Consider the following 139,676-nt stretch of genomic DNA (forward strand, 5'->3'; position numbering starts at 1 on the left):
TCAGCTATACGCGGTTGCGTGCCGGTGTCGTGTTCGGTAAATAGCAGATCTACAAGCTCACAACTTCAGCTTGTAGATCTGCTATATACGGCACAACTAAGTATAAATCAGATGTAACAGTACGGAACGGTCCCTTTTTCACCAGAACTGCAAAATGGCTGAAGCTTGCCATTCGTCTGTTCGCAACAATCTTTTTTTTTTCTTTTTTTCAAAGATTTGTTTTAGGTCTTTTATGCCTTATTGATAGGACAGTAGACCGACAGGAAATGGAGAGAGAGATGGGGAGTGACACGCAGCAAAGGTCATCGGGATCGGGACTCGAACCCGCGACACGCTGTCATGCATCAGAGCCTATGTGGTATGCGCCTGGACCGGTAGGCCAGCGGGCGCCCCGCAACAATCTTTTTTTAATTGGCTGCAGTCTCTCATACTGTACTTCTGTGTAAAAAGGCATCTCACTAAAGGGGGAGTTCAGTAAGTAGTTAAGTGACATCAAGACCTAGACATAATTTGTGTGTTTTTACAATGCTTCTTAGGACATGCAACATGCACATGGTACAGTGGAGTAGCCTTGGAATGGAAATACATCATGCGCAAAATCTAATTATAGTCCAGTCAAGTTAACTTACTGTAGGCTATGTGTCTTTGTGTCTGTTATTGATAAGTGAACACGTTTTAGATGTGCTTTTATGTCTGTGTGACCAACAGTTGCCGTTTGTATTCAAAGAATCAAAATGTTTGTGCTGGATCTGTGCTGAGACTGAGAGTTTCTAAATAGAAACTAAGGCTACAGAAACCAATTATATTTAATTATTGTGTTGAGTAGAATTCCCTTTTAAGGCATAAGCCAACACTATGCTGCAGGATGTCAGTGTTCTTTAGGTGTGTTTTAGAAGGCAGCCATTTTGGCATACAGTAGATTTTTTGTTTGTCTTAAATCACCACTGATGTTTACCAGTCTTTGATGGTAAGACCGTGACGTGTGAAAAAATGTACAGTGATCAAGGAAGTGCACATGTTATTGAAGTTTGTCATGTTAAATACTTCTATTTTGTTAATGAAAGATCATTTCTTTCTTGCTTAGTTCTTTTCTTTTGCTCACCACCTGAATGGTTTTTATTAACATATTATTGTATGTAAGTGCTGGGGGCGTGGGTCTCAATCAGGTTTATTTATATATTTTCTGTCGGGCAGAAACCTGTTAACTCCATATTCTAACTTCTAAAGTAGCGGATCCACAGGCTCGACACACAGCGTGAAGCTACAGTACGCGTTTTGAGCTTGTCGATGAATTAGACTTTTAAATTAGAATCCTGACAGGTAACAGTTTAGGACATTATGAGGTTTCCACCCGACAGAGACGATATGAAGTGGCATTGTATCAGTCAGCTTATGAACCCACTGTATTTGGGATTCAGTTTCTTGGTGAGAGAGGTTTTAAAACACGAGTCAATGGACCTACCCTGTATCACATCTGGTGGTTTTGAAGCCCTGCCTACTTCATTCATATGTGTAGCTGTGTTTTACACAGTCTACACACAGCTCAATTGTAATTGTGAAATATTGTTAATCATATACAATCTTAGAACAACAACTTGTGGTCCAAAGGCGAGAGCTCTACCGACTGAGCTACCCGGACAAACAGAATAGTACTGTACATACAAATACTGTACAATAACATGTTGTGTGTTCTGCCCAGATGTACTTATTTCTACACACAATATGTATTTTTAAACCCATTTAACATATTCTGAATAATGTTAAGTCATAGCCGTATGATCATATTTCGCTACCATGAATGCTGTCCAAAAACTTCAAATTCAGCCAGGACACTTTGGGAAAAGTGTGGACTTTCGGTAAAAGAAAATGTGTATGACCCTTGGTTTATGTTAAGTGTTAGAAGCCTCAAATCTTTTCATCATGCAACAAAACATAGCTGCAGCATGGGATACAAATCTTGTACATTTTGTACAGAAGCTTTTAAATTCACCGGAGAACTTAAGTAATATGTAGTGGTACTTGAATCATTAAATAAGCTTTTGTAAATGCTGTTATTTTTATCCTTATGTAATTGTAGTTCATTTTATATGTTGCCTGTCTGTATCCCAGTATACTGCATGTATATTATATATGTAATTTCTAAAGGGCTTTAATACACATTATGGACTGATGATGATTCTTTTTGTCGTTTGTCAACTGATTACTTGGGAGAGAGAAATGACTGGAATGCAAAATAAGAACCAGTGGCCTATTAGGCTAGCATACTTCCAGTATGATGCTATACCACCATGATATGAAACATAGTTGAGATGAGCTCATTAAAGCAATTACTTGTCTCATAGCTGGACCTGCTGTCACTGAGTCACTCACTCATATTTAGAAGAAAGACGTCATTTTCCGCTCGTTATGAAGATTAACTGTATAGGTTGATTTAGGGAAATAATGTTAACATGATGTATGGCCCTCAAACAGGGTGCGTGAGCTTCCTCAACCATCCTCACGTAAAGATGTTTATCTGATGTTTTGACAGTTCTCTGTACTGCTTGAGTTTCATAATGAATCGATGTTCCTGCCAACGAACGATGGGTCGTACGGTTATCGAAGAATAATACATGATGTTGACTGCAGGGGATAATTACCTCCGCTGTGTGTGTTATTTGTTTTATAATGGTTGTCGTCCGGACGTCTGGGAGTTGAGTGGACAGACTGGACACGTGGACATAATCAGATAGTGAGGCCTGAAGCACCTGTTGTTTTAGCCTCTGCCTAGACCAGTGTTTCTCAAGGGGTCCTTGAGGGGGTTCCAGGGCCCCCCATCAATCCTACGCATGAAAAAGGTTAAAGAAAGGGCTGTTTTTGCTGCTACATTTGGAGAGAAAAACATGAGATCCAACATTGTGAAAAGAACCAAATGGAACCTTCTGGCTAAAATGTTACACTCCTAAATCAGGATGGGCTTAAACACTCCCTCACAGTTAAAAAGGTTATAGTCTGCATCATCATGCCACAATGTTATAAAGATGGGACATACGTAGCTATAAAGACAGAAATGTGATATAGCCTTATCACTTGAACCCTAGCATCCCTATTCTGGCGGCAAACATTCAGCAAAACTAACAGATCTACAAGCTCACAATGTGTCGCAAGTCTGTAAGAAATTAGGCTAACTAGACAACTGTGTCCCTGACCAAGTTTGCAGTGGTGGAAAGTAACTCAAATACTGTACTTACAATTTTGAGGTAGACAATTATTGCACTTTCTACTTCGCTACAGTTATTTGACACCTTTCATTACTAGTTAGTAGTTACGTTTATATTATTATAAAACATACATTAACCACTAAAAACCTACTGTATACTTTGGCTGTTTGAAAAGCGACGTGTTGTGAGCTTGTAGAAGTACTGCAGGTTTGACTTCCATAAAGAGGACTCAGTGGTACTGTAGGCTACGTTTAGGTGTTTATCCACTCCACAGAAAACACAGTTTTGTTTCATCACATGTTTAAAGACTAAAAAGGTCCTTGTTTGTTTGCTCTGTGTATGGTTATGCATTAACTGTTCTGTTTTGATGGTTTGGTTTGGCATGTTGTGAAAGAAGTGAAATCTGAAAGCTTCAACTTCAAATTCCTTTATTTTCCTTTCAGAACTTTGTTAGTGCAGTTTTTAAAAGCAACATACAGACAATACACAGACTCCCACGTCAATATAAATACACTACCTGACATAATGAAACTCTACTACAGTACTTAAAAGCATAATATTATTAAAATCGATATGGAGCAATTCTCTGTATGCAACCCACGTGTGTACTGCACTGTAGTAGTGACCGTCAAGTAAGAGTGTAGTCTTTTGTTAAAACAGTCCAACACAATGCTGTTGAAATATCAGCGTGTGGATAATTTAAATAAATATGTTTTTTAGATGTGTAACACTACCTCTTTTGATAAATAATTATGAGAGGGATATATGGATACTGGACACATTTGTCCACATTGACTTATTATGACTTGTTTGTTCTTCCTAAAAAATAAAGGCAACCGGACCAGTACCCACCACTTAAAATGAAATCTCTGTGTCTACACACACAGTAAGATGTTTAGTCTTCCCTCAAGCTGATGTTACAGTAACAGGAGTGAGTTGACTGCAAATGACAGTTCTATCCCATTGTTAATCACAGTCACCAGCAAGCTTTGGAGAATTTGTATTCATTTTTTTTAAAGAATAGGAACTACTCACATATAGTTTTTTCACATACAGTTTGTGCACTCTCGGTTTCACGATGTGTTGTCTTTTTTTACGCCTTCTAGAAAGTGTAAGTCTGTATGTACATTATGTCTAGACTGCCTTTTGTCTCGCATAGACCCTTCACAGCTCTGTATATACAGTATGTATGTACACACACACACACACACACACACACACACACACACACACACACACACACACACACACACACACACACACACACACACACACACACACACACACAGGCTGCTCCAACCATAAACCTTGTTTATTGATCAAAACCAACCTTGCCAGTCCCTGGGTCTGTCAGTGCTGCATGGCTGCCATGTCTTTTCCAGGGAAGTCTGCGGTCGGCTCCCCCTGTGGAGAAACGGAGGGCCGCTGCTGGAGATGTTCTCCTTCATAAAACAACTGCTGTGTGCACCAACAGTGAGAGAGCCAAGCTCCATTAATGTCTGTCTCCCAACCGCAACGTCCAAGGGTTTCTGTGGAATAACAGCCGACATGTCAGTGCCATTACTAATCCAGGTCCTCTTTCATTTCTCCCCAAAGGTACGGGCCTGTGACTGAGCACTCCATCCATTTCAAACATAATCATATAATAGGTCCTTACTAAAGCTCATTATAAGATGGCACAATTTCCGTCTACTCACTCTGCGTGTCATTGGTGGGCAAAGGATGGCTCAGAAACCATCCTACCAATAACATCATCGATGGGGATTCCAAGCTAAATAGAAACTACAGTATTTCTCTTCCAGGAAAGTTAACATGCTGAAATAGAAGTCCATTGGTCTTGACTTGCATTAATAAAAGTTTTGGTCGTTTAAAATGTTCTTTGAAATGACCAAACCTGTCTACTGATGATGTCACTGAAGTGTCCACAGGCCGCAGCCCTCCTTTAAGTGAGTAGATAGAAATGGTACCATCCATGCCTGGAATTTCGTCATTTTAGGGGCAAGGCCACTTGGCCACTTGGGCACAAATGCCAGGGCAGGAAGACCATCAAATAAAAGACGTTTTAGTTGAAAGAATTTTTCTTTTTTTTAGAATTTAAGGGCTAGGGATGATGACCTAATCTGCAGTGAAATAGATAAATGATGGTATTTACAATCTGATGAATCCATGCTCAGCCCTGCACCAACCGAAGCCACTGGATTGGTTTAAAGATGGGGACTCGGGGGAGTTAAGATTTCAGAATCTCAACAAAAGACACTGGTGTCTATACATGACAAGAAAGAGACATTGGTGTCTAATGTCTACATATTGACAAGAAAGAGACAGAGGAGAAAGTTGTACAGTCAGCTGGGGCATTAAGGCCACTGTGGCCTCATGTCATGCCATTGATTTGAGGGGCACAAGGCCAAACTTTGGGGCAACGGCGGTCATGGCCTTCATGGCCTCCATGAAATTCCTGCCCTGGTAGCATCTTATAATGAGCATTAGTAAGGCGCAGTGGTTATCGCCATGTTGGCTTGTGGTGGACATTTTTTTCAAAATTCAATTTCAGACATACTGTACAAAAAGAACATTATGTTATAATAAAAAGAAAATCAAAAATTTCCAGATTGGTTGGAAATGGGTGAAGTGGTCCTTTAAGCCAGTGGTTCTCTACCTTTTCAGGCTGTGACGCTGCAAAATAATCATATTTGAAATGGGGACCCCCCAGCACACCCTGACAAACACATGGAATTGTAGGAGTTGAGGTGTTACAGTACATTTACAAAACATTTCATTACAATAAAACTAAAAAATGCAGATGTGGATGACAGGATGTTGGCCCGTTTGGTCCACCCTCAGCCCTCCACTTCCGGTCCACCTGTCTTTGTTTACATGCCAAACATTACTAACTCAGCTGCAGACAGATTCAGCTGTGGAGCTCTGAATCTGTCTTGAGAAATTACATTTAGTTTGACTCGGTTCCACAGATAAATATTGTGAAAATAGCAGATCTACAAGCTGAGCTTGTAGGTCCAGTTTGTTTTTATTAAAAATGTTAAATTGTCACTTAACCGTCATCTGGGGACTCCTCCCAACAAATCATATGGGGACCCCCAGGTTGAGAACCACTGCTTTAAGCCACTGATGATTCATTACGTGGGGGTTTAAACCTTTTCTGTGCTAAAAATCAACAGTAGAGCATTAAGGGAGGACTGTTATTTTTAATCTAGCACAGACCAAATCAAATGTCAGATAAGGTTTATGAAGTAATTTCAAATAAACAGAAGAATGTGTGGGCAGACACTTCCTAGACAATGGACCGCACAAGATACAACTGTTCCTCCTGCTGACCTACAGTAAGAGCGTCTCTCTTCAGTTTACTGTAGCATCATCAGTTGTCTGTTTCTCCATCCTGGATCCATAATGTTGCAGAAGAATGTGTTGTTTGTAGTGAATATGCCCTTTGGATTACTTTTTTTATTCAGTCTGTTACATCAGTGGTTCTCAACCTTTTCCGACCGTGACCCCCCAAAAGAATATTTTCAATTTTTGTGCCGGGGGAAAATGGGAGAAATGTCTACTGGAAGCTTGTTGGTAACCTCCCTTCTGGCAATCCTAATGGAAACAAAGGGGTCATAGCCAGTATTTCACCATCACCAGACACTGATCATCCAGTGGACTTCTTCACCTATTTGACAAGAACCAATTGGGATGACAAGAACCTTGTTACGGGATAGGATAATACCATAGCACTTGCTACGTTATGTTATGTTGAAGACAGGTCATTGTTGACCTGGCATCCTATAGTGTGTATAGTTTGTAGGCCTACAGATTATAGATTTTTTTTTGGTTATTCTACTGTTAGACTCATGATAAGCTTACTCCACTACAATTATTTGAAAACTTAGTTAATAGTTGATTTTGATTACCACTTCAGCCTTATATACATTTCCTCCATTTGAAAATAGACAATCTACAAGCTCTATTTTTAAACATTTTATACATGTGAAAACTTGTGAGTATAGTGAGTATGTTCTACTTTCAGTACTTTTAAGTACATTTTGATAGCAATACTTTTGTACTTTTACAGATTTTGAATTCCAGATTCATAGGCAAGGCAAAGTTTATTTGTATAGGAGGCGGGGTGAAAACATACTTTGGCTGGAGAGATGCTGGCTGGGTTTAAAGTGTAGAGGGAATAGAGAAAAAGCTGCATTGTCATCATCAGGAATGATTTGGAAATGTTGGCTTTTGTGTATGTGTTTTATATATATACTGTATATAATTATTTTAAACCTGCATTGAGTGTGCGACTGCTCTTTCTCTCTCCCCAAGTTTATGTACAGTATATAACACATTTCATACATACAGTAAAGGCAAGTTCCAAGTGCTTTACATGAGGCAAAATGTAATTAAAAGGCAACAATAAAAAACTCTAGTAGTCAGAGTGTTTTAAAGCTTTACTTTTTCTCACACATGAGAATCTTCAGGAGTATCACATTGTGAAAGTAGTCACGGGAACCAATGGTTCCAGAGCCAGGTGGCCGTCTTTCTCCTGGCTTGATGTACAAGTACTGTACATCCCCTGGACATGACGCTAGGGATATTGTGAAAGAGTATATAATCATAAAACATGTGGGACTTTAACCGCATACTAAACCTACCCCTGGTCAATACTGTATTCATAGGCAAGGCAAAGTTTATTTGTATAGGAAGCTGGGTGAAAACACACTTGGGGTGGAGAGATGCTGGCTGGGTTTAAAGTGTAGAGGGAATAGAGAAAAATCTGCATTGTCATCAGGAATGATTTGGAAATGCAGACTCTATCAGTACAGGTAGGCTTTACATGTAGGATATCTTTCTTTGGGTGTCGTTTCTGCATGACAACACAGTACCCCTCTGGAACCAACAATACAGACCTTAAAATTCATGTAGGCCTGGATTTAAAAGTTCATCATACAATATGCATTATGGGCTGAGTTGAGACTTTGTCTCGGATCCTCTGGAAGTTTGTCTGAACTATATGTGGGAGACATAATGTGGAATTGAACCCTGAACCCTGTTAGTGATTGAGGCATTTAACTTAACACTCAGCTTGCTAACAGTGCTAATGCTTCCGCTGCTCATGAGCTCGCAGACTGGCTAGGGTTTCATGTTTTAGAACGGCCCTGCGTGGGGAATCCAAACAGTCCTGCCTGTATTCTCTAAATGCTGATGATGAATGGAGCGACAGGATGAATAGGCACAGTGTGTGTGTGTTATGAGCATTTTTTCACACCACACTCTTTACGGATAAGGAAAGAGGGGGGGGGGGGTAGGCGACGTGTAGTAACGTGTTGTACCATGTACGACCTCTTCCAAACCTCCACCTCCTCCTCCTCCAGCTCTCTGGCATTTAGTTTACGTCTCTGGTTTGGGTTCCCAGAATGGGCTGGACTTGCTGCCTCGCCTCATTCTTTTCACCTCTTTCTTTTTGTTCTATACAGAAGGGCTCCCCAGAGCCCAGAGGCCTGCACACCCTCCACACTCTGCTGAGCAGCCAGTGGTTAGTCTTTCCAGCGGGTCACCCTAGGTAGGGGGAAAATGTGCCTATTGCTCCATCACTAACTATACCACCATTGTCAGGTCTGGACTACAGCTGTTCCCCGACCCCTCGGACAGTCCTTTCCTTTCAGCCAGATATTATGGAAGTATGACTGGATCAAGTTCATTTACATTCAAGCCATGGTCTTTGCAAATGTAACACCTGGGATTTGAACCTGGGTCTCCCGCATGGAAAGGGAGCCAAACATTGTACCCACTAGCTTAAAGGGCACCCCACCCCTCTATGGCCGGGGTAGAGTGTTTGAACCTGGGTCTCCCGCATGGAAAGGGAGCCAAACATTGTACCCACTAGCTTAAAGGGCACCCCACCCCTCTATGGCCGGGGTAGAGTTTAGGCTTATGGTCTTCAGGCAGAGACTCTGAGACACTCTGCTGCACTGCCCGCCCCTGGTCAGGAAATGTACATGTACACTCCCTGCTGGACATGATGTACATGTACACCCCCTGGACAACAGTACAAGTACATCATGTACATGGGATGTGAAGGAGATACTGTATTAGGCTTATGGCCTCTTCAGACAGAGGCTCTTAGCCACTCTGCCACCACAAAAGGGTAGGTTGAAGTGGCTGATAGTTGGTATCAGCTGATCAATGTTGTCACACCAAAAAGAAGAAAAGAAATCTGAAGCAGAATTCATTTTTAGTTATGTTTTGTTCAAAACAGGCTATTGAGTTCTAATGATATGTTGTTGACTGAAAACACAACATGTAAATTACCTTTGTCCAAAAAACAAAACAAACATCCTGTCGTCATGCACAGCCGGGCTACCAATACAATTTGTAGAAATTGATACATGCACATTGGCAGGTTACAGTAAGTACTAATAATAATTTACAATGCAAAAACGAGAAGGAAATCAAGTACCTTGGCCACATTTTCACTGATAATCTCCATGATTATGAAGATATCACTAGACAGTGTCACAAATGTTATGCCCAGGCTAATATGCTGCTTCAGTGTTCAGGTCCTGTCAAGTGTGCATTTTGCACTCTCATGTATACAGCTTTCATTACTGTACAAGAAAGGTAGCATGCAGAGGCTTAAAGTGGCCTACAATGATGCCCTTACTCACACCATGGAGACACCTGTTTCGAATGATATCAACGGTGATGGAGACCTGAGTTCAATAATATTTGTAGGTTTTTGGCCACATTCCTAAGACAAAAAAAATCAATGCAATAAAATGAAACAGGGCTAGCTGTTGGACACAGGGTTTGGAGAGGGACTCTCTGGAGCCAGGGAAATGTCTATTTCCCTGTCCGCTGATAACATGATCTTTCTTATGATCATCATTCTCCTTGACATCATTCCTTGCTTCCTTGCTGTCAAGTCTGAATACAAATAAATGAACCACAAAAGCAAACCTAGTTTTAAACTGACCCGGCCGTTTGTGAATTGCTACATACTGTAGACTGTAGACATATTTTAAACTACGTCTATAAGACTAGTTGCGCACAGGAGATGACAAGTGATGGACGGACATAATTTGGGGGTGAGTCACAAGTGAAATTCAACGCATTTGTTTTTGTTATAGGAAAAAGAATCTTCCATAAGAAAAAATATTGTTTTGCTTCAGTCACGTTTAATCACTGTAAGACCTCAACTCCCCCGAAATAATTTTGTGTGTGGTCTCGTGTCTTGACTGAACTGAATTGTCTGGTGAGTGTGCTTTTTCTTATGTTTAAAATATAAAAGCTTGGTTACAGTGCTATAGGCACTTGTTACTGGGCACTTTACGTGCACTTTCTGTGAAGGTAAAAAGTAAATTACAGTGTGCGAGGTACAGTAGAGGGTCCTGCATGTGTCCTTCTCAAAGGCCTTTTGAGGGGACAAGTGGCCGATATGATGGTGGGCACCACACATATTGTGCTGCAGTGGGGATTGAACGTGACCTTTCCATTACAGTAGATTCTCTCAGATTAGGTCACACTGCTGCCCAAAAGGAAAAACAAACAAAGACCAGACAATAATACTGGACCCCACAATTTATAGCCAAAAGGGCTTCAATGTAGTCCTATTAGTCATGGAAACCAAGTGAAGAGAAACATGGAGAAGGTGATAATCGATGAAGTGTCGCCCCGGGGAATAAAGACCAGTGTTTAGACTTGACACTCTAGCCCACAGAGTCAAATCCTCAGTGTTAATTTACCCTTATGGGTAAAACGTGTCAACTGTTCTACTCTCAGAGTTAAATTCACACTGAGGATTTCACCGTGCAGCTGCTCTCGGGGGGTGCCAGCGACCACGGGGAGTATTATATAACTCTTCAGACTGTGTTTTGACACAGGTTGTCCTATCAGGACTCAAAGGGTCCAGGGCGTCTGTCAACACACTCCAAACGTTGGTCATGGGGGCAAGCCAGGGTCGGGTAAACACACAACGCTTGTGGCAACCAAACCGACTGGGAACTGGGCGTGCTTCCTGGTGCGCTCATTCAAACAGGTGGAGGCAACAATTTCTCTACTGATGATGGCGCACCCGTTTTCTGCCAATTCCTCTCAGCTACAGACGTTGGAGGACCTTGGTGGGTGGGTGTAGACGAAGGTTTGGCTCGACAAACATAACTCAATCACCTGCAGGAGTTTGAAAGAAAGAAACCCAGTGCTGATGTTACAGTAAAGAGGGAGACCACAACCAGCCATAAACCCTACAGAACTTAAAGGGGAGAACCACCCATTTTCAACATTGAACTATATCATTAATATACCTTAGTTATGTGGAAATAATGCCTATAACAGGAGGATAGATTTTGGGGTATGTATTGTAAAGTACACCACGATGACATCATCATCAACTCAAGGTACATTAATGACATAGTTCAATGTTGAAAATGGATGGTTCTCCCCTTTAACATGGCAGAGCTACAGTACCTCAGCAAGCCTCTAATTTGTTACAATAGAGACCTCAGTGGTGGTCTATGTGATTTGGAGGCCCTAAGCGATCACCACTGGCGATGCCAGTGACATCACCCTGGCATCACCAGGAATGCTGGTCCCTCATTGGCTGTTAATGATGACGTTGCCAGAAATGCTGGTCCCTGATTGGGCTACGGGCTCAAACAAAGAAGGACACTGTACTTGCGCTCTCTGCTGGCGCAAGTCATTTGTGTAAATCTTTGGAAATAAATAAATAAAATAATAATAATAATAATTAAAACACACACACACACACACACACACACACACACACACACACACACACACACACACACACACACACACACACACACACACACAGTATATTTAAAGACATTTTTAAAAGTGAAGAAAAGGCCAAACACTATCATAGCCACAATACATCATTTATTGATACCAACATTTCCACCTGGAAAGGTCTTCTTCAGCTATTGTCACGTTTAAGGAAGGACTCCTGGACACAGGTGTCCATTGGAGGGTGTGCCCCAGTGTTCATTTTGACAGCAAATGTAGCTTTAGTTTAGTGATAGTCTATTGATTAAAATGTATTTTAATAAATGTATTTAGTAAAAAATGGAATGAAAATCTGCGGCTAAATAACCTTGCCTAATGGCAAGACGCCCCAGGGTACAATGTCCAATATGATTGTTGAACACTCGATTTTCAGACCACAATGTGACCTTCAAATTGAGGTCTCCTGTCTCTCCACATGGCCTCTGGTGTGGCTATTCTCATGGCAGACCTGTGAACAGTGTTAGTGCCAAATGTGGTGTGGATCAAAGCAATGGTGTGCCTTACAAGTCAGGATGTTACGTTAGTGGCCACTGGCGTCCACCCACCATTGACCCACAAGGTCATTCTAAAGGACAATTATTGTCTCCACCAGCCGAAGGCTGAGGGAGAGTATGTTTTCCCCTCCGTCCGTCCGTCCGTGCGTCCGTCCGTGCGTGCGTCCGTCCGTCCGTCCGTTTGTCCGTTACCAGCTAATCTCCGGCGCCGTTGGCCCGGTCGCTGCCAAACTGTGCACACACACTCCCTCGATACCAATTCAGAACCTCTGCCCCAAATATTTCACATGGGCCTGTTCTAGCGCCACCAGGAGGCCGACTTTTGCAAAACTAACTTTTGCCAGTACTCCTACAGATTTTGTCCAAAAATCACGTAAATCAGTAGACAGTATCTCTACAGTCATGTGATCGACATGGATGTGTCAGATTTTCCATATTCCATCCTGATTGGCTAAAACTGGCTTTCAAAGTTTGCAGGATTGGTCAGTTTTGAATAAAATGCCTGAAATCCTGAACGCAGTGTGCGATTTTGGTGAAATTGTGCATGCACATTCCCAATAGGCAGAGGAATAAATGCCACTTAAGAAAAATCAAATCAGCCTCATGGTGGCGCTATAACAGGCCGTTTCATGTTTTCACCTATAACTCCACCGATTAGTGTCAAACTTTGTATGCGCACTCCTTAGAGGCCACAGCCTGGTGGAGACCTGTGCTCGGAAGAGCACTGCTTCTAGTTTATTTTTAGATTGTAATTAGAGAAAAGAAAAGATGAGTGTTAAAATGTTTTCATTGACTGTTTCTATTGGTGATTTCATTATTACTATTTACAGTAACACCACTAGCCCCCATAAGTCACATCTGCCCATGAAATATTGCTTTGCTTCTTGGGAATGGCCTTATTGTGTCTAAAAATAAATAGCCTATTTAGCCACTTGTACGCATGCCCCCACCCACTGAAATCAAAATCGCTAAAACGATTGAAAACGTCATTGACCATTCAATAAGAGTCACCTCTCTTTTCTACTAACTCTTCAAAGCTAGAAGGTATGCAATCCACCTGCCCCTGACTCCATCTCACTCTGGCCATGAGTTCTCCCTCTCAAGTGTCAAATGTATTTATAATAGAGACAAATATAGTATCCAACATCCTGTGCAGAAGCAATGCATCAGGACAGCTGAAATGTAACAGCCCAAGTTCATTAACAGTTCAATAAAACCTGAAGAGTTTGAATACCAGTCTAGACACAAATGTTAGGTATTGAGTTTCCAGAGATTTCCCTGACAAAACAGAGTGGCAGTGTTGATTTTGAAATTTTCTTCATAGTCTTTTGAATAAAATTCCATTTAGTTTTCATATTTTAGTCATCTGAAATGTTTTAGTTGATTAATACCATAAGATTTTAGTCGACTAAATCGATTTAGTTGATTTAGTCAACTAAAATGTATTTTGGCCGTGATGGCATTGAAATGTCTGCGTGCCGGAAATAGCAGATCTACAGTACAAGCTTGCAGATCAGCTATTTTAGCATAAAAAGACTTGTCTTTAGTTCTACTGGATCTCTTCTCCACTAGTCCCTCCCTAACATTTTAGTCTAGATTTGTATGCCTATATTTAGTCATAGTCATCATAGCTTAGTTTTTATTTACTTTTTGTCAGCGAAAAAAGGTTGTCGACCCAAGTTTTCCGTCAGTTTTAGTCAACGAAATGAACGCTGACATCATTGAGTCCAAATGAATGTCAACAGAGGTCATTACTGCAGAGATTGAAAGGAGCAGCTGAACGGCATGTTGATGATGTTATCCTCCTCGGTTCTGCTTCACTTTGCTTCACACAGCTCCTCGTGGGAGGTCCCTACCGGTGTGTATCTTTTAGCCTTAGAGAAATATCAGGACATTTATGAGGAACATGCTACTTCAGCCAAGAACCACAATATATCCCGTCCCGGTTAATATCTGAGGTCGCATCCAGAGTCAAAACAGTCTGCCCTTCACAGAGTTCCATCACGGACCAGCAGCGCATCACTCGCTGGCCTATAAGTCAAGCTAACACTCTGTGGAGCCTTGACCTCCGTTCTACTGGCCTGTGGCTGTACACTCACCCCTGACTCAGTCCACAGATAACTGCCCTGGCCAGATGCAATGTGGTGGGTGTGCTTGTTTAGCTTTAAACTCAAAGCGGCAGCGGTTGGTTTATCTCGCCACGCTTTCATCAAGGCTACTCATCGCCACGGCTGCAGCCTGAATATACAGGCGTCTGAGGCGATGACTGCATGGCTGAGGGTATGTGCTCACATGTACCCATCAACTCTTCCTTCTTTCCTTCAATCACCTCCTCCTTTTGCCTCAGCGGTTGTTTTGTTGGTTTCCCGACAGACATTGGAGACAGCGCTCCAGTGGCTGGCTTTAACTGCTCTCCAGAGTCCATGGCTAGCTTGGCATTTCTGACAGAGTGCCACAAGAGACATTTTTGCCATGTATGGCGTTGTTCGAAAAAGCCTCTGGGGAAAGTGACGGCTGAGCATTTTTGTTCACACTTCCTAAAAAGCAGAGGAGGCTTTATAGGGAAGCAGGTTGAGGGGGTAACTGGGAGGTCACACACCTGTATTTGGACTATAGGCCTTCAGAAGTCAATGTGGCATCATTCAAATTCCTGATGTGTTATTTAAATGGAAAGAATGTTAATGCAAAGTCAGTTGAATTAGCCATTGTAAACCTGCAGACTGATTTTGATAGGTTTCAATTGTCCCTAATAAATCACAAGCTGGCCTTGAACTCTAAAAAGACTTGCCTACATCTTTATGCCCAAGACAAATGGAATAAACTCCAGGACTCTCTGAAACTGGATGAACTGGTCTTTATAGAGACATTTAGGGTACTGCTTGAGGATGCATTATACTAGTAAGACACCTCAGGGCGACATGCGACCTTGAGGTCGCGCCAATTCTTGGTCATCTGGCCAGTGTATCGGACCAGTTACCCATGGAGACCCCTGCATGATAGTCAACAATGTTATGTCAAAACATGCCCATATACTGTATGGTCATTACCAAATATGGGCATTCCCAGATATGTCCTTAATATTGATGACATTGGGACAGGGATCTCCATATGGGCATAAAACGTATGTTAATTAGTAAAGCCAAGCGGGGCCTTGGCGAGTTAGGGCCTGGGTTTGATGCCTGGGGATCCCCATATATGAGCATAAGGGGGTACCCTAACAGGGCATCATGGACTTAATATTAACGTTTTCAGGGAAGGTAGGGTATAAATCAAAGTAAAGCAGGCTCTTGGCCTGGGATCGATGACATCAGAAATCTCCATATATGGGCATAAAAGGGATTTTGTTTCTGTGAATGACCATAAATGGACTTTTTATTTTATCCTTTGTTAATATGTATCCATTAATTTACAATATGTTATGCCCAAACATGGAGATCCCTATGAACCAGCCACACAGATATGGGCCATGCCTTTGCCATCTGGCCAGTGATATATATCAATGACATCAGGGATCTTCATACTGTATATGGGCATAAAAGGGAGGCGATGTCATAGTATGGATATCCAGGGTTTGATCTTTGATGAGGTGATGTCACGTGACATCACTTCCTGTTAATTTCTCATGGTATACTGCGACCTTCGGTCGCAACAAGGACTGCACCTGCTTTATGTGGCCCTTACTGTATGTGTATTGTTTTAAAATGTTTTATGTTGTTCTCAGGGCGTCCTTGCATAAGAGAGCGTGCTCTCAATGGTCTTCCCTGATTAAAGTTGAGTTGAGTATCATGTCAGTATCTCTGTTTCAACCTGTCATGGAGTATGGTAACAAGCCACACAATATTCAAAATATGTTTTCCAGAGACAAATCAGGAGGTAATCTTAATTCTTTTACATTTCTCTGTCCCAGGCAGCAACACATTCTGGGGGATCTCGCAACAGTAATCACAGGACGTTCATGAGATTTGCTATCAGCGCCCACTTAGACCATTTGTAGGATTTGTGGTGGGTATGTTGTATCTTCATAATTTAAACATATTTGTTTCAGCCTGTCATGATCTGTCCATTTATCATTTTACTCTGTTTAAAACGGTCATGGATAGTCTGATGTTTTACTCTGTTTCAACCAGTCATTGTTGATGAGTCTATCGTCTGGTGTCTCACTCATACGGACATGATACTGCCCACCATACTGACATATGACACAATCCATGATACTGACATTTCCCCATAACCAGCATCATCTTCTCTGACCAGGACCTTCCCCCTTTCATCTGTCCTCACCACCAGGATGGACCCCCACATTAAACACATACTTAATATGGGCTTTTGGGAGTTCAACAGGAGTGTCGTTGTAGATAGCAGGGAGGAATCACTACAGCAGCAGCTGCTGGTATACAATAAGTGCTGAAAATGTAAACCAATGGAAATGTACAGGATTAGAGGAGGATTACAACCAGTGCAAAATGGCAACTCAAATAAACACATGACAACCAGCCTTCCAATATACATTTTTTATTGTACCAACAGAAACTTTGACCATCTTAAACAAATAGAATGTAAAACATTCCCTGCCTGACAAAGTAGGAGCCAGTACAGGGAGGCAACATGTAGGCCTATGAGAAAGGAGGGATAGGGGAAGTGAATGGATAGATAAGATGCAAAACGGGGAACACATGCTGAAATATCAGGTTCGGAGACGCCACCTGAGGAACAGAAAGAACACCAGTCAGATAAATAGTCAAATCTAACAAGAGTCTCATTTATAAGAAACTTAAAAAATTCTACACTTTTCCAGACCTCAATCTTTCTCTGAAATCAGATTTAATCACTAGTTGCACTATAACTCTCGCTACCACGCCATAAACACTTTTACGATTATACCAATTTAAACCATTTTTTAAACTAGGGGAATCATTTTGGAGATGCACGGCACCAGTGGTTCCGGTCACCTGATGACTACAACCCACCACAAGATGACGTAAAGTTATTTCCGCTCCCGACCGGAAACATCAACCCGAATGGTATTGATCCCAGGCTAGGTATATTTAAAGTGAACCCGTTATTACAAGCTTCAAGTGCACAAGACACAGCAGCAGAACCAGCTCCTTCACTAGCAACGTCTGTCCAGAGGCACTGCAAACTCCTAAAGGCATGACAAACTATGTAACAATGCTTAATTTGGTTTCCGACACCTCATCCCTCTCATCACACATCACTGAGCTTCTGCATGGGAGGTAGGTGATGCCAGTCCAACATAAACACCAACGGATGCCAGACTTCATTAAGCAACAAGCTTTGTTGGTGAGTGCACAGCACAGAGGGCTCGCCCTCAGAGCTAGCGTTTAGAGATGCCAGGAATGTTTACATTCCTCAGGTAGTGATGGGTGAAACTGGGTCAGGTTTGGAACAGAGGGTGTGCAATGTACTATTATACGGTTTGTCTTATCTCTGGACCAATCTGAATGGATAGTTTGCCCGTCAAGACTGCAGGACTGCCATTACATCATGGTAACCACGTAAGCCCTAATAATAATAATAATACATAATGCTGCTTTAACCCAATAAAGAGCAAGCATCTGTTATTTTAGATTTTAGCGTTGGCTATTCAAAAATAGCAGCTATACAAGCTCACTTCGTGAATAATTTTGAAAGTGTGTGAAAAGTTATCGGTTGTAAAAATGGGTTTGTTATATTTTCCGTTCATTGGCCAGCCCTATGAGGGTGTGTGCGACACGTGCCTTTTTCACTCGTCGATGTACTCAAATGGCTCTGGGGGCTCCGGCTCTTGCTCCTCCTCCTCGATTTTGGGGCCGTGGGCGGAGACTGGCTCCACTAGCTCCTCCTCCTCTTCGCTAGTGTCTCTCATGATGATTATTCCACCCGTGGTCAGCTGGTAGACAAGGAATAAACACCAATTATTATGTCAGTTACACAGGAGAGGTTACACCAATGTCAAGTAGGAGTGCAGGAAAAAATCGATTCTCATTTAAAAAAAAAAAACGATTTTTTATGTTGTGTTTGTACAAGTTAAAAGAATGTGTGAAACTAAAATAAATCAGACATGTTGTGTTACATTATTGCAATAAGTTGAAAAAACCTTTACATTTATAAAAGCTACGTAAATGTACACTACTTTCATGCCAGCAGACTGGAGTAGATCTTGATATCCTATGAATTGAATCGAGAATCGTTTTGAATCAAAAATTGTATTTAAATCGGAAAATAATCGTTTCTGAATCGAATCGTTTGGATTGTAAAGAATCGAGAAAAAATATCCCCAAGTGTCCCCAAGAATCGATTCTGAATCGAATCGTGGGATACCCAAAGATTCGCAGCCCTAATGCCAAGACGTACGTTAAGTATTTTGTCGTTTTGTCAAGTGACCCTTGTCGGTGACACTTAACGTTATATAAATTAACCTTTCATCTAAAATGTAAAAAGTACATAGCCAGACATGGTAAAGCAATAATGCATCACTTCCCAACTTTGCCTAACTACACAATCAAAAAAAGTATTTAACGTGGAGCACACAAATGGAATTTGTCCATTTGGTTCCATGGGTACACTGTTCAGCGTTACATTAAGACTAAGAATTTTACTGCGTAATGTTTTGGCTCCCAGGCAGTGGAACACGCTGCATCCACAGTTGTCCAACTCTCCCCCGCTCTCAACATGGGACTTGTGCTTGCTTATGCAATAGCTGGAAAAATGTAGGTATTCACATGGGGCATAGAGCAGCATACACTACCATGACTCAGCCCCATAGAGAGGAACAAAGAGAGAGAGAGAGAGATGCATCCCAGCAAGTATGCATACCAAATAGAAATAGATTCATCTGTGACATCATGGGTTCAACTCTGGTTCAAATGCTGTGTTGCACGTCACGCCCCCCGCTATACCAGGTCTTTCCTGTCATTTTATAAACCATTGGATTATGTGTGTGTACACACAGAGTTGAAGTTCAGTGGGGAACAAGAGAGGGGAACAAGAGACCTGTTCCTAATGATCAGATCTTCATCGTTTCCGCTTGATTTAATTTTATACTGCCATGCACATTTTACTTGAATTAGGTAGTGACCCATAATAACACATTTAGAGTCGACTGACTTCTCTACAACCAAGTGATCAGTAAAGATAGCAAAGCTTAGTTTTTAACAGAAAAAAAAGACCTGTCAGATCCAACTTTAAATTGAGTCTGTAATTTATGGTGAGATTTCTGTCTCATAATGCAAAGCGTGTCTGTTTATTTTAATAATATAATTGTATAATCTTACAATAAATGTAAGAAGTCTCGGCATGCGTGCGTGTGTGCGTGTATGTAATCCGCGTATCTCGAGAACCGTTCGTCCCACCAGCTTCAGATTCGGCACGCGCGTTCCCCGCCGCGGCACCAAGTGCAGTGCCCGGCCTCAACCCGACCCGATGTGCGGTTTTCCGGAACGGGCGCGAAACGTTCAGAATCTCTGTGTGCGGAGGCTCCGACATCGGCTCCGACATCACGTACGCTACATGAGTCAACATAAAATATCTGTGAGTGTGTATGTATGTATGTATGTAATCCGCGTATCTCGAGAACCGTTTGTGCATAAAATGGACGCAGACAAGACAGATACAGATATCTCCATATATGGGCATAAATGGACACAGGCAAACAGATGGTCAAAACGGGTCCTATGACAACAGGTATAAAGGGGTTTGCATTACACAGACTCTGTTTTGTTGATGTCTGACATCAGGGTTTTCTGGAATCGGCATAAAAGGCTCCGACATCACGTACGCCACATGAGTCAATACAGACTTCGGCACGCACGTTCTCGCCGCAGCAGGTAGTGCAGTGCCCGGCCTCGACCCGACCCGATATGTGGTTTTCCGGAACCGGCGTGAAAGGTTCAGAATCTCCGTGTGCAGAGCTGATGTCTGACATCAGGGTTTTCCCGGAACCGGCACTGTTCACAAAGATCTCCATATATGGGCATAAAATGGACGCAGACAGATAGAGATATCTCCATATATTCTCCATATATGAGCATAAATGGACACAGGCAAACAGATGGTCAAAACTATGACAACAGGTATCATGGGGTTTGCATTACACAGACTTCGGCATGCGCGTTCCCCACCGCAGCAGGGAGTGCAGTGCCCAGCCTCTACCCGACCCGATACGCGAAAGGTTCAGAATCTCCGTATGCAGAGCTGATGTCTGACATCAGGGTTTTCCCGGAACCGGCACTGTGTTCACAGAGATCTCCATATATGGGCATAAATGGACACAGGCAAACAAATGGTCAAAACGGGTCCTATGACAACAGGTATAATGGGGGTTTGCATTAAAGGGTGGGGCATTCATTCCCTATTTACATCGTTCCCGAGTAGGCCGGTCCCCGACTAGACGCTCAGCTGCAGAAGACAGTCAGTCAGTGATGTTAACTAAACAATGATTTTGTTTATATGAAAATATTATAATTCTTATCACACACCACATGAACTATTGTAACTAATTTTTTCTTTTTTTTTTTTTAATAAAAAATTATCATTTGTGGTACTTGATTTAATTGATTAGTTTAATTAGCCGTTGCACCCCTAATACACACATCTCTATACGTGTCTGATGGTGGTAGGCCTCTGAAAATCATAGCATTTTTGTTTAGTTGCAGTATTTTGATGCTTTATTATTTAGTTTTTGATGATGAAGGGCTGGTAGTGGCAGGTCTCACAGTAATGATCCTATCAGACTAACGTACCGGTTTGAAGGGCTGGTAGCAGCAGGTCTCACAGTAATGATCCTATCAGACTAACGTACCGGTTTGAAGGGCTGGTAGCAGCAGGTCTCACAGTAATGATCCTATCAGACTAACGTACCGGTTTGAAGGGCTGGTAGCGGCAGGTCTCCGGCATGTTGAGGACTTTGAGCTGGGCTGGCATCACCCTGGCCGGGTTCTCCAACAGCTGGAAGTTGGGCTCTGGCTCTTTCTTCTTCTCTTTTTCCTTTTCTTTTTCTTTCTCCTTTTCCTTCTCCTTGTCCTTCTCCTTCTCCTTCTCATCGTCCTTTTTGTCGTCTTTTTTGTCGTCTTTTTTGTCGTCCTTTTTGTCGTCCTTTTTGTCGTCTTTTTTGTCATCTTTTTTATCCTTCTCAGCCTCCTGCACCTCCTGTGTCAACCAAACCAAAAAGAAAAGGTTTTCATGTGGTTGTTTATTGTTCTCTCATTATAAACGTGAGATCCCCCACCCCCTTCGATGTCACTTAAAGAGTTTATGGGTTATAAATATTGGGTTTCTCTGCTGTGATCTGTCATGGTGTCCTTGGTAGCGAGTGATTGGTTGGTCTACTGTACCTACATTGGGAATACTGGACTGGGAAATAAACAACATGTTGAAGGAAAAAAATTGCAGTTTCTAGTTGTTTTTATAAGAATCGATAACCACAGCAGCTCCACGTTTGAGCAATTGTATTGCTCTAAAGTTCGAAAACTTCCCCTAACAATCCTGATTTACACTCTGCTGAACTAAAGCTATAATTAAATTATGAATTGGGGAAACAGGATTTGAGTTTTATTTGCTCCTTGGAATGAGCTCTAGATCTCCCACAGCTGCCCTCCTGCTTGACCCTCTCCTTTGGCCTGCTGCTTGCTGCTATACCGTTTTCTTTGCCATGATCGTCGTCTACTGTTATGCTGATCATTACTTATAGTCCAGTCATTTTAGGCCAAAATTAGGCCAAACCTAGAACAAATTGCAATAGTAGCAAACTCAACTGATTTTGTATCCTCAATATGTCCTTAGTGAGGGAAAAAAAGTCCCAAGAAATCCCACCGGGGCAAAGTTTTGAAAACGACCTATCTACCTTCACTTACTATACACTACAATATAAAGGAAAAAATGACTGAAAAAAAATCTACTTTAAGTGGGATGTGAGGGGTCAAACTAGGGGTTTTTAATTATTCTGAATCCATTGCAATCATTTGTTTTGCACGAAAAACATTCCTTGGGCCAGAAATGGCCACTCAAAACGTCAATTTTCATCAATTTTCAGTCTTTTGGGGTCCGTTTTTAGCCCAAGGAATGTTTTTCATGCAAAACAAATGCTTGCAATGGATTCAGAATAATTAAAAACACCTAGTTTGACCCCTCATATCCCACTTAAAGCAGATTTTTTTTCAGTCATTTTTTCCGTTATATTGTAGTGTATAGTAATTGAAGGTAGGTAGGTCGTTTTCAAAACTTTGCCCCTATACAAAATCAGTTGAGTTTGCTACTATTGCAATTTGTTCTAGGTCTAACCCTAAAATGACTGGACTATTAAGAACTTGGAAGTCTTATACCAAAGAGAGAGGCGGGGGGTATTCATTACTGCATCATTTGGAGTATTGTCTGTAATGAAAAGCTGCGTCCAAACACATGATTGGACACCATCAGGTTAGACCAAGGACTTCTCCATAACCTGGCCAAGGAATGAGACCTGGTGAAATGTGAACTCAGCGACCCGGTCTGTCTGACCCCCAGAGTCAAGCCAAATAAATCAAAACATCTGTGATGTGAGGTGGTCTGGACAGCTCCAGGCCCCGTCTCTCAGCACCAGGCCTGGAACCTAGCATGGTGGAGCTACTCAAAAACGCACTGCTTAACGTCCCGACAAACTGGTCCACTGAAAGCTACACTGGAGCTGGGCTGACAGCAGCTGTCCATTGTGTGTGAGGGAACTAGCTGAGCCTCCCAGCGGATCTGAGGGCAGTTAAATGGGTAGGATGCTTTTACAGCATGTCTGAAGACCTACCCTTTTAACATCAGACTTTACCCAGGAATAGTTCAAGTGATGCCTAAACTTGGTTTCCCTTTTATCTACCTGCAACTTTATTATTTACTGCTCCTATTTTATTTGTTTCTCAATCGATTTTGCTGTTTTGTTTTAGTGAAACCTTACTTCTTATGTGTGCATTCACTTTATCCTTCTCTGTGTTCTGCTGTATTTTAACAGCATGAAATGTGCCTTGTGATTTAAGATTGACTGTGCATAAGTGTTTGTACAGTATGTACTGTATGTGTGTGGTGTGTGTGTGTGTGTGTGTGTGTGTGTGTGTGTGTGTGTGTGTGTGTGTGTGTGTGTGTGTCAGGAAATACACAAAAATCAGTGAGCACTTCAGTTCGCCAGTGAGTGGGTGTGCCATTTTTTTGTGGAGTCCAGCAGGGGCAATCTGGTGCGTAGTGGTTGAGATACTGCCACCAGCTATGAACCACAATATAATCTTGAACAAATTACCACCAGGCAGACACATATGGCAAGAGATAAATGCTGTTGCAAGTTGTCTGTAATGGGAAAGATTTTCCAGTTTTACAAGCCAGTTATCCAGGTAACCTATTGCACTGTAGAAAACTTAACTGGGTGATGAAACAGTCGGTGGCTTATAAACTTGAAGAAGAAGCACCCACTGTGACCAGTATACAAACAAAAGCTACTTCCTAACCTTTCATTACTACACAAACTGAAGACTTTCACTGATGTGAAAAACAATAAAACAAACAAACTACCAAATAAAATGCTAAACTAAAGGTGCTGGGTGGAAGGAAGAGGTTGGCTGGAGAGCTTTGTGGTTGGCTGGAGATGTGTGAGGGGTGTGTGTGTGTGTGTGTGTGTGTGTGTGTGTGTGTGTGTGTGTGTGTGTGTGTGTTCTGATCATGTGTCATCACTCACCACTTCCATTTTTTCCTCTTCTTTCTCTTTCTTCTCCTTTTCCTTCTTCTTGGCTTTAGCTGTGATGGAGAGAACAGCAGTAGATACCTGGTAGACAGAGGAGACAATAAGAAAGGAAAAGAGCTTTAGCTGTGATGGAGAGAACAGCAGTAGATATCTGGTAGACAGAGGAGACAATAAGAAAGGAAAAGAGCTTTAGCTGTGATGGAGAGAACAGCAGTAGATATCTGGTAGGCAGAAGAGACAATAAGAAAGACAAAGAGTTATGAGAAAGTGAACGTAATTTCCTGCTCTTATTATTTTAGACTATAAGAGTGACCTGCATTAACACCTTCTAAGCCTGGTCGTACTCCCTCGGACTTCCTACTGGGTCCAATCAGCCACACGTCTATTCCCGGACTTTTGATATAAATGATAATAATCAAAAAAAAAAACATCGGCCTTTCTTCTCTGTGTCTTTTTGGAGCTATCTGAAACGGTTAATATCCTCTCACACTCATTTTCTGGGGCTGGGTGTGATACTCGTAATATCCAGCAGGCCGCGCCGTTGACTCACATTCTGGATGGATGGGTGTCCAGGAGTGGCCTCATACTCTCCACAGTGTTGAAACTCGACAAGAAGGACAAACAAGATGGCTGGTCTTTGTCTCTGTTCGTGGATCGCGGTTTCAATCACGTTCGGGCGCCGCTTCTCTATCGCTCCTTTCCCTGCTTCGCCGCACGTAAACGAATGGAATTGATCTCCCCTCCGCCTCGCCAAAGTAAGATCGCCGACCTCTGCAGGATGAATATGTACGCTGTATCGAGCACTCCATTACGTGTTGTTATCATGTGGGCTTTGTTTTTTTAAAACATGTTTGTAAATAAATGGCTTATTTCTTCGGCGCTACCTCTGTTCAGAGGGTTCTGCCGCGGCTTGCAACGTGTTAAGATATGTACGTAGTAGACAGGGATGTTGAAATAGTACAATTGGCCAAATGAATGAAGTTATGAAAACCTCAGAGGAAGCATTTAACTCATTTTGTGCTCCTGAAATTAACGGATTAAAATGTCCAGCGTGCCTCTTGCTTTCTCCATAAGCGGCCAGTCTCTTATTTTGAAGGCCAGAAGTCGATTGCGTAAACACTTCCGGTTTGACGTCATCACGTCATTCACCGGAATCGCTCGTCGTCAACATGCCGCTGTGTAATGGCGGATCGTTGCTTTTCAACATGTGTTTTATTAGCGAGAATCTACTGCCATCCTCCCCTTTGAAAGTGTTGTTTGGAGATAATGGACATTAAAGATGAGATTCCCCGTCTGCCTCAATGTTATGGGATTACTATTTTGTGCACGTGGATCCGTGATGATGATGAATCGGCGAGGGCGATTGTGCCAGGACCTTCTGCGCATCTACAGGGTAGGAGAACCGCCGTTACAGTAATATAGTACTTTTCACGAGTATACTCGGGATCGGCACCATATGATACTCGAGTATTTTTCACGAGTATTCTCGGGATTGGCTACAAATGAGTTAAATGCATCCAAATGCACAAATAAGTGAGATGACCACAACTGCAGAGTGATGTTTCATTACCTTCTCCTTCTCCTTCTCCTTGGGCACCTCCAGGGCCGGAGGGTAGGCGAAGGTGGAGGGCTTACAGTTAGAGCGATACTGGACCTTTGGCATCTGCAGGGATAGAAAGAAAACATTCAATTACATTTATATGTACTAAATAGTGGTCAGTTCCTTTTTAAAACCCTTCTTTAGGGATAATTTTTTGCACAATTGTATTTTATTTATTTTGCGTTTTATGGCTGTTCACTTGAGCATTTTATCGCAGTCAATGCCTGGGATCTTGGACTCATATATAATCATTCTGGGTTCTTCTCTACTGTCAACTAGTCCAAATATGCATCCATATACGGTCCAGTAAGCAGTATGTGTTTGCAGAGAGCCTTCTGATCACAGAGCAGCTAATCTTGCATCACAGTGGAAAGTCTGCTTTCCATTCCAATTTTTAACCAGTGCCATCTGATCCCTAGTCTGCCTAATACAGTACAAGACTCTATGTGCCTGGACTGGTGGAACAGGAAGAACATCAGGTTGATTCAATGCCAATGACAGTGCAACATGTTGGTAGTATCCACTACCAATAATGTCAGGGTAGAGGCAATGATTAGATTTTAATATAAAAATAGCCAGGAGTCTCATAGATCGCTGCTAACAAGGAAAGACAACAGTCTGAAAGCCATGCTGTTCTATGTGGATTAGAATGGCTGGAGGAAAGCCCTGCGGTGTGACAATGTCATACCTTCGTTATTGTCATATAGAATCCTTGGCTTTAAAATTGGCAAGAGCTAATTCTCTCCAAAGTCCCCAATGTGTCATGTTGATCCTGGCATCAGTGTATGTTCGTGTGGGGTCCAGCACCCCCGTCATCCTTGGTTGCCGTGTTCATAGATTTGCCTATGAAAAGGCTCATGTGTCCGGAGATGCAGTACATTTTTGGTTGTTGGTTGGTGCCATGATATTATGTGTACTTACAATCAAATGTGACTTACCTTTACAGCTCTGAACCCTCGCAATACATTTGGAGAATTTCACATGTGCAGTTTTAGGCACAAATACATGCACATAAATCTGTATGCATGCACGCACACGCATGCACATACACAGAGTGTAGGCAAGCACGTACCTTGAGGTCCTTGTTGAGTCCGATGATGGCGGTGGGTGTGAAGGCCAGTGACAGGAAATGGGAAAGGGGAAACCAGAACCAGAACTGTGTGAAGACCAGCAGACCAACTACTGACGGCATGTGTGTGTGGCCTGTCCTGGACTGAAGAGAGATGGTCACATTCCGTCCACCTAGGATGGCGAGAGAAAGAGAATGTGGATATTAGCTACAATATTATGACAATTTCTAGTCATTTATATCATTAGCCTCTATTACTTGACACAATTACCAACCAACATACAAAATATGAGTATAATACCAGAAGCCAGTTACGTCATCCATCAATAAACATTGTGCAGGAGGTTGAACCCAAGTCCATCAAGAGTAAAAATCACACCAGTGTGAACTGAGTGGTGGAGGCTGTGCACTGCTGGGTGAGTGGTGTGTGTGTGTGTGTGTGTGCGTGCGTGCGCTGCTCACCCAGGTGTGTGTGTGTGTGCGCGTGTGTGTATTGCAGTTGATGCTCAGGCTAGACTGATAGCAGCCTCTCTGGACACTCAGTGGTACTCAGGCTACACATTCTTCAGGCTACATACACGGACGGACGGACGCATACCCACACACACAGCCACGTATAGGAGCGGTCTACCACCGCTCAAAAATGGGAATGGGGAGGTTTAGTCTGCACTACCAGCTTGTATGCAAACAACCATCCTTGGAGCTAGGTCCATTTAGGTGTCTATCCCTTTCTGACAGTGGTGGAAAAAATATATATGTATATACCGTAAATTCTCTTATAGGAACCCGGGCTATTATTTGTCTCAAGAGTAGCGGGCACCAGGCTCTTGTTGGAAGCAGGACAGTATAAGAGACAAGGCTTTTATTCCTATTTCTCAAAAATATCAGAATGATTCAGATCAGATTTTTTTATTAGATACCGTATTTTTGGAAAAAAATATAAATATTATATATTATATATTAGGTTATTTATAAAGAAAAGCGTTTTTATTGGAAAATCATCATAGAAAGGCTCATACAGAGATAACATTCTGCTGTATTGTATTGCATTAACCAATTCATACTGAAAATCAGCTCCTCATAATGTGTATCAGAATAGAATACAGTCCACACAGCATACTGCTGGGGAATAAAAAACACTACATTTCCCATCAAGCTCAGCGGCTCGTTTCGTCATTCAGATGCGACTCTCCCTGGTAAACAGGAACCACAGGATACAAGCATGGATACTAGTATAGCCGCATTAGCTTCATTGAGCTTCATTTACTGTTTGGATTAAACTTCCACGCTAAAGATCTCATGTGCGGCCGATGTTCGCGAGGACTACGCACACGCACGCGCCCCGGTAAGTTGCCAAAGTCATCCGTCTTTGCCAAACGGAACGTGAAATGAGCGGCGTCCAAATATCGCTGCGCAGTTTGTAGACAGTGTACGGTAAATCACCGTAACAGCTGGCTTGGGATGTGAGTGACAGTCAGACAGAGTGGAGAAAGGTACTCCTGAATGATACGTAACGTAAAAAAAAGAGGAAAAAGGAGGCTCTTATTGGAGCGTCGGCTCTTAATTACTTAATTCAATTGCGCACCCGGAAATTAAAGCAGGTCCGGTTCTTTATTAAATATAGGATATTATTAGAGCATTTACGGTAGTACTGTGCACACACACACACACGCACACGCGCACACACACACACACACACACACAACCAAATAGATTGTGAGAAAATTGAATCTCATTAAGATTTTGGGAGATTCACCGGTGCCAGTTTTCATCCTTTAACCACTTAAGCCGCATATCTTTCATTGAATGGAAATAGCAGATCTACTGTACAAGCACGTAATTGGATGCGTTCACTATTGTTATCACTTTATTTATTTTTTGTAACATTTTCACCTTTATAACCGTAAAAGCATCCATGTCATATTAGCTTTTTGCGTTAGCCATTCAAAAATTGCAGATATAAAAGCTTAACAGTACATCTGCTATTTTTCAACAACTACTGATTTTAGGAGGCATTTGTAGCAACGGACTTGAACTGAACCACATCTCTTCCCTCACTTTAACATGATCTGAAATGGGAGAAGTCAGCGCTGAGCTTACAGTGAAAGGCGGGCCTTAATGGGTGATCTTCAGGCCAAGCTACCCACTCAGGTTACCATTTGTCATCTACTGTATGACCTGCTATCTTAGTGAGATTACACAAGCAGAAACCCCCTCACTGAAAAGATCACTCGAACAATGACCTGCTAGTGCCAGAGATGCATAGATTGAAGACATTTACAGATAAAAGTGTGTGTGTGCTGTGCATGCACGTGTGTGCGTGTGTGTGTGTGTGTGTGTGTGTGTGTGTGTGTGTGTGTGTGTGTGTGTGTGTGTGTGTGTGTTTGAGAAAGACAGAGGGGAAAAATGTTTGAGTACATTACATGCAAGATAGATGATGGAGTGCGTGTGTGTGTGTGCACGCGCGTGCGCACACACGTGTCAGAGAGATGATTGAAGAGGAGGTGACGAGTAAGAGTCAAGCGTTGCAGCTAACAGTGAGACAATAAACAAGAGACCTCCCTTGACCTCCATGGGAGGGAACCACAGGGAGGGGAGGATGCCACCAATAAAACCAGGGTCAATCTGTCCCTTTTCATACTACTGTATATACACCCAGAAAACAGCAGGTTACTAGGGAGTCGCCAGGCTCCGGTCGACACCAATAGGTCTCACGTAACCATCGCCCAGTGGAAACGGCTTCCAATGCCAAATCTACACAGACAATAGGGCTTAAATCATTGTCTGTTTCCTCTCGCTTTCAGCCCGCTCTGACGTTCTGAGGTCATGGTAGGGAGGATTCCATGTGTGTGTGGGGGGGTGTGGTAAAGCGACTAGCTTTCCCACTGTAAACTTGCCTTGTTATTTTTCTGATTCTGTCATAACCTCGTGGTCTACAACAAACCTTTTGAATGCTAGTTAAGTGCACTACCTAGTCATTTAAATGTGTGTAGCCTTTGGTATTGGTCATTATTTTATGTCATTATGCATAATTTAAATATTCAGTCTAGTCACAAATAATACACAGTACAATTTGTTTGGCATTCTTTAATCTCTAAACATTAGCTCCAAACAAACACACCTTCCTTACCACCACCTGTTACAGCTCTGGTTTCCTAAAAGAGTCACACCTGTCTGCTCTGCTCTTTATATAGGGTGGAGGATGTAATTGGGTCATACCACTGGCCAGGGGTGTGTGCCTTTTTCTGTTTAAAGTTTTGCTTATATGTAAAGAATTGTGATGCTTCGAAACATGGTTTATGCTTACCTTAAACATGTTAATGATGTATGAGTGATTTGCTTTGAAATGTTTTCTTAGTTTGTTTCCCTTGTATTTAAAGGTGAGGGTCAATGGTGCCTTTGATTAAGGAGAGTTGGTTTCATCCAACAGGAGTGGTCCAACACTACTTAAGCTCATTGAATTGACATTGGTTCAGTCATTCTGGTTTTGTCTCTAGCACTAGAGAAGTAGGAGCACAATGCTCTGAGAGGGAGCTCTGCCCCTACTCTGTACTGAAGTCGGTCGCACTTGTACAGTTTGCCTGTTTGAAGGTATTTTGTGCTTTAGGCATAGTCCGTAATTTTTGAATTTTTGTCTATTACCTATTTTTTTCATTTTTGTCTATTTACGTTTTTGAACTTTATAACTTGCAAGAAGAAAATAAATTGGCGTCTTTGAAACCTTGGTTTGCTTTGTTCTGTACACCTGCCCTCATCCGAACGAACTCTTTTACACATGGTGGCAGTGGTGGGATGAGTGGCAAGCACAGGTGACAGAACCGCAAGACAACCACAAGACAGCAACCCAACTGAACAAACCAAGATGGTGACAACGCTGGTGAAGAGGAACCGGAGGAGGAGGAAGGAGCCACCGGTGGTGGACTGCCAGAGAGAGGTGGGGCACAATGCTGCTCAGAGCTCTGCCCCAACCCCTGATTGGATGGGTGCCATCACCAGAGAGTTGGAGCCAGACCTTCCTTGCCTTCTTCACCAACAATGGAGAGATGCCCAGAGGGAGCGGGACCAGCCGCCACGGGAGCTCGGGATGCGGCACCTTCTGCCCCAGTTTGGCAAGCTGGAGCGGAGCCAAGGCCACAGTGAGCACCACCACCGGACGGCACTACAGCACCCTTCCTGGTCACCTCAACGAAATGTCCTCCAAGACTTGACTTCCCTACCGTGCCCTCCAGCTGACTTGAGAAAGGCAGCTGGTTATCTTGGGGTTCCCAAAGACCAGAGGGCTGGGTCTCCTTCATCAGACTTCACATCGACAGCAAGCCACACAGCACCGATTGCTTGGAGAAGACAATATGGTGGCTGCTTTTCTGCCCCACAGTGGCAGGTGAGGGACAGGTCTTCAAGGGGGGGATGTGTGGTAAAGCGACTAGCTTTCCCACTGTAAACTTGCCTTGTTATTTTTCTGATTCTGTCATAACCTCGTGGTCTACAACAAACCTTTTGAATGCTAGTTAAGTGCACTACCTAGTCATTTAAATGTGTGTAGCCTTTGGTATTGGTCATTATTTTATGTCATTATGCATAATTTAAATATTCAGTCTAGTCACAAATAATACACAGTACAATTTGTTTGGCATTCTTTAATCTCTAAACATTAGCTCCAAACAAACACACCTTCCTTACCACCACCTGTTACAGCTCTGGTTTCCTAAAAGAGTCACACCTGTCTGCTCTGCTCTTTATATAGGGTGGAGGATGTAATTGGGTCATACCACTGGCCAGGGGTGTGTGCCTTTTTCTGTTTAAAGTTTTGCTTATATGTAAAGAATTGTGATGCTTCGAAACATGGTTTATGCTTACCTTAAACATGTTAATGATGTATGAGTGATTTGCTTTGAAATGTTTTCTTAGTTTGTTTCCCTTGTATTTAAAGGTGAGGGTCAATGGTGCCTTTGATTAAGGAGAGTTGGTTTCATCCAACAGGAGTGGTCCAACACTACTTAAGCTCATTGAATTGACATTGGTTCAGTCATTCTGGTTTTGTCTCTAGCACTAGAGAAGTAGGAGCACAATGCTCTGAGAGGGAGCTCTGCCCCTACTCTGTACTGAAGTCGGTCGCACTTGTACAGTTTGCCTGTTTGAAGGTATTTTGTGCTTTAGGCATAGTCCGTAATTTTTGAATTTTTGTCTATTACCTATTTTTTTCATTTTTGTCTATTTACGTTTTTGAACTTTATAACTTGCAAGAAGAAAATAAATTGGCGTCTTTGAAACCTTGGTTTGCTTTGTTCTGTACACCTGCCCTCATCCGAACGAACTCTTTTACAGGGGGTCATTCCATGCCTCAGTTTGTGTGTCATCTTTTCTCCTGCAGCCCAGTCCAATGGATTTACTGGTGTCTTTGGTGGGTGAGTCACACCATTATGTGAGTGGACATGGCACAACTCAAGTTGATTATGAGGCTCCTAAAAACTGGGCTCTTAGACAAAGGTCTAAAAGGTTTGAGAGCATTTGACTAAAGGAGAGGAAGAGATGGGCTAGAGTGGGTGTAGCGATCCACCTGACTGCTTTTGGGAGCCCTAAGGATTTGGGATCAATCAGTAATTCATGAGGCAAGAGGAGTTGAAGATCACCACACCAAGTTGGTGGTGATTGTGCTTTAATTTCATCATATCATGGGGAGAAGTACATCAGACACGGATCGTGGTAAGGTAGTTCTACAAACAACAGAAGGGATCACCATAGGTATTCTCACAAAACAGGCTGACCGATACCAGGGCCTGTGTCATGGTGGTACATATATTTTTTCTCATTTTGAAGTGTTGATCCGTGAACATTTCAAAAACAAGCTTCTTGATAATTTGTTTAATGAAAAAGAGTAATCGACAGAAACATCTCCATGATAATCGATAGTCACAACCCTGTCTCAGAATGAACACGGAGAGCAGATCTGTGGCGGTGGAGAGACCGAGTAAGAGGGGGAGAGACAGACAGAAAGAGAGAGAGAGAGAAAGTGAGTCAGGCAGAAAGGATGAGAGATGTTAGTGAGAAAGGGCAGAGTGCCAGAGACAGAGAGAGAGAGGATTGGTGTCAAGCATTGGACTAAGTGAAAATGAGGGATTTTGGTCACAATCCCAGTGTAATAAGCACCAGAGATCATGAAATGGATCTTTATTGGCTTCTGCCTGTCACATTAAATACATTTACCCTGGCTCCAGTGCAGTTCACGTCTCATAAACAAAACACTAAAATACTAACGCAGCAACACCATTCTTAGCTCCAACATTCAGGCAGCCATGACTTGTACCAGTATGTTCACCTGCCCTGTACCCACCCAGTGAATTCAGTCTGTCTGTGTGTGTGTACGCACACACACATGCACACGTGTGTGCCCATGTTCATGACATGGAGGGGAAGAGGAAGGGAGTCTGCTATCAGCTTAATGACCCTGTGGTCAGATCTTGATTGGAAGCCCTCACGCAAAAGAGAGTGCAAACTGTATGGGTTAAAAATGAAAGGTAGTTGTGTGTGGTTTTCCACCACTGCACACGGCCCACCCATCTGACCACTTAACACGGCAGCCCAAAGTGTTAAGTGGTCAGATGGGTGGGCTGCCAACACTTTCCAGACTTTGAAGTGGGCCCTGGTCCAGAAAAGGTTGAGAAGCACTGCTTCAGATGGTCTTGACTTGGGGTAAATTGCAACACCTGATAGTGTATTTGGACAGCCCAGTGTAAACACACAAGAGAGGATTGCTGCTTTCTGTCTAGCTTAACACAAGAGACTGTGTGTGTGTGTGTGTGTGTGTGTGTGTGTGTGTGTGTGTGTGTGTGTGTGTGTGTGTGTGTGTGTGTGTGTGTGTGTGTGTGTGTGTGTGTGTGTGTGCGCGCGCGCGCGTGTGTGTGTACACACATGTGTGTGAGTGGTAGAGAATGGGCCTCTGCTTCTGTCTGAGTTTTGGGATATTAGTATACCTGTCCTTTAGCACATGAGCTGTTGTGCGTGCTCTGTGTGTGTGTGTGTGTATGTGTGTGTGTGTGTGTGTGTGTGTGTGTGTGTGTGTGTGTGTGTGTGTGTGTGTGTGTGTGTGTGTGTGTGCTTGTGAATGCTCCAAGTGTGTTTTTGTATATACGTGTAATTTACTGCATGATCGGTGCAGAATATCAGCGCGTTGGTTATGCATACTCTTAAACGTGCATGTGTTAGGGCTGGGATATTGTCTGCAATTTCAAAATATACGTATCACGATACATATCACGAAATACGTTAACCCCCCTACCCCCACGTGTAAAAATAATAATAATAATAAAATATAATTATATTATTTTAATAATAATGATTATTAAAATTGTGTGAATAACTTTCTGTTTACTCGGTTAATAGAAAATCTATGTAGAATTAAGAATAGGCCAATTTAATTTGGGCAAATTATTTGGAGGAGAAGAGAGATAATGTGACTGCACCGATACATTCTGGCCAGTGTTGCCAAATCTGTTTATTATAAGAGACTTTGGGATATTTCTTTGTAAAATAGATTTGCTAAAAATGTGTGGATATATTGCCATATGGATTAACCGAACCCACCCCTAGCATGTGTGTGTTGTGTGTTTGCTTGTGCATGAGCTGTGTGTAGATCTGTGCGTGTGGTTGAGAGCACATTGTGTATTGTGTGATGATGTGCAGCCCTCTGGGACCTCGCACACAGACGCATGCTGCACGCTCGTGTCCACAAACACATGCACAGACACACAAACACAGAGGCTATCAGACAAACAGTAATCACAGGAGAAATACCGACTGAGCCATATGGCTGAGCTGCAGGCAAGAGCTGCCAGGCGCTAATGCACCTTAACATGATTTGTTCCAGAGACCACAGACACACACACACACACACACACACACACACACACACAGTGCAGGGTGGTCAGCTGGAGAGAGGGTGTGGGGTGTCCAGTGTTTGTGAGGGCTCAGGAACTAAATTGATTCAAGGCGCACGTACACACATACACCGTTGCTGTTGGGCAGAAACCTCATATCTCCATATTTAATATTTTTATGTTTTTTCTTTAAATATTTTTATCTTTTTTTCAATTAACTGTGTACTTAGTTGTACAAAATGACATGTACAAGTAGTGAAAATGTACAAGCTCACAGCGCGTCGCGAAGTCGTGATGCTCTGTGAGCTTGCAATTTTTTTTAAATGTCCAAATGAAAGCGGTCAAGTGTGTTTTACAAATATTTATCCAATGAAAAGTATTAACAAGAACTTGTTGTGACTAAATAACAACACACAGCATCCATTGGAACACAGGTCATTTTTTCCACCACATTTCCTTCAATTTTGGACATACAAGGTTTCCAAGCCACAGCAACGAAATATTTACACACAAAGAAACACAAATTCTAGTCTCACATAGCCAGACATTCAGAGAGTTCACAAATGCAGCCTTCACAAAACTTGATAGGATTCCGTTATGGAAAATGAGAGCCCTTCAACTGACCTGCATCCAGGATGCCCTGTGCCAGGATAGCGCCGAACTTGGCCATGACGTCATCGTGTTTGTCATTGATCACCTTGGAATACAGCTGCCTGAACTGGTTCACCTGCGACGAACACGACAGAGACAAACACAATGTAACAGAAAAGTCCCTCTCGTTCCAATCCACTTCATTTGAAAAACGTGCAAAAAACAACCATGGCTCTGCAGGAGGTTAGCCGTCTATATCTATAGCCATCTGTGTATGCGTGTCCTGAGCTACTTGACTGATCAGCAGCAAACGTCTTGTGCAAATTGCCAGTAGGCCATACACATTTTATACTTTCAGAAATATTTCGTTTTTTAATTTAACTTAACTCATTTAGTGCCACCCCTTTCACCACTAGAGGGCGCCCAGTGGCCAGAGAAAATCCCATAGAGATATGCTGGTATATGCAGAAGCCCTGCAGCCATGACTTGCCTGAACACTTTCCTTTGTGCATGACTGCATGTACAGGAAGAGGATGAAGTTAGCTTGAAGTTAGCTATTGGCTACCAAGCATTTTAGAAGCCTTATTTTCGTCAACTTAGCCATGATTAAACCTTGCACACCTCATGCATGGGAAAAAAACAGAGAAGAATGAGCTCTGAAAAATCCAATGCAATCCTGGATTGCATTGGAGTGGATTTGTGCAGTTTGTTCACAGCTTTCAAACAAAAAAATCCGATTGGAAATCCGTTCAGGCATTCTTGAGATAATCGCCCTTATGTTTTACATGTAATGTAAACAAAAATGGCTGCCCTGTATGTTAGATGGGGTTGTATGGGGGTGGAACATGCAAAATCGCGATTGAAATCATGTTCACCAGATTTGATGGGGTCCAAAAAAAAAAAAAAAAAATTCAAAAATTTTTTTTTCAAAAAAAAAAAAAAATTTTTTTTTTTTTTTTTTTTTTTTTTTTTTATATCCCGAACTTGTTCGGGATAGGCACCCTGTGATACGATCATATATCCCGAACTAATTCGGGATAGGCACTCAATGAGTTAAATGTTATCGTAGAAGGCAAAGAGACTTGGATCATTCATTTTATCATTGCCCTTCTTGTGACTGTGTTCAAAGGTTCATTTAATCAAACGAAAACATAAAGAAGAATGACAGTACCTGACACTAAACATGCAAAACAACAGTTTCTTATATAAGATTTGTTTTTTAGGGCATATTTTGTGGTCGTTTTGATAACGTCAAGATCAAGAGGGATTAGTCACTTACTCATACAAGTACAGGCAGTTAAAAGGTTGGTGGGACATGTTCCGCAGAGACTGTGCTAACATCACTATACTTTAAGATAATAAAAAAATAAAATATTACGGGCAAATAAATGAGGTCAAACATGTTATAATGGCCTAGAATTTGCAATTGTAATGTTTAAGTTGAATCCTTTATATGAATCTATGAATATGACAATGCACAACCAGCATTTCAGACACCACTTGACTTTGTGTCAATGTATATGTAGCTAAATCCACTGTTTGGATGTAATTCAGCAGGCGTCTGTCAGAACTGAAATCTACCTGAGAACATTTTTATTTGAACATCTGGGAAACCTTTTGTGGCCGACAATGGATGCCAAGGCACACAGTTAGGATTGACATTAAGCCTGTGACTCCCTTATTCTCCGTTAATAACCTTAAGAGCACAATGATTTATAATAAAACAGAAAACAGTTTCAGGAGTGCCACTTTAAGAGGGTAATTCTTAGTTTATTTTCCAAGCTCCATTTTATGTTTCCCCTCTCATGCTCATTACTGTGGAGTTCCTATTCAGGGCTGGTGTAACCTGGCATGCTGAATGCAGACACTGCTCAGCATCATGGACAAGCGGAATTAGTATCCTGAGTTGCATTTCCCTGAGCCGCCTTGTTTGTGAATCACTCAAGAGAACTGCAGCATGTAATCAAGGGTATTGAGATATTTCTCAAATGTTAAGATTTGCCTCCAATGATTAGTCACAAGCCTGATTTGGGTAAGAGGGCCATTTATCACAACAGCACTGCACATCTCTTATAGATTAGTGAACTTCAAAACTTTAGCCTGACTTAATGAGCTTGACGCAATTAACGGCTGTGAAGCTACAAGCATGTCTGCAAGAGAAAATGAACTTGTTTACGCTGGCATAATATACTGGACATGTATGACATGAAACTAAAAAGGGAGAATAAACTCCAGGTGGTGGTTGGTCACCAGCAGTGTGTACATAAACAGTGCCACGCACACACCTATCATTCACGAGCCACACCGATCTCATTAACATTGACATTAAGAGTGCTGAGCGCAAAGAAAGAGGGCAGAGCTAACAATTACACAGGCTGGGGCCAAAGAGTAAACACAGTCTTGGGTATAATGCCTCCTAACTCTTCAAAAGTGCTCTTGCACAATCTCACATACCACCGTGAGCTTGAAATTACCGTTGTCCTGCAGATGAAGTGCCTGTGAAAAATGTGTCTGGCATTTCTTAACTTTTTGCGACAAAGCCATATGTCGCAATGTGCTAGGCATCGGACAGACATCTTATTAAAACCCTCAATTCACTTTCACTTGTGCATTTACAAACCCTTTTTTTTCCTTTACCCTCCCTCGCTAAACTTCGTAATCTGGGAATAAGTAGGTAAGTCTGGTAGCCCATAGGGTAGGAGCCCTTCCTGTTTCTGAAGCTTTTGGAAAGGACCCAAGCCATGATGTATAAGACACCCCCTGGACATGAAGCTAGTGTGTCACAGGGACTAACCCTTGTTATATTGTTGAATATCGTTGAAGAACCTATCCAGACACCTCTTTTCTGTCATATCGTTTCCTGTCGTTTCTTGCGGGTGACACCTTTAACCTAAACAGACTGGTGAAGAAAGCGGGCTCTGTCGTTGGGTCCTCTTTGCAGGGGGTGGAGGAAGTAGCCAGACTGCGAATGGCTAAGAAACTAGACTCCATCTTGAAGAACTCCTCCCACCCCCTCCATCTTGAGATCTTCAGTTACTGGAGTAAGATAGGAAATGACCATTTTGCCTACCCAGGACGGAGATGCGAGAGACTAGGAAAGTCTTTTGTACCGGCTGCTCTTAAGCTGTACAACGAGACACACAACGGTCGATTGAAGAGGACTACCTTCCTAACCTAGGACGACGGTAGCCTTTCTTACTGGAACTTTAGTTGCACTGACTCTAAGGACCTTCCAGGGAGGGTGCTCTTGTGCGTCTTGCTGCGTCACCCTCTCTTGTTTCTTTCTTTTTCTTTTTCTAGTTGTTTTTATATCGTACTGACCTTTGGACACTCTGCACTATTAGGTTGTGTTAGTTAGTAGTTTTGAGTATTTTTGCTTGTGTTTGACATGATGGTGAGATACTTGTTGCACTAACAAGCATTGACTGTTATGGTCACTTTGATTTGGGGGCACTGTACTATATTGATAGTTGTGCCTAAGGACACTTTATGTAGTGTGTGTGTGTGTGTGTGTGTGTGTGTGTGTGTGTGTGTGTGTGTGTGTGTGTGTGTGTGTGTGTGTGTGTGTGTGTGTATATATATATATATATATATATATATATAGCGGAGAGAGTCGCAGCCCCAGCCTGAAGCCTCAAAAAGTCTAGTATCTGCTCTCGTTCCATAGGGATATCCCTTTGGAGTGATGGTTAAGATATTGGACTTTCACGCGGGAGACCCGGGTTCGAAACCGGGTGGGGAGGTTCGGATCACCTCCGTTACATTGGTGCCGTGACCCGGATCCGGGCTTCCCCGTAGGAGGAGGTCAAAGGGGGGTGAGTGTGGCGGAGAGAGTCGCAGCCCCAGCCTGAAGCCTCAAAAGGTCTAGTATCTGCTCTCGTTCCATAGGGATATCCCTTTGGAGTGATGGTTAAGATATTGGACTTTCACGCGGGAGACCCGGGTTCGAAACCGGGTGGGGAGATTCGGATCACCTCCGTTACATATACATATATTTGTATTATTTGTTCCCTTTCTTTACATACCTTGCTCTTTACTGTACTCTGTTCTTGTTTTTGGAGCTGTGTGAAGCACAGGCTCCCTATACGTGGCCGTGTGGGTGGGTCTGTCTGTCTGTGTGTCTGTCTGTCTGTCTGTATGTAGCCTGAACTTCCTAAACTTCGGCACGCCACTAGTCCCACAGTTTTGCCACCACACACTCGCGCCATATGTCAAATCGAACGGCTTACTCGGGAATCGTGGGCTATTACTTTTCTAAGAGAAAGGTTCTATAGTTTAATTGATATTAATTTATTAGTGAATTAATTTTCCCCATTGACTTATAATGGGAATCGCAAAAACTCACATTCAATTATTTGTCTCTCGCAAACCATAGGGGCTAGAGTTTCAAGACTTGGAGAGGAGGTTCATAATGATTTCAAGGATTAAATAAAAAATAATTGTGTCATTTGGCCGCATGGTGGCGCCATAACACCCCACTTTACGTTTTGGCCTGTAACTCTTGAACCGTAGGTCGGAAAATTAAAAATATTTTTTCCCTGGATTCCTTGGGTCATGACGCATCTCCCCATATAGGCCACGCCCATTTGCGCCATGATAGATTTTCCGCCATCTTGAATTTTCTCCAAAACACACTTTTTGCTCCTTTTCCTACATATTTTCTTCAAATGTCACAAAAATCGGTACACATGATCCACACACACACACACACACACACACACACACACACACACACACACACACACACACACACACACACACAGCTCCACTTCACACGGGTGTGATTTTTTATTTATCTTTATCTTTTTTCTTACTTCTCTGTAACTTTGTAAATAACCTTATACTGCTGTGCTGCCTCTGGGCAACTGATTTCCCCCCTTGGGATAATAAAGGTATCTGTGTATCTATCTGTCCTAGAAATTCTGATAAACAAAACGAAAAACAGACGACTCTGTCGAGCAGGTATATAGAAAATCAAGGCCTGTCCCTCGGATAAGTCAGTTACTGGCATTCCCATCCTGTACAATCAAATAAAGCCATCTAGTAAAGTCAAATAAATCAACAAAGGCAAGTTATACATACCTTGGGACAGGTGACTTCAGTCTGTTGGATCATGATGAGGGCAGAGGCGATGAGGGCTCCCTGTCTGACATAGTTAACTGGATCATTGGTCATGGGCTCCAGCAGGTTGATGGCCTCCTGAGAGATAACAGAGAGGGTGACGGATGGTAATACAGATAAAATCAAAGGAGAGTAGGAAATACTCTGTTGTGGCATTACTTATCTTGATTGTCATAATTTTTCTTAATCTTGCCTACACATACTGTTATTAGTTAGAAATAAAATATCAATTGTTGGCCTCAGACAATTCTACCTACACAGATGGGACAAAAAATTAAAGAAAAAAAGAACGTTCCCGGACTGCTCATGGGCATGTCTGTAAGTAGTGAATAATTAATTCCATTCGATTTGCATTATTCAGTGTGAAAAACGCAACTTCTTTGGTGCCAAAAAGACAAATTGCAACAGGCTCCTTGGAGGTTGAGGCTATAAAGGACACAGTACTTGGGGACACAGTCCTGGCATATTAACACAGTATAGCATATACCACACAGTCCTCTCCCCACTGATATATACAGAGCTTTCCTAAGAGGTATTGCTTGAGTGCTGAGAGAGGCAAGGATTCTGGATACTTTCTGGATACTGAAGGAGCTGGGCCAAAATGTCAGCAGTGAGGTTAAAACACAGGGCCTGCATTTACTTCAGATCTTTATCACCAGGTCCGAGCCAGAGACCATGTTGGCTCTTGCAGGGCCATTGTGAAAGCCAACTTGATGATGCACAGATGCATTTTTATGTGATATAAAAGATAAAGCAAGGCTTATCGATGGGTCATCGGTCAAACAAAAGGTTTGTGAGAAGAGGGGTAATGGGTAAGTAATGGCTGTCTCGTGACTCGTCATTACAACGAGACAGCCTAAAGGAACGTCTCCACCCTCAGGCTGTATTCTCTGGTTTAGTCTGCAGGGTGGAATGATCCTCCAAGGCCAAACCATCTTCAGTTTCTTCCCATGCATGCTGTGAATGAAGAGGAGAGCGAGGGCGGCTCTCTCTCCTGAATTTAAGTAATTTCTCCACTTGCCCTTTTGTTCTCGGCAGCTGTGTGCCAGTAATGACTGTAACGCACACCGCCAAACCCATGGAGGGAGGCACACGCTCAGACGAGGAAAGAGAAACAAATGAGGACAACACAGGGGGAAGTAAAATAAACCGTACTTTCCCTCTACTGAACGGGTGAAGATATGGCTGAGCGTTAAGCCAACACCAGCCTACCACTTCCTGTTGCTGATTGGTTGTCGGGGGTTTTAATTGCCGGTATTTACTGTCAGGGCCAATCAGCAGTGCAGGTTGAAGCAGAACATGGGTGCCCTTTCTTGGCCTCTAACCTTCATATCTTGCAATGGGCCGTTTTTGCAAATGGCTTATGATGCTTGAAGGGTTTGACCATTCTACAGTTAATGGTCGAAGCACTCCATAAACAAAAGGATCAGGGTGGAACACAAACTACCCCACAATATCCATTTTTCATTCTAATACATATTTATAAAGTTGTATTAAATGGCCATGTTTTGACATCCAGCCATTTCAAATAGCTTACATGAGGTTCCCCGAATTATACTGCACCACATGGCGGCGTTGCGTTGTGAAAGTTACTTATTTCATGGAGCTCACACATTGTGTGATGAAGTATACAACATCTTGCCCATTTCTTGGTGAACATATTTTCCACCTAGTTCACCAAAGCGCACTTAGATTTTCTCAATGGCACAAAATCAGCACTGGCAAACAAATGGTTGGTAAAGGAGGCCTCAAAACACCCTTACTCTGCGTTTTTTCCCCCTCCTGGCGTACAGCATATCATAACAGAGCAGGAGCAGCATTTCAATAAAAATATCCAAAGTCCCAGGTGTATAAATGATGGCAAGGATATGTGCTCCCTCCAATAGGTGACCCACTTCTCTCGTCACAACATCATTACTCTCCCTGAAGGGGCTAATAGTGCTGTAGATCTGGGAGTGGAGAAACTGAGGTGTCAGGGCTTTGGGCTCGAGTTCCCTCTCCTTTCCCCTGCCTGGCTCAGCCTGGTCTAGTCTGATCCAATTTAAAATCAAGGCCCTGGGGTGTAATGTACCGTGACTCTGCTTGGGCTCTGCCACCTAAGAGTCATCAGCCCACATCATTAGGGTCGCTTGAGAACCTGGCAGCTGCCTCTGCTTCTGTATCCTTCCTTCTCTTCTTTGTTCAACAATGAGTCCATGACGGGGCAGAGCTCTGGGGACTGTGGACTACTTAACCGTACAAAAGTTGTCACAATTTCTACAATTCGACAATGAATCCAGTGGTTCTCAAACCTTTTCATTTCAAGGACCCTCAGCGTTAGTCAATGGATTCCCATTTGATAAAATGTTTTATCTCTAAGACCTCAATCTACACAGTAAAATCGTTAGTCAATGGATTCCCATTTGATAAAATGTTTTATCTCTAAGACCTCAATCTACACAGTAAAATCCTACATTGACGTAAGAACAAAATTGTTCACCTTGTGAAAATGAACAATGATGAAAAACAGTTGCATCAAAAGCTATTTTGCTCAGAATATATTGTTAGCCTTGACAGCTGAAAGAGATAGCTTTTGCTCAGCAACCTGTGTGGAGGCTGTAGAAGAGGACTCTGCTCCAAATCACTTTAGATAAGCCTCACAAATTAGCTTTCATTTGTCTGTGTTCAAGGATCCTCCTGGCAAAGGTCATCTCAGCATCAGTGACGCACGTGTTACCACAAGGGACTACAAAGGTGGTGATGAGGATGAATGGGAAAAGCAAGACTGATGGCTGTGTGGCCAATGTAGGTCATAACAATTCCCTTGGACAGCCCATTGAAGAACATTTATTTCTGGGTTTTAGCATCATGGTGCACTTCAATGACATCTGAATTTCCCTCATGGGATCACTGTCTGTCTGGTAGTGGGTAGTCAGTAATAATAGTCCTCGAATACCGAAACTTTAGTCAACCAAGAGCCCAATGACTTTATTTGAGACCTATACACATCACAGCCTTTCTGAGTCCTCTCCTTATTGAGACTCATGTGCAAAAACTAATAGGTACAGTTAGACATCTGGTGTATTCCATCTGCCATACAGCTGATTGGTTTACTTGAAGCAAGGCAGCTGCCCTACCTATACAGAACAGACTGATTGTTAGCTTTGTTAAAGAAGAGAGAAGGGCTCACCTTATTGCCCGTCCCGGCACAGCAGATGCCCAGGGCCATGGCTGCTCCACAGCGTACATGGGGATTGTAGCTCTCGGACAGGAGAGAAACCACACTAGGGCATTGTTCTGGAGTCCTAGACAAAGACACAGGCAATGGAAAAACTAAGTAGAAGATAAAACTTCACAATATATTCATTGATTTAAACTTTTTTTTCTTTTTCTATTCCCAAGTGAAAACTTCAGTTCAACTTTGGTACTGAGCAGACATTTTTAACAAACCTGACCTCCCCTCAATACAAAAAAACATGTTCCACATGAATTATAGATGAAGTGAATTTGGGCTTAGAGTAAAGTGCCACACGAGTCTGACCAATTATCCATAATAATTCGCATTATCATGATGGGGGATCTCTGTCAGGGCCTTCTTTCACTACAGTGGATAACTCTATTAAACGGTATCCCCGTGTCACAAAGAGAGTGAGCTTTATGTCATTAGAGAATAATTGTTAAGGCGACACCAACAGTTTAAGGCAAATATGACACCAACAGTCCTATGGGTGATAAACCTGGTAAAACTTTGTGTGAGACATTATGTGACTACTCAAACTTAATTAAACCAAACAGCTTAGCAAACAGAATGACCTACACTTTCAGCACAAAGCCTTCTTCAGCGTTGTACTGTACGACCATGTATGATATGGTAACATTCAACTTTGTTAAAGATTCTGATTAACTTTCCACTGCCGGCCAGTGTAGCTCAGTGCAACGAATGGCACCATTCCCACTGTGGGAAATATACATAGAGTACATGGAACTGGTCGCTATACTGTTGCTGCACTTTGGTGCACCAAAATCACAGAAACATTTGTTTACAACTATTTACTCAATATATAAAGAAAGTACCGGTATATGCAATGTATACTGCAGTCTGTAGAGCAGGGGTGGGATTCCATGTCTTTGAGAACAACTAGTCGATACCTAGGCTTTTTTGTTCGAGCAAGCAATGAGCTATTTGAAACAGACAAGATCATCCATTCACAATTTCACATTGCCGATATCGGCCGTCCAATCACTCGTAGGCTTGCTGGCTGCACAGGCCACCCGCATAAAGCTCTTATTTCCCCCATTACCTTCACCTGCATTATTCACTGTGCAGGAAAAGAAGGAAAACTAGAAGCAGTGCTCTTCCGAGCACAGGTCTCCACCAGGCCGTGCGTCCTGGTGGTGCTACTGTATAATAGGCCAATGTAAAAAGGGTGGCATATGTTCTTCACCTTAGATCTTTCATGGCAAACAGACGCTGCATGCATGATGTGTTTTGCTAAAGTCTACCTGCTGGTGGCGCTATAACAGGCCAATGTGAAAAGGGTAGCATTTGTTCCTTGACCTAGTGGGAATATGTTTGGCAAATTTCACGGTAATCGCAAGCTGTGTTGATGATTTGAGGCATTTTGTTCAAAAACTGAGCAATCCTGAAAACTTTGGAAGCTAATATTATCCAATCAGGATGGAATATGAAATATCAGACGGATCGGACTTGATCACATGACTATAGAGATACTGTGTACCAATTTGCCTGATTTTTGGATAAAATCTCAAGGGGTAATATCCAAAAATGTGTTTTACATAAGTCGGCCCAAAGATGGCGCTATAAAAGGCTGATGTGAAAAATGCAGGGCAAAGGTTTATCCTTAGCCTCTAGGGAGTGCGCTTACAAAGTTTGAAACTGATCGGTGGAGTTATAGGTAAAACTACAAATCGGCCTGTTATAGCGCCACCATGTGGCTGATTTAAAAAAAAATAAGTGGCATTTCTTCCTCGGCCTAGTGGGAACGTGTGTGCGCGATTTCATGATAATTGCACTTTGCGTTTGGGATTTGAGGCATTTTGTTCAAAACGGCTCAATCCTACAAACTTTGGAAGCCAATCTTAGCCAATCAGGATGGAATATGAAAGATCGGACAGATCCGTGTCGATCACATGACTGTCGAGAAACTGCCTACCGATTTGTAGGATTTTTGGACAAAATCTGTAAGAGTAGTGCACCGAAATGTGTTTTGCGAACATCGGCCACTAGGTGGCGCTAGAAAAGGCCCATTTGAAAGATTTAGGGCAGAGGTTCTAGATTGACATCCAGGGAGTGTGTGTGCTCACTTTGGCAGCGTCCGGGCCAACGGCGACTGAGATTAGGCGCTCACAAACTGCGAGGACGCACGGACGGACGGACGCACGCACGGACGGAGGGGAAAACATACTCTCCCCCATGCCTTCGGCTGGTGGAGACAATGAAGGACGTGATGATGTTACCATGAAGGCTGTTGAGTGTTTTCGCACATGAAGGCTTTCAAGTCAAACTTCTGATCACCGGGACAGAATTGCAGCCAGTAGCTATCAAATTGACTTAAAGGACTGGAGGCAGTTAGTTCCCACTTTTCTTTTGTTGCCCACAATAGACTGCAACAGATGTGAAATTGGATAGTTTTTCTTTTCATTTGATGAGCATAGCCCTTTCCTTCCCAGATAGTCAGACAACTAGGCTATTAACTTAGTTTCTGTATGATTCAATTATTGACTTAATCTATGCAAGTATTAAATCTCATTATCACTCAATAAGATGTAAACAACAGTGGTTTTCACTGTGTGGCAATGGTAGATCTTGACAGCCTTGGAAAACGCTTAAAGGGGCACTCCACCACTTTTCAACCTATGTTCATATAATTGGTCCTCACTCAAAAATAGCTTTTCTCTCTTTTTTTTTTTTTTTTCCTCAAAGGAGGGCTGTGGGCAGGTCAGAAACCTTGTGACATCATCGATTGCCAATCCATCTTATAGAAACTGCAGGCTTTCTATTCCTGAAAAGTTGCAATTTTAAAGTGGAAGCCATTGTTCTCGCGATAATAAAAATCTAAATATTTTTTTCAAAAATATTGATTAATTTTTTTTTTTGGAAAATGATGATGTCACAAGACGATGGATTCTGAACTTCCCACAGCTCTCCTAGGAGACTTGGACCGAGTAGAAAAAAATTGTGATGTTTTATCATGAACATTAGTGAGGACCTATTATATGAAGACAGGTTGAAAAGTGGTGAACTACTCCTTTAAGTACATTTTGTGTCCAAAAAGGCTGCCCAAACCTGCTGTAGAGGCTGGCATAGCAGTGTAGGTAGAACATCTTAATTACAGCTATTACAGAATGTTGAAGTGTGTGTTTTTTGCATAAAAGCATCCAAAAGGCAATGATTATTTCACAAGGGACTTATTCCAGAGTGACTAATTATACTGTACTGTGTGTAATGTTTGCTTTTTTACATAAAAGCATCCACCAAAATGACCGAATGACTTCTCATTCTTTTGATTAACAAACCAGTAAAACTCTGTCCCTGAGATAACACTAACATTCTAACCATCCCTTCTAATACGATATGGACCACTGTACCGGCTTATGTTTCCCATGTCAGAGCCAGCTCCTCTTCCCCACCATCACATTTTCCTGGCTTCAGTCGAACCCATCATCTCACCATGAGAAACATCCTCGTGTGTTCTTCAAATACCATTGACAGACACAACCTCAGGATCAGGCAGCTGTGTCAAGACTGTTTCCTTAAACAATTTACACAAGGTGATTATCTCCCCCACCACCACCGGCATCCACCAACCTTCTTCATGCTGGGTTGAACCACAGACAGAGGGAGTGGGCTTCACAGTATAACACAGCCCAAACGGGGGAACTCAACCCTCCGGACGACAACACCAGAATACACCAGAATAAAGAGGTTCAAAAGTATGTGTTGTTTGTAAGCTAGAAGTGAACTTTATGGTTTCCGAATGAAAGCCCCAGAAGAGCGACTGAAAAGCAAGGCGAAAACAAAAAGGCTGCTCATTAGTTTGCCCTTGAACACTCTGCAATCAGTTATGTCACACACCACACACCACACACACACACACACACACACACGCTAAAGCTAATGCTGGAGTCAAGTCACGCTATGTTGAGACAAAAAGATCCAAGCAGGCAGCACTGATATCTTCTTTTCAATTAAATGGAAAAATGCAAGATCCAAACTAGTCACATCCACGGACAGGACGGGTACAAGAATGTGACAACAAGACATGGAAAAAACTGGAAGAAGACACAGATGAGATTTCCTCTCCACGACAAGAGATGTAAAGGTCAACCCTTATTTAAATTACTACAATATGTTACTGTTGTTGGAAATGTACAACTGCATAGAGCCTCGTAATGTCTCAATCTAAGGGGAGTAGATAACCAGAAGGCAGGGTGAGGTAAGCTTTAAGAATTATATTGGCCATGTTATCTGATGGTTCTGTAGTGAAAGGTGGTGATGATAAGACCCACATTGCCCGGGCATGACTGCCGAGCTCAGTCTGGAGACTACTTATGTGCCTTTGAAATGTCCCAGAAAGGTTTGTGTTGCCTGAAATGGTCACTGATACGGTACGTGTTAAACCAATACCACCAAAAAAGAAAGACTTACGTCTTGTCCGGAGATGAGACGCAAGCCATAGTCAACACCACAAATCTCCTTCCATGGCTCTCCTAGTAAACTAAGATGTCAACTACTGTGCCAACTCCCCCAGAAACTAAATGCTTCACTGTAAAATAAACTGTAAATGATTTCCTTATGCTAATGCAAATGTGCATTTATCACAGATTAAAGTAATGTATATGATTATCTGCTTTTATTAGTTTAGCTTATTTGCACAGTAATATGGGAAAAGGTGATTCAAAACATAAATAGTAGATATTTAAAGGGGGAAACCCAAGGGCACTCAAACACTACTTCACCATAATTGATAAGATAAAGTATTACAGAACTCTGACTGCACTGTTAATAAGTCTGGAGGTCAACTAGCCACATTTGCAAGTTCTTTTGTCTCTGTTAACATCCATTTAACACCGTCGTCGTCGCCCCAACATAAACAAGCAGGGGTTCAAAATGGAAGGGATTTTGCTTAACCCTTCATCTAAATGAAACATCTACATGTAATAAAACACTAAATTAAGCTTCTTGGAGGTCTGTGACAGAGTCCATAACACAAAGTGTCAATAAAGCCCAAAGGGTTTACACACAAATAACTCACTAAGCCTCCGGGGGAGTCTCGTGGTACAGTCCTTTACATTAATGCCGTGGAGCAATCCCGGAGCCTAATCTCCACCCGTCCGTTTGGGTTTAACATCTCATCTAACCCTGGCACAGCAGGACTTTATTTGAATGCAAAATTCATTTAGAGGGAGAATATGGATCAACTTTCAATTTGACACAAGTGGCATGATAGAAGATACTATTCTGGTGTTCGGATGACATCTGCAAATCTGTTTTTGGATCAAGGCCAACTTCTGAAGTGCAGAGTGTGTGACAGACCGGTGGTAAACACAGGTTTAAGTGGCACCTGGTCCACTGTTCTTTACCCTATATTTATGCAGCAGAAATGCTCAAGGCTATCCAAGATATGGCTCAGAGAGTGCACACAAACAAGAATGACCATTTGTAATTAGGGCTGTCACAATTATTACATAACCGTCTAATCGTGATTATTTGATATAATCGTGATTATTTTTCATAATCGTTTCCATGTTGAAAAACGTTCATATATTAAAAAAAAAAAAAGAGTAAAAAATAGTGGAAATAGCAGATCTACAAGCTCACAATGCAACGCGTTGTCAATGTTATTTTTTAAGTAGAAAGTTGTCAAATATGTCAGTAATTTCTTTGTATATTTAGGTTATGTGTCATATCTACCATGTGCAACTTCAAAGCCTAAAGCCGAACAGAAATGTAATTATCAACGACAAAAACACAATTAAATCGTTAATCGCAATTATTTGAGTGACAATTAATCATCATATAAAATGTCATATCGTGACAGCCCTATTTGTAATGGGAAGTTGTTTGGATGTGTTGACCAGTGGCTCTATTAGCTTCAGGTAGAACTTTAACATTAATACTGCTCCAAATTCCATGCCTAAGTTATTACTTATAACAATCTGATATATATAGCAATATGATAAAAAGTATTCAATTTAACATTTTCTGTAGATAGCCAAAAAATCTGTACTCAAGCCGATACACACATAGTAAATTCCACACACTACCGTATCGTTACTGACATTTATACCTGTGAGTGCCTCAAACCGTGGACACCAAGAGAAGAATCGGAAAAAAGAAAAAGCGCCCACACGCTTTTTTTTTTCCGTCAATCCTTCTGCATTTGTCTCCCAAGCCTGTTGGCGATATGTCTGGGAAGCAACACACACATACAATTAAGTGGAAGGAACAGGGGGTACAGCAAACCTAAATAAATTATAGATTCATTTTACCACCTGAAAATGTGATAGAGGCAATTAGTAATGTACAACCACAGCGAGATTGCAGATTTAATTAGCTGGCTTCCTGTCTATTACACTCAAACATGCCATGTAGAATACCTGGATAATGTTGTATCCAACAAGCAGAGGCGTGACATGGGATCACTCTAAGAACCAACCAGTATTATTATAGTCAAGCTCGTTAACCCACATAAAACATTTATTAAACGGAAAATCCTAACTGAAATTTTGCCAAAAGTAAATAAAAAACAAAATATAAAAAACAGGAAAGGAAAAATGCTAAACTATAATAACCTTGGAACCTAAATCTGTCAAGTACTGAGCTTTGGAAGAAAAGAAAAAAAGTAACATTCACAAAAATACATTGATGCAACCTTGGGATTGATAAAATCAGAGGACCGTGTCTTCAAATAAGGTTGGAAATTCATAGTCAGCAAGTACATGGAATAAGATCATGAGTGTTGTATTTGAGTAGTGTTGCACGACACCAGTTCAGTTCAGAGGTGAGCAGATGTCGGCAGAGTGCTAGCAGATGTCAGTAAAGCGCAGTGCACCCTCAGCCTCTCCTTACATCACAAGATCAGGAACGTTCAAGTGTTCCGCTAAGGGATGAGGAGAGTGGTAGTGGTGGGGTGGGGGGGTGACCTCTGAACTTTCCTGTAATTAAAAGTTAATCAGTCCAAGTTAGCTTGAAGGTTGGCCCAGACACCAGCTGTCACAAATTAAGAGCTGAATCGAGTGATCCATCGGTCAGATATTTGAGAGACGAGATACTTGCGAGACTCAAGATGCTCTTGTTTTACCCCTCTATCAGCCTGTAGAAAGAGAATCCATAAAATAATTCCTGCCATAAAGAATGCCATCTTTGACCCCTAACCTGGAGTAAGAGGACGTATAGGGTAAAATGGTCAGTGTGTATGGGAAGGTTTTTAACACCAGAATTTACTGTTAAGCCTTCTGAAGGTGCTGCTGCCACTGGCCCTCAGTTCAATGAATGGAAGGTCATCATCTGGCCATAAAGTACCACTCCTCTCCCACTGCTCTGACATCTTTACAATCCCAACATCCAACAAGGTTGCATCTCAGGTGCTCAAGTTATGTTAGACAGTCACCAATGTAAATAAAGTGTAAAGTGCTTCAGCGTAAAGAAAATGGGGGTACACAATATGGTCTATGTAGGATTGTCGCTTATAGTAACCATTTTATGGCTTTCATAGGTTTAAACAAACATGCACTGAGGGTGCACAGTGGATAAAATACATAAATTATGACAGCAGTTATGGCTAAGTGCAAAAAAAATAAAGTAAAAATCAAGCGAACTTTTGTTCAGCTGGAGAATGCAAGCAGAGTAAAAACAAAAAGGCGACACAGTGATCTTGTTCTAGCACCTCACTACAGAGCACCCCCATGCACAAAGACACACACAGTCCCCCAATCGCCTCTTCTGGGGGAGAGGGAGAACAGCAAATGACAAATATAAACAGTAGGACGGCTGTGTTGAAGGAAATTGCCTCCCAGAACTACTGGCGTACGGCCAACACAGAGACATTCATCTGTTTTCTCCTGAGCAGAGACTCGTGCAAGACGAGGGAAGGGTGGGGGGGGACGGGGGACGGAGTAGAGCCAGTGAGTGAGCGAGAGAGAGATGATCAGAGATGGTGAACGAGAGAGGCAGGGAGCAGGAATGGGAGAGAAAGAGGGCCAGACAGAACATCTGAAACTTTTAAACCTGTGATCACAGTAGACGATGCGAATTAAGACTGGGATTTCTTCCAACAGGAGGGAACAAAAGAACTTCCACATCATGGATGGCTCAACACTACTGGGACAGAATTAAGCTTTTCCTACTCTGAGGGAGGGAATTCTGTGACATGCTCCTATTTGGTCAGGGTGTAAATATTTTCAAACATGAAAAAAAAAGAACAAACGATAACATTCCTTGAGGAGCTTCAGGATTTAAGCACGTTTGGGGGGTCGCAGTTCTCTTAATGCACAAAACCCTGTTTGCCTTTGTTTGGAGGTAAGGATGTAGCGACTCTGTGATAACTGTTCTACCGTTGAGGAGCGACAAAGGAAGGCACCTTAGAAAAGGTAAGAAACCACCCAAGACATTAACTGAACATGTGAAAATGAGACTAGACTACTTCCATTTAATCATGAAAAGATGTGCCACTTATTTTTCCATTTACAAAAAAATATATATATATCTTATTAATTAATTAATGTCTTTAATTGATGCTCCTAATTAAAAAAACTAACAAAGCCAAATCTAAATACAATGTAAGTTGTAATTTAAAGATTACATTTACAGTACTTCTATACACAATATCTGAATGCATAATTATATAATGTGCATCAATAAAGCAACTGTGATTACAGCTAATAGCCACTTCCTTAGTTAATTACCTTCACTGTGGTCTGGAACCAATAATGACTGTACAGGAAAATCATTTGTCATTTGCTATAATCAATGTCACTCACCATTAGGACATCACAAAAAAAAAAAACATTAAGCAATTGAAAGGAGATAACAGTTTCACTGTGGTTTCTTTAACAGAACTGTTAACACTCTGGAGTGTAAAAGTCATCTGATGAAAATAGCCTGGATGTGTGAGCACAGACTCCTGGCCTCTCTTTGCCGTGGAATTAGAGTTTGGATTATTGTCTGGTTCCGAGGAAGCCCTAATTATCCTGGGGACATTGTTTAAAAGCAGTGGATCTTTAACCAAGCAACCAAAGTCCCCCATCAGGGATTTGCCACCCTGTGCATTGGCCCTGAACTGTCCCTGCCCTGGCTCCTGTGTTCCTGCCCGCAGGACCCCCAGTGACCATGCTGACCACGTCTCTGGATCCAGTCAGAGCAGAGACCCGACTGTCAAGGCCCGCCGTGCCCTCCTCCTCCCCCTGTGCAGCAGCATGTCCCAGCCAGTGGCATCTCCACTGGCGCCCAACTGCTCAGGACCTGCAGAGGGGGCAGGGATGCAGCTGCAATGGGCGGCCCTCCTCATCATCATGGTTATCGTCCCGACCATTGGAGGCAACATCCTGGTCATCCTCGCCGTGTCACTGGAAAGGAGGCTGCAGAACGCCACAAACTACTTCCTGATGTCTCTGGCTGTCGCTGACCTGCTGGTGGGACTCCTGGTGATGCCCATTGCCCTGGTCACTGTCCTCTATAGTAGGTTTATCAGGGAAATCATTTCTTTTGACATCCGTTTCTTTGTCGATCATGGACAAAAACGAGATGGCCTTAGTTATGCTATCAGGGCACATTTTCTCCCAATGGAAATTATAGCTGCTATGAGCAAAAGCCCTAACAAATGCCTTAATGCGCCATCCCCAGTACATGTGGACATGTAAAAATTGTAAACAAGCTGATTAATCTTCAAATTGGATAGATTCCATTTCATTGCTCATTGCTCATCAGTGCGTCTAATGCAGATAGTAGCAAAACTAGGCTTGCAGATTCATCGGTTCAAGAGAAATTCCAAATAGGCGTGAGCAAAGCTGGGACCGCGTTTGTTCTCTAAACAAATTATTGCAGATGAAAAATAACAAGATAGTGGACCATAAACAGGCTACTTCCTCTGGCAGTCCGATTATGGCAGTGACACAGACGCAAATGGCATCAGGTTTTGACAGCCACAACTATTCAGTCTTACAAAACCTGAGCTGTGTCATTTGGTCACTTGGGGGAAAAGGGGAAAGAAAAGAAGCAACGGGAAAAAAAAACACTTTCTTTCAAGTGTTATTGATGTGGCTGTGTAAGAACTGGCCCGTAGTGTTCCCTCTGTTGAGGTAGCAATAAGGTTAACTGCTTTTACACTGAATCAAGTTTGATAGATTACTGCTCATTAATTCTGTAAGGGAAGGGACTTAATGCCCCCCCAACCACGTAGGAGGAACACAATATCCAGCCGTGCTTCTTAAGAGAACTTTACTGAACAAACTTTTTTTGCACAAGAACCTTAAGGCATACAAACAGGCCAGGGGGAAATGGCACATGCGTAAATTACCCATGGGAGATCTTTACACTGAATCTAATGCACTCTGTCAGAGCAAAAATTATGGGGAGAAAGGGAATTAACAAGGCAGTGTCTTTACATTTAGCAAGTCACCCTTTAATCCATGTAAAAGTCTTAATGTCCACATTCAAAATAAGAGCTAACTGCCAAACATTCTCCAGTAGATGCCAGTGCTGGTGATGCTGTACAATTATTTCAGGATAGAACTTGACAGCATCTGCTATTCCATTTATAATTGTCAGTGCTCAAATGAAGAAAGCCATATTCCAGCTTTCACTTTGAAGGAAATCTCACTGTGCCCTTTCCCCTTTTAGACGTATAATACCTATAAAACTTGCTAACTAACTATCTCTGAAAAAATCAAACCTCGTTCGAAGTGGAGCAGTGAATCTGAGCAGCTATACCCTGTGTGTGTGTGTGTGTGTGTGTGTGTGTGTGTGTGTGTGTGTGTGTGTGTGTGTGTGTGTGTGTGTGAGAGGGAGAGAGAGTGTTGAGTGTGCCTAGCCTGCTCAACAGCGCCCCTCCTTTAGTGTGTGTGGCCACTAGAGGTATTTGTCAGGCTACGGACATACACGGACGGCCAGCCAGCCAGCCAGCCACAGACTGAAAGCTGTTCTATGGGAGGCAGTTTCACTGCTCCAAAAATCTCTTGAAAGGATTTTTTGTTTTGTTTTTGCCTGAGCAGCAACAGCCACTACTAGCCTCCTTGCTGTACAGTATAACATCAGCACAACAAGAGTAGTGAGAAAGATCATGAGAACATAAGCACGCACATAAACAAGAGTTTAGTACATCACACCGAGGCTGTAGTGTAGCCACTCTACATGGACAACCACATCAGGCTGTGTAGAAACAGCAGTGAATGCATTGAAGCAGCCAGAACGAGGGTCAGTGTTTATGAGACCAGCTGCAATTCACTTTTATCAGAACCTCAAAGTTGGCACCCTTAAAGGTCAGGCAACAACGCCTCGCTAACCACCAATATATCAACAAAAGCGATATCAGGCTGGCAAAAACATGTACTAGGCTAAATGCACAAGACTGCAGAGGAATTAGAGCATTCAATATTCATGAATAAAGGAGTTACATTCTGTTGAGACCAAGTGTGAGCCACACTGGGTTTTTGTCCACATCTGCTCAACAGATGAATTCAAAGCTTATAGGCAACACCTTGAACATTTAAATGGTTCCACTGTTTAAAAGGTGGGTTCTGTCTCGCGCTATAACGTGTAACAACAAAAAAAGGGAAAAAGAAAGTAAATCAAAGAAACTGCCAGTTGAAAAGAATTTGGGTGTTAAAGCATTTCACCCGCACCGGGTGGAGAGGGCTATAATGTAAAACAAAAACTAAATCTAAGAAACTGCTTGTTAAAAAGGTCACAGCAAACTATTAAATATTAGCCCTTACATAGCACAAGTGTAGCGTCTCTCTGAGTGCATTTCCAGTTTTGAATGATTATAAATCACCACTACTTGGTCTACTAAGTGTTTATATTGAGAACCATGTAAAATAAATAGTTTTGATGCATTTGATGATTGGTTCTAGATTTATAAAGCAACGTTAATTTATCCACTAAGTGTTTATATTGAGGACTAAGTAACATAAATTGTTTTGGTGCATTTAAGGCTTGACACATCTAAACCCATAACATAGCAGTGAGGTAACATTTTCTGTACAACCCATTCCAAGGTTAAGCTTAAAGAATTTAGGCCCTGGCAGTGTCACCACTGTCAGGGCCCTGAACCAACAGGTGTACAATAAAACATTGTTGGTCTGTTGTTCCGCTAAATGAGATCAGCCCCATCCGTTTTGCTCCCATTTTAAGAAGAGACATCTTTCTTAGCAAAATGTTCACACTCAGAGCAAATCCTCAAACTAGAGAATAACAATTTAGCGTCTATCCCAGAGATGGGAGCTGCAGGCTTGTGAACTCTTACTGCGGCAGCTATCATCAATGTTCCAGTTCAAAAGGACAGAAAGAAAATCAAAGACCATTTTCGGCACATGAGGGCATGCCCTGAAGAACAGATTGAAACAATTATTTGGGAGAGCAAAGAAGCTATGAAACCCACCCCAAAAAAAAATCCAGTAAAGGGGTGAGCTCGATCGATGGCATATTAGTATGAAAAGATTATACATATACACACCAGTATAAATATAAATACCAGTTTTCATATCGTGTATGGTATTCATCACAGTGTCACTGTGCCTTGTGAAATCAGAGACTTTGATAAACATCAGTGGCCCTTTGGTGGAACATAAGCTGGAAATAGGAATTTTCTCAGGCAGTAAGAAATAACTATATTTTGAAACCATCAACTTTAAATTAAACAATCTTGTTAATGCCGTTTTCTAGTTCAAACCAGTACTCTACTGATAAATTGTTGTCTCATATATAAATAACTGTTCCCCTGAAATTATTACTCTTAAATCATCTTTAATCATGGCTAGATATGTTTAATATTACACCCTTGACCAATAAAACGTGTACTCAAATGCTTAGTTTGTTTCATACAAAGTGGAGTGCATTCAAAACATTTGAATACATTTGAAACATTGAATAACGTTTTCCACATTTATATCTAAAGATTAATCATTCCTCCACAGTGCAGCAATAAAATAGCAATACGAGATCCTTTTCTATTAAAACTATTTCACCTTGACAGGCTTCCATTCAACCTAGCGCCATAATCTGCCATTACAAGTAGTGCTTAGTTAGGAAAACACAACAGAATTTATGTAAAGCAGTTATTTCCGACAATGGAGTTTTTTGCAACGTTAATGGGTCGGGACACAAGCCAGACCAATTACTTGCCAATTTCATGCCTGGAACCAAAAATAAACATTTCTGTTGAGCATGGTCTTCTCTTCTGCATAAAGAGCTTTTAGCTCCATAAACAGTCATCAGAGAAGTCTTCTTTCTTCCAGTACATCCATTCCTCACTGAGATAAACAAACACCAATCTTTACATGAGCGCTACTTCCATTCTGTGGACACTATCCCCCATAACTGGTAATGCGCAAGAAGGAAATTCAGTTTGGTGAGAAAATGGGGGTATACTGAGGACATAAGTGCATCAAAGTTAAATCAGAATGGACTGTCCGCTCTAAGAGATTTAAAATAAATAAGAAATAAGTGCTATTAAAGACTGGATTGTTATTGTCATATTAATCCCCCCTTATCCTTTTCTCAGATTCTGGGTGGCCTCTTCCAGAGTTCCTCTGCCCCATCTGGCTCTTCCTGGATGTACTGTTCTCCACAGCATCCATCATGCATCTTTGCGCCATCTCACTGGACCGTTACATCGCCATCAAGAAGCCCATCCAGCACAGCCAGTACAAATCCAGGGCCAAAGCCTTGGCAAAGTGTGCCCTGGTGTGGGTCATATCCATTGGTGAGCACGTCATTTCAGATCATCTTTCAACCCTAAGCAAATCATTGTTGCCACCCCATGTCTCCTTTGCCCTTCAAGTGCATAGGTGGCCAGCTTGATAACATTTCGTTTTTGTGAGGGGACAGTCTGTTTGATTTCTTGACACATGAGCCACAGCAGACCTGGTTTATAGAGTCAAAAATAAAAGCCGGACGCAATAAAAATAGGTGCTATATACACACACAGCGCTGCTTCAACGGTTAACACACCAGAACATTCACAGAGATGTCAATGAAGAAGTTCTGTGGGACAGTTTGTGTGAGATAGGCTTCAGAAAACCACAGGACAGGAAATATTTCGGTCCATCACATCACATCACATCACAGTGCCTCTAGAGGGAATAGTCCACCATAAGTCACGCTACCAACAGCTGACTGATGTTAACTTTTGACCCCCAAATATAAAATTGTTTACGGTAATTAGGCTCAAGACTTAGGAATAGCCTCATGGGTTAAGAAAATGATGCCAGAAGAAAATAAATACAAATTTAATTAATTTTAAAAAGATTTTAAGGACCGTTTTGTCTTTATATATATATAAAAAACTAATCCAAATATTGTCCATCACTACAATATGATACTCTGCATGACTGGCCAATGAACCCTTGCATAAGCAGACCGTTTTGCTGGTTGAGATCTGTAAAAATCTGCTAACCATATTATTTTCCGAGTAGGAAATGAATTTAAAAGACTCTCGAGATCATTAACGGCGCAGGCTGGTTCTCTGGCCAGCAAGTTTCATAGATTGTGGTGTGACGTTTTGGCGAGATTCACCCTGGCATTAATGGAGAATCATATAGTACTCCGAGCTGTCAGAAAGTCAGAGCTGCTTGGCAAGGTGCCCTTTAGCCTGGTATGATTTGAACCCGTCTCTGAGCAAAACCAGATGATTGGATGGCGTGGCGGGAGGGAGCGAAGCACTTAGGACAGCACGACTAGGACTGTCACAATCATTACATAATTACCTAATCGCAATTATTTTTGCATAAGAAATGTAATTAAAAAAATAAAATAGTGGAAATTTCAGATCTACAAGCTCACAATTGTCACGAAGTGATACATTGTGAGCTTGTAGATCAACTATTTACCCTATTCATGTTTATTATAAATGTCTCTTTCCTTTGTATATTTAGGTTATTGTCATTTCTGCCCTGAGCAACTTCAAAGCCTAAAAGCCAAAGAGAAATGTAATTTTTATGATTATGCAGTTAATCGCAATTAATGTGTGACAATTAATCTCCATATAATAATCGTGACAGTCCCAAGCAGGATGGCAGAAGAGTCCTTCTGCACATTGATCAGTGACAGGATGATCACAGCAGGTCACAGATAATCAGTTTTGTGTTTGGATTTATTCTGGAACCGAATCCTTTCTCACCTCAAGTCTTAGGAGATAAAAGTTTGAAATCTTTATGCAATTAAAGATTCCAGTAACTTAAATTGAAATACCAAATATGGAAACTTATTTGAGCAATGAAAGACAACACCAGGAGTGATAAGCCAATAAGGAAACTGGGCACTGACACAGTATAAATCTAGCCAAAGCTAACAGAGCCACTATCTTTATCAATTTAATGAAAATTAAAATAATCTAGACACGTTATTTGGCAATACTAATCATTTTCCACTCTCATATTCAGGTATAGCACTTCCGATTCCCATAAAGGGTCTGAAGAACTACCATCTTCCCAACAACATCACCTTCAACAGCAACCATACCTGCCTGCTGAGAACTGACAGCTTCCGTGAGTTCATCATGTTTGGCTCCATGGCCGCCTTCTTCATCCCTCTGACCATCATGATGGTCATCTATCTGCTAACCATTCAGGTGCTGCGCAAAAAGGTCTACTTGCTCAAGTCTAAGGTGACACAACGCTACACTCGACCAACTGTCTCCACGGTCTTCCAAACGGAACAGACTGCATCCACGCCACCGGATGAGAAACCGACTCTGCCTGATGGCCGAATTCTCAAATCGCCAGGACATGCGAATTCAGCCACAATGCAGCCCTTCACAGGGGATGACATGCCTATTCGGCGGATGTCCACCATGGGCAAAAAGTCCATGCAGAACCTCAGTAATGAACAGCGTGCATCTAAAGTGCTGGGCATCGTCTTTCTCCTGTTTGTGGTCATGTGGTGCCCCTTCTTCATTACCAACATCACCTCTGTGCTGTGTGCTAGCTGTGACAACGACGTGATTGCTCGTTTAATGGAGATATTTGTGTGGGTGGGCTACGTGTCATCGGGCATCAACCCCCTGGTCTACACCCTGTTCAACAGGACATTCCGGGAAGCCTTCACTCGCTACATGACCTGTAACTACAGCGGACAGGCCAGTAATGGAGAGGGAAGGCACACGAGGGCGCAGCACGGAGGACGAAACCTGACAAAGATTTCCTTCCGCTCCTCCATGGCAGAGAACTCAAAACTGTTCATGAAGCGGGGAATGAAAAACGGAATCGGTGCGGTGAGCTACCAAAGCCCACTGAGGCGCAGGCAAGCACCTACACAGTCCTCAAGCACCGTTGTGTTGGACACATTGCTTCTAACAGAGAATGAGCACTGTAAGCATGAGGAACATGTGAGTTACGTATAGAGCTGACTTTATGCATTCCATTCAGCAAGGGAGAGTCTGAAACAAATCAGCAACACATTGGATTGAAATGGAAATGTAAACAGCCCTTGAAAGGAGGTCACACGGGCTGTTTTACATTGAGACACTGACGATCCCTTCTGTGGGTTATGTCTGCAGTGCCCAGAGAGGAAACAGTGAGCTCCACGCCTGAAGGGGAAGCTAAATAAATGGAAGAGGCCACAATTAAACGATAACAGTAACTTCACTTGCAGAACATTAATGTCATTAACGTCAACATTCTGCAGAAGGAGGATACTCGCAATATATGTCAAATCCCACACAGCTCAGAAAGGATTGTTTCTAAGGAGACTGCCAGACAAAAACGCAAGGAATGAAGAGGTATGACTGTCTGGAAACTCTCTCGTGTATTTCAATTCTAATCCCATCACCTTGGGCTATTTGGACCTGCTATGGACTATTTCAGATGATATGCTTACAGTAGCCTACATAACTAGGGAGGACACACACTCCCATGACCTTTTTAAAATCTCTTCAACATTCTTGATGCATTGCACTCTCAAAATGATATTACCCATTGTTACTGCAAAGTATTTTTTGGAAGGTGTTTTTGTATATGTATTACAGATTTACTGCACTGTATTATTTTGGAATGTCAATGATTGGGGTTTTTCAAAAGTGCTACAGCATTGAAAGAGAAATACTAATAATGCAAGAAGTCAAAGCTTTGCTGACCATGCTCAATAAAATGTAAATGCTGAATTTTCAGTCTTGCTGAAGTTTCTGACAATGACAGAATCACATTGTTTTTGTTTGAAAGTTTAAATATCTCCTGATAGTGCTCTGAAAGCATCCACCTTATTTACCTTACCTGTAACCTACTGTAGCAATGGTGCCAGTCACCGTTGTTAACACAGTAGTTTTCTAATCATAAAGCCGTGGTGGACACTGGCGTGCTTGAGCAACGGAACTCACAGTAAAGACTCCCTCACATATATTGTTGCTTAAATGTGCCTTTAGCTACTTAAAATAGAGGCTTAAATTAGCAATATTATTATTTCGATGAACTGTTGCACTCCTAGGTTGAGCCGTTTTCATGTTATGTTCCCGACAACGCTAATTCACGTTTATCGAGGCGTTATCTTTATGTCTCTTTGATGAATTGAGAATCACTAAGGCTAAGCAGGCTGCCTAAGGAGAGCTGAATAAACACACCATAAACCACACTACAGGCAAAGGCTTCTGAAGCTTAATGAAAAAACAACTCTGCTGCAACGATTCAACACAACAGAACAAGCACATGTCATAATCTATTTAATTAGTGGTCATAAAAATGGGCAAACCAAACACAGCCTTAGCCTACAGATACAAATGGGCCAACAGGGTACACGTAGGGCATTGATACCTAACCAGTGATGCTATCAGTCTGTCTTTATGTATCTTAGCATTGTAAAGTTATCAATTGCCATCATTATACAGCACAGTAGAGAGCTAAATATGTTAAATCAACAGGGCTTATAAGACGACAGACAGGGCAACAAATATACTAAACATATGTCAAGTTGATTAATAGTCAATCTAAATTAAAATATATCATTTTGGATGGGAACCTTCCACATGCTAGTATGTTGGAGCCATCCCTTTCTGTATGTAAATATTAAGAGAATCATGTAAATGAAGGACTTAAAATACCAACTCTGGAGAAAAGCATCCCAGTAGCATAAATCATTGATTTCACCGATGCGGCCGGTTTGATATCATACTGGCCGATTTTTGATACCGGCCGATACCGATGTCCATCCCTATAAATCAACTTTTATTAAGTCGATTTGATCAATTTGTAATCAAAGTAGACCATTTCTAGACTATTTAAGATAGTCATTATTTTCCCTCTCTTGAGTGAAGGAGGCCGTGTCCTTGGAGCCATTAGGGTGTGAACTGGAAGCGAGAGGAGTGCAGCTGAATTGTTGCCGTTCAGGAGGCTTTCTAAACACAGGAAGGATTTACAGAGGGTTTATCTAACGGGCCAATTGATCATGAGGAATATCACATAGCCTTTTTAGGGCTTAAAATGGACGCCCGGGTGTTCGCCTTGCTTGGCAAGCTGGGCTGCTCTGTTTAACGCTTCTCTGCTCGCCTGATGAGTAAATTCACGTCTGTATATGAGTGATGACCCCCCATAAATACAGAGAAAAGAAAAATGTGCAGTTGAGACAGACGAGAAGGCCCCATCTGTCCTCACACAGAGGCAGAGCTTCCAGGAACACCAGGAAGTCACTGTGACCACTAAACAACAAGAGCATCTAAAGACAACCGTATGCAGTGTTTGTTACACAGGATTGTGACCACTTTGTACAACACTAATAAGTTGTGCATCACCAAACTTGTAAAAGCCAGCTTGACAAAAGGGCTCCTGCGTTAAAGATTAAAACTCTGCTTATGAAGCTGAACAAAGCAGAAATGTTTAATTATGCCATTAAGTCATACGTTCTGGGGGTTATATATATACACACACTACACACACACAGACACACACACATATATATATATAAAAGATGCTTAAAATTAAGTCACGTGCCAACACAAGAGCAAGAGATGTGAGCAGGTGGTACATGGCCCCTCAAGGGGGCCATTTAAATCAGATGTAAATGCGGTATGTGCGCAGTGACTCATTTCACCGACTTAAAATAAATACGGTATGCCTCTGTGGGAGGCAACCCGTCTATTATAAGGGGATCTGCATGTGAATGTCTGGCACTAATGTTGCAAACCAGGCAACGGAGTACATTTACACACCTTTTCACATGTTTTATACATGTTTTTAATATTTAATTATACGATACTACGCTGCGGTGGAACTAGGGGTGGGCGATATGGCGATAATTATCGTCTCGACACAGCTTTGCCACGATATGCCATTTCAGAGTATCGTTTCTCTCGTGATACAAACAGTCATACAGAAAAGGCTCTGGATACAGCGAGTGCATGTTCTATGAGTCGCAGCTCTATTGCTTAATTTATACTTCTATAGTACGGTGTAATTCACCAAAAAGAACAGATCTACAAGCTAACAACGTGTCGCGGCTCAACGTGTCATATATTTTGAGGATCTGTCCCTTTGCTTTCACGGCCCCGCCCCCGGGCAGCGCGCAGACAGGGCTGACAGGGCTGACAGGCTACGAGTGTCTACACCAACACTCTACAGTGACTGGCCGGAGCACAGAGCGAGCATGGCACACTGGTCCATTTAGTTTCACTTTCACGGGAGTTCGGGACTTTTTGAAGCAGTGATGCAGCTTGCCCTGCATTCTTTGAAGCATATTTTTAATAATGGATGGATTAAACTAACAGGACGCAAACTACTTTATCCGTCCTGATATCGCTATCAGCCATCTCACTGCGTTATGTGTGCTGGAGTCTCCACTCAACAGCTGTGTGTTCTGGCAGTATTGATGAGGTGATTTAGATCACCTTGTCAATCCATGCTTCTGTTTTTATTAACTACGTACAAGCAGCTATTTGCCGCTATTTGTAAAGTGCTTTGTGTTATGCTTTCACCGTTGATATGCATGTGTCTCGCGGTGAGATCGTCGCGTCTATTTCGCGTCTATTTCATAATTGGCTTAGTTATAAAACCATGCCATTATTGTTAGTAGAAAAGCTAAAAGCTAGGATGATAACCGTATTGTAAAATACGGAGTAATTCTGTAAAAAGAAAGCTTGTATGATAACAAACTTCCTGACTTTGGTTGGTCGTAGGGTAATTTGTTTTCCCCCAAGTTTCAATGGTAAGGCATGGGTTGTCAACCTGTGGGTCGAGACCCCCAGAGAGGTTCCGAAATGATTTAGCCAAATTGTTTGAAAATAGCCGATCTACAAGCTCACAACACTCAAAAAACATTTTAAGGGAACCCATAAAACATTTCTGGGACCCATATTGAATGACCTGAACCATCATCACACCAACTAGTAAATATTTTGAGGTAAAAAATGTTAATCGTTTAATCAAAAATCAAAGTATGTTATCATTAAAAAAAACATAGATTAGGCTATCTATCTTTCTATCTGCAGCATAAAAATGATTGGATTATCAATAGAATATCTGTGTGGGTAATAATCATAATAAACCTAAAAACTCACATAAAACAGTATCGTGATAATATCGTGTATCGTGATACAGCATGAAGAGTATCGTGATAATGTTTTTTTCCAGTATCGCCCACCCCTAGGTGGAACCAATTAAATCAATTTAATAGTCATTATTTAACTGAAATAAGCTAGTTGTCCAGAGCAAAATTCTATCCATTCCTATCCCACGGTTAACCTTATTCCATTCTCTTAACCTTCTTACAGCTCAAAGCTTAACCGATGTACTGATTGTAACTTACTCTATGTATGAGCGAGCACATGCGATTACATGGGCACATTACCTACCTAATAATAATGACTCAACCAGGAAATCCAGTACGCCATCCCTCTTGAGATTCCATCTAACTCCAATCATATGTATCATTTATCCAACTACTATTTCCATGCCAACTAACAAGAGCAGTACAAACAAATAAGACTAGCATGCACATCCCTGATGCAAATCACTTTCAACTACAACTGACTGATGACAACATAGCCGTAGTTAATATTCATTACAAATGATCCCCATTCCGTAGAAGAACATGAAATACTGTTGCCTTTGTAGTAGAGAGAATGGCCAGGGTGGGGTGCCATAGATGATTATGGCCAAGACAGATTTGCCATCTACAAGTCTGAAACTAGAGCGGAACACATTACTGTTTGTTTTGGATGCTTTGGCAAAAGCCATAGGGGCGGTACAAGCCACTAATAATACCATCTCAAGGATGAGCTTCAACTTCATTTGGATAACTATCCTGTGCTATGGGTGGAATGCAGTCTGTGTACTTGCATTGAGACTGATGAATCAGCTGTCATGGAATATGTAATAACAGATGTAGGAGGCCCCCTGGTGGCCATGTAGGAGCCTAACAAGACAACAATCTGAAGGCTGGGGTAAATTCAATCTGAATCTTACCTGAACATGATGAAGCCGATGGATTCAACAGCAGCCCTTCTGACATCATCATTCACGTCGCTCACCTTTGAGGAAAAGAGGGAACTCATTTAACGGAACCATTTAATCCTAAAGTTTAGCCGTCCGTTATTGTATGGCATAGCATCTGAAAACATCAGCTGTATTATTGTGTGTCATTGTCAAATTGAGCTTGTGCAGTCTGACACCTTCAGGACATTAAGCTGAATAACACACATTTTATTACAACTTATTAAACAGTTATCTTCAAGTAAAAGACGGAAAAAGAAATGCTCTGATGAACAGATTGACTGATTTTCAATGCATTTGATTTATACCGATTTTATGTCCACCATATAATCTACAAAAGCTGCATCCCTGCATATAATGATTTGCATTTGTGTTGCTTTATTTATTTAGCTTTATAACCACGCACCCCTGACATCACTCAGCAGCAGATATACAATATGTATGAAGTGGGTGGTCCGAAATCAAAACCTGGAATTCTTGATTTGTTGATGTGTCCACAGAATAAAACTAGTAAGACGCCTCAGGGTGACATGCGAGATCGCGCCAATTCTTGGCCATCTGGCCAGTGATGTATATCGGACCGGTTACCCATATATGGAGATCTGTGTACTGTATATAGTACATCTCCTTTATGCACATACATGGACATCCCTGTCTGAACCATCCACAAAGATATGGACTGTGCGCGGCTTAATATTGATGACATCAGGGATCTCCATATTGGACATACAAGGGATTCTGTAAGAGGGGTTCACATTACATCACAACATACCATATCTTGGCCATACATGGAGATCCCTATCTGAACCAGCCACACACATATGGGCCATGTCTTGGCCATCTGGCCAGTGATATATATCGATGACATCAGGGATCTTCATATACTGTATGGGCATAAAAGGGATTCTGGGGAATACCCATACATGGACTTTTACATAGGTGATATCACCTGTGATGTCACAGTGATGTGTCAAGGGAACCAACCCATAGACTGTAAAAATGTGTACACACGTCTACACACACGTCTACACGGACAAGCTGTGACATTTCTCAGATATTGATGGTTTTCTTTGTTGATGCCTCATTCATACAGGGTGATGGCTTTATTTCAAAAAATAAAAAAGGCAAAACTTGACCATGAAAATGGAAGTTGAAAAAAAAAATGGTGTCGCTTTATCAAGATGTAATGTTCATGTTCTGTGTGGATGAACACACGACAAACAGACATGATAAAAGAGCACGGCCTCCTCCTTCCCGGCAGAATGGACATGTTACGGTGGCCTGTATGTTAAACCTCTGTTCTTACCAGTAGAATGGACATGTTACGGTGGCCTGTATGTTAAACCTGTTCTTCCCAGCAGAATGGACATGTTACGGTGGCCTGTATGTTAAACCTGTTCTTCCCAGCAGAATGGACATGTTACGGTGGCCTGTATGTTAAACCTCTGTTCTTACCAGTAGAATGGACATGTTACGGTGGCCTGTATGTTAAACCTCTGTTCTTCCCAGCAGAATGGAAGTGTTATGGGAATGTGGACAGAGAGGAAGTACTCACAGCGACATGCAGCAGGCGTCGGATGGCCTTGTTGTTCCCAGAACCGCAGTAGGCCATGCCAACCGTGTACATTCCTGAGCGCCTCAGGATGGGGTCCTGGAGAGGAAGACGATGAGAGAAAGCAGAGCCTCAACACTCAGGGGTCTGCACACATCAAACAACCATTAACACAGCTCAATCATTTCCTTGTCTGGTTCATTTACAGGGGTTTTCTGGCATGGAGTACAGAGACTTGAAGCTGACATGGGGTAGTCTACACATGCAAAGGAGGGGAAATTAAGAGGACAGAAGTCCGTAGATCAAAGTTCCGAGCCTTGCGTGCCAAAGATTGTTAGCTTCTTTTGTTTTGTCACTGTCAGTTGTGTCTTTGATGATCAATGTTTTTGTTTGCTTCCTTCTTCGGTTGGGGGGGGGGAATGCTAAGCACCCCTTACAATTAAAAATAGTTTTCTTTGGTATTTAGTTGTACTTAATGTACTTGTAATGATAACATATTTAAAATGTTCTATACTTATCACTCTTTTCAAACTAGTCAAAGTAGATAACATGATCCACCATCTTCAGCAGGGGTGGGCGATGGACAACCTTTTCAGGCAAGAGATCTGCTTTGAAATTTTCTACGTTTGGTGAGCTCTACCATTACTCGGTGAGATCTGCCATCACACCACTTTTATATCTTATATCGCTGCTAAAAATTACAATGCAAACATAGAATAAAACTATATAATAATAACAATAATAACAATGAAATAATTAAATAGCACAGAATAAGTCTGAATAATTGTTTTGAAAATAAAAAGGTTCACTGATCTTTCTGTGAACTCACCTTATCTCTGCAGAGGCTCTCGATGAGGGTGTCAGCCTCCTCCATGCGTCCGTACATGACCATTGCGATGCCCACGGCCAGCCCACGCAGAATCTTCTCGTGCTGGGTCTCCTGGGCATAGCCCACCATGTCCTCGATGGCCTGGGCTGACTTGGAGCCAAGCATCACCAGGCCCAGAGCCAGGCCTGCAGCTTCACCTGAGAGACAACACAGGGACAGACACTGGTTCACATGAGCCATGCTTTGATTGGCTACTGTAGTCCTGTGTAATGTGTACTCTCTATTCATTTAGAGCTATTAAAACTTTAAATAGATGGTATTTAGTAAGAACAGGCTAGAGAGAAATTAAGTGGGTGACAAAAAGGAGGGGGCGACATCCAGTGAGGGAAATGCACCGGGTGTGTGACTACCGTATGTGGTTGTCACGCTTATGATTACAACCATGACTAGCAACACGCACCATCCTGTGTATTATTTAATTGGGATTTGACAACCCAAGAAACAATACAAAGACAAGAACACATTTCATTAAATGCAAATGTCGAGCTCCAGAAAACAGAGCTGAAAGAACTGTTTTCATTAGTTCTTTAGTGTGTCTTTAAGTGTCTGGGAGAGCACAAGTTACAAATATTTCAACTCTGGAACAAAGTTGTGTTCTTTAATCAGGGTTTCAATAGTTGCTTGGCAACAAGAAGAACCACAACTGGTAGTTTTCCAAGAACCAACTAGGCGCAGCTTGTTAAAAAACACCAGACAAATGCTGGAAGATTCTGACTGGCAAGTAGGTTTGCTGATCAAACTAGCCACATTGTTAGGGAGCCAGGTCATCACAGAGAGGTCCCTGAAATTCACCAGTAACTGTGGCTAGTATTAAAGCCCTGGTTACAAGGGCACAACTGTGAATATGAAGTGACAATATGCTTATTCTGTAAAGGAAAGCATCGAAGCCTGTCTTTTCACTATAAATACCATTCCAGGCCTACATACCAGTGACGGCATCATCTTGGTACAGGTTGGACTTGAGCAAGTCATAAACATCCTGTCTGGCTGTGCCCAGAGCTGCCAACCCCAGGCCAAGTGCACCCCCATGACGAACAATCTGTCACATAGAAAGTACAAGACACAAAAAACAGCTTAAAGAAAATCCATGTCAATGTAATCACCATTTAATTAAAAAAAGAAAAGAAATACTGATATTTCTAAGAGTCTTAAAAAGTATTCTTATTTTAGAGTGAACCACTTGCCTTGTACAGCATGTTAATCAATGTCTTCTATCCTTACAATGACTTTAAATATAGTAATCAGCTACCATTACAAATCAGCATTATGGTCTAATGGTTTCAGAAACTAAGAGTTCACAGAATCAATTCAACTAGGGTGTGTATGTAAAGCTCAGTCACTCTTAAGTCAGTCTGGATATGATCCAACAGCCAAAAGACTAAAACATAAATAAACATAAAATTTAAACAAGGCTACAAATAATGATTATTTTGATATCTGATTAATCAGTCATACTTCTTTCAACCTACTGTACATGTTTACATTTGACTATAAACTGTGTGATAAAGTAAAAAACGATGGCAAATGCTCATCACAAGTATTCTGAATTCAGACATCTTGAACTTGCTGAATGTGTTTACCCAGCCGATTAATACGATTACCCAACATTCACAAAGAAAAGCATTCCCATTTTGGTGAAGCACAATAGCACATAACATGATACATCACTAAAACAAGTATTTTCTGTGATTTATTCAATATTGGACTAGAATGTAATTTAAAAATTACGTTATTAAAAAATTAACCATTTCACCCCTAGTGTCATCGTACTCACATCATTGCTGGCGTTCTTGAGCTGGCTGAGCAGGTAGTCGATGATGTCTCCTCCATGGTTGGCGTGGATGAGGCCCAGGGCATACAGCCCACCTCCCTCCTGGTAGGCTGAGCCAGGGGAGGTGTCTTTGGGCAGGTAGGTTGCCATTAGCTGGAGTGCCTCCTTCTCATGGCCCTATGGAGCATTTTACATTTATATTTAACAAACATAGTCTGAAGCCAAAGTATGAGCTTTAACATTTTTGCTGGTTAACATAATGCTGTGTGGAAATAATGCATGGGGGAAGTATTACCTTGTGAATGACGCCAAGACTAGCTGTGGCCGTAAACTTAGCCCAGTTGGTGGCTCTTGCTAACCACTCCAAGTTTTCTCTGTAATTATGTACAAACATTTGTCTGCATGTTAGCAACAGCAAGGCAATTTTTTTTGTACAGCACATTTCAACAACAAGGCAATTCAATGCGCTTTACACAAAACATCGAGCAAAGGAAACACAGGGCCTTGTCATCACAAAACGATCATTAGTCTTGATTATGTGAACATTTTGTAACTTCAACAGCTTGAACAGTGATAAACTACCATAAGCATTGTGCTTTAAACTTAATGTTTCAAAAGAGCCTTATACAAGTTACTTTTCAACCTACGCTCTTTTTCTCTTATTCTCAGTTTACTCACCTGAGAAACTGGTCGCTTGTGGTTCCTGTGTGCATGAAAGAGTTGGCTATGACTGTGGCTGTGTGGCACACCGAATTTCGAACTGCATCCTGCAAGGAGGAGGATATTTTTTTAAACCAGTCATGTCCATCTCATTGAGAAATTACTTTTAACAAACCAGTTTTGTTGTAAAGTGCTTCACAAAACAACAAGGGGACATAAGCCAGTGGAAATAAATGTTTTGCCCAACGGCCTCTTTGTTTTAGATGAGTTACAAAAAAGTATAAAGCAAAGATGAGAGCAACACATTTATAAAAGCAATATGGCCCTTATTTCAAACTAGGTCATCCAATATACAGTCATACGGAAAGGAGATGTCTTCCAACAGAAGGCCCTTCCCTTACCTTTGTATTTTTGAGGATCATCAGATCTGTGTTATTGTTTCGGATGAGGAACTGCAAGTGTAACTCGATTGCCATTTCTCCGCTAAGGATTTTTATCATCTTGGCGTTTTGGTCCTTGGGCTCGTCGTCCTTCTAACCAAAACACAATAAGATACTTCAGCATTAGATTAATGGTACAATACAAATTTCGCCAGATATTTTAAATGAAATGAGAAAATAGTTTATCTAAAAAAGTTAAAGAATAATTATATATATATATATATATTTTTTTTTTCTTCTTCTGATGATCTTTTCTATATCAAATAAAAGATTTAGCTCAATTCGTGTCACTAGGTCAAGTCATACTGTATAACTTTCAATGTTGTAATCGTTTAGGCAACACCAGTTATGCTACATTCATAGTATAATAATCATTTTGAATTTGTACAAATAAACTTCTTATTAGAACTTATTTTACCATGTCTGTTGGCTTTCCAGCAGGGGAGCTCCCTGCCTTATCGTCCATTTCCATTGCGTCACTGCAACACACAAATCATAGTGTTTGTAGTCATGAATCGATAACACAGTAAACTGAACAGCTCAAATAGCCTGAAAAGCAGCCTGGGCCGCTGGCGCAGTGGTCCAGGGACCTAGGCTCTGTGTAGCCTGACAGCGTGTCGCAGGTTCGAGTAACTATCTCGACAGTCTTTGCTGCACTCCCCATCTCTCTGCTCCATTTCCTGTCAACCACTTTTTCATCTCTCAATTCTAATAAAAGCATAAAAGCAACAAAAAAAAGAGTACTATTTCAGTAGCTCGCTCTCCCTTTAAGACATACCTGTACCTAAATATGTCTAGTGTTCTGACATCCCAAGTTGTCAGTACAAAACCGAGCATCCTTTTCCTTGAAAATACAAAAAACTTTTTGGAAATCGAGGATCCTAGAGGACATGCAAGCTATTTCCCATTCATGGTTGTTGTCGTGATCAAATCCGACTTTCAGTTTAACTTCTAGGCCACCACACACATACACCACTTTTACTTCCTTTTTCAAGCCTAGCAGTCTTTGTAGACCCAGCAGGAACACACACTCGCCTCCACCCCCACACCCTACCTGTCTTTGTCTGCGGTGGGCACGGTGCCGATGTTGGTGGAGCCGGGTACAGCGGGGATGGGCGTGCCCACGGTGCGGAGGTTTTGGATGACGGAGGAGAGGAACTGCTGGCTGGCGCTCTCATAAAGGTCGAAGCATATCTGGTAGGCCATCAGCAGGTTGTCCTCCTTCACCAGCTTCTCCAAGATATCGCTCACAGCCTGGGGGTCATCTAGGAAGATCAGGCACTAGAGGGAAGGAAGAAAGAATGAGAGGTGGATGTCAGTAAACACACACAGAAATTGGGTAGAGGGGAAAATGTTCAAGTGACAGAGAAGCCAAAATTCTTTAAAAACAAAGGGAAACAGCTTTGCCAATTTAATTAACAAAATAATTTCCAAAGAAAAGGAAAATTACATTTGTCAGCCTCTAAAACACTTTGCTAAATATAAAATAAAGCTTTCATTGCTAGAATTGGGTGGAAACAATTCGTTTTAAATAAACGGTATTGCAAAACGAGTCTTTAGGGTAGTCCATGTTGAAGCAGTGACATGTTCAAAGCAGTAGGCGTAGGTTTGTTAGCGGCTATTCTCGCTGTTCTAGCAACTACCTTGCATTTAAAAATAGTAAACATATCGGTAGGTAGAGATCTCCAATCATCTGGCAACAAGAGACTAGCTCCCATTGTGAGAGTAAACATATCTTAAAGGCTTTCTGCTTTATTTCAACCATACAGTTGCAGACAAACAACAAATATAAGTTACATCAGCAGGTTCTTACCTGGCAGACATTAATGAAGTCTGGCTTGTCCAGGTTCATGTAGAGTTTGACCAGCACTCTGAGCACTTCGTTGCGGAACTTCTTGTTCTGCATCAGGGACATGCACACCTTCAAGCTGTAGGCCAACAGGCCGCTCACATCAGTCTGAGGGAACAGGAGAATAATTAAAGTGCGTCAGGATTTGGGAAAGATTATCCAATTAAAACCAATATACTTCTTATCCTACACCAAATATATTCGCTGACTGGTCACCCCAGAATAGGGATCTGGTTAATCTTCCTCAATAGTATTAAATATCAACGCCACTCTTTCACTGGTGGTGAAAGCAGGACAACTCACTGATTCCAAAATGGTCTTCTCAAAGATGTCAAGGCGCCTTGTTTCCAGGGCGATTCCAATTGCCTGCTTGTACTTGTGGTCACCCAGGCAACGCAGGAACATCTTGTTGACGATGCCCTCCAGGCGAGGGTCGATGCTCTTCTTCTCCTCATCTTCGGGCAGCTCCGCATTTTCAACCCGCAGCTTAGTGTAGTGGTCAATGCATTTGGCTAACAGAGGAAACAATACAGTATCAAACCCGTTTATATACGGTAACAAACAAATGCCCAATGTAATGAGGACGGCAAATAGAAGAAAAAAATATATAAATATCACACAGATCACTGCAACTTCAAAATCACAAGAAAAAGCTGTCTTGAGGGTCTGTCAAACTCCTGTCCGCATTGCTATGGTGGCTCTGTTGAAGGTGTGTTTGTTAATGTATTTCATCATATTTCCATTGATTGCTTTCAATTATGTTCATCATCTAGTGATGCACGGGCCAGTGGGTCAAGTTTTCAGACTCTGCAGGCAGGGCAGGTCATCACCACTCACGTGCAAAACATATTTCTTTCTGATTGAAACATTTTAAATAACATTATACCCGACATTTAACCACTTGAAACCCTGCATCCCTATTCTGAACATTAGCCAAAGAAATTGCAGAACTGCAAGCTCACTTGCAATGTGTTGTGAGCTTGTAGATCGACTATTTTTGGCAAAGGGATTTGGTACTGACTAAGTATAGAGGGTCTAAGTGGTTAAACTGTGATATTGATGAATTCCAAATATCATCAAAGTATTCTGCGGCACCCCTAGACTTGCGTCATGGCATCGACTTTAAGAAACCCTGGCCTAAAGGGGCTTTCACATGGGGAGCGAGGGCGATTGCCATGTAATTTATTTTCAATGAGAGACGAGCTAGCAGGTAGGGATATGCGGGCAATCTGACAGGCAGAGCGACATTTAGCAAGCACACTCCAGTTAAACAGTCCTGTTTGTGCTTGTGTCGTGCACACGCCCGCCCCCAGCAAGAGCTGAATTGTGGTGATCATCACATCTATTTTCTACACAACGCCCAGGACAATGATTTCAAACAGCTGAAGGAGGCATGGATATCCTCGCATTCACTCGTGGAGGCGCGATTGCCTGTGTATTCACATGTGAATCGCAGTGAAGCCCTGCTGATCCAAGAGATAATGCAGCCATTGTAGCTCCCTGTCTGAAAAGCCCTAAACACTGAAAACTAGAAGCAGTGCTCTTCCGAGCACAGGTCTCCACCAGGCCACACAAATCGGCCTGTTATAGCGCCACCATGAGGCTGATTTAAAAAATGTGGGGCAGAGGTTCTGAATTAGCATCCAGGGAGTGTGTGTGCTCAGTTTGGCAGCGATCGGGCCAACGGCGCCGGAGATTAGCTGGTAACAACTAGCCTGGGATCGCTTCCAATTTCGGGCTTTTGATCCGGTCGGGAGCGGATGACGTCCTACGTCATTTTGTATTCAAAACGGACTACAATTTGGCCGGAACTACCGACCGGAATCAGTTTTAACCTGGTTTTGCGCATGCGCCAACTGTGATAAAACTGATTCCGGTCGGTAGTTCCGGCCAAAGTGTAGTCCGTTTTGAATACAAAATGACGTAAGATATCATCCGGTCTAGACCGGATCAGACGACCTGTTTAGTAAACGAATACCAGGCTTTCTCTCAGGAAAGCCTGGTGAGGCGAGGTTAGGTAACAACCAGGCCACACAAATCGGCTTGTTATAGCGCCACCATGAGGCTGATTTGAAAAATGTGGGGCAGAGGTTCTAGATTGGCATCCAGGGAGTGTGTGTGCTCAGTTTGGCAGCGATCGGGCCAACGGCGACTGAGATTAGCTGCACACAAACTGCGAGGACACACGGACACACGGACACACGGACGGACGGACGCACGGACGGACGGAGGGGAAAACATACTCTACCTCAGCCTTCGGCTGGTGGAGACAACAATCACAATACATATGCTAAATAATGGAATAAGATACATAAGACATTGCTTTATTTGAACACTCACCAATGATGGTCTCCACATACTCTGACTCATCTGTGACATTGAAGAGGTCTCCAGCCCCCAAAGCGTAGTTCAGCGACTCCTCAAACGCCCCAAGATGGTAGAAGACCTTGGAGGCCACCAGGGCAGCAAACTCTCTGCTTCGAAATGACTCATCCTCATACAGGACCTCGCTGAACAGAGATTATAATAGTTCACATTAGAATAGCCAAACAAACAAATACATTCTATAAACAAAACCTGTGGCCTTTTAGATACTAGACCTGATCTTTTGTCACCAGACATCAACTTACATTTTGTCAACAGATCCAGAGATCTCTGCCCAGAAGTCATTGACAATGACATCAAGCTTTTGCAGAGCAAATTCCTGCAACCAAACACAGAAACACCAGTCAAGCATGGTTGGAGTTTGTTTGTATACAAGTTAAAAAAGGACCCCAATTTAAACAAGCCTAGAGGCTTTCTTGTGGTGTTTATCCTTTAAGATGACTTTGTACCAGTGAACTGTACTAGTGTCATATACCTTTTCCTATACAAACTTCTAATAAAGTCTTCAATCAATCAAAGCTAGGAGGAGGGACTACTTGTGTTCAGAGGTGTGTGTGTGCGTGTGCGTGTGCGTGTGTGTGCGTGTGTGCGTGTGTGTGTGTGTGTGTGCGTGTGTGTGTGTGTGTTTCTAGCTCGATACATTTTTATTGTGGGAAAGGCAATGCCTCACTTTAAACACGCCACAAATGCATTTATTCGTTTAGTAAGGCTTAGAAAGCAACCCAAAACAAGTGATTACCTTGAGCTGAGGCTCCTCCTCATCCAGGAGTGAAATAATCCCAGCTGAACAAGAAGTGAGACATTTATATAATTGAGTCATTCAGTTATTATGCTGCATAATCCGCTATCGTGTCTGTAACATGCTAGCAGGGTGACATCACACCGTTACAGCTCATTGTCAGCAACATCAATATCCTGACCTAAAACATTCACATACTTTATATTATGTGACAGCAGCAGGCCGTTACAGTTTATTATGTTAGCAAAATCAACATCCTATATTGAAACATGTGAAAGTTTTTAGTGTATATGATAATGATGTTGCTAACAGGATGAGCTGTATCGGTGTGCTGCTGTTGTCATTCTGCTACAGTGCCTTTTAAACTTTATATGATGACATACAGTACATTAAAAAAAACGAATTTAACCAGAGTATTTGTGTAAACAACTACAAAATTGTTGGGAATGTGCCGGTATACATTCATTGTCGTTCACTGGCTAAACTCAACACCTTGCTGTGTGTGACTCAGCTAATTCAATGGGGGCTAACGGTGTTAGCAGAAACGTTAGCTAGGTAAATTACATGCAATTACTATCTCTTACCGGCGGATGTTATCATGTTCGGCTCGTCAGTCCCTCCTCAACGCCACTGTTTTCTCGTTTTTGGTGCCTTTTAATTTCTCCACGGGGTTTACAGAGTAGAAACTAATGAAATGTTATTTATGATAAATCTACCAACAGAAGACAGAGTGGCACAAGAATACAGCCGCTGTTTGACGCTGCTTTGTTCAGTGACGTAAGTTCCTGTCAAACGGACCCACTATTGGGACGTCCGATGTTAAGCCTGATTAGAAACAATAATAACAAACTGCATTAAATCACCCTGCATTCTCGCAACAAGGTAAGCCGCAACTAGCTGTTATATGAAGTATATTCACGAATTGCCTTGTTTTGTTTTAAGGTAAATATAGAATTTAACATAAATCCTGTCAGTCCCTGAACCGGCTTCTCTAAAGCCAGTCTCGCATGAATCAGTTGTTTTACCAGCAGTCTCTCCCATGGTCTCTCCCCTCTCTCTCTTCTATAAGCACCTGCACATTTCATTTGTGGCTACTTTTGTGATTTTATCAAGGCTATAATGACTAATGAACATTTCTTTTATGACAATTACAGCTTTAGATTGTGTTATCATTTTAAGCTAAACTAGTTGTGGTGTAACAACTATGTTTATTAAAAGTCTATGTCATTTTTCTATTACAATCCCCATTTGAGACTTTTAAAAGCACATGGGATCTCGACAATCATACAGAGTTGTTTTACATAAATATAAGCAAAGTTCCTGTACAGCTATTCTGCTTAGTGAATATCTATAAAAGCAACTGATTAGGTTTACGCTGACAAATGTATTATAAGGACTCTGGCTTCCCCAGTCATCTACCCAATATCTTGTGCTTTTTCTTTTTAAAGACTCTTGTATGTATGGTGTATGTATGGCATTTGTAATTGATCTCCCACCACTTCTACCACACAGGTATTTTGACATGACGTTACAACAGTACAATTAAAATGTTTATTCCAGAATTTAAAAAACAATGGATATCCTGTACAGAATCATAAATACATATTAACAGAATGTTCTATAGCTATGGTGCAAGGGTTATTACAGTATGTAAACTCCAAAAATCAATGATTTTAATATAAAGGCACAATAGTTCATATTCAGAGACTAAATTCCTATACATCATAGGTAAACATTAGAATAAGTTCCTCTAATATACTGTCCATTAGTTCTCCCTTAGGAAGTGTACTCCAGTTCAGGCCTAAGCTATTGGATAGGGTGAGATATTACTTTCAGGGTGTACTGTGGTGTAGGGCTGTCCCATCATAGATGAATAACTGATTAATCGGTCAGTTTGGTCTTAGTTGAACAAAGACGTTGTTAGTTGATTAGTCATAACAATAACAACAACATAATACAGTAACGAAGTCATGACGTGACTCGCTCATCCCCCAGTTCCAAGGAAGTAATTCTCTATGGAGAATAACATTGAGTCATCTCTTAAAATCATCTCATATAAGCATTGCGGTCCAAAAATAAACAAACGGTCTTTGCGATATTTTCGGCGAGGTGGCTCTGTGTGGTTTAGTCAGTCACTCATATTTGATAAAGCCTGTTTCTAGCGAAAATGTAACAAATTCGGCGACAGTAGCGTTTTCTCACCATCAGTTGATTCTTAATATCCATAGGAGTCAAACCGCTGAGATAATTTGTTTATAATTGGAACACAGTTCTTATATGACGCGATATGAAAAAGGTCTATGGGAATTCAGAATGGGGGAAGAAAACCAGTTAGGATGTGTAAATTACATCACACTTCACTACTCTATAGAGGGTATGCACATGACATCATCATCATACCCAGAAGTTATGCAGGAATGCCCACTGAGTGGCAAAAAAATATATTTCTGTCCTTGACAGCCCATACATCCAAACAGAAAAGTCCTATCTGATTGCATTAAACTCACTTTACCACTCGATTTGCCATTCACTTTATGCATGCGCATACCCTCTATAACCCTTTATCCTATCAGTATAGGGCAATGGCCATTGTGATAACGGGAAAGTATTAAAGTCTGCAAAAAATGTTTTTTCTCCACTCCAAGTTTGTTTATTGCTTAAGCTTTCGAACCTGCTGGGTCTTCTTCAGGAGATTTAGATAAACAATAAACAAACACGTTTAGCTAAGAACAAAATTGTATTGCAGACTTCACTTTATACTTTCATGTTGCATCCCTGTTTGTCCAGCACCTGGGTGAGATCACCTTAGTCTATTCTCAATAGCCTCATCATCAACCCTAAAAAAAAAAGCTGGTTTCGGCACGATTGTACGCAGCAAACACAATTTTACAGATTTGTAAATCAGCTAATAAACAACAATCGACAACAAATTCCTATGATTATTAGAATTTTAGTCAAGGACAGCCCTTGCCTGACATTACACATAAGTAAACTATAACTATGATCGCTAGAAAGGTTGTTGTTGTTTTAAATTGTTCTAAGGCATCTAGTAGAACAGGTATTGTGACGCATAAATATGTTCCCCTGTGACTGGACAAACACCTAAAGCAAGTCTGTCTCAAGTGACGACTGCACAGAAGAATCCTTAGCGCCGCCTGTTGCTTGAGGAAAACTGTTCAGTGTCTGATCCTTGAGTACACACAGTGATCAGGCGAAAGTTAAGCAAATGAGTCTTATGCCACACTGTTAACTGTCAGCTGTTTCACAGTCCACATGAGGTCCAGGAGACAAGGAATCCGTTCTGAGAGGAATCCCCTCCTCTATAGTTCCTGTGTCACCTGAAAAACAAACACACCAACATTATGTTCCATTATTGGTATTAACGTGAAGGAAAATGGGAGTTGCAGACTATTAAGCAGCGACAACATAATATATTATTTGGCTTCCCTGTCAATGAAATGACTTAACGGTTAAACCAATGACAAATTACTACATCTCTCTACCGCATCTCAAGCCGAAATCAGGCTGATTCTATGCTTCTCAGGAACGGACATATATAACTTTACTGAATAAAGAGGGCGCTGGAGCAACTCGGATGATTGGAGCCCTTTTATTTAATAGCAGGGGGCAAAGCAAAGAAAAAAAACTACAACTTTTCTATGTCAGGAGGTTACATCTTCTCGGCTCATGATGTCCTGACTCCTGACGAATATGTAATCTGACATCCAAACTTTGTTTTTATGTCAGTTCATGATAACCAAACAAAGATGTAATCTGACATTGAAACGTTTGTTTTTCTGTGCTTTGTACACTGCTATTAAAGTAAAAAGGCTCCAATCATCCGCTCCAGCACCTTCTTTATTCAGGCAATTAGTAGTCTACACAAAAGGGGATTTTTCAATTTTAAACATAATGTCTGCAAAGAAGAATAAATCCCCAGCATTTACAAATAGGATGGTGCATGTACGGTACCTCTTCGCCTATTGGTTGAAGGGCTATTGGCTTGGCCACTAGGTCTTCTTCCAAGAGCCCAGGAAAAACATTGAAATGGCCACCAAAGCGTGTTCCCTCTATCCCTGGTATTATCTGAAAAAGGCAATAAGAAACATTTAACAATTTGGCACTATGATTTGGCAGCTCATCCATGGGGCATATTGCTACATGAATGGCCCCATTGTTTCAGGGGTCCATTGCACCCAAGCCTGGGAAAACGTGCAAAAAAATGTCAGGTCTTGTGAGTGTCATGGATTTCATTGACCTACATTGGACTAGCTCAAATCCATGATAATTTAATATAGCCTAGGCCTAGGGTATAACGGGTACAGTAACACAGGTGCTAGATAACCTGACCTGAAATCACGTCAAACAGTGGCAGTTTTATATTACACCTGATGACTGAGATGAATGCAACACTTTGCAGGCATTGATCTTGATGGCGAGTATTTTGCCCTCAGTCTTGGGAATGAAACTTCCGACCCAGATTGCATCAGGAGAATGTTTCCGAAACACTGAGCGGATCAGCCTCTCCAGGAGTCCCACGCACTCAGCGGTCTCCACGCTCTCCGCCGTGGCGCGTATTAACCCCATCAGCGCCGGCGGCGCGCCGGCACGTTTGGTGCGTGCTCTCACGTCCTTCAGGATCTCTTTCAAGCACCGCTCGTTTGAGGCTGAGCCCCCCTTGAGAAACTCCTGCCTGAACAGGAATACTATGATCGGACAGTCTATTGTTCGCTTCAGGCTACTGAGGTTCATGCTTGTCGCCGTGGTCCTTTGAACGTTATCCTCCCCCACCGGCTGGGCTCTCAATGCCAAGTCCATTGGCCTCGTTGACACCGCAGCCCCTTCGTTCTCCGCGTTCATAGCCTTACCGACAGCCGCGTGGCAAATGCAGTTTTCACTAATATGGTCACCGGCACTGGGGCTTTTTGGAGATGCAGAGAGCTGCTGTCCATTGCTGCTGCTGCTGTCGGCAAGGTTAGCGCCGTCTTCTGCTGGAAATATGCTGCGGATAAACTCCTGTAACAGCCCAGCTTCGCCTTTCTCCTCGGGTCTGAATGCGTTGCTTACCAAATAAATCCTCTCCTTGCCACCGATTTGAGCAATAACCTTTTGGAATTCCTTCTCGGCGTGCCGCGTGTCATCTGGGCTGGTCGCACAAGCCAATGAAGCCATGATACCCACGACTCGCACTAACGTAGGCAAGCAATGCTTGTGCGATCGCCTATAAATTAGTTATTATGTTTAAATTACAAGGACCCCTAACTGACAACCCATCCACCCGGCTCCTTGTGTAGTGTACGGTGGACGCTGCTCTGCTAGACTGCTAGGCGCTAGTGGTTAAACTTCAGGGTCGGAGGAAGTACGGATCGCAGAGGGAGGGTCCAGAACGAATATAATGCTATATTTATCCCTATTGGCCAACCCAGCTGCCTGTATAGGCGGGGTCATACGGGGCCAAGAATGTAGATTGTAGACAGCAGGGTGGAGGACAGAGTAGACTTGTTAGCTGATAATGATGATGAGAATGAGGGTGAGGTTGACGATAATTATTTTATTATTATTATTTGTATTATTATTACCCTTAGTAGTAGTAGTAGTAGTAGTAGTAGTAGTAGTAGGCCTATGCAGTAATCCTAGTAGCCTAGTAGCATGATAATAAATGAATGATTGTGCAGGCCTACTGCAGTCTGCTGCCATTGAACACGCATATAACTAACACCAACAGTGTTTTTAAGTTGAGAAAATGTCTTTGGTGTATGTAATATTATCAAAAGTAGACCTAAAAGTAAATCTCTCTCTCTCTCTCTCTCTCTCTCTCTCTCTCTCTCTCTCTCTCTCTCTCTCTCTCTCTCTCTCTCTCTCTCTCTCTCTCAATCTCTCTCTCTTCAAAAAATCAGTTTTGATATCCATTTGCCTCAAATCCAGGGGTGAATTTGAGAATGCTGAATGTCATTCACAAGTGGCAAAAAAGACCTTTCAGCCATAAGAATTGCTTCTCACATGAGATAATTTGATCAAATGGAACATCTGATTGTTGCTGCCATCTTCCTTGGCAATAACATACTGACAAGGTGATGCTGACAGTAGGCATAAGGCAAGTTTATTCGTAGTAGATTTCAACAAGGCATTCAAGTGCTTTACATATTGCATTGTATTGAGACACTTAACAGTCAACACCAATGATTTGCAACACTAGTAGTTGCAGTTGCAACTTGTTGCATTGCTATTGGAGTGGATAGAAAGAGCATTAGAAGGAACAGATTATTGTAGGAGAAAGAATACAGAAACAATAAAAAATCTCAAAATAAAATTGAAATGGAGAATAATATTACAGTGCAGAAGAAAACACCACAGTAAAGGGCAGTGCACACATTCCTTTCACTGCCTTATGTCAATGTATGCCTGCACAAAGTACTTTAAGGGGCACATGGAAATGTATTGGAGTAAGTAAGAAGTAACTTGCAGTGGAGTAAAAATTAAAGTAGACACAAATAAACATACTCAGTTAAAGTAGGCTAATTAGGCTACATATGACGTGCGACAAGAACAAAGAAAATAGTACTTGTTATCTATTCATGCTCCACTGATCTCTGATAAAGATTCAGACTTCAGAGGACCAGGGCTTCAGATGAGGACATTTCAAGGTGCAGAGTTCACCCTCTTTACTCCCAATATTTGCATTGAAAAAAATCCATTCTTCCCTCCGATGTTATAGAGACCTGGCTTCTAAAAGAAATGGCAAACAAAGAATGAAACATCATAAATAAATGAGGACTTTTATCACATGGCCTTTTTTATATGTGTAACCTTTGTTTTTGTTCTGTTTTTAGCAAAAGTGTTGAGCGATAACAGGTCTTGCCAAGAGTGTGCTGCTGCCGCAAAAGTGATATTTTATGTTATGGAACTTTTTAATCCACAAATGCTTCTTAATTGGAAGGTGCCATTAAATGTACCTTTCAGTGAGTTCCTTAAAATATAAGTTGCATAACTCCATAATAAGTACTACTGAGTGTGTGTGGGCCATGATGAGACATTGTTTACTGTGGAATGAATGATAAACCTGAAAGTGTGACTAAAGCTAATACAGTTCAGTTTGTGACCTTTAAACAGGCCAAATGTCTAGGATTTTATATTGACTCACAGGATGCCCCTCTCTCTCTCTCTCTCTCTCTCTCTCTCTCTCTCTCTCTCTCTCTCTCTCTCTCTCTCTCTCTCTCTCTCTCTCTCTCTCTCTCTCTCTCTCCCCCTCTCTCTCTCTCCCTCTCTCCATCTGTCCGTGAATCAAAAATGTATACTGACCTGTATATGTTTGGAAAAGAGTGTCTGAGGATCGAGAGATTCTCTCGGTCCAGCGAGAGAGACACGGAGACCTAGCCGAACTGGAAAGAAAATTTAGATATAAAACAAACATGGATTAGCATGACAAATAGTTGCTACAGTGTTTGTTTTTGTCTGCAGTGATCAACAGAAGGGTGAGGTTAGGTTTAGTTAATTGATTACTGCACCAGCATGGCCCCGATAAGTATACAGAAGAAAAACATCACTGTTAAACACATTGTCCCGGTCTAAAGTTAAACAGCCTGTCCAGTGTGGTGAACATTACAGATCTGCTAGCCTGTCATAAACATTATAATAACAGATGCCATTTTATCTTTGCTGCTAAAGATTACATGGTGTTCTTTCATAAAGCTATATAGGCCTACATGATCAGTGGTGGAAAAGGGTCTTCAAATGTATAAAATCTATAAAACTCTTTTAAAAATAGCAGATCGAAAGTAACTAGTAACTAAAGTTTTCAAATAATTGTAGCGGAGTAAAAAGTACAATATTTGCCTCTGAGATGTAGTGGAGTAGAAGTAAAAGTACTGAAAACGTAAAATTATCCAGTAAAGTAAAAAATACCTAATTTACAGTACTTGAGCAAATGTTATACTCAGTTACTTTACACCACTGACTATGATGACTTAATTGCTCAACCTGTGATCTTCCTGTTTGACACCAGATCCCTAAGAGCAGACAGATGGGATGCTGTCAAAATGCTCAGTGGTAGCACTGGACCTCTGCCGTCTCCAGTGGCAACGGAAGATGCATCTCTGATGATTCTTCCTCGGTGGCCGTCATGTCCTGTCACATTGTTGACGTATCCAACATGGTGCAATGTTGGAAATGCTGAGGACACATGACATGACATTTCAGATTAGATTATACTTAACCACATAAACCCTAATACTTAGAGTGACTGACCGCATCTACAGTCTTCGCTCTAAACAAAATATCTTCACAGAAAATAACAGATCTATGAGCTCACAATGTGTAGCATTGTGAGCGTGTAGATCTATTTTCTACAAAGATTTAGCCCAGAATAAGGGATGTTAAGGACAGGTTCAGGTTTGTTAATTCACTGATCACCATGGAGGGGGGATAAAAACAATCATGTCACCATACTGCCCTAATAGAATACTTATAGCCTAATAATAATTAATAATAATAATTGTATAAGCATTTCTGCTTCCATCTATACAATACAGTGAATAGTGGAAAGAAATGGCAAGGAGGAATTGCCAAAGGTCACTGAGATGGGAATCAAATAGTATTATTAGTAGTGGTAGTAAGTAGTAGTAGTAGTAGTAGTAGTAGCAGCAGCAGCAGCACTATCTACAGTACAGTACTAGTGCTACTACTAGTACTGTACAGTGCACTAATACTGCTGCAAGTGCTACTTCAAGTTCAACTTTATTGTCACATAAAATGTTTACAGGTGTTAAAGTGTGGGTGGCATTCATGTGTTACAACAGTGTTTCTCAATCTTTTTTGGCTTGAGTACCCCCTTTCCCTGATTTCTAAATCCAAGTACCCCCTTTACCCGACAACAAAAATGTCCTTATAAAACTGCAATTAAAACCATAACGATTGGTATATCATGCTATGATAACCCCCATTTCAAGAATATAACATCACAAAAAATGGGAGTGAGGCAGTGAGAGTTTCAAACGGTGCCTCCTGAGCAGATTCATTTTCAACACTGTGGCCATAATATTTCAGTCCAGTTTTCATATCAATAACTTACATTCAAACACATCCCAGTTGCCTGGTACCGAATTTGGATTAGCAACTATCAAGCGCACAACAAGTGTCTCCAAGTGTCATCATTAAACATAACAGAAAATGCTTTTTCTCCTAATTCAATTGTAATGAATTATATAACTATGAATAATGTTATCATGATTTATTTTATACTTCTATTTTTTATTTTTTTTGAGGGGCATTTTCTCAAGTAGGCCTACCCCCTGCAGTACCTCCGCGTACCCGGTACCCCTAGGGGTACACGTACCCCCATTTGAGAAACACTGTGTTACAAGACTGCAATGTTGTGTGGGCTTACGCAAAAACATTGTCATAACAAGAATATAGAATATAGAGAAAGAGACAAAGGAAAGATAGTCCACTCTGAGAGTGGGCGGGGTCTATGGGCTGGAACCAGGCTATAGAAAGATAGTCAAATAACAAAAAACAATGTCAAATATACTTAAAGTGCATGGTCACAATGGCAGAATGTTTCACAGTTTCTTGTGCAAGTAGAGAAACCCCTTATAGTAGCAGATATAGAATCATTGTCTCTTGTGAAGTTGTGCAACCAGGAGGCATCATGTACCAGCAAATATTAGACATGTACGCTTGTGTATAGAGATAGTGCCAGTAAAGCAGCTGTATATTCTGGTGTTGCTTCATACTACTAATGAGGTGAAAAGCTGACCTGTTGACATGGTGGGTTCCAGGAGAACTGCTTGTTCCTCGGAAAAGCCTAAAAAGAAAGAAGAGAAAAAGAACAGCCTGTAACTTCTCCTCTTTCTGGTAAACCAGCAGAATCTGACAGAGGAGGAGAGGAGCACATATATCTTTCTATACGTTACTATATATTTTTCAAAAGAGTTTAAAAAGTTAGGGTTAGGGTTAGTTTTCAAAATTTAAAAGGAGATCCTATAAAGCAGAGGCTTATTTCCACAGGAACCACACTTTAAGTATCTCATATAACATTGAAAGACAGACGGATAGAACATAGTACTTTATCTAGGTTACTATCAGTTTCAAAAGCATAACATCAAATACAAAGGCAGAAAAAAGGGTGGGGGAGCATGGGGGCTTAGTCTATTTACAAGTCACGGGTAGCAGCCGCCTGAGCTTGTAGATCTGGTATTTTCACCAGCCTGGGTCCTTAAACATCCAATTTCTCTTTTGGGTCTCAACTAAAAAGTTAGGGAACGACTCGATCCCTAGATGACCTGGAGGCTGTTTTCTCTCTGACCCATATTTCTACTGGTGAACCAGCAGGACTAGAATCTGAGACGTCAGCTTCAACCCAATATAACTTCACAGACAATGTCATAATCCTGTCACCTAGATTCACAATGAAGGTTGTGAAATGGAGATGGCTTCAATGAAACACGAGTTGAAAATAACATGTTATTATATTAAGATAAAGCAACGCAGTAAAGGAAAACCTTATTTAGTTTGTTATTTGTTATTTGTAGTTTGTTAGTTTGTTATGCCTTCTATTTGTTCTTTTATATTTAATTTAATTTTGTTTCTTTTATTTCTTCTATGTTTTGTTGCTGTCACTTTGTAACGTTGTTTTTTAAATATACAAATCCTCAAACTTATTAAAAAAAATATTATTATTATAGAAATGTTTTGTTTTAGTTTTTTTACAATAAAACAATTATTAGAGATTAGATAAGCGCTGGATGGTTCTTCTTACTGAAATATGATCAAAACAAAACGTTATAACAAAATGACAACAACAATTATTGTATGGTGTTAAGTGGCACACATTGCTATTATACATGTTTTTGTTGTTCCTTTTACACAATTCTAATTAACCACTTTCAACCTGGGGTCCCAATTTTGGGCACATCGGACTCATTAATAGGTGAAAATGTTCAAAAAAGGTTACAAAATAGGTCCCAATACAACACAATGCAATGCATATGACTGACAAAGTATAAATAGGGATTAAGTGGTTAACTAAGTGTAATTCCTTACCTTGTGCATTTGCAAGGTAAGTTCCAAGAAGAAGAAAACACAACACTAGATCAAAGCCAACAGAGGTAAATGTTCTGGTTAGAGCCATGCTGAGAAGAGGAGTGAAGGTATATAGTATAGGGATACCGTCTGAAGCTTTGTGGGATGGGGCATTGCTACGTGTAAACCATTTTCACACAAAACACAATAGATCTGGACTGAAATAATACGTATTGGATTTCAGCAAGCCTTTGTCTCTGTTGGACAAGTCCACACAAAAAGAGGGAGTGGTTATTTACTCATGGGCCCACCTATAAGTAAAAATGTACAAAAATCACAAAAGCATTTATCAGAGTTTCAAACAGATTCGAGTGGAAGACCAAAATGGACTTCAATTGTGAGGAAATTAGCTCTAATAGTGAGACTATGACAATCAAACTATACATTTTATTAATTTTACAAAATGATCATGCAATGATACTGTGTATGCTCACTCAGTGTCTTCCCACTGGTGCCAAACACTTAGAGGAGCTACATCTCTCACCAGAGATGGTAAGAAATGACTGATCAGAATGGCTATGAATCCTCTGATTAAAACAAATGCAAAGGTACACCCTTATTTCAACCAGTTCCTTTCCCCTCCATCAGGTGCATTGGCTGACCAAGGGGAGGCAGGATTACTGGATGTTCTATGTGAGGGTCCCTAGGGGACACAGGGAGAAAATACAAACTCCACACAGAAAGGCCCTTTCGCCAACCCCATAAGGTATGGGCACTGATGACGTAGAATAGATGAGAGAACACTCCCCCCATGCGGCGCCCATCGTGAAAACAAGATAATGTTCACATTCTATTTCAGAAAGTTAGGAATAATGTAAACAAGAGAGCATTGCCCTGTGGGGCTTCTTTTGCAATAATGAACTATATCAATTATTCTTGTTTTCAATCTTTTTTTTTTTTTTTTTTCGCAAACTAATACACATGACTCACATATATCAAATAACAATTAATTAACACTTTTACAAATAGACTCACATACATATCAATGATTCTGTTTATTACTCTTAGGCCTATTTGTGAAAACAACAACTAGTAAATAAACACAATAAACACAAGGCTTAATGATGAGAAACTAACAATAGATCCATAAATTCCATGAAATGGGCACATAATAGGCTATAATGGGTTTTTGAGTAACTAAATATTTCTATGCAGCCTATATGTTCACATGTTCACCTAACCTAACATACTCATACATCTTGGAAATTACATAATTTTGTTTGGGTTATGATGACAAATATTCCTGTAGCATAATTGTTTGCCCCTTTTATTGTGATTCTGCAATATTGATGGTGTTAGAGTGCCACCCTGTGGTCAGTTTGAGTGTTAACATGTTGATTTTCATAACATGGGGTCTACTCTTACCTGAGCAGCTGCTCTCTCTCTCTCTCTCTCTCTCTCTCTCTCTCTCTCTCTCTCTCTCTCTCTCTCTCTTTTAATAGAATAATTGCGACCGTAGGTCGCACTTACTACAGAAAGCTGCTCGAGGTGTCCGTCCGTCCGTCCGTCACACACGTCACACGTCACACTTTTGCCCTGCTCATATCTCCGCAACCGTTGCCCCGATCCATGCCAGATTTTGCACACACACTCCTTACCTGCCAAACTACAACCTCCAAGGACCCCCGGAGCTCCAGGGACCCCCAGCTCCCTCGGGGACCCCCAAGTGTAAAAAATGAGCACATGTGCAAAAATTACCAAATGACCACCCCAATGGGGCTGCTCAGTGCTCACGGGGCATTCCCGGGGACCACCCACTCCTGGTGCTCCAGAACGGATGCAAAAGTGGTGGCGCCCCCAGTGGAGGACCCCCTGCCACTGCAGCTCACATAAAATGCCGTAACTCGGGCTAGGAGCGACCGGGAGAGCCGGGGCCGGTACCTATTCGTCCGCCTTGGCGGCGCGGAGACCCCACCCCTCATTTCTCACATGGCCCTCTAGCGCCACCATGAGGCCGATTCAGATTTTGCCCTAAAATCACGAAAATCACTACACAGTATGTCTACACTCATGTCATCAACATGCTCAGGAAGATTTTGGAAAAACAAATTTTTGCTCTATTTGTGGAGATAAGTGACCTACGGTCGCTTAACTCCCGATTAGGGAGTCTTACTGGTATAATACTAATAATAATTATCACTAGTAAGACGCCTCAGGGCGACATGCAACCTCGCCCTTGGCCATCTGGCCAGTGATTGCGACCGTCAGGTCGCACTTACTATCAAAACCTCCACAAACTGTGAGTCAGTCAGTCAGTCAGTCAGTCAGTCAGTCAGTCCGTCAGTCTGTCTGTCACACCTCACACGTCACACTATTGCCCTGCTCATATCTCCGCAACCGTTGCCCCGATCCATGCCAGATTTTGCACACACACTCCTTGCCTGCCAAACTACAACCTCCAAGGACCCCCGGAGCTCCAGGGACGACCCCCAGATGTAAAAAATGACCAAATGTGCAAAAATGACCAAATGACCACCCCAACGGGGCTGCTCACGGGGAATTCCCGGGGACCACCGACTCCTGGTGCTCCAGAACGGATGCAAAAGTGGTGGCGCCCCCAGTGGAGGACCCCCTCCACTGCAGCTCACATAAAATGCCGTAACTCGGGTTAGGAGCGTCCGGGAGAGCCGGGGCCGGTACCTATTCGTCCGCCAAGGCAACGCGGAGACCCCACCCCTCATTTCTCACATGGCCCTCTTCTAGCGCCACCATGAGGCCGATTCTTGCAAAACACATTTTTGGACACTGCTCCTAGCCTCCTACAGATTTTGCCCTAAAATCACACAAATCGGAACACAGTATGTCTACACTCATCTCATCAATATGGATGTCCCATATAGCGCCACCATCAGGCCCATTTTTTTAACCACATTTTTGGACACTGCTCCTACACATTTTGCCCTAAAATCACGCTGCGACCTGACGGTCGCTTATCTCCCGATTAGGGAGTCTTACTGGTATATATATCGGACCAGTTACCCATATATGGAGACCCCTAGGTACCCATATATGAAGATCCATGTACTGTATACATCTGACATCTGACATCATACCCTTTTATGCCCATACATGGAGATCCCTGTCTGTAGAACCAGCCACACAGATAAGGGCTGTCTTGGCCATCTGTCTTGGCCTTAGGCTATATGGATTCTGTTAGTGTGGTATGTGGCCGGTGTGGCCTCCATATATGGGCATGAAGTCCTGTTAGATATGGGCTTAATAATATTGATGACATCAGGGAACGCCATATATGGGCATAAAAGGGATTCTGTTAGTGTGACATCACAGGGAAGCCAGAGCGTGATATCAGAGCAAACACACCCACTAAGCAGCACCAGATCAATCCCAGAGTTTCAGGAACAACCTTTCCTGGTGCCACGTATAGCCTACTCCATGTGAAAATAAAATTGCAACTATTCATACAGATAGCTAAAGTTTACCAGTCCTGGATGTCATGTGTTCTGTAGGTTTTTCACAAATACTTTTTTTTTAGATCTAGTTTTTTGACTTTGCGTGATCACCTGAACTCATCCTAACAGGAAGTTGGCCCGCCCACTGCGCCCAGTGGCAAATAGGCTTACTGTACTGAAACAATATTCATATATCGAAAAACCATAGATCTAGTCTTTCCTCATTCTCTCAATGAACTGCTGCTGAGGGGAAAACCCATGAGAGGTGTCTCTTCTTTCCTTGTTCTTTCAAAGACATCGTACTGTGTACAGATATACACTATGTTTCATCTGCCAGGAATGAGGAAGGTTTTATTAATAGGTTTTCAAGTCACAGCACGCTGACAGAGCATACAAAGATGAACAGGTTGTATTCTACAAAGTTATTTTTGGTTGTTCTTTTGGATTTACAATAAAGGAAGGTACAGTACTGAGGCTGGTCGGGTGTGTCTCAGGAGCGGACACATTTATACAGTAGTAGCTGAATAAAGAAGGCCCTGGAGCAACTCAGACTCGATTTGAGCCTTTTTATTTTGATCACAGGATGCAAAGCACAGAAACGACAACATTTTGCTGTCAGATTACATCAGGCTCAAATCACCCGAGTTGCTCCAGCATCATCAATACTCCCACCTGGTTATGTCAGCATGTTTTATGACAAAGAGAAGTGTTTTCTTTTATGTAAATGTACAGGATTCCATTTGAAAAGCCAATTTAAAAGGTACAATAATTTCTTGAAGCCCACAATATTCTTATTTAGCTGACAACCTATATGATGGATGATTAAAGGAGTAGTTCACCACTTTTCAACCTGTCTTCATATAATAGGTCCTCACTAATGTTCATGATAAAATATCACAATTATTTTCTACTCCGTCCAAGTCTCCTAGGAGACCTGTGGGAATTTCAGAATCCATCGTCTTGTGACATCATCATTTTCAAAAAAAATGTTTTAATCAATATTTTTGAAAAAAATATTTAGATTTTTATTATCGCGAGAACAATGGCTTCCACTTTAAAATTGCAACTTTTCAGGAATAGAAAGCCTGCAGTTTCTATAAGCTGGATTGGCAATCGATGATGTCACAAGACGATGGGTTTCTGACCTGCCCACAGCCCTCCTCTGAGCAATATATATATATATTAGGGATGCGAATCTCGACCACTGAGGCGATACGATACGGACCTCGATACACTGCCAGCGATACGATATAATTGCGATACATTGAAATCCTGCCGATACGATACATCGCGATCCACCCCTGTTCCCGATACGATGCGATACGATTCACGATTCACCACGATTCAAGCCCAAATCCCAAAATTTACAAAACATAGCGACTAAAAATTTATGAAATTTAAATTCAAGGCAATTTATTGTTTCACTGTAGTAGCCTAGGCTCTGTCTAACAACCCAACATAGGCCTATAGTATTCTGGGAGAACACAAAGCTGCTGGCTATTGTAGAATTGTTTCATAACTAATCATATAGAAGGCCTATGTCATTATTAGTAGGCCTATGTCTTCAACTGGGAGTCAGGGACCCCAATCCAGGGTTATTACAGGGGGCCTGCCAAATATTTGTGTGATACAGTAGGCTATAATGCCTAGCCTACAGCGAGGGTCCCTGCTTGATCTCTGTCTGAGCTAAGGGGTCCTTGACCTGAAAAACAATAAAGTCCCTCCCTGGTTTGTATTATTATATTATATTATATTATATTATATTTAATCCAGGATTATGCAATTTTTATAGCCAAAATGTTTTAAAACAGACCTACAAGCTCACAGCGCGTCGCATCCACGACGCATTGTGAGCTTGTAGGTCTGCTATTTTAGGTGCGACACCCTTGTACTGCGATGTATAAATTAGGCTTCTTTCCCATGCCATGCAGAGCAGAACTAGCAGCAGAGAAAGTGAGAGAGTTGCTTGCATCAACAGGAAAGTTGTAGAACAGTGACAAATACTTTGTTTTAAACGCAAGCAGTAGTCCTACAACATCCAGCAACATTGTTGTTGTGTGTGTGCAGTTAATATAGCGCAGAAGATGATCTCAATCAATTGTCCGTCGGAGATTCGCTAAGAAACGGCTGTTGATTACATATCACTCGATCAGCCTGTGCTACTCTGTGACAACAATCAGCGCAGCGGACTTGGATGTTATAAAGCTAAGTACTGTACAACTAATCTTGCATCTTTTTAACCCGTGGGGCTGCTAGTTCGTCTGTTGATTCACTCGCATTTCGCTGCACTGTCTGTCTCCCTGGTTGCCTGCATGCAGAGTGCAGATGTCCGTCTGTCCGAGTCGCAGCTCGCGTTTAAGACTGGCTTTTGGGGAGGGGGTTGAACGGCTGATGATGGTGCATTCATGGCGCCTCGGAAACACAGGATAGAATGAAATACTATATGGAAGAACCGATACAATCGCGGAATTTACCGATCCAGACACTCACTGTACGATCCATCACGATTTCGGCCGTCTATTGTACCGGTACACACTGAATGTACCGATTCAACCGTATCGCGGACGTTTGTATCGCGATTACGATCCGTACCGGTATATCTTCGCATCCCTAATATATATATATATATATGTTACAGTATGTTCAAGAAACCAGTAAAAGTTGTCAAGGAGCACTCGTTTTGACGTTCACCACACACTAATCACCACCAGATGGCGACGTCAGCCACTGCTCTGCCATTCACCAGAGTGTATATAAGAGAGTTACGTCACGCTTTGAACTCTCCGCAGACCGGAAGTGTTTACTCTTTATTTACTAGCCTAGCCTAGCCTAGCCTAGCCTAGCCTAGCCATTAGCTCCATTGTAGTCACTTGGACAGGGCGTTTAACGTGCGCTTGCCCAGGCCTTACGGCCTGGGCATAAATATAACGATTGCATTCACCACGGCTTCGTAACTCGCGCGGCGCTCCGCCGGCCGCGCGGCCCTGGCCCGCTCTTCGCGGCCACTCGCGCCTGCGGCGCTCGGGGGCGAAGAGCAGGACCAAGGTCCGCTGGCCTTCGCGCCGCTTGGGGCTTCGTGGACCCAGGGGGGCCTCGTAACTCGTTTGGGCTTCGTGGATACAGGGGGGCTTCGGTAGCCGCTCGCAGTGTCGTGGACAATAGAGCGGCGCACCGCCTGGAGTACGTTGTTGTGGCGACCGCTTGCTCCGCCCCGTGCCGCACCACGAGTGCTCCGCGTCTCGAATGTGCTGTTTCTCTAATATACTATGACATATATATATATATATATATTTTTTTTTTTTTTTTTTTTTTTTTTTGAGTGAGGACCAATTATATGAACTTAGGTTGAAAAGTGGTGGAGTGCCCCTTTAAGAATAATAAAACACTGATTACTCATACTCATACTGTACATAGAACACTAGCCCTGAACATGGAGTTCAATGTTCACTTCAGATACAATATCTGTACCAGTTTGCTATTTAAATTAAATAAAAGTTATAGACTACATCTGCAATAATGTCTACAGCAACAGCTAATGTAGTAGTTTGTAGGGAGTTACAGAAAGATACTTATTTGTTTAAAAGGTACAAAGTCTAGCTCGCTCCAGCCAGTTGAAGGAAAGGGATCGTCAATGCTCAACAGGGACAACTTGAATCAGATATAATTCTCTCCGATTGATTCCAGAAGGAAATACATCTATTGAACTATTAAAATACATTAAGCGATGTAGGCTGTGGTTTGTCCAATATGGATCGATAGAATATGAAAACAAAAAACAAAACATTTAAACCATTCCAAGACTATATTCTATATCCACTAAAAAATGCCATGAATAAGGTGTGCATTTCCTTATACTGTAAAATCAGGTTGCATGTTGACCAAACCAGTAGGTGAACCCTTGACAATCTCTTCTGGAATTTGACAGACATCACCAAAGCATAATCTTTATGGGGCTTTTAAGCCGTGACATCATTTTGTAGTCAGACCTCCAAGCAGATTTATTGTCAATATGTGTCCCTCGCAATTTCAACACATCCGAGACAAAAATAACGACTAAAGTATAATTCTACCACTTTCCTGTCAACAAGAAAGAGAAGACAAATTAGTAAATAGTAAAAAGATTCACGGGCGCTGGGGCCTTTTGGCCCCAAAAGTTCTCCTCTGCCTACAAAATGATGTCAGACTTAACAGCCCCATTGTGCAGCTCAATCTTTATTGGCCTGTATTCAAGGCCTCCCATGAGGCAAGGCGAAAGCTACTGTAGAGCAGTGGTTCCCAAACCTTTCAGGTCAAGACCCAAAAGAGAGAGATTAGACATTTTCCCGGGACCCAAACTAATGAAAACAGCAGATCTACAAGCTCACAACACCGTTGCTTCGTGCTGCGTTGTGAGCTTCTGTGCTATAGAGGTTTTCTCAAAGAATGACAGAAGCATTGTGCAACAAAAACAAACAGGTGCAGCCTTTTTACTGCTCTGAAACCGCTCTCTCTCCCTCCCTCCCTCCCTCCCTCCCTCACACGCACGCACGCACGCACGCACGGACGCACGCACGCACGCACACACACACACACACACACTTTCTATGTAACTCTTGACATTATACCTGCACACTTGCATGCTTTTCTCTCACACCTAAAAAACACTGACGACAATTTACTACAACCGATTCTTGGCCACAGATGCAATTGCTTATCGACGTACCGACGGCCTTACGCCGCCGTTGTGTGTAGAGGCCTTTGCTCCTCCACAGTCACCTGCTCAGGCATATCTGCAGGCAGTGTATGTGTATGCCATAGCCAGTAACAAAGGTGAACGGGTCCTCCAGGAAGGAACATAACACACCGGCCTGGTGAAGTTGTTTCTTTAGTCGATCAGAGCTGAGATCAGGGAAGAAACTGACCTTATTAGTGTGGTTGCCTATAGGCCCAGACAACACACTATTGTTCTGTTCCGAGTTTATGGAGTGACTATTAGCCAATGAGGAAGCAGCATTCTCATGACGTCACCTTTATGCTGCTTCCTCATTGGCTAAAAGTTACTCTATAAAGTAACCCAATTGACTTGAATGGGAAAATGAAAAAACTGCAACCACACTCGCAATTTCCCAGCTCAAGCTGACCCCCTCACCCATAAGACAGCAGTAGCTTTAAAACCAATTCTCTCATCTTGTAACGATGCACACAAGTGATCATGGCTCTCAGGCCATATGGTGGAGGTTACTGTAGTATCATAGATACTACACATGCCACCGTAAAACAAATTGGCAGAAATCTTTACACGTATGAAACATCCATATCGGATGAACTCTTTGAAATCTCAATTAACTCTTTCACATACTGTAGTCTGAGGTGACCATGTTGGAGCTAATGTTATCTTGAGGGCTAACGTTAATTTGGCCAGCTGTCACTTTCAGTCCGTCATTTATGGATGACTTGCTGGCCATTTTCAGAGACTGGCGGTATGCAAACTAAAAGATGTATATGCTACCTCACACTTAAATTGTATAAATATCTTCGGTAATAAATGATAAATGGTGCATTTATATTGCGCCTTTATCCAAGGTGCTTTACATAGATTGTGCATCACATTCACCCATCACACACACATTCATACACCGATGGCAGAGGAAACCATGCAAGGCACCAACCAGCTCACCGGGGTCACTAAGGGTTCAGAGTCTTGCTCAAGGACTCTTCGATACTAACTCTGGGGGAGCCTGGAATCTAACTGGGAACCCTTCGGGAACCCTCCGTGTTCTAATGACGGTTTCTCTACCCCTGAGCCACTGCCGCCCCTAATGACACCTGAGGCTGGTTTACAAACGAGTTCTGAGCTTCTCTGGCTGTTTGGGTAAATAACTAGGAAACAGGCAGTGAGAAATCCCAGGAATGATGCAACAGATGCCACCACAGGAATGACACGCACACTTCCCACTGCATCTACCAGAGCGCTCAGGGCCGATGCTACCAAGATCTGACTGATATAGACCTGGCAGGATAAGATGGCACAGTCAACACCAAAGCCTCGTCTAGAGTTTTCAGGGCTATGCTGAATAAACTCTTTGATTTCATGGTATTGACCCAGTAAAGCAAAAGGACAGAAGGAGAGCATCATGTCCATGACACCCATGGTACTGACCATCACCATGGCAATGTAGACATTGGGGAAGATTGCCATGAGAGCAGTTCCAATGGAGAATCCCAGGGTTCCCAGCATGTAGACGGCCTTGATGCTCAGGTGAAAACGATCCAAAAGGAGGGCAGAGCTGGCAGCAGCAGAAGCAGAATAGACCGTCAGTCCCCAACAGCCCATCTGCACTCCTTTATGGTAGTTCTGGAGCTCAATAGAATTAGCTGGTGCTGTGGGGTCTCCGTGGTAGATAACTTGTCCCATGAAGTCAGTATAAAACAAAGACAGAGCTAGAACAGAGAACCATGTGATGAGATGACACACACATAACCTCCACAGTTGACTTGGCATCTTCAACATTGAGAGCCAGAGCAGTCGTACAGTTACAGTTGAAACTGGCTTTCGCAGATGGTAGACCTGTGATACCACTCGCCCAGAGACTGGGAGGATGAAGGAATGTTGTTGGTTGTCCATTTGTGGGTGTGATAGGAATGAGGTTGACGTGCTGAAGGGGGGGTTCCCTTGCTCAGTAGAGCCGTGGTCTCCCACAGTATGGGAATGATCAGATGTAGGCACACCATCTTTGACTCCATTGACAGCCTTACTCTGTTGCAAAAGGGCAAGGCTGTCAGTCGAGTCAAAGTGGTCATCCGTCTGGCCATCCATCTGAGGAGGCGTCAGCAGGATTGAAGGCTGCAATTCTACCACCTCACCGGTAGGGGAAGGAGGAGGAGGTACAGGGGGAGAAAGAGTTGGAGAGGAGGCGTAATTTACGTGGCTCGTTGATGAGAAGGCCTCCTCCATCTCGTGCTGTGACTCTGCGGGTAGGCAGCGCGCCTCAGGGAGGAGATTATTTGCGTTCAGGTCAAGATCAAGATCTAATTGTTTGGCTGTGTCTGGTATGTCTAAGGCAGAGTCACTATTACTCATTACACACTCCACATCAGGGACGTCCATCTCCAACACATGATCGACAGGGTTCTCTTCATGAGCGAAGGAGTCCTCTTCTCCAGTCGGGCTAGGGTCATTGGGCTTTAAGGAGGACTGGTCGCAGGGGTCCCCATCTGCGGCCAATCCGGCCATCTGGGATGCTTTTAACGGTTGCTCAGGAATACTGAACATGTGCAGTATGACAGTAACGATGAAGATGATGGCAGTAAAGAGGAATAGGATCTGTTCTTGGTTCTTAATTGCACGGCCCAAAGCCGTGTCAGTCCAGTCTAGACCAGCTAACATGTATCCCACAGCGCCACCTATCCCTCCAGCAAAAGTGTGGATATTTAGAGCCATATCTTTCTCCTGAGGAGTACTGGCATTATCTAGAAGGTAAGATCTGATTGGGCCGTCAGTCGCATCGGCACAGAAGTCCAGTACTACCACGCCCAGAACAGTAAGGACGATGCCGATTGGCTGGCTACCGGGGGTGTCGCCAATGAACAGACCTATCAATGAGCCATTTAGAAACAGTGCTAATCCCAGCAGCACTCCCACACACAGGGCAAGTATGAAGGGTCTTCTCCTGCCCAATCGTAGAGTGCAGCGGTCACTGAGCGAGCCAATCATAGGAGTTACAATCAGACCCAGTGCAGAGCTGGGGAACCAAGTTAGACTATAGTACTGCTCTGGAAGGCCTATTTGCAGCAGCACTGGTGTTACAAGAGCCGTTTCCATGGCATAGCAAAGGGCGCGGCCCAACATCACCGACCCGTGCATCACCCAGCGATGCAGCGGAATTCCTGAGTCATTGTTTGTGTGTGTCATTTCCTGAGTCTGTTTTTCTCCTGGAGAGTAGGGACCCCCTTGTCCACTGTCCCCTGATCTTCTTCCATAAGTGGGTCTTTACCATCCTTCTATGTTGTCAATGGTTATACTTCTATAACTACTATTTATCCCACAAATCCCAATGAATACAAGCTGCTGTATGTCCACTAAGACAGATATTGAAGTTGAGAGCAACACTGATAACATTATGTATAAGCCTATGAATTTAGCTACAAAGTAATTTATATAGGGGTTCTTTCTCTGTTATGCCTTGTCAGTCAGCGTCAGTGTAGTCAGCCCTTTACACGTCATCATATCATAATATGAAGTCAGGTGTGCCCTAATATGGAGTTCCACGGGCCTTGCAGAAATATAACCAAAAATATTGAACTAGATGGGGATCTAATAATACAGTGGTTTCCCTGTGGATTTCCAACACGTGTCGATGACATCTATAGAAGTTAGCCACACCCACAGTGTTAGGTGTGATCGGCCCTTTTGACTCAGGAAGTAACCAAAAATACTCAGGAAGATATTTGCATATTATAAACACACCTGGGGGTCTAGATAGTTTAATGATCCATTCCATTCCGCTTTTGTAATTGATGTTATCCTAGATAAAGTACTTCTATCCATCTGTCTTTCAATGTTATATGAGATACTGTACATAAAGTGTGGTTCCTGTGTAAATAAGCTGTGAGGCTTTCTAGGATCTCCTTTTAGTTGACCTTGTACCAGTGATTTGTGCTGTCATGAAACTGTACTTTTTTCTATTACAAACTGCTAATACATTCTTCAATCAATCAATCAATAGACACATACAAAACAGAAAAATTACAAACCTATGGCACCACCTCGTTAATAGAGAAATGTAATTTATTCTTTTAGAATTAATCTTTACAATAATTTATAAAATGCCATCTGAACCCAAACAGACAAATGTCAGTACTCAACACACAATACATCTCTCTCTCTCTCTCTCTCTCTCTCTCTCTCTCTCTCTCTCTCTCTCTCTCTCTCTCTCTCTCTCTGCAAGTATTTCAGTAGTGAGAAAATAAACTTTACAGTGTTAAATAAAGATTCTTATCAAATGAACTGTGAATGCAGCAGAGGTTTTGAGGCAGGTTATTCTAAAGAGACAATGATCTACTGTACTGTATATATATTTAAAAAAAATACATTTGTTCTTAGACCAGGTAATTAAATCTACCCATTACTGGAACCCCTAGTGTTATGATGCACAGTATTACTACTGTATAAGCAATTTGTGTATGTATAAAAGACAACCTATTGTCAACTGTAAGCCAGGAGATGCATGGGGATGCATACTTAAGGCTCATTATTATACCTTAGTGAGCAGCCCAAGTCCAACCGTGCATACCCTGTTCAGCAGTGGTGTAAAGTACTGTAACTACAGTTTGTACATTTACAAGTACTGTACTTAAGTACAATTTTGAAGTATTTGTACTTTACTTGAGTATTTCCAATTCCAATACTTTTACTTCTAATCCAGTACATCTTGGATCCAAATATTGTACTTTTACTCCAGTACAATTATTTGAAAACTTTAGTTACTAGTTACTTTGCAGATATAAATTATAATATTATAAAACATATAAATCACTTTAGCTTTATTTTATACCCCGTGGCTATTTGAAAATAGCAGATATACAAGCTCACAACGCATCACGACACATTGTGAGCTTGTAGATCTGCTATTTTCAAACCTTTTGTACTTTTACTTTTGTTACTTTACATACACATTGGAGCAATAGTCAAGATAACATAAAACTAAACTATGAACTATCTGACATGGGCAACAATAGAAGCACATTTCCTGGAAATACCAATTGCTTTTCCCATTTTCAAAACAATATAATTAGTTTGGTGAGTCCAAGACAGGGTGTAATACAGCATCACTCCAAGGAGAATACTACTACATCTAGCTAGTTTAAATCAAGCTTTGGGCTTGTAGATAACATATTACATAGTACCTATACTACCGGTCATGCACAACTTTTAGTTCTCTGCTCAAGATTCAGTAAGTACCGCATGATGGTGCAGCGTAATATAATGTTGAATCATCCGCATAAACATCTGTTGTGGCACATTTGGTTGCCCAAGATATGTCATTATACGGTAGTAGTCAGGGCTGGATTAACCATTGGGCCAGTGGGGCCGTTCGCCAGGGGCCCTTGGCTCTCAGGGGCCCTTGGGAGAACTTGGCCTCGTGGTCATTGACAATTTACTCATATTAAATGTATACGTTAATTAAAAATCAAATGTGTGGGCCCCTCCTCAGTCGTCTACAGGTGCTTTCTTGGCCCACAGATGATCATCATGGCTTAAAATCCGATGCGCGTTGGGAGGGAGGGGGAGGTGTTATGCTGGAGGGTGGGGGTGGGGGGCCCTAAAAAATATCGTACAGGGGCCCTCGCGGGGGTTAATCCGTCCATGATAGTAGTAGTAATACTGTAGGTTTACCTATTAGTCAAAAACATAACTTTCCCTTTTATATCATGGATCAAAACCAAACATTTACATTTAGGTGAAGCTGCAGTTTGGTAATTAAGTTCCTGTTTTCTTCTGCTTGTTGACACGCTTCACAGTCACCTTCAATGGCCCAAAAGCATTCCCACTGATCTGTTTAAAAAACTGAAAAAGAAAGGAACAGCAAAACCATATATCAAGTCATAGAACGCAATCATTATGGCACAGCATTCAATATCCATCCTACTTCAGAGAATCCAAAATATGAACATATGAACATCTTTCCCCCCAAAAAAATATTAATGGCATACAGGAACAAAATCAATTATGTATTCTTTGAGCAGATCCTACAGCCTTAATCACAATTATAAATAGGAACATACACACTCTCTCATTCTCTCACACGCACGCACGCATGCACGCACACACACTTGAGCAAACCTCTTCAATATGAGATTCGATTTCATCTTCAGTCAACTCTCCATAGCTGGACATCTTTACTTGTGCATGAGCAAATGCCGTCAGCTCTGGGGATAATTTAAACAAGACGATAAATAAAATGGCTTGATAGTCACACACTGACAAACCACACACATGCAAGCATAGAAATAGTCAGACCTGGTGAAGCTGTTGTCAAGTTGTCAGGTGGAGGTTGGGTTGATGCATCAGAATCTGAAAAGTCAACATTTCTCCATCAGTGACAGTACATTATAGGATCAACCTTACAAACCTTTGTGTCTGTGTGTCTGCAGTGAATCTCTCGAGTCAAACTAAAAGGCCGATCGGTGTCATAGTTCTTGTGAAAGTAAATGTATCAAATTGGAGAAATAATCTGTTGCAGTACAAGTTTGGTATTCAAAATGTACTTGAGTAAAAGTAGGAGGCCAATCAGGATGAAATATGAATCAGACAGGGCCATCTTGATGACATACATGACTATAGAGATTGAGTACTGATTTGCATGATCAATTTTTGGACAATGTGTTTCCTATTTGCCTCTAGTCTAGGGAATGTGCTTGCAAAGTTTCACACCGATTGATCGTGGTTCCAGTTTCACAGCAATCGGACGCTGCATTTATGATTTGAGGCATTCTGTTCAAAACGAGCCACTCCTGCAAAATCCTCAAAATCTTAGCCAATCAGGATGGCAAAGAATGGATGAAAACCAGACATAAATGTCTCGAACACTTGACTACAGAGATGTAAAGATAGCCTATACCGTGGCCATGCCTCTGTAGAATATTGTGAGCGAAAACCCAGTTGATTTTCAGTGTTCCTGTGCTTGCCATCCCGGCACAACAAAAAGGGGGCCTCCTCTCAAATTATAATAGTAAGATATCCATCGCTAGTAATACTTGAACTGTATGTATGATCTGCATGTAGCTCAACTTTATCGCTCGGTCATTAGCCCGCCCTAGAGCATAGCTGTTTCATCATTCTTCCATATATGCATATCGGTTATGTCCATATTAGGACGTATTACGCATGAAGATTTTGCAAAACGTTCGATTATTCTTCATGTAGGTCTATTGAAGGTAGCCTATAACATGGCCATGCCCTGGAGAAATTATGATGTCACGTGAAGCATGATGATACAGTGATGTCACAGGCCAAGCCAGCGGTGATATTGTGATGTCACGTGAAGCATGACGATATTTTTATGTCAAGGTCTTGAATTATAGTAAGATAGCAATATCCAATACTTGTTTTAATGCCCATATATGGAGTTCCCTGATGCCATCAGTATATGCCAAAATATTGGCATAACCCATTATTCTTTATGAAATAGTACCTGCTGGCGTATTTGTGATGATTGTTGTTAAAGGTGCTGCTGTGGTGGGTGCTTGAGTTGGCGGCAAAACCAAGCCTGTTAAAAAAATTAAGAAGAAAAAAAAATCATATCGACTTGTGCAGGCAATAATTACTAAAAAGAAAAAATTTGATGTCATTAAACATGGCACATGTGAGCGGTTGAGTTTAGAATTCTTACTAATGGCAGCGATAGATGAGGTGTTCACAGGAAGGGAGAAATTAGAGCTGGATGCAGCCTCCACAAAAGTATTAACCACAGAGGAGGCATTTGGTGTTGCAATCCCGTTGAATATTAATTCAGCCTCTACCTTTATTGATCCTGCACTATAAAAGTAATGATGAAAGGTTTTATTTGTATTAATCCTACTATATGATTGTTTTTGTTATACAGTTGTATACAATATAATCAAAGTGATTGATGACTTACATTAATCAACTAAAAAAATGTCTAAGTAGTACAGTAAAGACCAAATGGTGCATACCTGAAGAATTGTTCACCAGTGCGAATGAAACTGGAATATCTTGCTCTATAGACATTGTCTATCTGTAAACATAAATATAAAGTCATTGAAATAAATGAACTAATAATTCCAGAGGAACTGTAATCACAATTAAGATCATTATGATTGATCTGAAAACATGAAAATTCAATCATTCTAATGAAGAAAGAAATCCTGATGATTCGTAAAGAATCGTAATCACTGTTATCCCACCGAGATAATTTCATGGATTATGATGAAAATGTGTAATGCTCCTGAGAACATGTTGATAGTGCGAAACCAGGGCGTATTAACATTTCAATCAATCATTTTTCTTGAACTGTACAAAAAGCTTAAGAGGCAAAACATTTCCATAGATTATTTTTCTCTCTAAATATCCTTATTGTTCCTTTTTCAGAGAACAAAATGACAGTTAAATTCATGCCATGAGGAATTCCTGAAGATATGGGGAATGTTTCATTGACACTTTTATTGTACATAATGAGTATGAACTTACCACTGTAGCTACTTGGGTTGCTAAGTTCTGGAATTCTGGGGAGGATGTGTTTACAAGTGCTGTTGTGAAGACTTGCTGTATATTGAATTCCAAGATGACCTTTGACTCTGCTGGTGGTGCAGTTGTTGGAGTTGCTGGTGATGCACAATGGGTAGAAACCATTTTAACTGCTAAGCTGCATTTTATCTCCGGTCAACACTGCAATACTGGTACATAAACATTCAACAGTAATTACATCATCATCATCTGTTTTTACGTGTGGTCCAGGACAGGCTTCAGAAAGGCGAATGCTCTAACCGCTACACTACGATGGACCCCTCTACAGTTGTGACATAAAGGTTTAAATATTTTATAGTAATTAGGGATGTCCCGATCACGTTGTTTTGCTCCTGATCCCATGGGAGCGTTTCGCTGTTACTACGTGTCATCTGTTCGACACCCAACTCTAACCCTTACCATAAACCTAACCTCTGTGGGGTGAGTCGCTAACCCTCCCGACGCTCCTTTGTCAAAATGACGGTGACAGAGCGAGATTTCCCCTGATCCCATTCCGGTCATTTCATTTTGAGTATATGCCGATACCGATTTTTCCTGTTCCGATCTTTCGACAATGCATTAAGGACAATTAAATAAATAACGTATTCAAGTTGTCCCTTAAGGCAGTTTTTTACCACACTTACAATTTCCCCAAATTGCACCTTTCTAGTTACTTGCGCAAGCAGAGCGCGCAAGTACTGTAATCGGCTGGGTATGTATGTAGGTGACTGGGTTTTTTGAAGACCGTTGCCCTGAAACGACTGGGATTCTGGGAATGTATGTAACTAGGTGACACCTACTGTACAGCCAATGAGGGACCAGCATTCCTGGTGATGATGTCAGGAGAGTTTGGCATAAGCGCGCTCTTGATAATGTCTTCATTATCGGGCGAAGACATTAAGGACATGAGGCCAGCAGCGCACACCTCATGGCGCACTCTGCTTGCGCACAAGTAGGCCATGTGTGGCCTGCTTGAGCTTGAGGTGCAATTTGGCACCTCGACAGAGTGCAGTTCTAGTTGTTTTTATTATTATTAAACCAGTCAATTTCAGCAGGTATAGCAACCACAGTGCATGCTGAGGGGGGAAACTAAACATTTTACATGCAATTCTATTTAGTTTTAGCTGGTTGTTTTCTAGGTTAAATTGTTTAACTTTATATATAATGTAAATGTAGTAGCAATTACTGAAGGTGTAGTACCAGGTGGAATAAGTAATAAGGAATAAGTAAAATGGTAAACTAGTGTTGTCATAGAATTTAGAGGTCAAATAGTATTGAATGGTGCAGGTTGGGCTGAGTGTAGTTTGGGCCCCGGATATAACAATATTCAGTACATGTTTTAAATGTATGCCCATATATGGAGATCTCTGATGCCATCAGTATATGCCAAAATATTGCCATCACCCCTACAGGAATTATATTTGATGAAATAGTACCTGCTGGCGTATTCGTGATGATTGTTGTTAAAGGTGCTGCTGTGGTGGTTAATTGAGTTGACGGCAAAACCACTGTAAAAAAAAAAGGGGAGGAAAAGATAAAGAAAAAATATTGCTACTTGTGCAAGCAATAATTACTAACAAGAAAAAGTGTTATGTCATTAAACATAGCACAGAGAGCTTTTATCGGTTGAGTCAACAGTTCTTACCAGTGACAACAATAGATGATGTGTTCACAGGAAGGGAGAAATTATAGCTGGATGCAGCCTCCACAAGAGTATTAACCACAGAGGAGGCATTTGGTGTTGCAATCCCTTTGAATATTAATTCAGCCTCTACCTTAACTGATCCTGAGCTATAAAAGTAATGATGAAAGGGTTTTATTTGTATTAATCCTACTACATGATTGTTTCTGTTATACAGTAGTGTACAATATCAAAGTGATTGATGACTTACATTAATCAACTAATAAAAAAATATATAAGTAGTACAGTAAAGACCAAATGGTGCATACCTGAAGCCTTGTACAACAGTGCGAATGAAACTGGAATATCTTGCTCTATAGACACTGTCTATCTGTAAACATAAATATAAAGTCATTGAAAGAAATAAACGAATAATTCCAGAGGAACTGTAATCATAATTAAGATCATTATGATTGATCTGAAAACATGAAAATGAAGTCATTGCAGGGTAATGAAAAAAGAAATCCAGATGTTTCGTAAAGAATCGTAATCACTGTTATCCCACCTAGATAATTTCATGGATTATGATAAAAATGTGCAATGCTCCTGAGAACATGTTGAAAGTGCGAAACCAGGGTGTAGGTAGTTATTAACATTTAAATCAATATTTTTTCTTGATAACTGTACAAAAAGCTTAAGAGGCAAAACATTTCCATATATTATGTTTCTCTGTAAATATCCTTGTTCCTTTTTCAGAGAACAAAATTACAGTTAAATTCATAACATGAGGAATTCCTGAAGATATGGGGAATGTTTTATTGACACTCTGTACATCATAAGAACTTACCACTGGAGCTATTTGAGTTGCTAAGTTCTGGAATTCTGGGGAGGATGTGTTTGCAAGTGCTGGTGTGAAGACTTGCGCTATTTTGAATTCCAAGATGACCTTTGACTCTGCTGGTGGTGCAGTTGTTGGAGTTGCTGGTGATGCACAATGGGTAGAAACCATTTTAACTGCTAAGCTGAATTTTATCACAGGTCAACACTGCACTACTGGTACATAAACATTCAACAGTAATTACTTCATCATCATCTGTTTTTACGTCCGGTCCAGGACAGGCTTCAGAAAGGCGAATGCTCTAACCGCTACACTACGATGGACCCCTCTACAGTTGTGACATAAAGGTTTAAATATTTATAGTAATTAGGGATGTCCCGATCACGTTGTTTTGCTCCTGATCCCATGGGAGCGGTTCGCTGTTACTACGTGTCATCTGTTCGACACCCAACTCTAACCCTTACCCTAAACCTAATCTCCGTGGGGTGAGTCGCTAACCCTCCCGACGCTCCTTTGTCAAAACAACGGTGAAAGAGCGAGATCTCCCCTGATCCCATTCCGATCATTTCATTTTGAGTATCTGCCGATACCGATTTTTCCTGTTCCGATCTTTCGGCAATGCATTAAGGAAAAATAAAAGAAATAACTTATTCAAGTTGTCCCTAAAGGCAGTTTTTTTTACCACACTTACAATTTCCCAAATTGCACCTTTCTAGTTACTTGGACCACAATTCAATTCAACAGACCCGCCCCCACCTGCCTCTGATTGGCCTGTCAACTTCCCTATGTGTGACGCACGCGGAAGCAATGAAGACGGAAGTGATGAAGATTCCCTTAGTTGCTAAATGCATAGGCCCCCTAGCCGAAAGAGGCGTTTACCTTTCTATGTCTATGGGTGACACCTACTGTACAGCCAATGAGGGACCAGCATTCCTGGTGATGATGTCAGCAGAGTTTGGCATATAAGAGCACTCTTGATAATGACTTCATTAACGGGCGAAGACATTAAGGACATGAGGCCAGCAGCGCACACCTCATGGCGCACTCTGCTTGCGCACAAGTAGGCCATGTGTGGCCTGCTTGAGCGTGAGACGCAAGTTTGCACCTCGACAGAGTGCAGTTCTAGTTGTTTTTATTATTATTAAACCAGTCAATTTCAGCAGGTATAGCAACCACAGTGCATGCTGAGGAGGGTAACTAAACATTTTACATGCAATTCTATTTAGTTTTTGCTGGTTGTTTTCTAGGTTAAATTGTTTAACTTTATATATAATGTAAATGTAGTAGCAATTACTGAAGGTGTAGTACCAGGTGGAATAAGTAACAAGGAATAAGTAAAATGGTGAAGTAGTGTTGTCATAGAATTTGGAGGTCAAATAGTATTGAATGGTGGTCAGGTTGTGCTGAGTGTAGTTTGGGCCCCGGATATAACAATATCCAGTACTCGTTTTAAATGTATGCCCATATATGGAGATCCCTGATGCCATCAGTATATGCCAAAATATTGGCATCACCCTTACGGGAATTATATTTGATGAAATAGTACCTGCAGGCGTATTGGTGATGATTGTTGTTAAAGGTGCTGCTGTGGTGGTTAATTGAGTTGACGGCAAAACCACTGTAAAGAAAAATGGGGGAAAAAAAGATAAAGAAAAAATATTGCTACTTGTGCAAGCAACAATTACTAACAAGAAAAGTGTTATGTCATTATACATAGCACAGTGAGCTTTTATCGGTTGAGTCAACAGTTCTTACCAGTGACAACAATAGATGATGTGTTCAAAGGAAGGGAGAAATTAGAGCTGGATGCAGCCTCCACAAGAGTATTAACCACAGAGGAGGCATTTGGTGTTGCAATCCCGTTGAATATTAATTCAGCCTCTACCATAACTGATCCTGAGCTATAAAAGTAATGATGAAAAGGTTTTATTTGTATTAATCCTACTATATGATTGTTTTTGTTATACAGTAGTATACAATATAATCAAAGTGATTGATGACTTACATTAATCAACTAATAAAGAAAATCTAAGTAGTACAGTAAAGACCAAAAGGTGCATACCTGAAGCCTTGTATAACAGTGCGAATGAAACTGGAATATCTTGCTCTATAGACACTGTCTATCTGTAAACATAAATATAAAGTAATTGAAAAAAATAAACGAATAATTCCAGAGGAACTGTAATCACAATTAAGATCATTATGATTGATTTGAAAACATGAAAATGAAGTCATTGTAATGAAAAAAGAAATCTAGATGATTCGTAAAGAATCGTAATCACTGTTATCCCACCAAGATAATTTCATGGATTATGATAAAAATGTGTAATGCTCCTGAGAACATGTTGAAAGTGCGAAACCAGGGCGTAGGTAGTTATTAACATTTCAATCAATCATTTTTCTTGAACTGTACAAAAAGCTTAAGAGGCAAAACTTTTCCATATTGACCATGTTTCTCTGTAAATATCCTTATTGTTCCTTTTTCAGAGAACAAAATTACAATTAAATTCATGCCATGAGGAATCCCTGAAGATATGGGGAATGTTTTATTGACACTCTGTACATCATGAGTATGAACTTACCACTGTAGCTAAAATGGTTGCTAAGTTCTGGAATTCTGGGGAGGATGTGTTTGCAAGTGCTGGTGTGAAGACTTGCGCTATTTTGAATTCCAAGATGACCTTTGACTCTGCTGGTGGTGCAGTTGTTGGAGTTGCTGGTGATGCACAATGGGTAGAAACCATTTTAACTGCTAAGCTGAATTTTATCACAGGTCAACACTGCACTACTGGTACATAAACATTCAACAGTAATTACTTCATCATCATCTGTTTTTACGTCCGGTCCAGGACAGGCTTCAGAAAGGCGAATGCTCTAACCGCTACACTACGATGGACCCCTCTACAGTTGTGACACAAAGGTTTAAATATTTATAGTAATTAGGGATGTCCCGATCACGTTGTTTTGCTCCTGATCCCATGGGAGCGGTTCGCTGTTACTACGTGTCATCTGTTCGACACCCAACTCTAACCCTTACCCTAAACCTAATCTCCGTGGGGTGAGTCGCTAACCCTCCCGACGCTCCTTTGTCAAAACAACGGTGAAAGAGCGAGATCTCCCCTGATCCCATTCCGATCATTTCATTTTGAGTATCTGCCGATACCGATTTTTCCTGTTCCGATCTTTCGGCAATGCATTAAGGAAAAATAAAAGAAATAACTTATTCAAGTTGTCCCTAAAGGCAGTTTTTTTTACCACACTTACAATTTCCCAAATTGCACCTTTCTAGTTACTTGGACCACAATTCAATTCAACAGACCCGCCCCCACCTGCCTCTGATTGGCCTGTCAACTTCCCTATGTGTGACGCACGCGGAAGCAATGAAGACGGAAGTGATGAAGATTCCCTTAGTTGCTAAATGCATAGGCCCCCTAGCCGAAAGAGGCGTTTACCTTTCTATGTCTATGGGTGACACCTACTGTACAGCCAATGAGGGACCAGCATTCCTGGTGATGATGTCAGCAGAGTTTGGCATATAAGAGCACTCTTGATAATGACTTCATTAACGGGCGAAGACATTAAGGACATGAGGCCAGCAGCGCACACCTCATGGCGCACTCTGCTTGCGCACAAGTAGGCCATGTGTGGCCTGCTTGAGCGTGAGGCGCAAGTTTGCACCTCGACAGAGTGCAGTTCTAGTTGTTTTTATTATTATTAAACCAGTCAATTTCAGCAGGTATAGCAACCACAGTGCATGCTGAGGAGGGTAACTAAACATTTTACATGCAATTCTATTTAGTTTTTGCTGGTTGTTTTCTAGGTTAAATTGTTTAACTTTATATATAATGTAAATGTAGTAGCAATTACTGAAGGTGTAGTACCAGGTGGAATAAGTAACAAGGAATAAGTAAAATGGTGAAGTAGTGTTGTCATAGAATTTGGAGGTCAAATAGTATTGAATGGTGGTCAGGTTGTGCTGAGTGTAGTTTGGGCCCCGGATATAACAATATCCAGTACTCGTTTTAAATGTATGCCCATATATGGAGATCCCTGATGCCATCAGTATATGCCAAAATATTGGCATCACCCTTACGGGAATTATATTTGATGAAATAGTACCTGCAGGCGTATTGGTGATGATTGTTGTTAAAGGTGCTGCTGTGGTGGTTAATTGAGTTGACGGCAAAACCACTGTAAAGAAAAATGGGGGAAAAAAAGATAAAGAAAAAATATTGCTACTTGTGCAAGCAACAATTACTAACAAGAAAAGTGTTATGTCATTATACATAGCACAGTGAGCTTTTATCGGTTGAGTCAACAGTTCTTACCAGTGACAACAATAGATGATGTGTTCAAAGGAAGGGAGAAATTAGAGCTGGATGCAGCCTCCACAAGAGTATTAACCACAGAGGAGGCATTTGGTGTTGCAATCCCAATCCAATTCAGCCTCTACCATAACTGATCCTGAGCTATAAAAGTAATGATGAAAAGGTTTTATTTGTATTAATCCTACTATATGATTGTTTTTGTTATACAGTAGTATACAATATAATCAAAGTGATTGATGACTTACATTAATCAACTAATAAAGAAAATCTAAGTAGTACAGTAAAGACCAAAAGGTGCATACCTGAAGCCTTGTATAACAGTGCGAATGAAACTGGAATATCTTGCTCTATAGACACTGTCTATCTGTAAACATAAATATAAAGTAATTGAAAAAAATAAACGAATAATTCCAGAGGAACTGTAATCACAATTAAGATCATTATGATTGATTTGAAAACATGAAAATGAAGTCATTGTAATGAAAAAAGAAATCTAGATGATTCGTAAAGAATCGTAATCACTGTTATCCCACCAAGATAATTTCATGGATTATGATAAAAATGTGTAATGCTCCTGAGAACATGTTGAAAGTGCGAAACCAGGGCGTAGGTAGTTATTAACATTTCAATCAATCATTTTTCTTGAACTGTACAAAAAGCTTAAGAGGCAAAACTTTTCCATATTGACCATGTTTCTCTGTAAATATCCTTATTGTTCCTTTTTCAGAGAACAAAATTACAATTAAATTCATGCCATGAGGAATCCCTGAAGATATGGGGAATGTTTTATTGACACTCTGTACATCATGAGTATGAACTTACCACTGTAGCTAAAATGGTTGCTAAGTTCTGGAATTCTGGGGAGGATGTGTTTGCAAGTGCTGGTGTGAAGACTTGCGATATTTTGAATTCCAAGATGACCTTTGACTCTGCTGGTGGTGCAGTTGTTGGAGTTGCTGGTGATGCACAATGGGTAGAAACCATTTTAACTGCTAAGCTGAATTTTATCTCCGGTCAACACTGCAATACTGTTACATGAAATAGTACCTGCAGGCGTATTGGTGATGATTGTTGTTAAAGGTGCTGCTGTGGTGGTTAATTGAGTTGACGGCAAAACCACTGTAAAGAAAAATGGGGGAAAAAAAGATAAAGAAAAAATATTGCTACTTGTGCAAGCAATAATTACTAACAAGAAAAAGTGTTGTGTCATTAAACATAGCACAGTGAGCTTTTATCGGTTGAGTCAACAGTTCTTACCAGTGACAACAATAGATGATGTGTTCAAAGGAAGGGAGAAATTAGAGCTGGATGCAGCCTCCACAAGAGTATTAACCACAGAGGAGGCATTTGGTGTTGCAATCCCGTTGAATATTAATTCAGCCTCTACCTTAACTGATCCTGAGCTATAAAAGTAATGATGAAAAGGTTTTATTTGTATTAATCCTACTACATGATTGTTTTTGTTATACAGTTGTATACAATATAATCAAAGTGATTAATGACTTACAATACTAATAAAACATTTCTAAATAGTGCAATAAAGACCAAATGGTGCATACCTGAAGCCTTGCACAACAGTGCGATTGAAACTGGAATATCTGGCTCTATAGACATTGTTAATCTGTAAACATAAATATGAAGTCATTGAAATAAATTAACTAATAATTCCAGAGGAACTGTAATCTTTACTTACTTTACTTTATTTATTTATTTGGACGGGACAGTGTACCGGTATATTGATGAACACTACATAAAGCAATGTAAATATACCGGACTTAGCAAGAATGCTAAATTCCATCCGTAGTCCCCACATGAAACACAAAACAGAACATATACCAACAACAACAACAAACTTACATCAATCACTATTGAACTGACTTGTAATCGCTGTTGTGATTAAAATATGTAATACTCCTGAATATGTTGAAATTAGGGTGTTGGTATATTACAATTTCAATAATTTTTCTTACATGATAATTTTGCAAAGAAGCAAACCATTTCCATATTTCTCTGTAAACATCCTTATTGCTCCTTTGTCAGTGAACAAAATTACAGTTAAATTCATGCTATGAGGAATTTCTGAAGATATGGGGAATGTTTTATTGACACTTATCATATGAACTTACCGCTGAAGCTACTTGGGTTGCTAAGTTCTGGAATTCTGGGGAGGATGGGTTTGCAAATGCTGGTGTGAAGGTTTGCTGTATTTTGAATTCCAAGATGACCTTTGACTCTGCTGGTGGTACAGTTGTTGGAGTTGCTGGTGATGCACAATGGGTAGAAACAGATTTTAAATGCTACAGTTTTATCAATCTGGCTAGCCATCGTCAAGCATAGAAGTCTGTTCTCGAGAGACTACAGTTTTATTGACTTAGTATTCTTGAACTGAGTGGTGATTAATTAAAAAATATTTGTTAATGTTGTTTTTGTTTTGTAGTTTTTGTGACTGGTGGGGATGTTGTGTGGACTGTCAGGAGGTGAAGTTGTTTTCATATTAATACTTGTGTAGGCAATAATTAACAAGCAAAAAACTTTAACCACTTAAGCCCCATACGGGAAGCCGGCTTCCCATATGTAATCTTTCCCAATTCAAATCATTTCCCATTTTGTAATCTTTCATGAAGTATTACTTTTATATACAGAGTCTTGGAGCTTCCTTTGATCAGAACATGTCCTTCAACTCCCACATAAAACATTAAAGGACCACTCTGGCCATTTAAAGTTTCTATTGGCTTAGAATTTATTTGACAATACTCCTCTGAGGACTGCCTTTTTAACCTACATAACATTACAAAACATCGGGCACATCTAATCTCAAAGAAATGCTGAAAAACTCGTCCATGCATTAGCTACCTCAAGGCTGGATTACAGTAATGCAATAACTTACTACTCTAACAAGTCTCTGAAAACTCTCCTACTGATCCAGAATGCTGCTGCGTGTGAGTTATTATAGGTAAGATGAAAGAACGCAAGACATTGGATAGCATTTTATTAAGCCAGTCAATTTCTCCATAGCAACCACAGTATAGAGAGAGACCCTTTTTTCATTTAACAAAATACAAATTCAGTAAATCCTAGTGTACTGACAACTGATTAGGAAAGAACTACCAAATATCTCTTCAATATTAGCTTCTCTGCATTGCCTCCCTGTAAAACCAGAATATCATTTAAATCATTCTCCTCACCTACAGTATAAAGCCCTAAATGGTCAGGCTGCATCATCATATCTATAGTACCCCTAGGAGAACACGGTGCTCCTACCTAGAATCTAAGCTTGCTTTCATTTTCTCATTTTGGATTACCATTCATCATTACCTACCAGTTGTGATTTGTCCCATAAACAAGCCAAGCCAGACGGTAAACCGCAGTGATGAAGACATCTCTGTCTCTGTCAGACTGTCAAACAGGACTGACAATGGACGCATATGGAAGCAGGTGTTATTTATATTGCAGCTGAGAAGTAGGAGTTATCATATGAAGAGACAGAGAGAGAGAGAGAGAGAGAGAGAGAGAGAGAGAGAGAGAGAGAGAGAGAGAGAGAGAGAGAGAGAACTCATATAACATGTCATAAAAAAAAAATCAAACCTCGGTTCGAATTGAAGCGGTGGACAGATAAAACTTCTATTCTGAATGTATTTGGAGAGCTGTTATGACAGTTGGTATAATAGGTTTAAAAAATAAAATAGATTAAAACACATACATTAAAATAAGAATTTGTAATTAAATAAATACATAAATAAATATAAAGTGTTTAAATAAGACACATAAACCCTGAAGGCCAAATTATCATGTGAAGCTTGACCAATCCTCAAAGTATCCATTCATCTGACCGGGAGGGACACCGCACACATATTCTAGATGTACAGGACATATAAAGCCTATTCATTCTGAACTGAAATGACCATATATGGACATGGGACACACATTTTGCTTTTTGAAAAAGCCTATTCATTCTGGACTGATATTTTACACGTACGGGACAGGAAAAACCTGTTCATTCTGGCCTGGAGTGACCATATATGGACATAAGGTAACGGACATTCTGTTTTTGAAAAACCCTGTTCATTCTGGACTGAGATCACCATATATGGTAATTAAACGGACATTCTGTTTTTGAAAAAGCCTGTTCATTCTGGACTGAAATGACCATATATGGGCGTGATACACACAAAGCCATTCATTGGAAGCGGTTTCCACCGCTTCAAAAACAATACCATTTTCGAGTAGCAGCCGCCTCCAAGTGGCTTTTCAGTGCCGTTTTAAAGGAGGGAAGGGATTTACACTCCTTTAAGGCCTTCGGTAGGGCGTTCCACATTAATAGCAGGAGAACGCATTTGACCCAGCTTTGATTCCAACCTGGGTTTCCCACATGGGACACCAAATATCTACCACTCAGTCGAAGCGGAATTAGGGAATTTCTCCAGTGGTGCAAAAGATGCCAGAAATGAAAACGCTGCTGTTGTTTTGATAGAGACTCATCTCATACAAGAGGCATTTATTTTAATTGTTTTTAATAGACCTATACGGAGCTGTGTGTGTATGTGTCTTTATGTAGCCTGTATGTAGCCTGCAATACATCTACTGACCACACGTTAAGGGAGGGGCGCTGTTGTGCAGGCCAGGCACACACACGCACGCACGCATGCACGCATACACGCAGGCACGCAGGCACGCACGCACACACACACACACACACACACACACACACACACACACAAACACACAGCCTCCACCGCTCAGTTCACAGACACTAATAAAAAAATCACACCCAATGTGAAGTGAGCGGTGGTCGTGCTTGCATAACGTCTTCAGACTAGGATTTAAGTCTAGGATACAGGCTATGCTACACACACACGTTTTGCTATGGCAAAACGCTGAGGAAAAATCAAACCTCGGTTCGAAGTGAAGCGGTGAATCTTAGTATAGAATTGTCTGGAGAGCCGGTATGACAGCCGGTATAATAGGTTTTAAAAGAATATATAAAAAAATCCTGCTTGCTGGTCTCTTAGTTGTTTGTCAACTGCATCCCTCTATAATTATTTCAGTTTCCCAGGTCTGTTATCTGGCCCTGTTATCTTTGTGGCCTACTACATTTCTCAACTCGGCCTACTATATTTAAAACCTGAAGGCCAAATCATCATGTGAAGCTTGACCAATCCTCAAAGTATCCATTCATCTGACCGGGAGGGACACCGCACACATATTCTGGACATACAGGACAGATAAAGCCTATTCATTCTGAACTGAGATGACCATATATGGACATGGGACACACATTTTGCTTTTTGAAAAAGCCTATTCATTCTGGACTGATATTTTGCACGTACGGGACAGGAAAAACCTGTTCATTCTGGCCTGGAGTGACCATATATGGACATGAGGTGACATACATTGTGTTTTTGAAAAACCCTGATCATTCTGGACTGAGATCACCATATATGGTAATTAAACGGACATTCTGTTTTTGAAAAAGCCTGTTCATTCTGGACTAAAATCACCATATATGGGCGTGATACACCAACACAGTCTCATACCGAGGAAGGCACATACACACAAAGCCACTCATAGGAAGCGGTTTTCACCGCTTCAAGAAGGCTACAGACACACGCACAGCCACTCTATGGAGCGGTTTACCACCGCTCAAAAACACTCATGCTTAACGGCAGGTATCATGGAGATTTAATTTATCGTGATATTGTCCTCCGTCATGCACTGCAATTCACCTTTTATTTGCTGAGCTGCATATCCGGTACCACTTAAACCCTCTATAATCGGTAAAAGGTTCTTATAATATCCATACTTGATAGTCTTTTTTCCACTCTCTAACAAATGTCTTTGTGAATGTTCCACTCCAGGATAATGGATTTTGATTATCGCGATAATATCGTCAATAACTATTTCTTTTATCACAATAATTGTGATATGAAATTTTCATATCATCCCATACCTAGTCAGTGGCATGGTCCAAATTAATTTTGTGTTTGGGATTTCATTAATTCAGTCTCATCAGTACAGAGTCAGACGGTGCTTCCATCGGAAAAGAGCCTCTTAGCTGCAAAGGTGAGTGGGTGTGTATATTACAGTAGGCTACACAACATATTACTGATATACAGGAGAGGAGATCAGGTTCTACCAGCTAAACCATTTTGTTTGGTATTCTCTGTTGATGAGAAAGTCTAAAAGGTATGCCAAAGAAAAGACAGACACTATGAGTGCAACGGAGGTGATGGAAACTTGCCTGACTGCAAGCGTCAGACTCTTCACACACTACGTTTCACTGCAACAGGGGGTGGTAATGTGCGGTCTGATTTATCAGGCTAGATGGAAACCTACCCACCTGGACGGTTTCTGGGGCTGCATGCGACTCTCTCCGTCACATAAGCTACAGTTGAGCTTGTTGGTACCAACAAGCTCAACTGTAGCTAGCAGCATGTGAATGCTTAAGTAGCCCTATTTGTCCCCTCTGACCAACTCCTTAGATAGGTAGCCAAAATATCAAAAGGAACAAGTCTGAGGTATCTAGTTAAGACACAGTATACCTCCATGGTGGAGTGGATAGGTCAATGAATGGTATTGGGTAGGCCAATACTAAGGAATTTTAGGGGCAGGTCCAAATATGTTAGTGTAGTTCGCCTCCCTGTGGCCACACTGCTAACAACATGCTTGTTCTCTTTCTAGCTGCTGTGGTTTAATTTATGGGGTCATTGAACTACACAAAACTCAGAGCAGAACTACCTTTTACATTAGTTGCAGTGCATTGTGTTTTTCATATTTCCCCATTTCTCATCAGTAATTGCAATACCTACAGTAATATAGTTTTTACTTGATCCGTTTTGTATACCTGAGTAAATCCTTGTACAATAAATTGCATCAGCGGTCTCAGGGATTCTCACCTCTCTCTGAAAGTGCTAGATTTTAAGTAATTTTAGGTACGTATCTGAAAAAATCCTGGTTTGCCAAATCATAGGCCTATCGTATGTAAATTAAAAGTTCCCCAGTCTCCAAAATGTATATATTAGGCCTATATAGGCTATTATATCCTGTATATGGTTGGATCGGCAGTTCTAGAGAACCACCTATCAAACCAAAGTTCACTGTATTGTATTAAAGTGGCCTAATTAAAGTAAGTCTCTGCAATTTGATTTTCAAACAGTAGCCTAATATGAATATAAATCAATGGCTTCCTGGAAGTGGAATGCTTTGGCGGAATGCTCTGGCCATTCGGTGGCTCCCGAATGGCGAGTATCGGAAGTAGCCACTGCTGCACGGAACTGTAGTCCCCTGGTAGTCCCACTGGAAACATAACAGAAGCACACTCGCACAGACAGAGTCATTCGAGCGACATAATCTTGTAATGGGTGTATAGTTTAAGAAAACATTTGAAAACATCATGGAAGTAACACCAACAACACCAGAGTAAGACGAAATAACGCCCCAATCTTTTTTGAAAGGATCGAGACATAACGCTTCCAGTAGGACTTGTTATCGCTACTGCACCAAGGGAGCGGTTGCGTCACATCCGCCCTGTCTCGCACTCATCGTATCTATTTCCGTGCCCCAGACTGTATGCCGGGAGCATTTGGAAATCGCGGAGGCAACAGTCTGGCCACCCGAGACTAGAGGTCAAGCAGCCGACTGGGAACAGGGAATCCCGGGCTCCAACATACCTGTAGTAGTGTCGAAGTAGTCTCGCGTGGCCAGACTGTTGACTCTGCGATTTAGAAATACTCCCGTCTGGAATAACGTTAGAAGAACGATGAATAGTGTCGCATAGCCAGACAACTATTCCACAATCTCCGAATGCTATATAGAGTCTGGAACGGCAGCTCCCGAACGGCGAGTATCGGAAGTAGCACTACTGCACTGAACTGTATTCCCACTGGAAACATAAGAGAACCACACTCGCAGAGACAGAGTCATTCGAGCTGCATATTCTTGTTATGGGTGTATAGTTTAAGAAAACATGTGAAAACATCATGGAAGTAACACCAACAACACCAGAGAAAGGCAAATTATCGCCCCCAAAAATATTGAAAGGAGACATAACGCTTCCAGTAGGACTTGTTATCGCTATACTGCACCAAGGGAGCGGTTGCGTCACATCCGCTTTATCTTGCACTCATCGTTTCTATTTCCGTGCCCCAGACTGTATGCTGGGAGCATTTGCAAATCGCGGAGGCAACAGTTTGGCCACGCGAGACTAAACGAAAAAATTAAAGCAGAAGTGAAGCCTCTTCGTCACTTCCGTTTCCGTCTCACATCGCGCACATTTATCATTATATAAATAAAAATCATCTAAGCATGTTTAGCTTGCTGCTTAGCAGAAATGACATTTTAAAATATATTTTCTTGAGCGGTAATGCAAATGAGCATTTTCTATTAGTTCTACTGGTTCCAGCAGAGTGGGCCCTGCCAAGGCATCTGTCAGACAATTAAGATGACTCACAACTAGAGTAACATTTCTCGTTTTTCTCATGCCAATAAAGCTCCTTTGAATTGAATAGATTTTTAGTTTTTTCATCACATCTGCAGACAGAAATTATGTCTGTCTCTAATTCCTCTCGTGGTTTAATGATTTGATCACTTATTTTGTTTTATCTCTCCTTAATTTTAGCATAATATTTAACGGATCTTCTCAAAACAAAATAGCCTATTGAATTTGAAATGATGTAGCATTAGAGACATGCAGATTAAATAGCAGGTGAAAGCTTGCACAGACATGACCCACTAGATGGCGCGCTCCTCCTACTGAAAGTGAACAGTTTCCTTACAGTAGGTTCTGTTGATAAAGTGAACTGAATCTTATCATGTTCCATTGCATTGCCACCCAAGCTGAAAAATGAAAAAGTGAAAACTATGCCAGTATTTATCTACAGACACAGAAATCAACAGAACTATTCTATTTGACTCACTCCCATTCCTCATTTTTCACAGTTATGAATAATGACTTGTATCCCAAAGGGGGATGTGCACTTTTCCATCTTTGTGCTTAACACTCCACTGGTTTGTGGTCTACAAGACAACACATTGCTCATGGTGGCAGTGGTGTCAGTTAAGCAAAAGCTAAGGTATGGCAACATGACTGGTGTCTTGCACGCGCACCAACAGGCAAGATGAATTTATTTTAAGAAGTACATTTAATGTTTTTCCTCTGTAGCCAAGGTTTGGCAAGTGCCATACCTTGCCATACCCAATTGACGCCTCTGCATGGTGGATGTCCTGGGCGTGCACGTGTGTCACTGCGCCTCCCATCTGGGTTCAGGGTTTTGGAACCAGAGGATTTTTTGGACTTGTTGATTTGCACACCGATCGTCACAAACAAAATGTAACCACACAGACGTCAATGAGATTCCCTCTGGAAGATGTTCCACACTTAAATAATCTGCTCTGTGTCTCTCTCACACGTCAACAGGCCGACCGAGCGAATGCCTCAGATGCTTGGGGGAAACTTTAGCTATGAGGATGGCTAGGAAATGGGTATGGTGGATTTACACTTGCATGCTCACTTGGATGAAGGGAGCTGTTATGGCTAATTTATATGTTGTCACGGTTGTGCAACGAAGTATAAATTAAGCTTTAAGTCTCAGAAAGTCTGGGGTCTGGTGCAACCTGTGGCCCAGCTGTAAACTATGACTGAATCCGACTAGAGCTTTTCTGGCCTGAGATCTTTGGCCTAGTGTTTTGCATTCCTTTTTATTTTCCAGCTATGTTGTAGGCCTAGTCTGTAAAATACAAAGGGTGGACCCTGTAATTTTATTTTATTATTATTTTGTTCTGTAGAGATTTGTAGCACCTATATTCTTTTGCTAAAACCTCCTAATCTTATCATCCTATCTAGAGCTCATCTGTATCCTGATACAGAGAAATAAATACCCCCTCACGGGTCATGGAAGAGGTGATACTCATCCACCACTATCACACACCTATACAGTATCACCTCTCCTTAAAAGTGAAATAGTGCATTTCTTCAATAACTTTACAGTGTATTCACACACATGTACACACTAGCGGTGGAGGAAACCACGCAAGACACCAACCTTCTCATCAAGAACAATTAGGGGTTTAATGTCTTGCTCAAAGACACTTCGGCATGAAGCCATAGGGAGCCACAATATTGTGCATACACACACACACACACATAGAACGAATCAAAACAAGATTGTTCATTTTAGATAAAAACAGAATCAATCTGGTTACAAGTTAACTCAAAGGCACAGCAGACCTCAGTTTTCTGAGCCAAATGAATAAACAAATCAAATCAAAGCAAATATTACAAGAACCCCGTCAGCTCACCCTCCCCTCCTCCTCCTTGTCTCTGGAGTTGAGAAGTTTACCAGGCCAAAACTAAATTGCCCACAGTAAGCAATTTTTCTACCTCACCGAGCCAGGACACAGCGGGCTGCTCGGGAGGGAGGGAGGGAGGGAGGGAGGGTCAATCTCAGGGGACGAAGGGAAAGGAGCGGAGCGGAGAGAAGGAGGGAAACACGAGGGGAGACACAGATGGCCACACCTTGAACACGTCTGACCAAAACACACACACTGTAGGCCGGGTCAGAGGTCAGTGGAGACAACAAGCAGTGTTGAATGGACCCCCGTTCCCCCCGAAGTAGGAGAGGTGAGGTAGTTGAACTCCTTTGAACCAACAAGAACACATACAGAGCTTACTTTGCACGTCAGCAGCTGTGTAAATGTGTGTTTTCTCTTGTCTTTGCATTTGGATCTGTATCCTAGTGCTGCCTATAAATCAGAAAAATAAAATTTGTATTAACCACTTAAACATTTTTTTTACTTGTGATGCAAGGCATTGTGGACTTGATGATGTGCTTTCCAAATTTCCAAAACATTTTTGTGAAAATGTTTGAATGTTTTTGAAAAAAATGTCCATTATGACATGCTCAAAAAGAGAAATGAAATATTAGCAGGCGTACCAGTAATACTATTAACATTTGATGTTAATGAGTAAAACTAAATCTGTAGCTCCCTCAGTCATCTAAATGAGAGTTTCTCAAAGTGGGTTGTACAATGTACATATTTTTGAATGTTGTGGACACCATCATGATCTAATACTAGTAAACATAATCATCATCAGCAGCATATCATCATTATACTTTACAAGTTGTGCTAAATGTCTAGTAGTAGTAGTAATGTGCCATACATATAAGGCACTACAGTGAAAAGTAACAATGTAATTTAGAGGTGCCACTGATGAAAAAACAAATATGTAAAGGGGTGATACAAGATGCATGATGTTCTTTGGTCAGTCTGCTTGAATGAACTCCTCTTCATTTAATTGAGTTTGACCGAAGTAACAAGAAATTGTTTGAATTGTTTGCTATAGGAGATGTGTAAAAGCCCTGCTCAACAACTGGTCAGCTGTACACTCCACTAGGAAGGAGTAGGCTCACAGCAAATAGAAAACAAACTCAGCTGAAATTAAGCCTAATGGATAAAAAAAAGTTAACTAACAGCTGTTTCTCGTCTTTGTAGTTTATGTCGTTCCCTGGGCAATGGTTGCAAACCGGATGTTGACAAATGTTGGAACGTTCAGGGTAGCTGTGTTATTGTTTACAGCCTGAAATCATCTACATATTAGAGGGTCCAGTGTAGTGTGATGTCATGGGACCTGGAACACCTAGCTGCTTTCCTGTGTACGAGTTTCATGAAAGTCTTAGAAAGATCCTACATTTCTGCAACAATCACATTCTAGAATCAGCCATTCATTAGCCTCGGAAACCCAGACTTTTATTTTAGCCATTCATTAACCGAAATATACCGAATATGACATATTTCCATGACAATGCTATCAGATACACACATTCTCAGTAACGGCCTTGTTTGCGCATGGATGTATGCTATCATTTCATTTCCATCTCACAGTTTTAAAGGAACAGGGTTAGGGTTAGACCTTCAGCTGCTCAGGGAAGAGAGGAGGCTTGGAGTTTTATAATGCAAATGGCTTGAACAAAAAGAGCTGGTTTGCGATGCAGGCCTCGACCACGTTAATTGAATTATCTCCTCTGAACCGGAGGCGTGGAGGAGCCGCATGCGTAACGTGGCCTGTTGAAACAGAAAAGTGACCATGGACAACCTTGCCAGCTGCAGCAAGATATTTGAACAAGAGAAAAGATGACTTTCAAATTATTTACATAAATGCGTTTCCTTGTGAACGTGCAATACAAAAGATGTTTGACTTGACTTTAAATTAGACTTGTATTTTGAATGATAAATGATGCTACAAAATATAGTGAAATTAATTCAATACGGCGGGAACTACTGACTGAACAATGTAACAATAGGCCTAGTTGGCCTCCAAAAGAGAGGTGAATAACAAGGGCTGAGTTTTTAAATCCAGGCAGCAAACCAAACCCACGAAGGATAGAAAGATGAATGAACATGAACATGGTTGATATTCTTCCCACACTATCCACAGGGAAGGACAGTGAGAGCAGAGTGAGCGAGATACATGTGGCCAGACTGGTAATTAACCAATTACTAACACTAACTTACCAATTACTTACTCTAATTGCCGGTCTCCTGAGGAGAGGTTAAGGGATCAGTGCCTCCCTAGACGCTGGCTGACTGGCTGGCACTCTGCCACCATGTCATCCATCCTGGGGCCCTAATCGAGTTATCATATCAACAAATCTCTCATCAGGGGCCCCGTGCCTGACACTCCCAGAAAGAAACCCAGAGGGGGACAACAAATTTCTAGCAGCAGGATGCTGAGGGTATGCAGTCTCAAAGGTAGCTGCAGCTCGCCCTGGGGTCAACGCTTACACTGGACAGCACGAAACCCATCTCGGGCCCTGATGCCCTGGTGATCTATAGGAGTCTGAGAACCAGGAGAAAAAAGAAGCAGAACTGTGCAGCACACAATGGGTCCTGGGGGAACACAATGTAGTGGCCATGCAGAGTTTGGAGGGGAGAGTGGGGACTCCGGACCCCCTGTGGCTGCGAGGGGAGACACGGGGTCAGGGTGTTAGGGGCCACACTGGCCCCCGCCTGGGGAGAGGGTTAATGTACTATTAATCTGGGGTCATGCAAGCGTCTCCGTGCTCATATATCAACCGTTGACGGCAGAAATCACTGATGACCACCGGCACCAATCCTCTGTCATAAACAATCATCACTTGTGAGTGTGAGGAACACATCTCTGTTCCAGAACTACTCTTAGAACCACTCTTCTCTTCTCTGTTCTAGAGCTGCTCTTCTCTGTCCTGAAAGCACTCTTCTGTGGCCTAGAACCACTTGTCACTAGCCTGGAAAGGAACCATTCGTCTCTATTCTAGAACCACTTCTCTCTAGTCTACAATTACCCCAGCTTTACTAAAAAGGGTCACAACACTTTGAAGTGGTGAGAGGGGAGGGATGAAAGGGGACCATAACTGGGGTGCCCTGGTGACGACTTGACCTAATAATTACAATGCCCCCGGTTCATATCCAGGCTCACAAACCTCTGCTGAGTGCAGGGTTCCGTTTATAAAAGAAAAAGAAAAAAAGAGAGAAAAGAATAAAGAAGGGGGAGACATTTTTTTAACCACGTAAGTACTTCTTAGTATGACAAATTGCAAAAGAAGCTGATCAACGCTAGCCTGGTATAACCAGCCTAGATACTAATGCATCTAGCTAACTAACTGCAGTATCTATTCCCTCCTTGTTTTAACATGGGTGGATGATGGTATAGCTGCAGCTAGGCTAGATCAACGCATCGATGCATGTTGAGCTTGTAGATTTGCAATTTTATAATAATAAAATAAATTGGACAAATTTGCCTACAATGGGGATGCCAGGGTTAATGTGTTTTTCTTTCTTGTTAAATTGATTAATTGTAATATTATCAAAGAAACCAGACATATCAGACAACCCGTAGTTTCCAAAAAGGAAATGCACATTATTTAATTCAGTCTGACCAGAATTAGGGATAAAACATATCCCCATTGGTAAGAAAAGTGAATGACTAGAGGGAGAGATATCAAAAGCAGGGGTGTGGATTTCCCCCATCTCCAAACCCTGGCTGCATGCCATCACCTCTCCCTCTGTCCTGACTTTCCTGTGATTCTTCAAGTCTCTATTTACCTTTAGATAGCATCTTCAAAATCTGTTACCAAGTGCTTGACCAACAAGAAACCAAAAAGAAATAAAACATCAATCAGACACCACAATACAATATGTGTAAGAAGGTCACACGTGTGTGTGTGTGTGTGTGTGTGTGTGTGTGTGTGTGTGTGTGTGTGTGTGTGCGTGTGCGTGTGTGTGTGTGTGTGTGTGTGTGTGTGACTTTAATGTTCCGGTGAGTCTGATTTCACATTTCCTTCGCGGGCCCGGGCCAGAGAAAAGCTGTGTGTTTGTGTTTCCCTTGCTGACGGTGCATGGAGGCATGAGAACCGGCATTCCCTGGAGGCACCGCGGTGTCAAGATAAGGAGATGGAGGAGGGTTGTGGCTCAGCGCAGAGCCAAATGTTTGACACGCTCTTTTCAACATCCCTATTCGCCCGGACACAGAGACACACTCACACCCCCACACACACATTATGCCCGCCCGCACACATGCACGCACACACCCAGTCACACAGAAGCATAGTAACACACACACACACACAAACACCTTATGATGACTCACGCCCATATCAACACCGATAGCCTTGATGCCATCAGATCTTTTTTTTCCCTCTTTCTTTTGTTTTCACCCAGCGATAAGATTTTTATCTCCATGAAGTGCTGAGATGTGGACCTCGTAGACTCGGGAGTGGAGCCCGTGACCCTCTCCGACTCGCCATTCCCTCTCGCCAGGCCCATTAATTGAATTACCTATTCATCGACAAGTGGAGGGTGCACGGAATTAGCCTCTCCGCTCTGCTAGCTCTCAATGTTAAGAGGTTCCTTAATAGAGTGTTGACTGGTTTCCATTGAAGCTCTCTCTCCCTGGGTGTGGGAGAGTGGAGGGCCAGAGGGGTGGAGTGGGGAGAGTGCAGGGTAGGCTAGGCTAGGATAGGGCAGGTATGGAGAATCCCAGAGGGGGGCTGACCTTCGACCCCTCTCTGGAGAGGGACTCGGGTCCATCCAGCCACACAATGCTACCGGGGCACAGCCCTTAGCGGCTGCCTGCTGCTTCCCACAATGAGGCCTTTTGGCTGGGTCTCTCTGGGGCAAAGAGACCCCCCGGAGCTCCGGCTGCCATGCGAAGGTCTTTCACCGCTTTCCATCTCTCTCTCTTGCACTCTCTGTCCTTGGGTCCTCATTCAGAAACAGAGATACAAAACAAAACAAAAAAAAAAGAACTCAATAACAGAGAAGATATAAGGGTGGACAATGGTCTTTGGAGGGCATCTTAACCCACCAAGAAACAATGTCAACATCTGTGGAGAACGGATATATAAGATAGACACTGTGTCCTCCACGCCGGAAAAAAGGGTCCTTGTCCTTCTGGGAGGCCATGTTGAAAAGGCTACAGTGTTGTTTTGTTGTCGTATGAGAGGGATTTGGTCCTCTCCCCTTTTCAGCAGCCGGCTGAACCGCACCGTGACGCCCGGCGAAGCCATTTTGTCTCGGGGGCCCAGAAAAACGACGCGAGGCCCGGAGAGAGCGGGCCGGCGGCGCCTCTTTCTTCGCCTGGTCCGGGTGAAACAGATTATTGTCGTAACACATCGACTTGTAAAATGCATCAAAGTCGGCAGGGAGTGTGTCCCGGATAGAGAGAGCAACAGGGTTGATGTTGCGTGAGGAAGGGGGGGTGGGGGGGCGGACATGGACACAGTATGTGTGTGTGTGTGTGTGTGTGTGTGTGTGTGTGTGTGTGTGTGTGTGTGTGTGTGTGTGTGTGTGTGTGTGTGATGAACGGAGGCCACCCGCAAGCCCAGACGTGTGGGAGCGTATTGGATTCTCGTGGGGCGTCTGGGACAGACACTGTCTTTGACTCTCTCCGTCTCTCTTTCTCTCCAGCATGTGGTCTCCCCGCATGCAACAACACTACCAATATAAAGCGTCTCTTCATCTCCCGTCGGTGCCGTACTCTCTCATCCTGACGTGAAAAGGATCATTCACTGTCTGGCAGACTGTGCGGCCTCTAACTTCCACTCACCCCAATTTATCAGTTTACCGCCAATTGGGCCTAACTGAGAGCTTGTGGGATTCCAGGTGCTTACCATTAATTCCACTTTGTAGTGGTCTGCGACGGGCGGCTATGCGGCACGAACTATGTGTCGTGTCCCTACTTGTCCGTGTAAGCGCTTCACCAAACCATGCTGTATGACGTGCTGCAAATGCACGCACACATGAACGCACAGAGGCACAGATTCATGCATACTGTGTAGAAGCAAGCACCGCTATCTAGACACACATGCATGCTTGCTTCTACACTCGCACGCACGCAGCCTGTGGCAAAGTCATTTCATGCCGTCTTTTGTCAGGCCTCAATGTACAGTAGCCAACAGATGAGCTGAAATGACTTTGGTGTCCTAATGCTGTAATGTCCCGGCAGCACATTGAATCAGTTACGTCCCCTAGTGTTTCTTCTGCCGGCTCGCCACAGAAACGAATGTCCTCGGTTGGATTATCATAATATTGTGATATCGCGAATGGGTTCTGTTACTTTGGCCCCGGCGAAGCGCTGTTGTCTACGGTTTCATGTTTGCATGAAAATAGATACAGCTGACACGAACCATCAAAAGGGATGAGAATGAAAAGGACGAGGGGCAAACAGAGCTCCCCGTCCGCCACAAACAGTATCGCTTCAGATCTCGATCCGCGAGCGAAAACCACATCCCTCTAGAAACCCACCGCCTCAACAAATGTAACCCCGGCAGGGCTTCCTGTTAGACGTCTGAGACGTGACACAAATGGACACATTCATACCCAGATCAAAGCACCAGTCCTGCGGTCGCTTAAGCCGACGGAAAGAGAGAGACAGAGAGACAGAGAGAGAGAGAGAGAGAGAGAGAGAGAGAGAGAGAGAGAGAGAGAGAGAGAGAGAGAGAGAGAAAGGGTGAGTTAACTTTGGTTTGGTTTGCAGACTCAGCATCTACAGTGTGCTTTCAATAGCCTGTCTTACAGGCAGACAGAGAATTGGACATTGAGAGAGACAGACAAAAACTGGGACAGCGTCCAGGTTCGGGACTGGGATGTTCCTTGTTTCTTGTTACAAGGAAGGAGGGATAAGAGGATGAACGCTACAACGAACAAAAAATGAAGAACAATAAAAAGTGATCCTCCTGTGCCCTTAGGACAGAGGGCTTTGGATAAGAGTGGCGAGCAGCTTTATCCTGCCACAGAGCTGCTCTGAGATGTTTATTAGTCGGCCCAGAGACAGACAGACAGACAGACAGACAGACAGACAGACAGACAGACAGACAGACAGACAGACAGACAGACAGACACGAGGAGGAGAGGAGAGGAGAGGAGAGGAGAGGAGAGGAGAGGAGAGGAGAGGAGAGGAGAGGAGAGGAGAGGACCAATATATCAATAGTTTTTGAAATGTTTTTTTTATTAATATTATTAGGCTGTTTAATACCCTAAAGTAACACAACAATCTTTAAAAAAAAGTATTCTATCAATCATCAAGGGGAAAAAAAACTCCTTCCAACATTTAATTTTTTTTTGCCATGCAACAAATGCTTTCATTTGGCCTAAATGGTGACTTAAAAGGATTTTCTTTTTACTTAAGCTGTAGCTCTTGTGAGAGAGAGAGAGAGAGAGAGAGAGAGAGAGAGAGAGAGAGAGAGAGAGAGAGAGAAAGAAAGCAGCGGAAAAGAAACTAATCCCTTTCTTTACGTGACGACACAGCAGTCTCCCCCTCGCCTTAAATTACCCAGGGATCCTTGGGTGTGGACTTGCACGTACCGCAGGACGCTGTAAACACCACACAATAAAAAGACAGTCAATGGCCATGCTAATGTAATATGCTTGCGTGTGGGAAGAAAGGAAGAAAAAAGGAGGAGGGGGCAGCGCTTTAAAAGAAAGCCACTTACAAAAACACAAATTTGGTGGTCTTGACGACTGTAAGCGGCAGACTGTAAAAAAAAACTGTCTAGCGCTAGGGAGAGAAACTATAAACGCGCCAGTTGTTTCTGGGACGTTTTATATACCACAACAAACGGCGACAGAATGCCCCAACTTGACAACCCGAGCGTTCCCTCCATTGATTTCTTTCTTTTTTTACTCTGCTTCTAGGCAAGCTAGCAGTTTAGCATGTGTTGTTCATACAGGCTGCAAATAGACACCGCTTCAGACTGTTCGTATGACCGCAGAAGCTTAGCGCTCCTCTTAATGAGCCACGCAGTGTGTGTGTGTGTGTGTGTGTGTGTGTGTGTGTGTGTGTGTGCGTGCGTGCGTGCGTGCGTGCGTGCGTGCGTGCGTGCGTGCGTGCGTGCGTGCGTGCGTGCGTGCGTGCGTGCGTGCGTGCGCGCGCGTGTGTGTGTGTGTGTGTGTGTGTGTGTGTGTGTCCTGTGTGCATGCGTGGCGTGTGTCTGTGTGTACAGTAGGCTAGGCTACATGTTTCAGGCCAACACCTGGACCAGCTGCTAGTTGTAAAGCTCTAGCGCTGTGAGGGCCTCATAAAGCACTTTTCAGGCGGCCATGTTTCTTCCTCCAGCCTAAATCTCAAGCGTAGCCTCTAAAAAACACTTTACAGCATCCTCCATTAATTGGCCTCTTACCTCCGATGGGCTTAAAGTGGAAGCACACATTCACACACGTATAGGGTAGGCCAATAGACAGTGTGTTGGAATGCTTGCACGTGCAAGTATCAAAATGAACACCTTACCAAGTGAGCGCACGTCTGTCAGTGCAAACATGCACACTCATCCAAACATACTGTAGCTATAAACTCCACAAAAACAGATCTCCCTCCTCTTTTTTTTCAGTGAACATTTCTCACGGTTGAGACAGGCAGCAGTGTGTGTGTGTGTGTGTGTGTGTGTGTGTGTGTGTGTGTGTGTGTGTGTGTGTGTGTGTGTGTGTGTGTGTGTGTGTGTGTGTGTGTGTGTGCGCGTGCGTGCATGCGTGCTTGCGTGCGTGCGTGCATGCATGCATGCGTGCGTTCGCGCGTGTTTGTGTGTGTGTGTGCTTGTGCGTGTGTCTGTACGTGTGTGTGAGGAAGTGCAGAGCATACTTATCTGGCTCAGGATCAGCATTTAGGACGATGTGCTGCTCATTGTCAGCACTGTGCGGGTGGAGATAGGCCCCATGTGCAGCCTCCTGCTGCAGCTGGCTCCCACTGTAGAGGCTCTGGACTGGCCTCGTCTGGCCGGAGCTTTTGGGTTGGGCTGGAAAAAATGTGTTCCAGAAACAGTGTTGTTTTTGACAGCAAATTTTGATTTAGTTTTAGCCATAGTCCTTTGAATAAAATATAATGTAGTTTTAGTCACCTGAAAAGGTTTTAGTTTTAGTCTAATTTTTGTTGACTAAATATCATAAGGTTTTAGGCGACTAAATCTACAGTTGATTTAGTCAACTAAAATGTATTTTTGCAGGCCTTGATGGCATCGTAATGACTGATTTTACACTTGGTTGCTGCGACGCGTTGTGAGCTTGTAGATCTGCTATTTTCAGCATGCAACACCTGAGAGCAACCAAACATAAAATTACTCTCTTCTCCACTAGTCCCTCCCCAACATTTTAGTCTAGTTTTTATTTTGTTGACGAAATTGACAATATATTTAGTCTTAGTTTCAGTCAGTCAGTTTTTGTCAGTGAAAAAAACGCAGTCGACAAAAAAATGTCGTCATAGTTTTATTCAACGAAATCAACACTGTCGAGAAACAGTTCGAAAGGATCAACAGTCACTAATGGGAGGTTTTTCTACCTTGGTCATCAAACCGGTATATCAAACTCAAGCGGTATCTAGACGCTACATGAAATATGACCCATAACAATGTACGTGAATGCACTGTGCTTTTGTATTGTTCTGTTTTCCTTTGCTCACTTTGTGGGCCTAACTCATGAATATCCAATCCAATCCAATTTATTTTTTATTTCAAATTAAATTAAATTCAAAGGAGCTTTATTGCCATGAGAAAACATACGTTTACATTGTCAAAGCATGTGTCAAAATCTAATAAAAATATGGAAAGTATATACAGTTGGAGGGGTTACAGCATTGTGTAAACAGAGCTATGTCACATTGTGTCATTTTGTACACTTTATTAAGTGCTGTGCAATCAGTAAACAAATATAAAATACTAAGAGTAAAACAATAAACACATAGATGGTGCAACACATAGACACATTGCCTAACGCAAACAGCAACTCATCATCATCATCGAAAGCCAAGGAGTATGTGATTTAAACACAGGCAAGGTTTGAGACACTCTAACATGGGATGGAAGATTGTTCCACAGTTTGGGCGCTACAGTGGAAAATGATCTGTCTAATCTAACTTATAATTCAACCTAACCTTACAGTACAAGGGGATTGTGCAAGACATTCATCTGAGGTTATACAGTACACATTCTTTTAGCAATAGTGGTCCCTCTGTGTGCTATAGGCCATTTAAATTGGTTGGAAGCGTGCATCCCGACCAATCAAAATCGTTACAGCTGGTTAAGTTTAAACATGTGTTTTTGGTGGTGTTGTTTCATTAACCACATTAAACGTGCGGTTTATATTTTTGGCTTTGTAGGTGATTTTTTCAAATATTACAAAAATATTGAATATACTTATTGAAACTCTTCAAACACATTTTCACCTTTTTCATCATCCACCATAACTGAAACTGCTTTCTCCTTTAAGGGATAAGGCTGAAGTCCAAATATGGACCAAACACTATAGTAACTAGTACTATCAGAACATAGACCCGTTTTGTTATTATTTGAATTAAATGAAATCACTTACCCTACCTTTATTAAGTAAAGTGTTAGCAAACAAGTTTGGTTTCTACAGAGCGCCTGACAGTTTAATAGCATTTCATTTACCAATGATGGCTGAATATCCACAGCTTTCTCCAAACAGATAATCTGCTTGAACATCCGCATTTGCAGACACTTGATTCGGTTTGTACTCTCTGCGGTAAGTAGGTAGTTACCACAGTGCATACAAGTGAAACAGTGAGACTGACTCACAAGGCTACCACAGTACAAACAAAGTCTAACTCGCACAGTAAAGTATTTCAAAGTACATTTAGAAAACCTTTCTGGGGTTGTAAACATTTCTAGTACAATCTGACCTCCCATCTGGTGCTCCATGGAGAAAGAAAGACAAACACTAAGAATGATTTGACTCTAGGCTGCTGGACAGTCTTGGCTGAGTGCGCTCCATCATGTCAGCCTGAAGAAGATGGACTGACTCTGAACAAGGGGCCCGTTTGGCCTGGGAATGATGGGCTGACTAACTACAGTATGTGTCTTGGAATCGCCACTATGTATGTGTGTGTGTGTGTGTGTGTGTGTGTGTGTGTGTGTGTGTGTGCGTGCGTGCGTGCGTGCGTGCGTGCGTGCGTGCGTGCGTGCGTGTGGGTGGGTGGGTGGGTGTGTGTGCATGCGTGAGTGTGTGTGTGCAGTGTGCACGTACGTTTTGGAAGACGTTCTGTGTGTGTGCCTGACATATAGGCCACATTTGAGGACAACATGTTGTGCATAATACCAGTATTTTCGGCATATCAAATTGGGGACAAAATTGATGTCCCCAATTAAATATGAATGAAAAGGATTAGGAAAAGGGGATGTGGAATGAATTTAAGTCCACGCAATGTCTCCAAAATGTTTGCAAACCAGTGTGTGTAGGTGTGTGTGTGTGTGTGTGTGTGTGTGTGTGTGCGTGCGTGCGTGCGTGCGTGTGCGTGCGTGTGCGTGTTGTCTTGGAAGCCGTGCAGCAGGGGTTTCTATGGTGTTGGGGTCTGGAGTGGAGTTAACAGCTCATTAACGCCAATTCATTACTGACTGCTTGTCCTTAGCCATATACCAAGAGAGAGAGAGAGAGAGAGAGAGAGAGAGAGAGAGAGAGAGAGAGAGAGAGAGAGAGAGAGAGAGAGCAGCGCTTGCTTTCACACAATATAAATCGGTAGACCCATACACATCTAGCCAAGCTCTAGCTAACTTGCTGATGAGAAATACTCCTGGTGTGTGTAATGTGTAGAAAGTGTAAGGTTGTGTTTTGTTTGAGAAAGAGGGTTAGATGCTGACACCATCTTTGTGCTCATGTCAGGCGGCTTGTGTCTTGTTAACCCCTGATATACTGACCTGCTCATGCCTCCATTGCCAGACAGGTCTACAGACAGACATGAAGTCACTGTGGAAAGGAGATGAAAGAGATACATGAGTCATTATGTATACAGCAGGTAATGTATAAACAGCATACTGTGTACATACCGGTATCATATACCTACGGTATATATATACTAATACACACACACACACACACACACACACACACACACACACACACACACACACACACACACACACACACACACACACACACACACACACACACACACACACACACACACACAGCCTGCCCTCTGTTGGATACCAGGGCAACAACGAATGGTCACTTGCGTTTGACAGTTCAGCACACGGAGGAACGCTATAGGTGCATTGATTGGTCAGATGCCATATAACCCCTAAGATACAGCAGGTGACCAGGCAGCCCAAGCTTATTATCCTCTCAGTCCTTTTAGGGCAAATAAAGGCTGGGTATGTGATACATCATGTATAGAGAGAGATTAGGAGACATATGTAACGTGTACCGCATCTGCATAGCTAATGCCCCTGCCCTTTTTACTTGGCTACCAACTCACTTGGCTTGACAAACAAACAAAGAAACATACAAACAAACAAACAAACAAACAAACAAAAAGGAAAACATTAACGCACCCTGCCAGATAATGAATGAATGTTTATTTCGAACATTTAAAAAGACAAAAATAGAATACAAATTAATACACAATAATAATAATAATAATAATGCATTAAAAAAACAATTAAAACAAAAAACAACAAAAGCAAAACACAAATTAACGCACATAATATTGAATAATGATACTAATTTCAACAACACAACTGTTCGAAAAGGAGTAGGAAGGAAGCCTAAGCTTATCAGGGTCCTACCCCTATTTTACATTTCCAACATCCAATTAAATCTGTCATCTATCTAAAACTGTATTATGCTATAATAAAAACTGAACATGGAGGTCACAGGTCAGATAAGATTGCCCCCTGGGACAGCAGCCTCTGGTGCATCTGAAGATTCTTTTCTAGTTTTGCCGCAAGGCAAGAAGAGGTTTTGTATCGCTGTCATCAGGTCCCTAAATATGAGGGCATCTCTCAGGAACTACAATGGCCACATATCCCTGCTCCTATCCCGAGGAGCGCGTCTGTTCCCTGCTTCAAAAGCAACCCATTGTGGGGAGCGGGGAAGAAGAAAGAGGCACAATCCTCTTATTATCAGGGAAATAAATAGCAGCATATGGACTGGCCGGGGACAATCCCCTTTGAGTGGCTTTTTACCGGTCTTTGGGCACAATTTCACTGCGAAACGTATTTAGGCTTGAGCGAGGAGGGGCTGATGAGGCGGGGATCATTACCTCCTGAGATTTCACCTCAGAAGATTCCATTTCTCTTTGGCCTCCTCAAAAACGTTGAGGGAAGTTGAAAAGCCATACAACCTATTTTCCATTAAATCTCTTTAAGGTGCTGCCCACTAGTGAAGTGATTGAGAGAGGGAGAGAGGGAGAGGGAGAGGGAGAGGGAGAGGGAGAGGGAGAGAGAGAGAGAGAGAGAGAGAGAGAGAGACAAAGAGAGAGAGAAAGAGAGAGAGAGATTGGCTAGAGGATGGTCGTTACATCACTCACAGATTATGGTGAAATAAGGCGACCTGGCACCTCGGCACTTTGTTAGGTTGTAAAAACAAAGCAATGACAAAGTTCTCTCTGTCTGAGATGCTGCGATGAACGTGTCGTCACCCGTATATCTCCTTTCCCCCTTAATTACAATAAGTTGGTGCCATAATAGGATTGTCAACTACCAAGGAGTGACAGCTTAAAAGAGACGCTTTCCAGTTGAAATGTGCCTTTGAGGGCCGATTTTCCAGAGCTTTCTTGCTTCACTTTAAAGCTCCATCCAATTCAGCAGCCCTTTCAGTGTAGCTGGGATACAAATCCATGCCACCGCAGCTATCACAGGCCCAGAATAAGCATAAAAAAGCTGCATTACATCTTGCTTCTTTTTTGAGGGCTCTCCTTGGCTTCTCGTGCGCAGGGACCCCGTATGGTGGAGTGGCCCACTTTGGTCTGCCAAGCGCCTGTGTTACTGGGATTCGTCATAGCGAAGTCAGAGAATCGCGGCAGAGACAATGCTAGCGGCCACCATTTCAATCCCAGCCCAGGCTGTCTATCTTATCTCTGAAACACCATTGTCATGCCAAAGTGTGTGCACCCCAGGCCAGCCCTGGAAGACAGCTACCCGTTGACAATTTGCCGGGGTGATTTTTCAGTTAAACGATTTGTTTTCAAGGTCTTTTTTTCCACCCCTAAATCTGAATCCCCCCCCACCTCCCCTTTTTTCCTGTGGCTAACGCTGTGACAGATTCCAGGAGTGGCAGTTGTTTCAGCCGTGTGTTGGAGGCGGTTGCAGCGGATGCTGGTGATAACCATCCCCATGCCAAGGGCTACTCCTGTGCCTCGGATGCTTTTGTGGGTGATTTCAAGGCGTGCTCGCGCCATCCTGCACCATACGCCCTCCCGGAGGCTCTATGAAAAGGACACATTTTTTTTTAGAAAGCTTCCCCTGTGATTTCCCATCCCTTTCATAAGGAGGGTGGAGAAAAAAAAGAAATCACATTTCACATTTCTGATGGCGCCTCAAGAAACGCTGCAGATGGTTTTGGCTGCCTCAGAGATAGATTGGTTCAAAGCAGAGACAGATGTACAGGAAGAGAGGTAGGGAGTGAGTAATAGGTCACACTGCAGATGGCCTGTGGCCCCTACCGGTGCCTGGCTGCAAAGGCCACCACAATTAGCATTAGTAGACCATGAGTACAAACACATTTAGTCTAACTGCCCCAGCAAGAGTATGATGTGCAATAGCCTTTTTTATATGTCCAGTGAGTCAATAATACCAGACGTAATTAAATGCCATTTTCTGGGATTCCCTGGTGATGCAATATACACACGCCAGCGCATGTGGCATCAAGCAGGCATGGACCTCTTCACAACATTCTCTTAATTTTGCACACAATTCTGTACAACGTTTTCATGTTTGTTTCCACTGTATGATCTAATACAAGCTGTAATACCAACTGTTAAGAATATTTCCACAAAAAAATTAAATATGGTCATGATCTACGAGATTGGACGCAGAACAACGGATGCTTCAGATTATACCTTTCCCAGCAGTGTTTTCTGACTGCAAAAAAACAACAACACGAAGTCAGGTTAGCTAGGGACCAAAATTCCCAGCACCTCATTCACCTCTCCTCACGTCTGCTTCAAGCCGCTTCCTGCCCGGGCGCGGCGCTGATAAGGCGAGCACTTCTCACCCTGTCACACCAGACCAGGGTTTGAGAAGGGAAACTCGTAAAAGATAATCATGCTTTACGAGCGCCTCTTAAGAGGTCTGTCGAGGGGAAGGCCATTTTGGTTGGAGCTGTTTTGCTTCAGTCTAATGGGGAGCAGGAGACCAGCTAGAGGGCCCAGGGCTACCGCTGGGCCGACTCGCGTCATGTGGGAGGCAGGCTAGGGCTGAGGTATTCTCCATAAACAACCCTCATCGCTGTCCATCCATCAATCAAGTCTTAATTTGGTCAGTGTTTGGTTTGGTTTAGTTTTTTTCAAGATTTACCACCCTTTTTGCCCGCTTCTTCTGAACCTTTGAGTGCAATTAATAAGAGGTCAATATTTTAAACTGTAGTGAGATATAGGATGCAAGAAAATGTAGGAATCAGGAGACAACAACAGTATAGCCTACAGGGCCTGTGTGCCTGTATCCCTTATGCCTAAACCATTTGCCGTTATAAAAAAAAAGAAAATCTAAAACATTTTAAAATAGTGAAAATAGCCGATTTACATTGACACGTTGTGAGCTTGTAGAACGGCTATTTTGGCATGTCTATGCAGCCCTTCACGGTCATACCAATAAAATATATCGTCGTGCGATGAAAACCTTGTATGTCCAAAACCGTTCGTTTTGCATTTATCATTTTAAAAATGATTAAACTAGTGAAAACAGCGGATCTACAAGCACACAACGCCTCGAGGCGTTGTGTGCTTGTAGATCTGCTGTTTTCACTACTTTTGTGCGACGGCCTTGTACGATGAAGCAGGGCTTTACTTTGCGAAAGAACGTACAAATTTGAAACTTGGAGATACGAGGTTTCCACCCGACAACGGTGACATTTTGTCTACTTTCAGTGTGGACAAATCATTTCAGTCATTTTTTAGTTTCTCTCCAAAACCACTAGGAAACCATTTTTGTCTTGTTTTATACAAGACTTCTTTTTGCTATTTTGTTTGTTCCAAAAGAAGAAACTTAATAATTTCATCATTAATCATTCCATGACAATCTTTTTGTTCAATGAGGTTTGGCCTTATAGATGGAATGTCTGTTTTTTGTGTCTTTCCTTAATGTTTAGACTACTCATGTAATGTGTTGCAAAATCATTGTCTAGGGTAGACGTCCAAAATACTGTAGGACCGTCATTTTTAGATTGCGGCCCTTAGACTTTTGGTATTTTGCTGAGTGGCCCCTGGGCCATCTTACGTTGAGTAGCCCTGCTTTAGATTGATTTCTGATTGAAGGCTTCTCAGAGAACTGTGTCAGAAAAGAGGTAAGGGAGTTCATGTGCTTCACTTGGCTGAACTTTAAAAGACTGAAAACACAAACAAAGGGGCCAAACAAGCTATGGATGTACAACGAACGAAGCCTTCCCTTGGAGAGAAAAAGAAAACTGCTATTGGCAGCACATACCTTGTATCTATCAGGGCGATCCCATTTGCATTTGAAAATGGACTTTATACATGCTCAATCAAGAACAATAAAAGCAGATGAAAGGATGAAAGAAATGGGAGGGCAAAAATGAAAAGGAGGGAGACACTGGAAGAAAAGACAAGCAAACAGAGGAGAAAAACAGAAGTGAGCGATAAACAAAGAGGGCAGCCAAAAAAAAGAGAAAGTGAAAGAAAAAAAAGGGGTGAGTGTGTGTGAGTTGGTGGTGCTGAAGAGAGGAGCCAGCCCCTACGGCGGTAACCTCACACACACACACACACACACACACACACACACACACACACACACACACACACACACACACACACACACACATCTTCATAAGCTGCATCAGCCTCCCCCTCCTCCTCCTCTCTCTCTCTCTCTTTCTCTCTCTCTCTCTCTCTCTCTCACTCTCTCTCCCTCTCGTCCAGCCTCTGGCCCCGCAATTAATACACTTTCAAACACTGGCACAGGGGTACAAACAGGAGTAGGGGGGTGGGGGTGGTGGGGGTGGAGTTTCCTGGAGCGGGGCACTGAGTGAATCATCTGGAAGACACCTTGGGCCGCAGGGCTCAGACACCCCACAGCGGGGAGCCCCAGCGTCGGGGGCCCCTCATACACACGCACACGCGGCCCCCGAATCACAGGCTGGCTCAAGCGTTTAATGGGCTCAGGGCCGGGGTCCATGAGGCAGGCACGGCCAGAGCACTTTGATGGAACACCTGCGGTGAAACTGGATCTTTACGGGTCCGCGCTGCAACCTGAACCACCTCGCCGAGACGGAGGCGGAGGGGTGCGAGACCGGCCGCGGAGTCAGGCAGGCGTACATGCGTATACGCGTGCGGTGGGAGTCCGCACAGGGCCAGCAGGCTTAGACATGCCACCCCCAGTGCCTTTGAAGATTATTATAGGTGGCTGTTGTCAAGGCTAATATAGGGGCCACGTCAGCTCCACTAGATGTAAGGGTGATATCTGGCTGCATTATAAAGTCTGGGGGAATGGAGCTATGCCCCTGACACCGTACCGCGGCCTGGGAACAGAGCCTGTATCTGGGTGTAGCTCTAACCTTTCCCTCTCGGCCTGCGTTCTGCCAGAACGACCCGGCCTGAACCGACTCCCATTACAGAGTCTACGCAACCAGGTTGACCAAAGTGGCCCTGGGGATATAGTTAAGGCACGGGTGTGTTCCATAGCTGAATTGGTTTATCCCGTTTCTATCACACATGATTTGCAAATAATCATTTAAATTCACCATGCATATTGATGCCCATGCAGGCCCATTTTATAAAGTCAATTAATTATGTGACATTTCTTCTCTCTTTATGCTACTGAAAACGAATCTTAGGCCAGACAAATGCACGTACACATCATGGAAATGTAATTAATTGAATGAAGCCATTTGGCTGCCTAAAGTACTACCTCAGCTATAATAAGATATCACACGTTTGCAAAAAAGCAGAAGAAAAGAAACACAACAACTAAACAGGTTTGTATCTACTGTATGATCCATGACTCAGCAGAGATTATGACAGATAGCGTTGGCTGCTGAGGCGGTTTTACCTGGAGGCAAATACACCAACAAAAAACTATAGAAATGATCAAACTAGGAGACAGTCTGCCGTTACGGATACACGTACTGTGGTTTATGCTGTCGTTTTCACAACAGCAGCTTCTGAATTCCTTTAGTAAATTTGATCACCTGCTGAAACACGAAGCCAATAAGGGATAAACGTTTTTTTTTTTCTCTCCTTTCACACGACACCTAACGAGCGGTTATACACATATCAACGTGTGACACTGACATTCCATCACCACTCCGCCCTATATTCCATGGGAATTGTCCATTGGAAATTCCCGACATGACACAATACACCAGTCAGTGGGTATTATAGCCTCCAATCACAGGCTGTCGGGGGACAGGGGGTGGGGGGGGTGGGGGTCGTGATGAATTTTTCGGCAGGTCTGGTTTTTGGGTGGTAGCTACAAAGCTGCGGCGCCTCCTCCCCCCTATCCTCCTCCGCTGTGCTGTCACTGTGCACCGCCCAGGGTCACGGTCTGTGCTCTGAACACCGTGACCGCTGCGGTAATTGTCTAAATTGGCGGAGGGGTAGGAAAAAAATAAAAAGAAGAAGAAGAAGCTTTGGCATTCCAGAAGTGTCGCGAGGGGGGAGGGTTTGTGGGCGGCGGGGGCAGAATTCCATGATTCAGGGGTGGATGTGAAGGGATTTAAGTGCTCAGGAATGGACACCACCACCACCACCACCCTCCAGCCCACTACGCCCACTACGCCCAAGGGTCCCTGGGTAGGCCTACAAGGATTCACTGCAGGGCCCCCCATGAATGTTCTTCATAGGGGGTAGGGGGTTTAATCCATTTAGATTGGGAACGCATTATTTTGTGCTTTAACTATTGAAAAATAGCAGATATACAAGCTCACAGTGTGGCACTGGGTGCGGCGCTTCAAGTTTTTGAATCCAAGACTTTTCAAAAATAGCAGATCTACAAGCTCGCAGCGCGGCACTCGGTGCCGCGCTGTGAGCTTGTAGATCTGCTATTTTTCAATAGCTAAAGTATAAAATAATTAAGGCCCCTCCACCTTGGGCCCTAGTGACTCAGTCCCGCTTTCCCCCCCCTTGTGACGCCCCTGACTCCACCCCTTGATGTAGTCCTCCTGTAGGAGAAAGACAGTGGGAGTGGTGGAGGTCGGGAGGAGAATGTGGTTAAGCGTCTCTGTGGTTTGTTGGGCGGTGGGGTGGGGTGGGGGCGAGGGGGTGGAGGGGGTCAATGACCCCTGGGGTCAACCGATGTTGTCATAGCTGCTGATGCTCCGGAGGGAGGATGATCTGCAGCAGCACGCCCCCAGAGCACAACATCGACAGCGTATAGATCGTTGTCGCCGAGTGGAAAA

At 42.2% G+C, this 139,676-nt stretch overlaps 5 protein-coding genes across 6 annotated transcripts in view; 2 read left to right on the top strand and 3 right to left on the bottom strand.

The window, feature by feature from the left end:
• The window catches only part of LOC308281346 (arf-GAP with coiled-coil, ANK repeat and PH domain-containing protein 2-like), a 112,167-nt gene extending 110,039 nt beyond the window's left edge, over positions 1–2,128 (top strand). For both annotated transcript variants that reach the window (XM_080721503.1, XM_080721504.1), the window contains exon 23: positions 1–2,128. This exon is cut by the window's left edge and continues 218 nt beyond it. The gene's annotated coding sequence lies outside the window, so the exon portion shown is untranslated.
• Positions 2,129–16,992: 14,864 nt separating this feature from the next.
• psmd1 (proteasome 26S subunit, non-ATPase 1) lies at positions 16,993–76,098 on the bottom strand. Its single transcript, XM_080735545.1, has 25 exons — positions 75,937–76,098; positions 75,353–75,396; positions 74,859–74,932; positions 74,569–74,738; positions 72,532–72,740; positions 72,193–72,336; positions 71,434–71,660; positions 70,798–70,858; positions 70,341–70,472; positions 69,958–70,046; positions 69,575–69,653; positions 69,283–69,456; positions 68,436–68,547; positions 67,449–67,645; positions 66,623–66,718; positions 65,041–65,105; positions 43,607–43,721; positions 40,399–40,515; positions 35,350–35,452; positions 26,855–27,024; positions 25,753–25,845; positions 24,177–24,263; positions 21,350–21,637; positions 18,229–18,380; positions 16,993–17,193 (listed from the first exon to the last, which is right to left on the bottom strand). The coding sequence occupies exons 1-24, from the start codon at positions 75,950–75,952 to the stop codon at positions 18,234–18,236; spliced, it is 3,009 nt and encodes a 1,002-aa protein (XP_080591671.1). The 5' UTR covers positions 75,953–76,098; the 3' UTR covers positions 16,993–17,193; positions 18,229–18,233.
• On the top strand, positions 51,623–60,259 carry htr2b (5-hydroxytryptamine (serotonin) receptor 2B, G protein-coupled). Its single transcript, XM_080736591.1, has 4 exons — positions 51,623–52,029; positions 52,496–53,116; positions 57,159–57,359; positions 59,038–60,259. Exons 2-4 carry the CDS (start codon positions 52,855–52,857, stop codon positions 59,994–59,996), a joined length of 1,422 nt encoding a protein of 473 aa, XP_080592717.1. The 5' UTR covers positions 51,623–52,029; positions 52,496–52,854; the 3' UTR covers positions 59,997–60,259.
• A 791-nt stretch (positions 76,099–76,889) lies between the features above and the next one.
• LOC308289821 (uncharacterized protein C2orf72) lies at positions 76,890–80,670 on the bottom strand. Its single transcript, XM_080731588.1, has 3 exons — positions 79,741–80,670; positions 79,325–79,438; positions 76,890–78,690 (listed from the first exon to the last, which is right to left on the bottom strand). Exons 1-3 carry the CDS (start codon positions 80,522–80,524, stop codon positions 78,599–78,601), a joined length of 990 nt encoding a protein of 329 aa, XP_080587714.1. The 5' UTR covers positions 80,525–80,670; the 3' UTR covers positions 76,890–78,598.
• Positions 80,671–83,392: 2,722 nt separating this feature from the next.
• Positions 83,393–97,684, bottom strand: LOC308287366 (solute carrier family 45 member 4-like; the record flags this gene model as incomplete). The annotated part of the gene is made up of 2 exons (XM_080728516.1): positions 83,393–83,476; positions 95,618–97,684. 2 exons carry the CDS (start codon positions 97,682–97,684, stop codon positions 83,393–83,395), a joined length of 2,151 nt encoding a protein of 716 aa, XP_080584642.1.
• Positions 97,685–139,676: the final 41,992 nt, after the last annotated feature.

The sequence above is a fragment of the Nannobrachium achirus genome (genome assembly GCF_963921795.1).
Source record: "Nannobrachium achirus genome assembly, chromosome: 1".
NCBI lineage: Eukaryota > Metazoa > Chordata > Actinopteri > Myctophiformes > Myctophidae > Nannobrachium > Nannobrachium achirus.

Coding starts and splice junctions, on each gene's coding strand:
- htr2b (XM_080736591.1), top strand. CDS start 52,855: ATGTCCCAGCCAGTGGCATCTCCACTGGCGCCCAACTGCTCAGGACCT. Junction 53,117..57,158: donor CCTGGTCACTGTCCTCTATA/GTAGGTTTATCA, acceptor TCCTTTTCTCAG/ATTCTGGGTGGCCTCTTCCA. Junction 57,360..59,037: donor GGTGTGGGTCATATCCATTG/GTGAGCACGTCA, acceptor TCTCATATTCAG/GTATAGCACTTCCGATTCCC.
- LOC308289821 (XM_080731588.1), bottom strand. CDS start 80,524: ATGGCTTCATTGGCTTGTGCGACCAGCCCAGATGACACGCGGCACGCC. Junction 79,439..79,740: donor GCATTCATCTCAGTCATCAG/GTGTAATATAAA, acceptor TGCCTTTTTCAG/ATAATACCAGGGATAGAGGG. Junction 78,691..79,324: donor TTCAACCAATAGGCGAAGAG/GTACCGTACATG, acceptor TTTGTTTTTCAG/GTGACACAGGAACTATAGAG.
- psmd1 (XM_080735545.1), bottom strand. Junction 66,719..67,448: donor AGAGCCTCTGCAGAGATAAG/GTGAGTTCACAG, acceptor CTTCCTCTCCAG/GACCCCATCCTGAGGCGCTC. Junction 43,722..65,040: donor ATCGGCTTCATCATGTTCAG/GTAAGATTCAGA, acceptor GTCTTTGTCTAG/GACTCCAGAACAATGCCCTA.